The 144,179-nt window shown below is 45.9% G+C and overlaps 1 long non-coding RNA gene across 1 annotated transcript; it reads right to left on the bottom strand.

Moving 5' to 3' along the window:
• Positions 1-65,196: 65,196 nt before the first annotated feature.
• Positions 65,197-142,718, bottom strand: LOC137538001 (uncharacterized). Its single transcript, XR_011024672.1, has 4 exons — positions 142,606-142,718; positions 106,652-106,744; positions 97,616-97,890; positions 65,197-66,362 (listed from the first exon to the last, which is right to left on the bottom strand). It is a non-coding gene; the product is annotated as an uncharacterized lncRNA (long non-coding RNA).
• Positions 142,719-144,179: the final 1,461 nt, after the last annotated feature.

Raw genomic sequence — 144,179 nt, 5'->3', positions numbered from 1 at the left:
ATAAATACTTACCGTTCATTAATGATCCAATGCCAATATCCTCAGTAATGGTCTCACACCAATATCCTCTAGGGCCCAAGTCACCAACTCCTCTCCTGACAAACACCTGGTGCCTGGGACATCAGAGCTGCGGCGAGGAACAGATTGACTGCCAAGGGCTGGAGGAAGCCTCAGGTAAGTAGATCTTGTTTTTTTTTTTATTTTTATTTCCTCAGACGTATCCTTTAAGTATGGTGTCTGAAGATTGTGTTTGTGAATTTACTGAAAACATGCATGACAGAGCACACGGTTTGACATTCTTATTTCCTGGCCAGTAAGTGATATGGAAATTGAAGAGTGAGAAGAAAAGTGCCCATCTTGCTTGTCGTGGCTTAAGTAGTTTTGTGGGTTTCAAGAATTGTAGATTTTATCGGTCTGCAGTGTTGTTTATATATATGAGAATTGGCTGTCCTGCCCCTTCCTTTAGATATCTCTTCTCCTCCAGTGCCTCCTTGAGGGCCAATAACTCACGATCTCCCTCATTATAGTTCCTTTCAGAATCAGATATTCTTTTGGGAGAAAAGTGTAATAGGATAAAGGAGGAATCTAGGTCATTGTCTCTGGGATAAAATAGCACCTACTTTATATTCTGAAGCATCCACCTCCAGAGTAAAAAGAAGAGAGAATTCAAGGTGGTTGAGAATAGGCATGGGTGTGAATGCTGCTTTCAAATTTCAAAGGCTTTTAGGACTTCAGGATTCCATTTGAAATGTACCTGCTAGTGGAGGAGTTGTGTAATGGCTAGAATAATGGCTGAGAATTTTTTGATACATTTTCTGTAAAAATTTGCAAATCTTTGAATCCTTTCTTATCGACAGGTGGAGGCCAGCTGAGGACTGCTTGAACCTTCAGAGGATCTATGAATATTCCATGAGGAGAGATGAGACGAGAATACAAGTCCCAAAAATTGGATAGTTTGCTGAGTTCACATTTTTCAACCTTAAAGCGGAATATAACCCTACATTTCAACTTTGCTCTAAAACATTATTTACAGTATATTACATGCAACCAGCATATTTTTTTTTTTTACTAGACCAGCATTGGAAGGGTTACACAGAGCTTTAAAGTTCCTGGAGATTTCTGCAGACGCATCGGAAGCTGACATAGATACATTTTGTTTACATAAATGTATCTAAGTGTTGAATGTGACTCGCTCTCTCTGACTGAGAAGGAGCTGGAGGACAGCCAAAGAGTGTGCAACATTTATCAATAGATACATTTAACTAAATAGAATGTAACAATCTGAACTTCTGCATATCTCTCCACGGAACTTTAAACCTCTGTGTTTAACCCTTCCAATGCTGGTCTAGTAAAAAAAAATGCTTTTTGCATATAATATGCTGTAAATAATGTTTTAGAGCAAAGTTGAAATGCAGGGTTATATTCCGCTTTAACATAACGTTTATGACAGCAGAGGCGTTCAAGTCAATCCAACCACTGGATTGACTTGAGCTGCGTCTTATAAGTTATTTGAACAATAGCAAATAACTTTTTTGTTTGCTTTAACAACAAAAGTTGTTTAATAATTGTGCATTTAAAAGACTTTTGTTGAGCGTCTGTATGAGCCTTTAGGCAGGCTAAAAGCTCTAAATACATATGGGGTGCATTTCTCTGTTTTCCTTCTGTCCTGTGCAAGAGTTCAGGTCCACTTTAAATGCTGTTTTCCACTCATTCCCTTCTCTTATGTGAATAAGGATGGGAGTGCTTGGGAATATAGCTTAGTGAAGACGTGTGGTGTGATCACCGGGAGAGGAGGCCTGACATTGCTACAAATGGTATTGTAAGCTAAAGAATGTATTTGTTTTATCTTTAGAAAATAAAATTATAATGAATGTTATTAAATTGCCGGATGACAAAAGTGGGGAGTGTACGTTTATTATCACCTACTCAAAGGGCCAGAAGGCAGTGAGGAGGGTAGTGGAGAAGAACTGGCATCCTTGGAGGTTACTTGAGAAACCAAAGTTCATCTTCAGGAAACCAAAATCGATTGGAAACAGATTGGTCAGAAGCTTTATCCCCAGGCCAAGAAATGAGTTATTTCCCCAAGTAAAAGGCTTTTCCCATGCAGGAGAAGGAAAGGCTGCAAAATGTGTGAATATGGCGCAACAAGAGTATATAACTTTTACATCATTTGTGAATAGGGGGCAGCATGAGATAAAACAATGATTACTTGTCAATCAGAGAACGTTGTTTATACGATTGTTTGTCCTTATGGCAAACAGTATGTGGAAGAATGGGAAGAAAAATAAAAAAGGGATTCTCAGAACACATCTATAACATAAGGACTGGTTTAGAGACTCGTAGTTTATCGAACTGTTTTTCAATGTGGGAAAAATCCAGAAGGAATCAAAGTGTTTGGAATTGAAAGATGCTTACGTGATTGGAGGGGAGGTAACATTATCACAAAGTTGTTACAGCTAGAAACATGTGGATATACAAAATAAATAGACTTCTACCAAAAATTCAAAATGATGATATAGATTTGAAGTGCTTTTTAAGTAATGTATAAAATTAGATGTAGTTGTGTGTTTATTTATGCATTTATATAATTACCTTTTTATATATTTTTTAATTAGTGTGGTTTAATTCCATATGAGTGCTGCTACTGAAAAGCTGTAGGTGAACAATAACTGTATAGAATGAGCTTTATTCAATTGCATATTATTTGCATGCATTTTAAAAGGATATGTGCAAAATGAAGATATGGCCCTTTAAGAGAGAGCTCCAGTCAAATAATCAAGATATGGCTCTTTAAGAGTGAGCTCTAGTTGAATAATGTTTTATATAGAATGTTTTTATTCAATTACATAATGTTTGTACGGATTTCAATTGGATTTGCATGAAAAAAAGGTATATCCCTTTAAGGCCTCTAGCACACTACATGCGATTCCGATTTTTTATTTGATCCAATTTTTCATTCCGATTAAAAAACATACTGCATGTTGTTACGTTTTTTTAATTGGAATTAAAAATCGGACGTGTAAAAAATCGGAATTGCATGTAATGTGCAAGAGGCCTAAGAGCGGGTGTTGGACTGCTTGAGGGTTAATTGAACTGGGGAGAAGCAGTCTATATACTGTATAGAGGTCGGCTAGTCCGTATCCCCGATAGCCCCTGACGAAGTCTGTGCCTGAAACCTAGGTCGGAAGCTGTTTTTTTTCATGATACACAATAAATCAAGTTGACTGATAGTAAGTATTTTGTATCTATTATGCAGCCGCCAACACAGCGCGCAGTCTGCACTTTCTTGTCCTTTCTTCCTTGCTGTAGGAGACGTCAGTGGAGCGCATAGACTGGAACCAGGAAATGGTTTGCTGCTCAGAGGGTTGACACAATTGGGGCTGATAGAGAAGCTACCCCGTAGCTAGCGGGAGAGAAGATTGGGTGGAGAGTGCGGAGGGTACCGGAGAACTATACTATTGAGAGGAACTTTTCAAAATCTTTTGAGAACACTCTGAGTGATCGGAACTGTTGGGCCAGAACGGTGAGGCGCATTGAACTTGATTGAGCTGCCAGGAGCTCTATCTCCTTATAGTGACAATGCGGAGATCAGCAGAGTGGAGGGCATAGCGGTTACAGAATGTTGTGTTGTCTCTGGAGATGACTGATTTTATATTTTATGCATTGATCAAGATTTGTGTGGAACTTTGAAGGCTGTAGTTTATGAATTGCCGAGACTTTTGTGGTATCTAACACAACCTATGAGAACTCTTGTGATACAGTTATATCTTGGGGTATTAGTGCTTGTGGGCGTCGTCCCCAGACTGACATTATTAATTTGCCTGTAACAATATTGTGGTTTTAAATATCACCACATTGTGATTCAACATTCAACATTGTGGTACATGACCGGAAAAAATGTAGTAGTGGCTGGCTCACAATGTATTCAGCAAACAGGAAATATTCACTTCATCCAGACGCTGCGCTCTCATGTACTCTAGAAGAGATCCCTCTTCAATTTAGTGCTCAAAATAAAGAAAAAGAAACAAAAAACCATATCGTGACTCTGTATCAACATTAAATTGTCCTTTACATCACACCAGTGCTCCAAACAGATTCTCTGTGCTCAATATTACTACCATATACTGTAAGTCTCACAGGTTCTCACCAAATAGTGCAGCTGCCAAGCCACAGACAGCAATAAAACATTTGTGATTGGAGACTCCCACTCTCTCCCCCAGCGTGCAAGTGCTTCTTAATATCACACGTGGCCTCTCACCTTATTAATATGCCATCCACATTATAAGACAGCTCATGCGCTTATTGCTCCCAGTCTGAAAACTCCCAAGGCAGCGGGCTCAGTCAAACGGATCATCCAAGAAGCAGCAGACTGAATCTAGTAACTAAAAAGCTTCTCATAGCATAAAACTGTATGTTTATTAAAAGATATTAAAAACAATTACACTCACATGATCCCAGGCCAGTATACATAAGCATAGAGTAACAAGTTGCTCCACGCCAACCACTCCACGCCTGTAAGCAGTGGCGTACCTAAGAAGCTGTGGGCCCCGGTGCAAGTTTTACATGGGGCCCCCCAAATGCTATATACATAACAAATGATACGGTGCACCAAAACCAATCAAGGACAACCACAGTGTCAGAGGTGCAATAAGGGGATGGGGAACAGTGTATTAATGATTACTACTATTCAAAACATCTTTAGAAGTGATTATTATCAGCACAGGACCAATAAAGAGTGAATGCTCTGGTTGAGGGAGGGCCCCTCTGGCTTAAGGGCCCCGATGCGGTGGCTACCTCTGCACCCCCTATTGCTACGCCACTGCCTGTAAGCTCCGCCCTAAGCGTTTCGTGCATGTGCAAATGATTTATTTTTAAAGACTTTTAGGGACTTTTGAGCAGTCCGCACTTTCTGATTTCCTATTTTGCATTTTTATGTTTTTCTTCCAGTTTGTACATTGGTGTTGAGCGCACATATACAACGATTTATTTTTAGTTTAAACAGGAAATATTAATGTAAGGAACTCACCTGTCAGCGGTTCAAGCGCCAGCGGCTTAGCGAGTGGAGCCCGGTCTTCCTCATCCGACGGCATCCCCGGCACCCCTGCGGCGGTGAACGGGAGTTTGCGCCTCCCCTGTGTCCCTGGGCGGGCACGCGCGGCTCAAAACCGCTCTTATACCCTCCGACATTGGTTGCTCTGGGTTGGGCCGGTCCTGGGTGCGGGGTTTGTAGGATTTAAACCCCCGCCTCGCTCTCATTCACTGCCCGTGATAGCAATCAGTACGCTGGTGCTGGGCATTCTGTCTCTGATTTTAATGCTTGTTGCTTAGTCTACTTAGCTTATTGAGCTATATATATATATATGCAGACACTGCCGATATATATATATATATACTCCATAGTTACATAGTTACATAGTTATTTTGGTTGAAAAAAGACATACGTCCATCGAGTTCAACCAGTACAAAGTACAACGCCAGCCCGTCCCCCACATACCCCTGTTGATCCAGAGGAAGGCGAAAAAAACCCCACAAGGCATGGTCCAATTAGCCCCAAAAGGGAAAAATCCCTTCCTGACTCCAGTTGGCAATCAGATAAAATCCCTGGATCAACATCAATAGGCATAACCTAGTAATTGTAGCCATGGATGTCTTTCAGCGCAAGGAAAGCATCTAAGCCCCCTTTAAATGCAGGTATAGAGTTTGCCATAACGACTTCCTGTGGCAATGCATTCCACATCTTAATCACTCTTACTGTAAAGAACCCTTTCCTAAATAAATGGCTAAAACGTTTTTCCTCCATGCGCAGATCATGTCCTCTAGTCCTTTGAGAAGGCCTAGGGACAAAAAGCTCACCCGCCAAGCTATTATATTGCCCTCTGATGTATTTATACATGTTAATTAGATCTCCTCTAAGGCGTCTTTTCTCTAGACTAAATAAACCCAGTTTATCTAACCTTTCTTGGTAAGCGAGACCTTCCATCCCACGTATCAATTTTGTAGCTCGTCTCTGCACCTGCTCTAAAACTGCAATATCTTTTTTGTAATGTGGTGCCCAGAACTGAATTCCATATTCCAGATGTGGCCTTACTAGAGAGTTAAACAGGGGCAATATTATGCTAGCATCTCGAGTTTTTATTTCCCTTTTAATGCATCCCAAAATTTTGTTCGCTTTAGCTGCAGCGGCTTGGCATTGAGTACGATTATTTAACTTGTTGTCGATGAGTACTCCTAAGTCCTTCTCCAAGTTTAATGTCCCCAACTGTATCCCAATTATTATGTATGGTGCTAGACCATTGGTACGACCAAAATGCATGACTTTACATTTGTCAACATTGAACTTCATCTGCCATGTATGAGCCCATATAGCCATCCTATCCAGATCCTGTTGCAATATGACACTATCTTCCTGAGAGTTGATGATTCTGCACAATTTTGTATCATCTGCAAAAATAGCAACATTGCTCACTACTGCATCTACTAGGTCATTAATAAATAAATTGAAGAGCACTGGACCCAGTACAGACCCCTGTGGGACCCCACTGCTAACAGTCTCCCATTTTGAGTACGATCAATTGACCACAACTCTTTGTTTTCTGTCCATTAGCCAGTTCCCTATCCATGCACACAAACTCTTCCCCAGTCCTTGCATCCTCAACTTTTGCACCAGACTTCTGTGGGGAACAGTGTCGAAGGCCTTTGCAAAGTCCAAGTGTATCACATCTACAGCATTCCCAATATCCATATTAGCATTCACTACCTCATAAAAGCTGAGCATGTTAGTCAAACAGGACCTGTCTTTAGTAAACCCATGTTGATGCTGAGAAATAAGATTATTTTCTACTATGAAGTCATGTATAGTATCTCTTAGTAACCCCTCAAATAGTTTGCATACAACTGATGTTAAGCTTACAGGTCTATAATTTCCTGGATCAGATTTTTTGCCCTTCTTAAATAATGGGAAAACGTGGGCTGTACGCCAATCCACTGGGACTCTGCCAGTTGCAAGAGAGTCACAAAAGATAAGATAAAGGGGCTTAGCTATAACTGAACTTAATTCCCTTAGGACCCGAGGATGCATGCCATCCGGGCCAGGTGCCTTGTCTATTTTTAATTTATTTAGTCTTGCCTTTACTTCTTCCTGCGTTAAGTATTTATTTTACAGTTAGAAGATTGAGACTCTTCTGCCTCTGTAATTTGCAACAGTGCTGTTTCCTTTGTGAAGACAGAAGCAAAGAAAGCATTTAATAACTCTGCCTTACCTTGGTCATCCACCATTGAGTTCCCACCCTCATCCTTTAGGAGTCCTATACAGTCAACCTTTCTTTTTTTTAGAGTTGATGTACTTGTAAAACTTTTTTGGGTTAGATTTGATATCCCTAGCGATTTGATTTTCAGCTTCGATCTTTGCCAGCCTAATTTCTTTTTTACAATTTTTATTGCACTCCAGCTTTTCCAGTATTTTGATTATTGTGTATGACTTTTGCTTCTCCTTGACCTCGATTCTATCTCAACCTTTTGTACCTTAGCCATCTGACCACATATGTATGACCTCCGCCTGTTAACGACCAAGCCTTTTGCCTCAGCCTATTGTACATTAGCCGTCTGATATTCCGTGTATGACCTCAGCTTGTTTTACGACCTAGCTTTGTCTCAGCCTATTGTACCGCTGCCTTCTGATCTCTCGTGTATGACCCTAATTTCGATTAATTACGATTATCTGATCCTCTGTGTATAAGTTATACCAAGCGTGACAAATAAGCTATGTAAACATACTTCCCCAACTTTTGGAGCCAGGAAAGGACGACACAAAGACATGTCCCGATGCAAAAAAGCGGGAGTGATTGTGACATACTCTGGGTGAAGCCAGATACACGTGTACTTGTGTGCCCCCTCTCCTTGAAGAACATGCCAATACCAGCAGATATTTCCCACAGTAACCACTTATTACATTTTATTTAAGTAAAAAGATCCCACACACAATAATTATGCAGCATGTTTCACCAAAAACATAATATTCAGCAGAATGTGCATAATTAGCAACATTTCTCTTAAAAACATTATTACTCTAGGTAGAGTGTTGGCCCCAAAGAAAATAGTAAGTTAGTGCATCCTCCACAAACAAATTAGGCAGCATTACCCCCTAAAAGAAACAGAATTGGGCAGGAAATTTCCCAAAAATATCTAGGCAGCATTTCACATCAATTACCAGGAATCTCCCCAAAGATAATTAAGGGGAGTATGAACATAATTCCCTCTGTGGTCTGCATTTCAGGCTCATAGTAAGTAGCCCCTATGTCCTTACAGCTTTCCCTGGAGTTCTAGCCACCTTCCCCCTGGCCAGTTAAGTATGACCTGGGGGTCTAATTGCAGCAATGTCTATATAACGTTTTTCTGGTAGTCTAGTGGTCCCCCTCCCCATCTCTATTCAATGGCCCACGGAGGAAAGGCACCCCTGCGAGGATCAGGATGGGAGTGCACCCACCGGGACAGGTGAGACACTACTCTGCTGAAGACTCTGCAGTGAACTCACAGAGCAACAGTTATGTTAGCAGGAGGCCCGGCAGCCAATTAAGGCCACTGGGTCACATCCCCAGGTTGCCCTTATGGTGGTGCTGACCCTACATCCCCCATATAGTGTTCCCTGGTTTCCTAGAGGCCATTCTCCCTCCCTCATATTACTTTGCCTTGGGGTCTTCCCTTCCTCCACCAAACAGCATTCCCTGGTGTCTAGGTGTCACCTCTCATGTCCTGCATTCATGCTCTCATCTCCGGCAGCATGCCTTCTCCCATTTTGGCACATCATTGTTTCCCACCTACATGTGAAGTCCACCTCACATGTCAGCAGGACATGTGTGCATTGATGCTGCGGGGGTTTCCTAGAGATGAATGAAGATGGAGGTACTCTCTGCTGGTCAGGTGAGCTGAAACCTTCTGCTCCACTGCATACACTTGTCATGGGGGGAGGGCCTGCTTCTCCCACCCTTTCCTTAGTTTGAGTATTCACTGGGTCCACCCACCTGTTAAAACTGGCTGAGTACAACCTTAAGATTGATGGGTAGCAAAGTTTGGTACCTCTAGAGATGTGCTTGAATTTTGAATTGATGGGGAAGGTTGTTGCTCAGCAAGAAACCTAATTCACAGAACTTTGTATTAGGCTAATGAGAGTTAGAAGCGCGATGTTTAACTACTAGGCAAGTGATTAATTTATCATGCTGACAGAAATGTCATTAACATTCCAATTGTTATTAGTATAGTATAATCTCATTATAGTAAACGCTGATATAGTAAAACTTTGGGTAAAGTAAACTAAACAGAGGAGCAAAGCTTAGCAATAAAGCTAAGCAATTAGCAATGAATAAATAGAAAGTACAGTATCTTACAAAAGTGAGTACACCTCTCATGTTCGTAAATATATTATTACCGTATATCTTTTCAAGGGACAACACTGAAGATGTGAAATTTTGATACAATGTAAAGTAATCAGTGTACAGCTTGTATAACAGTGTAAATTTGATGTCCCATCAAAATAACTTAACAAACAGCCATACATGTTTAAACCACTGGCAATAAAACTGTGTACATCCATAAATGAAGAATGTAAAAATGATGTTTTAATGTTACATGTGGCTGAATAGTGTACTAAGTGGCTGAATAGTTTACTGGTTAAGGGCACTGCTTTTGCCATGGGAGACCAGGGTTTAAATCCTGGCTAGAGCCAGTACCTATTCAGTAAGGAGTTCAAGGCAAGACTCCCAAGACTGCAGGGTGGCCGCTTGAGCGCGTCCCAGTGGCTGCAGCTCTTGAGTGCTTTGAGTCCAACAGGAGAAAAGCGCTATACAAATGTTTGGATTATTATTTATTATCATTACTTGTTAGTATTACGAGATCTCAGGTGCGAATGGGGAGCAGGTGTGTTATGTTTAGTGTTATCGCTCTTATACTCTCTCATACTGGTCACAGGAAGTTCAAAATGGCACCTCATGGAGGGAACACTCTGAAGATCTTTAAAAAAAAATAAAAAAAAAAATTCTTGCTCTACATATAGATGTCCCAGGCTATAAGAATACCAACATCAAATAAACATTTGTAAAGTGCTTTTCTCCCATAGGACCCAAAGCGCATAAGCTTGTCTCAGATCAGTAAATAGTGATGTGAACAGGGGAAAAAGTTATGTGATCATAAATGCCAGGATAAACAGGTGGCTTTACAGTTTTCATTTAAACGTCTTGATTAAGTTTGGCAAGACATTACTAAAGATAGGGACAGCATGACAGAAAGCTCTGGCTTCAAAGGTTTTTAGTTGGACTCTGAGGTTGGACAAGTTATTGGATCCTTTTGATCTGAGGTTGTAGGAGATGTGACACAGTTGCAACAAATCCTTTAGGTTTCCATGGCTTAGGTTCCCATCATTTAGGGATTTAAAGGTTAGCATGCACATTTTGAAAAGGATTCTCCATTTTATGGGTAGCCAGTGTAGTGAGCACAGGATGGGTGTTATGTGGCAATGGCTGAGTTGGCTTGTTAACAAATGCGTCAGCATTCTGTACTAGCTGAAGATTGGCAACACCCTGAAACTGACCTGCACCTCAGTGGCCAAGACCATACAGTGTTTGACAGAAGTCAGGAGCAGTTCCACTCAAAAAAGGTCTCGCCATGGTCGACATAAGAAGTTGAGTGCACTTGTTTGGCATCATATGCAAAGCTTGTCTTTTGCAAATAGACATATGAGTGCTGGTAACATTGCTGCAGAGTTTGAAGGGGTGGGAGCCTGTTAGTGAGCAGACCATATGTTGCGTACTGCATCAAATTGGTCTGCATGGCTATTATCCCAGAAGCAGGGGCACCTCTAGTCATTTTGTCACTCCATGCGAGAAAACCTATGGCGCCACCCCCATGGTGCCCCCCATGAAAATAATTGTAATCAGAATCAATTTATTTTCGCCAAGTAAGTTTGCACCTACAAGGAATTAGTCTTGGCAGTTGCTTAACAAACACAAACAAAAACAATACAAGGACAGACAGTGTGTATATTACAAGTCAAGGACATTATAAGTATAGTGGCAGTAAGCAATGTGAGAATTGTTCATTTTCTGAGGAGTCGCCATAGCGACGAAACGCGTAGGGCGGAGCTACGGAGCAGCATTACGTCTGACGTCACCGGACGCGGTGATTGGTTGACGGGCGCCATCTTTGTTTTTGATCTAGCGGCGGGGATCTTTTTGCTATGCGGAGTTCACTCCGGCGGCTGCCTTTGAGCAACAAGCTGCATGCTTAGCCTCAAGCCCCAACCGCACTAGTTCTCTGTATTGAGCATCGCTCATTTTTAACTTTTTAATAAACCACGGGAGTAATCCCTTTTACGCTATGTGAGGCGTCTTTTATATTTTTTCCCTGGAGGTGTACCTATCCTGTGACAGACCCAGCTGTGGAGACTTGCCAGAGAGGCTGAGGGGTGGCCGCAGGGCCGGGCCGAGGCAGAGGCTGAGGAGGCTCCAGCATCAGGGCACAGTGTAGGAGGGGGGCGCACAATTCATTCAGCTGTCATTCCCAATTGTGTTTGAAGCACAAAGAAATAAGAAAAGGGCATACATAGCAGTGACTGCAAGCCAGATAACTAGAGATTAAGGTGGTGGGGATGTTGGGGGCCCTGGGGCGCCTCTTAGTCTAATAGCAATTAGTGTGTGACAGCTGGGGTGGGAGGGATGGAGGGGCGCACTTTGCTGTCTCAGCCTTGGGTGCTGAAGGACCTTGTCCCGGCTCTGGGTGGCCGATACCCCTGCTGCGAAGACGGGCCCTGTAGGCCGCACCATCTGGTGAGTCGTTAAACATTGGGGGGAGACCCTTGTGTGCATATTATCCCTGGATGTTATCTACTTATGTACAGCTGAGCCCTGAGGGGTATCTCCAGTGAATAATATAGGACTGGACTGCTCTGAGCACTTATCTGCTACTGTTTGATTCAATTTCTTTTACTGATAGCGCTCCACCTTATCTTGATGGTGTATTGCTTGGCCAGTTCTGACGACTATTTAATCTGTTTTAATTGTTAAGCGCTTATATACCTGTGTATTCATTTTCAGTTCTGTGCTGATTACTTTCAAGTCCTAGCAGCTCTAACGTGGTTCAGCATTAAGTATGGCTACCGCTTGAGGAAAAAAGCTGTTCCTTTGTCTGGAGGTTTTGGTAGCGATTGACCGGAATCTTACTCCTGAAGGCATGCGCTGGAAGATGGAGTGAGCTGGGTGAGAGGGGTCAGAGGCAATTTTGATCGCTCTCTTTCTGCACTGCTAGCGTAAAGATCCTGCAGGGAAGGTAAGCTACAGCCAATTATCCTTTCCGCTGATTGGATGATGCGCTGCAGCCTCCCCTTTTCTAATGCTGAGCAGGAGCCGAACCATACAGTCATAGATGATGTTATGGTGGATTCGATGATTGCAGTGTAGAACTGCACCATTGGATTTTGAGGTAGGCCAAACTTTTTCAGCTGCCGTAGATGGTACATCCTCTGTTGCGCTTTCTTGATAATAGTGGCAGTGTTGTTGTCCCATTTGAAAGGGAACCAGAGAGGAACGGGGGGTGAAAAAAGAAAAAGATTTTATACATACCTGGGGCTTCTTCCAGCCCCATAAGCCTGAATCGCTCCCACGCCGCCGTCCTCAGCTTCCTGGATCCGCCGGTACCGGGCCCGTCACTTCCGGCGGACGCGGCCAATTGTCCGCATCACAGGAGCTCCCTCCATACATGTACACATGCTGCTGCGCAGTTAACAGCCACATGCGTATCTGTATGGGGAGAGCACCCTGTGATGCGGAGAATTGGCCGCGTCCGCCGGCCGACTTGCCGACTCGCGGCAATGACGGGACCCGGTGGCGGCTGATCCAGGCAGCGGAGGAGTGCGGCGTGGGAGCGATCCGTGCGTATGGGGCTGGAGGAAGCCCCAGGTATGTATATTGCATCCTCTCTGGTTCCCTTTAAGTTGTGTGAGATCGTCGACCCAAGAAACTTGAATGACTATACCTGGGTTATTGTGGATTCATTTATGGTTAAGGGGAGGTGCTGGGGGGGAGATCTCCTAAAGTCTATTATCATCTCCATGGTTTTGAGAGCATTTAGTTTCAAGTTGTTGCTGCTGCACCAGGAGGAAAGCTGTCCCACCACATGCCTACCTTAACAGATGGATCTGTGAAGATGCAGTCATTGGTGTACAGTGAGTAGAGCAGTGGGGAAAGCACACAGCCCTGGGGTGCACCAGTACTGACGGTCAGAGAGCTTGATGTGTGTTTACCAAGTCTAACACGCTGTCTCCTATCGGTTAGGAAATCGGTTATCCATTTGCAGTGGATTCAGGTATGTGTAGCTGGGAGAGCTTGCTGTGTAGCAGAGATGGCATTATGGTATTAAATGCAGAGCTGTAATCTATAAATAAAATCCTGGTGTAGGTTCCTGGGGTGTCTAGATGCTGTAGTACATAATGCATACACATGTTCACGGCATCATCTGCGGATCTATTAGGCCTGTAGGCAAATTGCAGAGAGTCCAGCAGGGGATCTGTGATGGATTTCAGATAAGCCATTAACAGTTTTTCGAATGCTTTCATGACCAATGATGTCAGGGCAACAGGCCTGTAATCATTTAAACATGTAGATTTTGAATTTTTTGAGATTGGTACAATGGTTGAGCTTTTAAAACAGGCCGGAACAATTGAGAGTTCGAGAGATGCTTTGAATATGTCTGTGAATACAGGAGCTAATTGATCGGCACCAGTGGTATCTAGGGCATTTGGCACCCGGTGCTGGGTATTAAAAGACACCTCCCCCTCTTAAAAAATGGGCGTGGCCACAACCGGCAAACAATTGGGCGTGGTCATGACCGGATGAGGGCGGAGCTAACTGTAATTTAAAGTATTAGCTAGTATAGTTGCCCCCAGTATAGCTAGTATAGTTGCCCCCAGTATAGCTAGTACAGTTGCCCCCAGTATAGCGGCCCCAGTGAAGCTAGTATAGTTGCCCCCAGTATAGCTAGTATAGTTGCCCCCAGAGCTGCCCCAGTATAGATAGTATAGTTGCCCCCAGTATAGCTAGTTTAGTTGCCTGCAGTATTGCTAGTTTAGTTGCCCCCAGTATAGCTAGTTTAGTTGCCCCCAGTATAGTTGCCCCAGTATAGCTAGTATAGTTGCCCCCAGTATAGTTGTCCCCAGTATAGCTAGTATAATTGCCCCCAGTATAGCTGCCCCCAGTATAGATAGTATAGTTGCCCCCAGAGCTGCCCCAGTATAGTTGCCCCCAGTATAGCTAGTATAGTTGCCCCCAGTATAGCTAGTATAGTTGCCCCCAGTATAGCTGCCCCCAGTATAGCTAGTATAGTTGCCCCAGTATAGCTGCCCCCAGTATAGATAGTATAGCTGCCCCCAGAGCTGCCCCAGTATAGCTAGTATAGTTGCCCCAGTATAGCTAGTATAGTTGCCCGCAGTATAGTTGCCCCCAGTATAGCTAGTATAGTTGCCCCAGTATAGCTAGTATAGATGCCCCCAGTATAGCTAGTTTAGTTGCCCCCAGTATAGCTAGTTTAGTTGCCCCCAGTATAGCTAGTATAGTTGCCCCAGTATAGCTAGTATAGTTGCCCGCAGTATAGTTGCCCCCAGTATAGCTAGTATAGTTGCCCCAGTATAGCTAGTATAGATGCCCCCAGTATAGCTAGTTTAGTTGCCCCCAGTATAGCTAGTTTAGTTGCCCCCAGTATAGCTAGTATAGTTGCCCCCAGTATAGCTAGTATAGTTGCCCCAGTATAGCTAGTATATTGCCCCCAGTATAGCTAGTATAGCTGCCCCCAGTATAGCTAGTATAGATGGCCCCAGTATAGCTAGTTTAGTTGCCCCCAGTATAGCTAGTATAATTGCCCCCAGTATAGCTAGTATAGCTGCCCCCAGTATAGCTAGTATAGCTGCCCCCAGTATAGCTAGTATCGATGCCCCCAGTATAGCTAGTTTAGTTGCCCCCAGTATAGCTAGTTTAGTTGCCCCCAGTATAGCTAGTATAGTTGCCCCCAGTATAGCTAGTATAGCTGCCCCCAGTACAGCTAGTATAGATGCCCCCAGTATAGCTAGTTTAGTTGCCCCCAGTATAGCTAGTTTAGTTGCCCCCAGTATAGCTACTCCAGGTAGGGTTGCCAGGTCGGCTGATGGAGAAAACCGGACAGGGGGTGGAGTTAGGGGCGGAGTCAGAAGCGCACTTTTATGTAGAGTGGGGCTAAGCAATGGGCTTTTTAAAATTTTTTTTTACAGTATTTATATCGCACTGACATCTTCTGCAGCACATTACAGAGTACACAGCCAGTGGCGTAGCTAAGGAGCTGTGGGCCCCGATGCAAGTCTTACAATGGGGCCCCTCAAGCACTCTATACATAACAATTGATACGGCGCACCAAAACCTGCCAATGGTAACTAGAATGTCAGAGGAGCAAGAAGGGGATAGGGAACAGCTTGTTAATGATTACCACTATTCAAAGCTATCTATAGAAGTGATTGTTATGAGCACAGGACCAATAGAGAGCTAATACTGTAGTTGAGGGAGGGCCCTTCGGGGCCCCTCTGGCCCAAGGGCCCCGATGCGGTCGCTACCGCTGCACCCCCTATTGCTACGCCCCTGTACACAGCCATGTCACTAACTGTCCTCACCAGTACATGCACATAAGAGACCACTTTTCACCAGTAAATGCACATAATAAGAGACCGCTTTTCACCAGTAAATGCACATAATAAGAGACAGAGCAGAAAACTATTACAAAACTGGAAACTATGCAAATAATGCAATGCATTTATGGCGTTTTTGCACAGTGAAGTGGTCGATTTCTTGCGGGAAGTTTTAAAATTTATTTTTTTTTTCCCACCAAAATTTTTTATTGAGAACAATAAAGTGGACATACATAGGCATAAAGTTAAAATATAAATCTGCGCATACATGTATGTACACATTTTGAGCAAATATAACAAATATAACAGTATAACAGTATAAATTGCGTTGTACAATAGTATGAATTCAAGTGTAAAGTATAGTAAGCAGCGGGCTCAGGCGAGATTGAATGAGATTGAAAGTCACGCCTGGACTATACGGAGGGGAGATAGAGCGGAGCCAATGCACACAAAGAGCGGAAATACAACCAGAGAATTATGGGTCACTCACTCACCATATCTCCAGACTCCTGACCTTACCTTGCTTCCTTCGCAGATGCAGAATCGCATTGCAAATGACGTGAGTGACGCACGTCATGCGTGCGTTGGCAACGCAGCGTTGGCGTTGCCGTAGCAACGTCGGGAAGCGCGGGCTCGGGGGCGCTACTTAAGCTGGCGTAACTTACGCCGCGTAAGCTGGCTGGCTGTGCCTTTGACTGACAGCCAGGCAGCGAATCAGCGGTCGCGCAGCGCTGGCGGACGGGTGGCGGCAAGTGGCAAAAGGCATAAAACCGGACATCTTAATTGTCCGGTTTAACATGCCTTTTTGGACAGGACACAGCGGCCAAAAACCGGACTGTCCGGTCTAAAACCGGACACCTGGCAACCCTAACTCCAGGAGGGGGGAAGCGGCGCTAGAAGGAGGGGCAGTGGGGGCTCACCTGGGTCCCCTCCTTCTGCCTCTCTTCTCCTCCAAATGACAGCGGGGGCAGCGGGCAACTTAGAGTAAGGGCGGGAGGGCGGGCGGGCAGAGACTACTCACTTTACGTCTGCGTTCCAGCAGCTGGAGCGCTCCGTCGCCGTCACGTGCCTCTGCGCTTCCAATGCTTGTCACAGCATTGGAGGCGCAGAAGAGGCACGTGACGGCGACCCAGCGTTCCAGCTGCTGGAACGCAGAAGTAAAGTGAGTAGTCTCTGCCCGCCTGACTGTAATTTGCCCGCTGCCCCCGCTGTCATTTGGAGGGGAAGAGAGGCACATAAAAAGTAGTGCACTTACAAGTCTTATATCACAAATGCACATTAAAATCAATCAGTTGCAACAGGTACATCCAGCGTCTCCCATCCTGCCAAGCTCCACCCGACTAGTTTCGGCGATATGACTCATCAGGGGCGTGGTTATTGGCATCGGGGAGACGCTATTTACAGGCCTATTGAGTCACATGATGTGACTACATCAGTGTTACCCCACGATCAGATTTAATATTTTTAAAATCAATAATTCCTAAAAATTCCCTTCTCTAGGGACATCGGCCAAATTTAACATTGTTAACATCATTAAACGGCAGTAATGCCACTTACTTCAAAGATAAACCACTTATTACCTTTGCATTAGAATTGAACATCGGATGAAACTACATTACCCACAATCCTTATCCTGAACTCCAGGGGCCTCCTATTGGCTAACCCTTACTCGCTCGATATTGCGCTGACGTGCTTGCTGTACATAATGGGACAGAATCCATGCCGCACAGCGCTTGCGCTCCACCTTCTCCATTTTCCCCTGTTATGCAACGCTAATGGTTTATCTTTGAAGTAAGTGGCATTACTGGCATTACTGGCATAACTGGCATTTAATGATCTTAACAATGTTAAATTTGGCCGATGTCTCTGGAGAAGGGAATTTTTAGGAATTATTGATTTTAAAAATATTAAATCTGATCGTGGGGTAACACTGATGTAGTCACATCATGTGACTCCATAGGCCTGTAAACAGCGTCTCCCCGATGCCAATAGCCACGCCCCTGATGAGTCATATCGACGAAACTAGTCGGGTGGAGCTTGGCAGGACGGGAGACGCTAATGTACCTGTTGCAACTGATTGATTTTAATGTGCATTTGTGATACAAGACTTGTAAGTGCACTACTTTTTATGTGATTTTTTTTATTAAACGGTATTATGCTCTGGAAACTTTTCTCTGAGTTTAAAGGCTGATGTTTTGAGCAACGGACCTGCATTGCATCTGACTGGGCTGCATATGAGCCAGCATTATGATCCTGTGAGAGGCTTGCAGTGTATGTGGTGTGGGAATATACATGCACTTGTGTAGTAGTTATCAGCACCTGAGTGATATACCTGTAAGCGAAATACTACACCATATCCCCGTTTTTTCACTTTTTTATGGATTGGAGCTGGTGAAGAGCCGTGTGAGGAAAGTGCTGGTTGGGCCACAAGCTAGGTTGCTGATCCCTAAGGGAGATTAGCCATACCATCTCGTGAGCACATTGAGTCACGCATGGGCACTGTTTGGGTGAAAATAGTGTGATATACTACACCATATGTATCTTTTCTTTCCCTTTATGAGAATTTGAGGGTATGATCGTTGGGAAAGCTAGGAGAGGTATCTGGAGCGTATACTGGCTGGGCTAAAAGCGAGATTGCCGGTCTATAACGATTGGCCATTAGATCTGGTGAGCAGATTGTATATGTGTGGTGATTTGAAGCGGACTTACTAGAGTCAAACTACACCATATGTGCTCTGTTTCATTGTTTTTTTTGAGTGATTCGAGATACAAGCTGGAAGAAGAACTTCTTGACTAGCTGTGCCAAAAACGTATGCGCTAATCTGTAATTGATTGGCATATTAATCTGGTGAGCGTATTCAAAGACTGTCATACTATGAAGAGTTTAAAGAGGAGCTGTTAGGTATAAGGTCTCAGAGAAAATAAACACATATATCAGTAGCTAAAGATTGGCTGTACTTACATTACATATGCATTTCACTGTCCACGTTTGGATTTCACAGAATTTGTATATAGTATATGCAGAGATAGATGCTCCTGACAGCTCATGGCAGGCTCCATGTTTTTCTGTCAAATGTGTCGTCATGTCCTGCCTGCTTCCTGATCACAGATAAGCTCCTACTTGAACAACACAGTGTGCAGTGAATATTAATGAGCCATGTGGCTAGGAACAATAGCTGACTCCTGCAGTGTACTCTGCCCCGAGATTTATCAGTGCTACACGCTGGACTGATTAGAAGCTTCTGTAACGTCTTATTAGCAGCCGAGGGGAGGGCCCCAGAATGCTTTGCAGTTTAGTATGCGGCTTGCGTCCTTATGGGTCTATAACAGACTTGCTGATAAGCACACATCAAAGGTAACTGAGATTTTTATCTTCACTAATGGCTTTTGGGCTTCCTTCTAAACTGTTTAACACAGGAGAATAGAGGTTTAAATTAGCTTCTGCAGCCTGACAGTTACTCTTTAACATTATAATACTGAACTGTTTTGGGATACCAGGGAGAGAATTTTTCCGATATCTTGTTGAACGCTAGACCTTTTTTAAAATAGATTTTATCATTGAGGGGTGACGACTAGACCTTTGGTTATAGCGATCCAAAAACGTATTGCTCTGGTAAACTGCTATTATAAAGTATTCAAGGAGCGCACCATCTAACTATGATAATATCATATGGCTTAATAGAGTTGTTACATTTTGTACCATTATTGTCTCAATTTGATATCCAATTTTGCTCAATAATATACACCTGATTAGGGTTTTTTCTCCATTTCTTGGTCACTTGATCTTCCAGCAGCCAGCGGCTGCAAAAGTCCTACGCTGACAGTCAGAGAGCAAAGCCACAGGAAGATGGCGCCCGAAGCCCTGTACTAGAGACACAAATAGTCTCCAGTGCAGGGTTTCGGACGCCATCTTCCCGTAGCCCTGCTCTGTCTGCGGGAAGACTCCCGCAGGCTGAGGTGAGCTGCGGGGAGTGAACCAGTTCACCACCTGGGGGTCCCACAATCTGGTGGGGGGGGGGGAGGTGGATACGGTCCCCACCTTTGCTTTATGCGACACAATAGTTGAATAATATGCGGTGTGACTTTTCCATTCTTTTGCATTACGTTCCTGTTTCCACAGGGAGCACAGCGCAGGTCCCACTGTAAACATAGCCTGTACTGTGTGGTTTGCTTGAACTTCCCCCTTTTATGGCTCTGTTTGCACTTGAAGTTTCCTTTCATTTTCTGTGACTGCTATCACTGTGCTATGATCGCAGGAATCAGTGGCGTTGCTAGGGGCTAGGGGCACCGCCCCCGAACCTGTTGCCATGGTGCCCTGGATCATACTGAACAACAGGAGGGTGCACACGGGGTAGAGCAGCGGAGGAGCGGGCATAGTTTAATTAAAAACTCACCTTCCCATCTGATTCCCACAGGCACAGCCTCCATCTCCTCCCTACTTCTTCCCCTGGCTTCTGTCGCCTCGGTTACAGCACCCCCTGTGATGACGTGACCGTGACCGATGTCATCACAGGGGGCGCTGTTACCAATGCGAGGGATGCTAGGACAGGAAGTAGGAAGAAGATGGAGAGTGTGTGTGTGCCGGGATCGAAAGGTGAGTTTTTAACTAAACTGCCCACTCCCCTGCCGCTGTCTAACCTATACTGGAGGCAGTGGCGTAGCTTTGGAGCTATGGGCCCGGTGTGAGTTTTATATGGGGCCCCTCCCAGCACTCTATATATAACACTTGATATGGCGCAACAAAACCTGCCTTGGTCATACATAGTATTAGAGGTGCAAGATTACTACAATTCAAAGCATCTATAGAGGTGATTATTACCACCACAGGGCCAATAAACAGCTAATGCTTTGGTTGAGGAAGGGCCCCGATGCGGTCGCTACCTCTGCAACCCCTATTGCTATGCCCCTGACTGGAGGCACCTCCCTATCTAACCTATACTGGAGGCACCTACCTATCTAACCTATACTGGGGGAACCTACCTATCTATCTAACCTACAATGGAGGCACCTACCTATGGGGGAACCTACCTATATAACCTACACTAGAGGCTCCTACCTATCTAAACTATATTGGGGGAACCTATTTATCTAGCCTACACTGGAGGCACCTACATATCTAACCTATACTGGGAGAACCTACCTATCTAACCTATACTGGGGGAGCCTATCTAACCTATACTGGGGGCACCTACCCATCTAACCTATACTGGGGGAACCTACCTATCTAACCTATACTGGGGGAACCTACCTATCTAACCTGTACTAGGGGAACCTACCTATCTAACCTATACCGGGGAACCTACGTATCTAACCTACACTGGAGGCACCTACCTATTTAACCTACACTGGAGGCACCTACCGATCTAACCTATACTGGAGGCACCTACCTATCTAACCTATACTGGGGGCACCTACCTATCTAACCTATACTGGAGGCACCTACCTATCTAACCTACACTGGAGGCACCTACCTATCTAACCTATACTGGGGGCACCTACCTATCTAACCACTGGCGTAACAATAGGGGAGGCGACCCCTGCCGTCGCCAGAGGTCTTCCGTTCTCTTAGACCTTCATGCAACTTCCTGTGTAAAAAGGAAGTTGCTCTTAGAGAACGGAAGACCTCCAGCGAGAAGGAGGTAATGTGTTATCCTGCTGCCGCCGCTGCCTGCCCGCTGCCACCAATGATTGCAGGAGGGGGAGCGCTGAGAGGAGAGCCCGAGGTGAGGGAGGGGGGGGGGGAAATGTCCCCCCTCCCCACCCATCTGCCACACTCTCCTCTTATGCTGCGACTCCTCCTGCCCTCCAAAAGTCCCTGAGCGGGCCCTAGGGGGGCCTGGATTTTTTTTGCAGGGGGGCCCGGGGATTTCAAGGTACACCCCTGTATCTAAACTACACTGGAGGCACCTACCTATGGGGGAACCTACCTATTTAGCCTACACTGGAGGCACCTACCTATCTAACCTATAAACTGGAGGCACCTACCTATGGGGGAACCGACCTATCTAGCCTACCCTGGAGGCACCTACCTATCTAACCTATACTGGGGGAACCTACCTATCTAACCTACACTGGAGGCACCTACCTATGGGGGAACCTACCTATCTAACCTACACTGGAGGCACCTACCTATCTTACCTATACGGGGGGGGGGGGAACCTACCTATCTAGCCTACACTGGAGGCACCTACCTATCTAATCTACACTGGAGGCACCTACCTATCTAACCTATACCGGGGGAACATACCTATCTAACCTATACTGGTGGCATCTACCTATCTAACCTATACTGGGGGCACCTACCTATTTAACCTATTCTGGGGGAACATACCCATCTAAGCTACACTGGAGGCACCTACCTATCTAACCTAGAATACAAGACCGAAGCCAGGTGAGGGGCTTATTTATGTGAAATACGCCACTGCCATGTTCATGTACATTTGGCCCCACCTATGACCACACCCATTTTCCGCAAAATGACCATGCCCATTTTTTGCTACGGCGCCACACAATCATTCCCTCTTGGTGCCCAGGGGTGCCCCGGATCTCCCAGGAACCTAGAATACTTTTTTCTAGCTACTTACACCAGATGCTCATAGATTCATTAGGCTGGGGGCTCGTGCCATGTGCGTTTCTGCATTTTTCTGTGTATTTTTTTTTAATTTGTGATTTTATGTGCGATTGCAGTTTGTGTTTTTTATGTACCGTATATTCCGGCGTATAAAACGACTGGGCGTATAAGACGACCCCCCAACGTTTCCAGTTAAAATATAGAGTTTTGGATATACTCGCCGTATAAAACTACCCCTCTTCCAATGCACACCAAATTAAAAAAAAATCATATACTGGTGCTATGTATGAAGAGATACTGGAGCTGTACTGTATGTGGTACCCAGTATATAACAGTATATAGGCGATTGACTGATTGGATTGGTCAACTCTCCCTAAGTGGATTGGTCAGCTCTCCTTGTCTACCTGTTTATCAGAGCGGTATGGAAGAATAGATCAGGCTGTGCCCATAAAACACGCTTCTTTCACCTGTTTGGCCCACCCTTGTATCCTATTTACCTCCTTCTCTGCCTCTCATGTCTCGCACATGTGCGCCTGTGCTGCTTCACTACAGTCCTCAGCAGTGAGATCTGAGAGTTGGTAACAGGACAGGGTGTATCACCCGGCATCAATGACAACCGGCGTATAAGACGACCCCCAACTTTTCTGAAGATTTTCAAGGGTTAAAAAGTAGTCTTATACGCAGGAATATACAGTGTTTGCGTTTTTCATAATGGGCCTTTTAAAGATGAAGAAAATGACAGAAGCAGATCTATTTTGCAAAAACAGTTATTCCCCATAGGAAAGCACTGTATGCTGGAAGATCCAACATGTTGAGTGATTTTAAATACTCATTGCGAATCGCGAGAGAAATGCAATTTGCAACGTGGCCCACAGACTTTCACTATATGCGCTTTTGCATGCATTTTCCACTATGGGCCAAAACACATGTGGATCAATGGTTCGTACAGTGACATGATCAAATTATACAATTCCACAATGATGAATACATTTCACATACAGGATCACTGGGGAATGGTCAGTTCAGAGCTGTAAAGCTGTGAGCAAAATGAGGACTTACATCTAATGTCTAGTGCGATGACACAGGTGTTTATAAGAAGTACATTATTCCTGCTGGAAAGGTTTTGATGATGAATCTAGAGAGTTGGCGCTAGGACCCAGATAAAGTAGCAATCTGGCGCTTGCAGGACAGTTAAGTTTATTATTTTATGGTATCCAGATGTGTAAACAGAATGCTGACACTTCCCCTATTTATCTTGAAATGTACTGAAAGGTGTGGCCGCTTGTGCATTTGTTACTGTCAGTGGAAAAACCATGGCATTCTCTTTGAGTAATATCAATATTTTACAGAGGATCTAACAAGCCTACTTCAAGAAAGGTGCACTCGATCCAACTGAAGAACTGTCTGAAACTCTGCATTAAAGTGCTAGATGAATTGTTATTTGCTGATCGAATGTCAAAGTGTGACAACACTCTCAAGGAATCTTTCTTGTCCCACAGCCAGATCATGGACCTCCCAGACAGTTAGGAAAAGGTTCACATGGAAAATCTGTCAGCAGATTTTATTGTCATTCGTGTCAACTCGAAGTGGGCAGGCTCCTTCAAAGTACAAATTTCATACAATGTTTGAAGGCATGTCATTCCTGATCTCTTCACTGTAACAGAGAATGTGTGTGTCAGGCGCTATGCTTTTGTTATCCTGCTTGTGGCAGCACTGGTGAACTTTGGTGTGGACTTCAGTCCACCAGCTGATGGCTCTTGTCTTGCTGGGAGTTGTGCAATTCCCCGGCTTGCCAGCAGATGGAACTATGAGGAGATTCTGGACGGTCACCTGATCAATGTGTTGCATATTTAAAGAGACTCCGTAACAAAAATTGCATCCTGTTTTTTATCATCCTACAAGTTCAAAAAGCTATTCCAATGTGTTCTGGCTTACTGCAGCACTTTATACTATCACTGTCTCTGTAATAAATCAATGTATCTTTCCCCTGTCAGACTTGTCGGTCTGTGTCTGGAAGGCTGCCAAGTTCTTCAGTGTTGTGGTTCTGCTATGAACTCCCCCTTCCAGGCCCCTGTATGCACACTGCCTGTGTATTATTTAGGATTAGAGCAGCTTCTCTCTTTACTCTTATCTTTTACAAGCTGGATAAATAGTCCTCTGAGCTGGCTGGGCTTTCACATACTGAAGAATTACAGACAAGGGCAAAGCTGTTTGCAGGAAGAAACAAGCAGCCTGAAACTTCAGTGCATGAGAACAGGGGGAAAGAAACACACAAATGATCTCTTGAGATTCAAAAGGAAGGGTGTATACAGCCTGCTTGTGTATGGATGTATTTTCTATGTGTGGACATACTGTACATCAACCTACTTCCTGTTTTGGTGGCCATTTTGTTTGTTTATAAACAAACTTCTAAAAACTGTTTTTAACCACTTTTAATGCGGCGGGGAGCGGCGAAATTGTGTCAGAGGGTAATAGGAGATGTCCTCTAACGCACTGGTATGTTTACTTTTGTGCGATTTTAACAATACAGATTCTCTTTAAGGGTGGACTTCCTAGCAGCACATTGCTAGATCATTCTGGTATTTGTGCAGTGTTGTGACTCTAGCCATTATTCCTGTGTTCCCTGATCCTTGTTGCTGTACTCTGAACCAGTGCTGGGCCGAAATTACGCATTAGCGTAATTACGCATCGTAATTCACTACAAATGCACCGTAAGCGTTACGTGTAAGGTTACGGTATTACGCGTAATTAATTACGCGTAGACCGTAGGGTTACGTTTTACGCGTAACAAATTACGCGTAAGACAGTAAACTCCCATTGAAATTACACAGTCTGCCGTAATCGCGTAATATTACGCTCCCGTATAATATAAAAAAGCCGCCGACTTTAAGGGTTAATAGCAAAGCCCCCTTAAGTGCTAAGAGCCTCAAATTTGGAGAATATATTAAGGAGATCAGAAGGAATAAGAGGAAAAAATTTTTTTTCAAAAAGACCTTATAGTTTTTGAGAAAATCGATGTTAAAGTTTCAAAGGAAAAATATATACATTTAAAAACCCGCCGACTTTAACGGTTAATAGCAAAGCCTGCTTAAAATTTAGGAACACCAAATTCACAGGGTATATTAAGGGGATCAGTGGGAATAAGAGGAAAACATTTTTTTTCAAAAAGACCTTATAGTTTTTGAGAAAATCGATTTTTAAGTTTCAAGGGCGAAAATGTCTTTTAAATGCGGAAAATGTCAGTTTTTTTTGCACAGGTAACAATAGTGTTTTATTTTCATAGATTCCCCCAAGTGGGAAGAGTTTTACTTACTTCGTTCTGAGTGTGGGAAATATAAAAAAAAAACGACGTGGGGTCCCCCCTCCCAGACTTCTTTAACCCCTTGTCCCCCATGCAGACTGGGATAGCCAGAATGCGGAGCACCCTGACTATACCAGCCCGCATGGCCCATGGATTGGGGGGTCTCGGAAGGGGAGGGGCAGCCAAGCTTTCCGGGCTCTTCTCCACCTCCGATGGGCGGTGGAGGTGGAGGCCGCGATTTCCTGGGGAGGGGTTCATGGTGGCATCTGGGAGTCCCCTTTAAAAAGGGGTCCCCCAGATGCCCACCCCCCTCCCAGGAGAAATGAGTATAGAGGTACTTGTAGTACCCCTTACCCATTTCCTTTAAGAGTTAAAAGTAAATAAACACACAAACACATAGAAAAAGTATTTTAATTGAACAAAAAACATAACCACGAAAAAAGTCCTTTAATATTCTTAATTAACCATTAATACTTACCTGTCCCTTTAAAAGCCAGTTCCCACGCAATATCCTCGGAAATATACTAATCAGTTACAATGTAACAAAGTTATTACAATGTAACAACTTTGTTACTTTGTAACACCACCGCACCCGACGTCACTCGCCGCTCACCCGCCGGCCGCCGCATACACGCTAGTCCCCGCCGGCTCCCGCCGTCCACTCCGCCCACACCTGTCACTCATATACATGCTGGCACCCATGGGTGCCAGCATGTATATAGGTGACATGTGGGAGAGGCGGGGAGGGAAATATCCAATATGGCCGCCGGCTCATATTCCTTCTGTTTCCAGGTTATGAGGTGTTCTGGATGTGCTGTCTAGGCTATATGAGACTATAGACAAGAAGGGCTGCTGTAGGCTTTCATCTGTGTGCTTTCAACTTCATATTCTGGTATGCTTTGTGGCTGCCTGTAGGAAGTGTCTCTCATAGTAATGAAACTGCATACAGTAGATAATAATGATGACTGGCTGCACAGACAGAGCACACAGATCACACAGCCACACTTGTCTGTTAGACAGAGATTTTTCCTGCAGCATCAGCCCCTCCCATATCATCACAGCTCTCAGTATGTAAAGCATGAAATTTGAGCCAGGAGGGGGAAGGCTTGGGTTTGAAAAGACTCCACAGAAGAGAGTGACTCAGCTATAATGATTCCAGGTCAAACCTCGACTGAATAGTCGATGGATTCTTATCACAGTTGATAACAGATAGATTAGACTGAGAAGAATAAAACTAAAAGCAGGGTAGGTGTTTACTGTCATGTTCCCACTGATAAATGTTATAAAATACATGAGGGTGCTTCATCTCTGGTTCTCTTTAAATATATTCAATAGGCAGTATTTCACATAAATAAGCCTCTCACCTGTCTTCTGTCTTCGTCTTCGTCTGACTTGACTGTGTGCTGTACTCGGCTGGCGGTTATGCTGGTGGTTATGCTATGCTGTGCTGGCCTTGCTGGTGGTGATGCTGTGCCAGCTTGGCTGGCGGTGATTTTGAGCAGGCCTGACTTTGCTGGGTTACTTGCTGGGGGTTTGCTGGGTTGGAAAATTTGCTGGGGGCTTTGCTGGGCTGGGGGCATTTTAGGGAGCTTTGCTGGGCTGGGGGCTTTACTGGGCTTTGCTTGGCCGTACGCTTTGCTAGGCTGTGACCAAGAGGCTTTGATAGGCTGGGACCAGAAGGCTTTGCTAGGCTGGGGGTTTTGCTTTGCTGGGGGCTGTGCTTTGCTGGGGCCCTGGCGCTTTGCTTGGCTGTAGATAGGTAGAGATGGGCCGAACCGTTCGCTGGGCGAATCTCTCTGGGCCCTGTACTACTTCTGGGTCGCTATGACCCGGAGTAGTATGCCTGCGCTGGCCCGGCGGTGCGCGTCCTATATCGCGCTCCTGTTGCCGGGCACTCTCTGCGCATGAGCATGACGTCACTCATGACGTCACGCACATGCGCAGAAAGTGCCCGGCAACAGGAGCGCGATCTAGGACGCGCACTGCCGGGCCAGCGCAGGCATACTACTCCGGGTCATAGCGACCCGGAAGTAGTACAGGGCCCAGAGATGCTGAGATGTTCGCCGGTGAACGGTTCGGGAACTGTTCGCGACATCTCTATAGATAGGTAGGTTCCCCCAGTATAGGTTAGATAAGTAGGTTCCTCCAGTAAAGGGTAGGTAGGTAGGTGCCCCCAGTAAAGGTTCGATAGGTAGTTGCCTCTAGTATAGGTTAGATAGATAGATGCCCCCAGTATAGGTTAGATAGGTATGTTCCCCCAGTGTAGGTTTGATAGGTAGTTGCCTCCAGTGTAGGATAGATAGGTAGGTTCCCCCCATAGGTAGGTGAGTGTAGGTTAGATAGGTGGGTACCTCCAGTGTAGGTAGGTGCCTCCAGTATAGGTTAGATAGGTAGGTTGTCCCAGTATAAGTTAGATAGGTAGGTGCCTCCAGAGTAGGTTAGATAGATAAGTTCCCCCAGTATAGGTTATATAGGTAGGCAGGGTGCTGGGCGGAGCAGCAGGAGGAGGGAGCATAGTTTAGTTAAAAACTCACCTTCTGATCCCGGCAATGCACTCTCCATCTTCTTCCTACTTCCTGTCCTGGCGTCCCTTGCATTGGTAACAGATCCCCCTGTGATGACATTGGTCACGTCGAGTATATTCTTGAAAAAGTGAATTGCATATGAGCCAATATTTAATAAATCCACAAAAGGTTTGTAAGATGTTCCCCAATGGCCTTCAGGCCAGATAATCTTAATACAATAGGTCCCAAGGTTACAAAAGGTTTTACTGTAGATTTTTGTTTGCCTTTATTTTGAACTTTGTCACATTGTAATCTTCCAACACAAAATAAGACTAGCAGAAAAAGAATGTTTATTTACAGTGTTCTTTTTAATGGCTATTTCTGGTAAAGGCAGGCTAACGTAGAACAAAATGTATCCATTTTCCCATCCTTTGTTGCCCTAAGAGTGTGTTACAGCAGTGATGTGTTACAGCTGCTAACATTATCCTTACACTTTTCCAGGAACATTGTGAAACTGACATTTTATGCATTTTTTATGAACTATTAGAACATTTAGAAAGTCACACACTTTCCAAAGCATTCAGTGTGTGAGTAATTCTTCATTTCAATGTAGTTTACTTTTTTTCATTCTCATAGTTTGGATTTTTTTGGTATTGTAAGAGATGACCTTAAACTGATGGAGAGCACACAGCTGCTGCAGAATCTAGTTATTTTTGCTTTTTGCCAGGAGTTTTTTTTTTTTTTTTTTTTTTACACCTATAGTAAACCTGAGATGGCTATATTCACTCGGGGCTTCCTCCAGCCCCATGAGCAATGATGCATCCCTCACGGTCCTCCCGAGTGCCTCCATTTGGCCACAATCAGCCCTGATAATCTGGTTCAGTCGCGCCAGTGGGCTCTTCTGCGCATGCGCAGCCCCTCCGCTCATGCGCAGAAGAGCCCACTGGCGTGACTGAGCCAGATTACTGGGGCTGACTGCGGCCGAACAGGGGCACTCGGGGGGACGGCGAGGGACGTATCGGTGCTCATGGGGCTGGAGGAAGCCCTTGGTGAGTATAAAATCTTTTTATTTCACCACCTCAGGTACACTTTAGTACTCTCACTAAGGTCCATATGCAATTAACTTTTTCTCCTGAGTTTTCTCCTAGGAGATCATTTTTCACCTTCTTTTTAACAATTTTTCAGCACTTTGCAACTGATAAAGCACCAAAAAGTAAGTGAAAAAGTACCATCATAATTATTTTTTGTGTTTTCTTGTTCGCATGTGGTGTAAAAGGCACTTTATTGACAAGTTGTGAAGATATCACCTAGGACAGGGGCCAGATGTGGCTCTTTTGATGGCTACATCTGGCTCACATACAAATCAAGCAGCGCAGCTTAGTGTCAAAGCGCAAGTAAAATTTAAAAAGTAGGCAGTCTACTGCTGTAGCATGTACTACTAACTTACTCGCGCTCCCCCCAAAACTAACAGCCACTCCAATTGTCCCACTCTGGGCGTACGTTAAAAAGGGGCGCTGGGAAAAAAGGGCGCCGGGTTTTAAACGATAAACATGGATAACGTTTAAAAATATAATGTAGTATATTTCGTTTAAAAATAATGTTTTATAAAGTTATAAATCATTAAATAATGTGCATGAAATTGGCAATTGTGAAAACGTTAATCTTCCGTTTAAAAAGTGAAACGTATAATAACGTTTAAAAAAAAATAGTAAGTAACCCTCCCTGTACCTACCCCTAACCCCTAGACCCCCGTGTTGGTGCCTAAACCTAAGACCCCCCTGGTGGTGCCTAAACCTAAGACTCCCCTGATGGTGCCTAAACCTAAGACTCCCCTGGTGGTGCCTAAACCTAAGACTCCCCTGGTGGTGCCTAAACCTAAGACTCCCCTGGTGGTGCCTAAACCTAAGACCCCCCTGTTGATGCCTAAACCTAAGACCCCCCTGGTGGTGCCTAAACCTAAGACCCCCCTGTGATAAGCATTAATAACGTGTGAAAAAAATATTGTGCTGTTTTTCGTTTAAAAATAATGTTTTAAAAAAGATTGTACTGTTTTTCGTTTAAAAATAATGTTTAAAAAATTATAAATCATAAAATAATGTGTAATCATGAGAAGCAGTTATAAAACAGTAAAAGTCTCCGGGCGCCGCTTATAAAACGTTATTTTTCTCCGGCGCCCTTTTTTCCTGTCGGGCGCCCATTAAACGATATTTATTATGGGAGTGAATGGCGGCGCCCGATTTGTCCACTTGCCTCAGGCGCCCGAATTTACTGTTCCCCCACTCTGGGCCCTGTCAGGTCCAGTGACTTGGTAGGACAAGATCCCCACACTTTGATTGGCCCAATATTGGGCCAAAGTGCGGGGATCTCGTCCTACAAAGTGAATCAACCCTCAAGTCAGCTAGCTAATTGTACAAGCTGTTAGTCGGTATTTCTCCTGTCTGGCACTTGGGGAAATTGCTGATGTTGCTGAAACCCAAGAGAAGCTGAAGACGTGTCTGACACTTCCGCTGCCCAGAAGATCAACTGTATACACATCACCATGGCAACAGGGACGTGAGCCCTACTGTCCCACTTTGAACCATATTGTATGGCTCTCACGGAATTACAATTTAAAATAGGTGTTTATGGCTCTCTCAGACAAAAAGGTTCATGACCCCTGACCTAGGAGAAAATACAGGGAAGAGAGTTAATTGCATATGGGTCATTGAATGCTCCCAGTGCTATCAACTTCAGAGAGCCTTGACAGTAAAAAGGAGCAATCTATACTGAAAGGAGTTGTGGATGTACAAATAAAAAATATGTTTAGAATTGTGTTTGTAAGGCGAGTTTATTCATAGCTTTTGAACAAAACGGCTGAGTTCAGTTATGTTTTAAAATAGGATAAAACCAGGGGCGTTTCTAGGGTCCTTGGAGATCAGTGGCACCTGTGGGCACCAGGCGGGGAGCGGCAAAAAATGGGCGTGGTCATGCGGTGAGTGGGCGTGGCCATGGGTGGGGCCAAATGTACATGAACTTTGCAGCGGTGTAAGCTACGGATAACGGGCCTGCCCATCGAAATATTGGACGGAGCCCCCTGTCCTTTATTTCGATCATTTACAATCAGTATAGGCATAGATCAAAGATGTATACGCACATACAATTTTGATTGGTCAATCACTGACCCCCAATTTCCCACCCCCGTGCAGTAAGTGGGCCAACAGACAATGAATTTTATGAACAGAGCTAAAATTGGCTAATCAAAATTGTATGTGTGTACCAGGCTTTACAGCTAATACTGTACATACTGAAAGTAGCAGGGATCAGCATACAATACAGCTGGTTTACAATCAATAAAGGCACAGAGTAACACCTTACACTGTACACACTGGAGGTAAATCAGCACACAGTGCAAGCACTAGAGAACAGCGTATACTGTACATACTGTAGGCAGCAGAATTCAGCACACTGCAGCTAGCGTGCCAAAAATATGACGATCACGTTGTGCGGCGTGCTTATCGCGCCGCACCAAAAAATGGGTGGGCCATGGACCAGAATATAGGTGTGGTAACGGCCGGGTGGAGACAAATTTACATGAACCTAGCAATGGTGGGACATCAGATTAGGACAGTGGTGGCGAACCTTTTGGAGGCCGAGTGCCCAAACTGCAACCCAAAAGTCACTTACCGGTATCTATCGCAAAGTGGCAACAGCAATTTAAACTAAATACTGTACAAACGTTTTAACTCATACATGAACATTATGGAAAATCCAAGTTGAAAATAAACTGTGAAGATAAACAATTTCATCCATCCTACTCCTGAAAAATGTATTCAATTTTTTAGAACCTCCCAGTTTTATTTTCTGTTTTAAAACGCTAAAAAAGTAGGTTTAATGCTATTGTCTCATATGATAAGGATTCAGCTTTTCCCATAGTCTCGCAGTTAGCAATCATGTGACCCCCAACAAGACATATTCAGCAATCATGAGGCCCCCAACAAATCAGGAGGCCCCCAACAAGACAAATTCAGCAATCATGAGGCCTCCAACAAATCATGAGGCCCCCAACAAGACAAATTCAGCAATCATGAGGCCCCCAACAAGACAAATTCAGCAATCATGAGGCCCCCAACAAATCATGAGGCCCCCAACAAGACAAATTCAGCAATCATGAGGCCCCCAACAAATCATAAGGCTCCCAACAAGACACATTCAGCAGTCATGAGGCACATAAATAGACAGCATTTCACATAAATAGGCAGAATGCCCCCTTAATATGGTAGCCCCCCCAAGTTAGGTAGTGAGTGACAGGGACCCCAGGTTAGCTAGTGAGTGACAGGCGCCTCCAGTTAGGTAGTGAGTGACAGGGACCCCGATAGTGAGTGACAGGGAGCACCTTTAGGTAGTGAGTGAGTGCCAGGGAGCCCCTTTAGGCAGTGAGTGAGTGACAGGAAGCCCCTTTAGGCAGTGAGTGAGTGCCAGGGAGCCCCTTTAGGCAGTGAGTGAGTGACAGGAAGCCCCTTTAGGCAGTGAGTGAGTGACAGGGAGCCCCTTTAGGGAGTGAGTGAGTGACAGGGAGCCCCTTTAGGGAGTGAGTGAGTGACAGGGAGGCCCTTTAGGGAGTGAGTGAGTGACAGGGAGGCCCTTTAGGGAGTGAGTGTGTGACAGGGAGGCCCTTTAGGGAGTGAGTGAGTGACAGGGAGGCCCTTTAGGGAGTGAGTGAGTGACAGGGAGGCCCTTTAGGGAGTGAGTGAGTGACAGGGAGGCCCTTTAGGGAGTGAGTGAGTGACAGGGAGGCCCTTTAGGGAGTGAGTGAGTGCCAGGGAGCCCCTTTAGGAAGTGAGTGAGTGCCAGGGAGCCCCTTTAGTGAGTGAGTGCGTGCCAGGGAGCCCCTTTAGGGAGTGAGTGCGTGCCAGGGAGCCCCTTTAGGGAGTGAGTGCGTGCCAGGGAGCCCCTTTAGGGAGTGAGTGCGTGCCAGGGAGCCCCTTTAGGGAGTGAGTGCGTGCCAGGGAGCCCCTTTAGGGAGTGAGTGCGTTCCAGGGAGCCCCTTTAGGGAGTGGGTGCGTGCCAGGGAGCCCCTTTAGGGAGTGAGTGCCAGGGAGCCCCTTTAGGGAGTGAGTGCGTGCCAGGGAGCCCCTTTAGGGAGTGAGTGAGTGCCAGGGAGCCCCTTTAGGGAGTGAGTGAGTGCCAGGGGAGCCCCTTTAGGGAGTGAGTGAGTGACAGGGAGCCCCTTTAGGGAGTGAGTGAGTGACAGGTAGCCCCTTTAGTGAGTGAGTGAGTGACAGGGAGCCCCTTTAGGCAGTGAGTGAGTGACAGGGAGCCCCTTTAGGCAGTGAGTGAGTGACAGGGAGCCCCTTTAGGGAGTGAGTGAGTGACAGGGAGCCCCTTTAGGCAGTGAGTGAGTGACAGGGAGCCCCTTTAGTGAGTGAGTGAGTGAGTGAGTGACAGGGAGCCCCCCCCCTCTAGCCGCCGCCGCCGCTCCCCCCCTACCTCTCAGCAGACCTCAGGATCAGCGGCGACCCGACCAGATGTACGAGCGGGCGCTGGACGCACCCGCTCGATATGCGGAAGTGATGTCACTTCCGCATATCAGTGCGGGCGCTGGGTCCTAGCGCCCGCACGATTGGTCGCCGGCTCGCCGCCTGATCCTGAGGTCTGAGACTGTCAGTGACGCGGCGGCTGGAGGGAGCCGCTGAGTCTTGACAGAGGGGGCGGCCGGGCGGAGATCCGTGGCACCCCAGGAAAGATTGGGGGCACGTGCCCCCCTAAAACAGGGCTAGCGACGCCCCTGGATAAAACTGTGACATAACATTCAATAAAAATGGGGTTTCCTACTTTTTGTTACCCATACAGTTACCATATTTGCTTTTTGTGCACAAGTAATATTGTCCATTTACAAATTACAAGTTCTCAAATCTGCTCTGAAAGCTGCCATTACGTTTTATTCATAGATTTTAATACATAAATACAGCAGATATCATAAACACAGCAGCTATGTCAGCTCAGTACAGTTCCATTTCAGGACATGGCTGGCTGTAACTAATTGTAGCAACAGAGAAATGTAAACAAAAAGTTATGTCATATCCTCTTTGAATGCAGAGCACAAGCTGAAGGAGTTTTCCACTGAAGAACAATATGCTGTGTTTAACTGTTTGAATGCTGTCTTTTGTGGTAGTAGGTTTAAAGCTGTTGATAATCTTTTAGAACATAGAGGAAATGCTGAGTTTCAGACCACTTTAACCAGGTATACCAAGTAAAAGAAAAATCAAGATACCTCTGCTATCATAGGCTAGATTGATTGGTCACAAAACAATAGATAAACAAGTATCACTAGTGCATTCAAATTCTGCAATAGTCAAAGCATGTCTGAAGAAGCGTCTGAACAGAGTAATATATGTCATATGATAAAAGGTATCACCTTGGGTGTTAGTTCTACCTCACGTGGGTCTCTGCCTACACCCTGAATTCCTCATAGGAAATAAGCAGTGAGGCAGTTTCTTCTGCATGTGGATTACCACGCTATGTGACACCGACATCTGCCAGTGCAGCCACATTGAATGGATCATGGCCTGATAATGTTTGGCCACAAGATATATGATAAATTGCTAGTAGCACAGAGATTGGGTGAGTATGATGCAAACTGTATGCTCACGTGTAATACATGTGGATGGAGGCTGGGTGAAGGACGTTTCTGATTTTGTACAATACCTATACTACCAAACAGTTTCTAAGTACATTTTATTTAGTGCACTGAAGATTGTGGTTACTGACAGTCTAATGGACTTGTGTATGGTGGACACCTTGTAACTATAGGAGGTGGTTTCCTCATTGCAGACGCTTCCTCCTCTTGCGCACTACTTGCTTGTCAATCTTTGAGTAATGCAGTCACATGCTGCCTTGGCTATGCTGCTTCTGACTGCCTGGCTCACGCCTCCAGAGCCAGCGCGGGTGGGTTTAAAACAGCGCTGTATGCAGGGCCGGTTCTAGACTTTCTAGGCTGTTTGCTGCCTGAGGCAAACTTGTGAGGATGCCCCCCCCCCCCCCCCCATTAGAATGATCACACAGCACCCGACAATTTACTCTCCTTCATTTAATGTTCTCACATGACATGCTGCAGCTAAACTCAATAGCAAACTGGCTGGCTGTGAGTTTGTGAAAAAAAAACTGCTCACCCTCAGCCAGTCCATTCCTCCTCAGGGAAGTACACACAGTACACAAATGCTGCCCCTGAAATCTCAGCACCTGATGCAAATGTTTCACCTTGCTTCATGAGAGAACCTGCCCTGGCTGTATGATGCAGCCAGCCAGATCGGGATGGGGCACTAAACACATGCCTGGTATGCCTTTGGTAAGCTGCTCATCTGTGTTTTTTCTTCCCCTTCACTATAACTTTAGAGCTCCTACCTCTCTCACTGCAGCATTCCTCATTAACTCCCTCACTGCTGGTTGGGAGTTCTGAGTTGGAATGTTTGTATTGTCATATTTTCTATGATGTGATAGTTTTTTTTTGCCCTGCACTTTTTTACTGCCCATATCACCATAAGCAGCACATTATCTCTGTTAAAATATACTGTATATACTGTATATATAATGTATATATAATGTATGTGTGTGTGTATGTGTATATGTGTGTGTATATATATATATATATTTTCTATCCATACTGTTCTCAACACTTTTTATTCTTGGCTAACAGCACCCCAATTTCCTTCAATTTGGGACTGTTTTCCACAGAAAATACGATTGCAATGGCATTGAATTTGGTCACACTTGCGGTGCAGTTTGGTAGGCATTTCCATCAATGTTTGTGGGTGGAGTCTAAGGGCGCTAGAACTTTAGTGCCTATAGGCTCCTGTGATGTAAATCTGGGCCTGTACTGGTTGCTTGGCAGTTGGAAACAGACGTTATTTCTCACAATGCAACGAGGCTCACAGACAGGAAACTGTCAGGACCTAAGTTCTTACCTAAAACTGTGGGAGGGGTTTCACCACAATAGCAGCCATACATTTGTTAATAGTACTACAGTATAACTGTAAGGATTCCTCCTGTGGCGTGTTCTGTCCGTTGCTTTGGAGCCGCAAACAGACAGTTCTGGCTTGTCAGCCTGCATTAGGTTGTGCATTCGCAATGAGTCACATTGTCATTTGCAATTGCTCTGCAGTTCTGGGCAGCTCAGGATGCTGTCATCATTCCAACAATTGCTTGCTACAGCTGAGCTGCGGCCAGATAGCCCTGGATTTTCTGCAGACATGTTGTTACATAATACTGCATGTATTTCCTATGGGAGTCCTTTGCATTCACAACCAGCTAGCAAATGGTAATCAAGCCAACTCAGGATTGAATGATTACCATTCAGCTGTGTGGAGATTTGCATGCTTGCATTCATTGGTCGATGCCGGCATAAAAGTCTGTCTCCCCTTTTAGACCTCGCCCATCACTATGCTGGTCTGCTGGGCACTGTGCTACTCTGTATAGTTTTGTTATTGTAGTTCAATGCGACCTTATTACTTGTGCTTTAGCTAGTTCTTGATAAATATGTATGCAGACTTGCTAATGTATATTTATCCATTAGTTGAGCCGTTTATTATTTTTCTGTATTATTGTTTCTTGCCTAGTTTGCTTGCCTGATGGACATTCATTGCATCTGCGGTGGGTCAATGAAGTCCACTATCCTGATAGCTTGGATTCTGTTGTCACCAGGTTGGTGACTGGTAGTATTCCTGCTACTCGAGTTCTGGGGACATAACTATAGGCTGCGGTTGCTATTAGCTATGTTCTTTCCTGTAGTTTTGTCTGTGTGGATGCTTGCTGGTGACTGTTGTTAGCCAGCTTGCTCTGCTTCTGTGGATGTGACTGTGAGCTGTGTTTACTACTAGTTATGCTTCAATCTAGTCCTGTCTTGTACCTGTCTGGATGCTTGCTATCGCTAAGGCAGCGCAACATCGCACTGCGCTGCCATTGCGTCTTATTTGTAGCGATATCAGAAGCCCAGAGCTGCAGTTGCTCTGGGCAGCCTGTGTAGCCTATTCCATTAATCAGCTACCAGTCTTGCTGCTCTGGGTGGTCAAAGTTTAACCCCCAAGCATTTCACCTGTGATTTGTAAACAGACAGTATTGCTTATGCACACAAGCATTACAATAACAGGTGACATTATCAACTAATAGAACGCCAATCATTTTATGGTTATGGTTTTCATTCTGATCTGTGGGTGTGATGATTTGCTCAGCTGCCTGTGCAGACAGGCAGCCCTTTGACCATTGTGTAAGTTTGCATGCTGCAGGACTCTGGAAAGAAGAGTTTCTGTCAGTTTTGCAGCTTGTGCTTGCAGAGGAATTTGCATACGTTGTCATGCAAATTGCCTGGCCACATTCATTGGAGGCGTGTACTATAAGTACTATGTCTTTCCCACAATGCTTTGCTGGTCATTTCCCTTCCATGCTCAGTTCCTGATGGACACTGCTGGAGTGTCAGCCATTGCTATCTAGTATAGTTAATTCCTGGGGGTTGCTTTAGGCTCCCCTTCTAGCCCAGTCAGGTTGTATTATCTGTATTGCCTGTTCTGTCTTGTCTTGCCTGTTTGCCATTGTCCTGTCCCTATGGTGGCTGACAGGAAATGGTTCTGATCTATGTTCTTGGAGTATAGCTGGTGCAGCGGTTGCTGGCAGCTATCTCTTCTGTTCTGTTTCCTGGGATCGCGCTAGCTACTTTGTGCTAGTGCTGGGGATCCTTCTGTTCTGTTTCCTGGGATCGCGCTAGCTACTTTGTGCTAGCGCTGGGGATCCTTCTGTTCTGTTTCCTGGGATCGCGCTAGCTACTTTGTGCGAGCGCTGGGGATCCTTCTGTTCTGTCTTGTCGGTCGCGATTGCGCTGTCACCAACGGCGGTTGATAGCGAATCGTTCTGTCTTGCTGAGATCGCACTAGCCGCTAGCGTTAGCGGCTGTGGATCTTTCTGATCTGTGTTCCTGCTTGGATCACACTTGCTCTGGCGGAAGAGCGGTGGATCCTTCCTGCCTAGTTCTTGTTTTTCGTGTGTCTGTCTTGTCCGCTGCGCTTGCTACAGGCTCGGTGAGGTAACCGTTAAGCAAGCGCTCGCGTCCCCTGTTTCATGTTTGTCTGTTTATGGTTAGTTAGGCGTGCTTGTCTCTATTGTGCTTATCACGTGGAGATCGCGCATAACCGCGTGCACTGTTGCGAATGAGTGCGGTGTTCGCGGTTAGCTAGCGGTTGTTATTTTCCGTATCTCCTTATTGTATTTGCTGTGCCTTTGCTACCCTCGTATTCTATTCTGTTCTGCCTTGTGTCACGTCTCGCGATCGCACCTCTCGCGATCACGTTCCTATTTCGTATCTGCTGTTGTGTGTGCGCGGTCGCGGAGTGGCGACTGGATTGGCGCACACACATACAACCTATCCCTTTTGCTCAATCTCATTCGCAATCGCCTCTCTTGCGATTGCGTTCTGCGCTTCGTACAATTCCTGTCTGGCACTTGTGGAGGTACAGAGGATTGGTTCCTCTGCACTCCCCAGCGCCATCTGCCGACAGGAATTTCCCTCTACAGGTGCACAGCACCTTTTGCTGGGTTCCTGCAAATTATACGCTTGTGGAGGATCTCCGCCGTGTCAGCGCACGCGTTGTGCGCTGATCACGGGGAAAGTTCCACAATCGTGACAGAATGACCAGCCTAACCCAAAACCCCAGTGTAGACGGAATTTCCGATTTGTACGATTTTGTCGAATATGGCTCTTGTACCTTTAAGAGATTTAAAAAACTTGAACCTGAATCAGCAGACGAATTTTTGTCTGAGTGTACGAAACTGTTAGCGAACCCTGAATTCCAATGCACCCCAGTGTCTACCTGGGCCCCCCAAATGGTCTACATTCTGTTGGGGGGCGAAATGTCAATGTGGGGTTATGATGTGTTAAATCATACCACCCTGAGTCAAAGACCCCTGGAATTCTTGGCCTTTTTAATTCACAATTGGCTGAGATTACCTCAATTACCATATCCCCTTAATGAGTTGTCAGCAGCTCAATCAGCTGTTCCATCTACTCTTTCATCCATAAAGCAGCCATCCAAAGCCTCTAAGTCTAAACGTAAAAGATCTAGGAAGGCTTCCCAGCGGAAAGATACGTTGCCCACGGCAACCACAGATAGAGAGGTTATTTCTGTCAAGTCTGAAATGGGCAAAACCATGCAGTATGATAATGATGTTTATAATGCATCTGCTGATCAGTTTTCAGGTTTTTTGCCCCAATCCAAAGCTTATGTGGATCCTGCTATAGGTAGGATCGCACACTACATTAAAGCAGTTAAAAAATCTGTTCTTGTTCCTGAACTCCACCCCTATGGAGATTATTTGGATACTGGCCTGTTTGAACCCCCATTTGCTTCCTGGGATGTTGGGGCCTTGCTGGAGGAATTCGATTTCGATTGGAAAGCATTTTGCGATTTTTACATCGCAAAAAGCGAAGATGTCTTGAATGCTTGTCTTGACTCTATGTACCTTCTGATTGATTCCGATGAATGTGACAAGGATGATGTGGATCTGGTGATCTATGTATGGCAAACGATTTTGGATGAGTTGCACACACACCAACCAATTGATTCCAATAAAGAGACATCGTTGTCGGATGATTGTTCCTGCCTTTCTGGGGTAAAGCATGTGAGTCTTGACTTTGTGCAATCTGAAATGAATGAGTGTGCCGCTGTGGTTGATTCCTGTGCGAATCCTGAAGGATTCGCTCCTGACAGTGTGCAGTTTGAATCTGTGCGATCTGATGCCTGTTTCTCGGATGTTCCTGCAGATTGTGATCGGCATGAGTCTGCCAGTTTCCTCAAGGATGTGTGGGATCCTTTGTCATTTAGAAACAGATCTTTGAGATCTTCCGTCTGTGACCCTGCTATGGGGAAAGTTTCTCGACTGTGCAGCGTCAAAAGTAAAATTAATATGCCTAATAAAGCTTGTCCTGTTGATGTCACTATTTCTTCTGCAGATGAGTCTCTGTCTCACCCTGTTCACACCTGTAAGGGCCCGTTGCCTGGGGACAGTTGCTCCAGCGTTTCGGTCCTAGATGCCTTGCAGTCTGCTCCGCAGATCGCGGAGGTTTGCGCTATAGAAGCGTCAGTTTCACAACCTAAAGTGAATTTTGATTCGCAGGTTTTGCGTTCTGATTCCTCGGATTCGACATTGTTAGCCGAATCTAAGAGTGAGACAGCGCTTCGGTTTTGCGAATCTGAACCCTCTTTGCCTTATTCAGAGACGCTTTCTCTGAACCTGCCCTGTACCATGAATAACAATATGATGTCCAATCACACTGACATTTGTGAGTCCCTTTCTTGCTCTGAGGGAAGTTTTGACTCTCCACCCTGTACTCTGGATGAGTCAACATTGCCTTGTACAATATCTCCTGCCCTGCCCCTAGAGGCTCGTCTAGGTATTGCTGCTATTTTTACTTGTTTTTCTGCAGTTTTGGAGTTACAAGCTAGTTTGACTGCCACACAGAATTCTGGGTACAGTGAGAATGAAGTTAGGGAGTCAGTGTGTGTTCCAGTAAATATACCTGTACATTCCCCTCATGATGATGAGATCCAGTCTCAGGTTATGGTGGAACCATTCCTGGGACATCTGCCCTGTCCACAAAATAAAGTTCCAGTTTTGCCCTGTAACATGGATAGTTCAGAATCCTTTTTAGAAAACTTGAAAAATGATGCTCCTGAGGTCTTGTTGGATGTTCTGGAGGTCTCCGAGTTCCTCCCAAAGGGTGCAGAACTTGTAGGAGATGTCTCCTGCCCCCCAAGTTCTTCTGAGGGGTTACCCTCTTCCGTAGGCATTGCTGCCTTGCTGACTACCTTTGCAGCTCTGGTGGAGCTTCACTCATATGTAGTCAATGATGATATTGCAGTCACAGAAATTTCTGAATTTAAGTCCGAGTCTTCTTTTGAAAGTCCAGTGCTTGAGACCATTGCTCGTGATTCTCTGCCCGGTCCTGGTTTTGGTTTCCTCGTGTCGGACTCTGAGGTTGGCAGTTCCCCGACATGTCCTGAGGTTTCTCCTGTGCTGGTGTACCCCAGTGTGCTCTGTGACCCAGAAAGCCCAAGTGTGCCTCGGTTACCAGCGTACTCAGATGCTTCCTCGGTGGAGACATGCTCTGATATGGCCTGCCTGCTTGCATGCCCAGAAGTGGTCCCTGAAAGTCTTGATCTTGATGGGGGTCCTAGTAATTCTGAATCCGGAATTGTCATTGGTTCCATGGGGGTTCTTGGTAATTCTCCATGTGAGCCTGGTGATTGTTCTGCCCTCTTGGGATCTCTGTGGAGCTTCAAAAGGTTCTGGGAGATTCCGGGAGAAATTTTGCTTGGTACACTGGATAAGATCAACGGTGGCTTTTGTGTTGTAAGGGACACTTCGAACAGGTATTGTGGCAGGTTTGGTATTTTCGGACGCTCCGTGGAAGGTGGTGGGTATTGTCTGGAGGGTGTCGATGGCTTCTTCTCTGGCGTTCACAGTCCTGATGGGTGTTATACTGAGACTGGTAGTACTGATGGGCATGTTTCGGTGGCTTCTGTTTCCGATGAGGTCGGTTTCGGGTGGACTGACTCTGGAATTGGACCTTGTCGGGCTGCCCCGACCTTCATGAGTCTTCAGTTTGAGTCTGTTGCTAATAGCAGTTTTGGGGGTCGTCTGGAATTCGACCCTGGAGGGGGGGGTACTGTGATGATTTGCTCAGCTGCCTGTGCAGACAGGCAGCCCTTTGACCATTGTGTAAGTTTGCATGCTGCAGGACTCTGGAAAGAAGAGTTTCTGTCAGTTTTGCAGCTTGTGCTTGCAGAGGAATTTGCATACGTTGTCATGCAAATTGCCTGGCCACATTCATTGGAGGCGTGTACTATAAGTACTATGTCTTTCCCACAATGCTTTGCTGGTCATTTCCCTTCCATGCTCAGTTCCTGATGGACACTGCTGGAGTGTCAGCCATTGCTATCTAGTATAGTTAATTCCTGGGGGTTGCTTTAGGCTCCCCTTCTAGCCCAGTCAGGTTGTATTATCTGTATTGCCTGTTCTGTCTTGTCTTGCCTGTTTGCCATTGTCCTGTCCCTATGGTGGCTGACAGGAAATGGTTCTGATCTATGTTCTTGGAGTATAGCTGGTGCAGCGGTTGCTGGCAGCTATCTCTTCTGTTCTGTTTCCTGGGATCGCGCTAGCTACTTTGTGCTAGCGCTGGGGATCCTTCTGTTCTGTTTCCTGGGATCGCGCTAGCTACTTTGTGCTAGCGCTGGGGATCCTTCTGTTCTGTTTCCTGGGATCGCGCTAGCTACTTTGTGCGAGCGCTGGGGATCCTTCTGTTCTGTCTTGTCGGTCGCGATTGCGCTGTCACCAACGGCGGTTGATAGCGAATCGTTCTGTCTTGCTGAGATCGCACTAGCCGCTAGCGTTAGCGGCTGTGGATCTTTCTGATCTGTGTTCCTGCTTGGATCACACTTGCTCTTGCGGAAGAGCGGTGGATCCTTCCTGCCTAGTTCTTGTTTTTCGTGTGTCTGTCTTGTCCGCTGCGCTTGCTACAGGCTCGGTGAGGTAACCGTTAAGCAAGCGCTCGCGTCCCCTGTTTCATGTTTGTCTGTTTATGGTTAGTTAGGCGTGCTTGTCTCTATTGTGCTTATCACGTGGAGATCGCGCATAACCGCGTGCACTGTTGCGAATGAGTGCGGTGTTCGCGGTTAGCTAGCGGTTGTTATTTTCCGTATCTCCTTATTGTATTTGCTGTGCCTTTGCTACCCTCGTATTCTATTCTGTTCTGCCTTGTGTCACGTCTCGCGATCGCACCTCTCGCGATCGCGTTCCTATTTCGTATCTGCTGTTGTGTGTGCGCGGTCGCGGAGTGGCGACTGGATTGGCGCACACACATACAACCTATCCCTTTTGCTCAATCTCATTCGCAATCGCCTCTCTTGCGATTGCGTTCTGCGCTTCGTACAATTCCTGTCTGGCACTTGTGGAGGTACAGAGGATTGGTTCCTCTGCACTCCCCAGCGCCATCTGCCGACAGGAATTTCCCTCTACAGGTGCACAGCACCTTTTGCTGGGTTCCTGCAAATTATACGCTTGTGGAGGATCTCCGCCGTGTCAGCGCACGCGTTGTGCGCTGATCACGGGGAAAGTTCCACAATCGTGACAGTGGGATTCTTGATGTGACACGGTTTAGGGCAGTAAAGGACAGAAGGATGCCAATGCTTCAGAATCCTTTTGTTCTATTCACCACTCCTCTCTCTGTAGATTGGAAGGCTAGGGGAAAAGTTTGGTGCAATTTTAGTGAAAGCTGTTGATTTTCAGTCTTCAGTAATACTTCACAGTGAGAGAAGTAGTGACAGAAAGGAATGGCTGTGCCAGTCACGTTTGGCATGGATCACTGATTCAGCAGTATCCTACCTTCAGCCAGTCACACAGGGCTAATTAACATGGATGGTTAAACCATGCAGTTATCATGTGGTTTTTCCATTCAGAAAGCAGAGTGGAAGAAACAACTGCACAGATGTCCCCAGCCAAGGGCATAACTAGAAATTGTGGGGCCCCCCAGGCAAAACTCTGATGGGGCCCTCTTAATTTTCACAACCCTTCCCTTGCCTCCCCTTGGTCACCCTCACAGTCTGGGGACCTGCCTTACAAGGGTCATAAAACAAGTGTGGCCATCATGATCGTCACACCCATAACATGTGTAGCTACAACAACACCTGATCTGGCGTATTGGAGGCTGTGAAGGTTAGTAGTTTTCCGCCCCCCCCCCCCCCCCACCCCTTCTCCTCAGTCGCAGAGGTTGCTCCCCTGTAATTACGCCCCTGCCCCCAACTACTTGCATATTCCTCTCATGCACCAACTGAAGGGGATTTGGAAGACTTAAAGAGAACCTGTTCTGAAAAAAAAGAGAAAAAATAAATACTTGCCTCAGTAGAGGAAAATTGAGAAGCTCCCTGATCCACCTAGAGACCACCAGTCCCGTGCAGGGTACCTTTGGGTACCAAGAAGAGCTTGTCAGATGTGGCTTTATAAAATTTAAAGCTATAGGCGTGCTTTACACCAGCAGTTCTGGATGCAAGCCTGGCTACAGGGGCATAAAGAGATTATTTGCATATTCAGTAGTGGTGCATTGTGGGTAACTACAAATGTTCACTTAAAGCTGAATTCTCACAAATACCTTGTACAGGACTAAAGGGATGGTGGGTCAGCACCCATAAACAGGAGAGAGTGCGCCCAAGATATAGCAGCTTTCCACGCCACTGGAGCTGTCAAATCCAAGATCCAACTCGATCGGGCACCACGGTAGTAATTATAGCTTCTTTATTGGTCACCTAGATTAAAATGCAGTAGCACAATGACAGCCTGCTGTTTTGAGCATCTCTTGCTCTACCTCAAGTTGTCAAAACTGCAAATGCTGTTTTAGGAAGGCAAATCACACCAAACGTTGCTTTTAGTAGTGTGCTCTCTCCAAGTACGCCCATGCCTGTGTAGTAGTATGAAGCTGTTCTCCCACATGTAGAGTATATGCTCGCACACTGAGGGGAGCACAGTCACAAACAAGAGCAGGAACTCAGCCAGCAGCAGTGGAATCAAGGAGGTCATGGGAAGACTCTGAACAACTCAAACGCTACACTCTACTTAGTTAAATAGCATCCTTTTTTGTATACAGTATAATCTTGTTATAAGAAACTCTGGTATAGTAAATGTCACAAGCCCCCTAGTGGCTGGACCACACAATGCCTTCCAATCGGTTTCAGCACACAGACCATGCAATCTGTGGTCGCAATCGGTGCGCAGAAACCGCTAGGATTTTGGCAGCAGCCTGACTAGAAGGGAGCTTGTGAGTTATGGTAATACAAATTACACACTATTTCAGGGTATAACTGCCACCACCTCTGTTCAAATGGGACAGAGGAACCCACTGACTGGCTGATTCTAGACCTGCAAATAAAACGGTTAAATACACTCTATTTTATCTAGCTATCAACAATTGTAGTGACTCTTCAGAAGCTAGGTTCGGTTTTGTGTTGCTGAATAATAGGTGTAGCCGAGCAAATAAATGGCGTTAGCGTCATTTATTATAAATGCAATGTAAATAATTAATATATACAGAGAATCGTTAAAATCATTAATTATAGAGAAAAATAATAGCACAGTATGGAAAATAAAAATAAAGGAAGAAAATACTTAAGTTTGTGGAAATATGTCCTTTCTGGGAAAACCGGTAAAGTTCCTTTGTTTCAGTTCATGCAAAACGGCCACCAGCCACATGGTCCTCTGGCTGGCTTGATCAGGTGATGGTACACAGAGGAGGACTGCCCCTCCTTGTATGCATCCTGGTTTTATGGAAGCTAGTTTTGGGGTGGGACCAAGCCCGCCCCTCTGGTTGACAAACCAATCACAGTTCAAGTCCTTGGAGAGATATTTAGGTTTAAACGTATAAAACGCTGTAATTCAAAATCGCTAAATGCCACATTTGCGCTGATAACAGATTAATACACAGTGGATTCGGGGGAATCATACAGAGACCAAGAATTCTGAGTCTAGCCCAAGTGGTTGCACCAAAATTAATGACTCTGCTTAAGAATGGGCTATAAACTCCCACGATCTCTTAAAACGTGCGCAATTTCAACTGCGCCTAAATGTGTTATTTTAGTAGAGATAGTCAGTGGCATTCTGCTACAATCTTACCAAAAATGACTGGCTATATTTTCACTTTGGGCTGTCCATATGACAAAGTCCTGTTGTGTTGCTGCTGTTCTGTCTATGGGACTGCAAAAGAAGACCCAGGAAACCGATTGCGATTGCGTTTTCTGGTGTCACGGCTCCTCCGTGACAGTAAACATTCTGGTAAAGTAAACTACCTCACCAGGTCCTGGCCAATCTCCATTATAGGTCTATGGGAGCAACGCCTGGTATAGTAAACTCTGATATAATAAAACTTCTGTTATAGTAAACATGTTTTTTGGCCCCTACTGACTCTGGATATAGTAAAAAGTGTGTGGTGCGTGCATCACATGTCAGTGTGAAACTCATTGTTGGCTGCTCTCTTCAGGCTGGTTGGAAGTAAGCTGATGCCTGATAACATTTGTAAGAAAAGAAAAATGGCACCGGTGCTGGATATACAGTACTGTAAAAATAAGCAGCCTGGGGAAAATGAGGAATAATGTGAACATAAACAAAAGAGGATGCAGTGTTACCACTTCCATTTTGTAATCACCGATAAAAGTATTGTCACAGACTTCACTTGTAGTGCATATCAGAACGGGCCTACTCACTGCAAAACTAAGAAGAGTGGGGAGGAAAGTGCTAAGTCCAGCCTGTGGAGGTATTGGAGCTACTCGCATTACAGATGCGAGTGGCTTATCATGATTGGCTGCATTTTAATTTGCTCAAGTGTGAGCAGAAAGTTTTGCAGGACACATGCTGCAAGTCCCGCCCTTTAAAGAGACTCTGTAACAATTTTTTCAGCCTTAGTTCTTCTATCCTATGAGTTCCTATGCCTGTTCTAATGTGCTGGGGCTTACTGCAGCTCTTCCTAATTACACTGTCTCTGTAATAAATCAATGTATCTTTCCTCTGTCCTGTTTGTCGGGCTAAGGCTTTGATTGTGTGGAATGTGCAGGGCTGCTTGTGATTGGTAGAAGCGATACACACCCTCTGCAGGCCCCCTGCATACTCACACACTATGCTTAGCTGAGCCTATTAGAAGCTGGTTAGTTTGTTTGTAAACATTGCCTAAAACTGTTAATTACAAGCCAGGATTGCAGCAGAGAGTGGCAGAAACAGCACAGAGGGGCACAGGAGAAAATAAGGAATAGAATGGTATGCTTTTTAGTGTAAGAATATTAGAGTACAGATTCTCTTTAAGGTATCGGAGCTACTCACAGGAAGCAACTGGCTGCCTCTATTCAGTGACAGCTTCAATTTTTAAGGAGTCAATGATAAACCAGAGGTCGCTTCCACATTACCGTACTTTTCTCAATAGTGCAATCCAAGCATGCTCTGCTGCCACAGATGGGTGTTTTCCTTCATCCTACAGTCAATAAGTACAAAGCGCTGAGGCGCTATGCTGGTTCACACACACAAATAGTCAATCTTCTTAAGCAGGAAAGATTCACTCCAGATCCCTTTAAATAGTGGCAATGCCCACCTATATATGCACTCCAAGTGCTAAAACAGAAAAAAGGATCCTCTCAGTGGCATTGCTACTATTTAAAGGGATCTGGAGTGGATCATTCCTGGTTAGGAAGATCAACTATCTGTAACGATTGTGGGATATCTCCGTGGTCAGCGCACAAGATGTGCGCTGACAGTGCGGAAGTCCTGTCAAAATAATAGAACCCAGCTTTTGGTACAAGCACCAGTAGAGGGGAATTCCCACTGGCAGATGGAGCTGTGGAGTGCAGAGGAATAAACCCTCTGCGCTGCCACAAATGCCAGATGGAAATTGTACGAAGAGAAGCAACACAAGGCAAGATAGCCCCCAAACAGAGAGAGCATAGAGACAGAATCAATGTGTGTCCACCAAACTAGTCGCCACCCAGCGACGGTGAGCACACAACTGCGGAAACAAAGTGGGAACGCAATTGCAAGAATGGTGATTGCCTAATAGTGACACCAGACTGAGCAGGACAGAGCACGAGAGTAGCAAAGGCACAGCAAACAACAATAAAAGATAAGGAAAATAATAAACGCTAGCTAAACGTGAACACCGCACTCATTCGCAACAGCGAACGTGTTTACAGCGCGGTCTCCGCACGAAAAGCGCAACAGAGACAAGCACGCCACCATAACTAGCCACAAGTAACACCAAGGAGCACAAACAGACAAGACAGACTGATGAGGTAGCCGGTAGCAACCGCTGCTCCAGCTTACACTCCAGGAACTCAGATCAGAAGGATCCACTGCCGCTACCGCTAGAGGCTAGTGCGATCCAAACAAGACAGATTAGGTAGCTAGTAGCAACCGCTGCTCCAGCTTACACTCCAGGAACTCAGATCAGAAGGATCCACAGCTGCTACCGCTTGAGGCTAGTGCGATCCAAACAAGACAGAGCGATTCGCTATCAACCGCCGCTGGCGACAGCGCAATCGCGACAGAGAAGACAGGACAGAATAGGCAGAACAAATTATACACAAACTGACTGCACTAACTAGGAATGCAAGGAGCACTCCCCAAGAATTAACTATACTAAGATAGCAGTGGCTGACACTCCAGGTGAGTCCAGCAGGAACAAACCTCTATGAGCAGCAAAGGATTCTGGGATCACATGGTATTAATACTGCAAGCCTTCAAAGGAGGCCGCTAGGCCATTTGCATGACAAGTGTATGCAAATTGCTCAGCAGCAGAGCAGGTCTGAAACTTGCAAAGCACAGGCAGGTCTCTTTTGCAGAGACCTGCAGCCCTCAGACTTAAGGAATGGACAAAGAGCTGTCTGCCCGTGCAGACAGCTGAGCAGATCGTTACACTATCTGTGTGTGAACCAGCATAGTGCCACAGCACTTTGTACTCAATTAAGGAGCCCTGGATACTGTACCAGAGATTTGTCCAGCCTGGCTGTGCAGCCCTAAGGTAGAAATGTGCAGCAGAGAATGTACCAAGGCATGCTGGGCCATTTCTAGGACAATTTCTGATATAGAAAATCTCTGATATAGTAAACCACTTTTTCTGGTCCCTTGGAGTTTATTATAATGAGATTATATAGTTTTACAGGTTTTTTTTTCAAGCATGGAACATCTCTTCCCTACTCCCTTTTCACTTTCAATTAATATACAGAGAAGGGAATGGTTAGAATACCTGACAGTTGCCTGTGTCTCTAAAACACCTGTCCCTCGTAAAGTGATAACACAAACCAAGTTCCTGATATCCTCACACACAGATTGTCAGGAGTAATCTTTCAAGTTCCAATAACTGGCAGCACAATTAATGCCCCCCTCCAAGTCTCATCAAGACAAGCTAGGGCTGATCTCAGAAGATAAGTGATGGAGGAGCAGCGTGCTGCATATGGAAGTCTGCAAAAGGAAATCAGATGCTGCAAATGGGGAGAACCACATAGAAGAGAAAATCTGCTGCCCAAGCTATACATGCTGTACGTGAAAGAAAGGGGCAGCTGTCAGAGGCGTTGCTATGGGTGGGCAAGAGGGCACATGTGGCTATCTAAACAGCATTTGTCCATCTGTCTCCACCCATGACTACGCCCACATTCTGATGCGTGTCCACACCCCTTTTTTGTGTGGGGGTGGGGACACAAAAATTGTCTTTGTCCCCGGGCACTGAAAACCATAGCTACGCCTCTGACAGTGGTTCATAAATGTTACACTTGGAGGGGGCTGCACATGGAATGGGAGAGTCTGGCGCACCTGAAAGGGGAACAACAGGAGAGTTGGCCGAGGTTCAGGAAAAGTAGAAATCTAACCTTGGCTGCAAGTTTTCTGGACTGTCAGATATATTGATGGCTCTAGTGAACGTTTAATGTTGATCTCATTCTGCCTGTTTATCTTTCAGAACTTGAAATTTCAGCTCTGCAGGCCTTGAACTATAAACAACACTGATTAGCATCTACTGAGAGCTGGCCAACAGCACTGGCAAGCGAAATTTGGCAGAAAACAATAAAATAAACCGTCCAGAGCTTACTCAGACTTCGGTATTTCTGCCTGTAGTGAAAGATACAATCCAGAGTTATAAAATGAGTCATCTTCGCATAAGAACGTGACAGTGTTAACAGCCAATCCTTTAGATTGTAAGCTCACAAGGGCAGGGCATTCTCATCTATTTTGTGTCTTGGAACTTGCTATTCATTTAGTGTCTTGCAATTTTTTATACGTTTTATTCATCATGTTACTTTTGTCACTGTAAATATTGTCCAGTTACTGGCGCTCTGCAAATCCATTCAGATTGATCATTCAGGTATAACTTCTGTTTGAGGACGCTGCCATGTCTCCCGCTGTACAAATGCAATACATTGGCTAATAAAGTGTCTCACTTTCATTCATTATGTACGTGGTCCAGCTAGACTAAGAATCTCATAATCCAATGTTAGGACATGCCAATGATGCTCAACTGCCTGATGCAAGCTCTCCCAGTGACCCCAAAAGGAATCAAATCCCTCCCAACATGCAACTCAGCTAGTTTTGGAGTTAATAGGGTTCCTGCTCACCTTTGGGCTTGCTAGCCTATTTGGGTACACCCCAAATCATTGGAACGTCTCTCCAGATTCCCTTACAAAGTCAGACTTATCTGAGCCGTTCCTCTGGCCCAGAAGAAATGATCTGTGGGCAACCCCCGGGCCTCACATGAGGTGGGGTGAGGCAGGTTCCTCAGGCGGTGAAAGTGATTAGGTGATGCCTGCCTGGCTGTGGGTGGGGGGTCGCTAAGCTGTAGGGAAGAAAGGTGGGGTAGTGGAAAAACCCCAAGTGCGATCAGGCCACCCACTTTCGGCTAGGCTGCTCCCAGGATGCCACTAAAACGATATAAGAAATAAAGGAGGGGCGCTCTAAGCCTTCAAATCACAATAGATTAGCCCACTTCCAGGACAGGTCTCACCTATTTCCAGTTTGGCCAGCACAGCGTACTTGGCCGCAATTAGCGTGTGTCCCTCTCTGCCGATCCGGGGACCGAGCTCTCCAGGTTGGATGGGGTGGATGTGACGTCACTCTCCCGCGCACGTCCTGGATGGTAACTATAGAAACAAAGACGCGCGTTCGCATCACAGTATCACTGCGAGCGGCGTCTCTAAGTTAAGGGAAGAGGTGGTCTAATGCAAATAGCCACTACCAATGTAATTGGGACTATAGTATTATTTATTAAAAACTGACAACGCGTTTCACGGAGGATCAGCCTCCGCTTTTTCAAGTCTTGTATGCTTAGTAAAATAGTTTCATTTTATACATGGCCTCATGAGTGATCAGCCAATCAGTCCTGTGTGCAGGGGCGTAGCAATAGGGGTTGCAGAGGTAGCCACCGCATCAGGGCCCTTGGGCCAGAGGGGCCCCGAAGGGCCCTCCCTCAACTACAGTATTAGCTCTCTATTGGTCCTGTGCTCATAATAATCCCTTCTATAGATACTATGAATAGTGGTAATCATTAACAAACTGTTTCCCATCCCCTTATTGCACCTCTGACACTGTAGCTGCCATTGGCAGGTTTTGGTGCGCCATATCATTTGCTATGTATAGAGTGCTTGGGGGGCCCCATAGTAAAACTTGCATCGGGGCCCACAACTCCTTAGCTACGCCACTGCCTGTGTGGGGCGGGAATCAAGACCCTAATGTCTATAGTAGTGTGGAAAGGCGTAGTACTCCTAATAGATAGTCAAAGAAAAAGAACAAATAAGATATTACACTATACGAAGGATTGCTATCATAATGCCTCCAAAGTGATAGGAGATGTACTAAGTTGATTATAAAGTACAATAGGATTCCTATGTTGGCATCGCTTTCGTTAATATAAATTAAGAGCGAAGGTTAGCTATTCCTACTCTCCAACATGAATTCATGTACAGGGTTTTCCATGCTCTCACACAAAACCCATTGGCTGTAACAATGTATTACATCTAATCAAAATCAATATATACATGCACACATATTTGCAAGCATAAGTATATAAAAATATATATAAAAATATAAAAGTATATACAGCACTAACCCCCAAAAAGCAGCCATACCTAAGCAATTTGCATGGCTCCGCCCAATACCCACATGACACATACATGCATCTATCCAGTCCATACGCACATACGTGCCATAGGTAGGTGCATAGCACACCAAAAGAGGAAGGGAATAAAGGTAAAAGAGGGTGCCCAGCTTTAGGATACAAAAGGACTCCCGTCTGCATAGAACTCTATATCTCTCATATTTATTAAAGTGGCAGACCTGTTCCATAATAATGGCCCCTAGCATATTAAAATCTCTATTATGAACTAAGTTAAAATGATTAGATACCCCATGTTTAGCTTCCCCTTTCGTAATATTAGATCTGTGCTTATTAAGTCTGATGTGAAACTCTTGAGTAGTTCGACCCACATAAAAAAGGTTGCATGGACAGCTGAGCACATATATAACATATGTACTCTGACATGTGAGATAGCTCTTTATGTGGAATTCTGTAGAGGTGCCCGTCCCAAAGGTCGTTGCACCTCTACCTATCGTTTTACAGCAAAGGAAACGCTTCGACCTACAGGGAAAACATCCAGGTCTAGCCCGAATCGTGGCCTGCATACTAGTATTACTCAATGGATTCCTGGAACTAAGTCTACTGGGAGCTATATGTCCTCTAATATTCTTACTCCTCCTAAAAACTACTTGGGGTACAGATGGAAGGGCCTGTTTCAAAATAGGGTCACTCAACAGGACTGGCCAATATTTTTTAGAAATATTTCTACACTCTTTAGCCTGTCCCGAAAAATTCACGACTATAGGCATACGTCTTTTGATAGAATTTTGGTCATTTATTTGGTCACTTTTGACCGATTCTCTGGGCAATAAACAGTCTTGCTGTGAGAGAGTAGAAGCTCTCTCAAAGGCTGATTCTATCAAGGGGGTGGGATAATGTTTCTCCTGGAATCTTGTTCTCAATATCTCTGATTGTTGTATATAGTCCTCTGTGTTGGTACAATTTCGGCGTAGCCGTTTGAATTGGCCAAATTGTACATTTTTTAACCAAGGCTTGTAATGTGCACTATAATAGTCAAGATAGCCATTACGGTCTGTGGGCTTAAAGTAGTTCGTAGTGGTAATATTAGCACTCCCAGGATTGACTTTAATGTCCAGGTCTAGAAAATGTATCTGCAAGTCATCTGTCTCCATTGTAAAGGATAAACCCAATTTATTCCCATTAAGATAATCCCTATATCTACACAAATCCTCTATAGTACCCTCCCACACACATATTATGTCATCAATGAAACGGCGATGGAGCATGAGGTTCTCACGAAAGGGATTTACAGAGGTCCAGACAAACTGCTCCTCCAGCCAGCCCATGTAAAGGTTAGCGAAGGCTGGAGCGAACCTCGTCCCCATCGCCGTTCCCCGCAACTGTAAGTAAAAGGAATCCAGAAAAGTGAAGTAGTTGGTCTTCAATATGAACTCTATGGAGTCTAATATAAATTGTTTTTGTATGTCTGGCATCAAAGGATCCCCCTCTAAATAATAACATCAAATGTAGCCCATCTATATGTAGAGGTGGACCATTTGATCTCTTTCAATGTCTGTAATGTATGCGTCGTATCTTTTAGGTATGCAGGGAGCTGGCAGACAAACTTCTGAAGATGTAGGTCGATATAATGGGAAAGACCACTTGTAATCGAATCTATCCCCGCAACTAGCCACCCCCTTGATAGAATCAGCCTTTGAGAGAGCTTCTACTCTCTCACAGCAAGACTGTTTATTGCCCAGAGAATCGGTCAAAAGTGACCAAATAAATGACCAAAATTCTATCAAAAGACGTATGCCTATAGTCGTGAATTTTTGGGACAGGCTAAAGAGTGTAGAAATATTTTTAACAAATATTGGCCAGTCCTGTTGAGTGACCCTATTTTGAAACAGGCCCTTCCATCTGTACCCCAAGTAGTTTTTAGGAGGAGTAAGAATATTAGAGGACATATAGCTCCCAGTAGACTTAGTTCCAGGAATCCATTGAGTCATACTAGTATGCAGGCCACGATTCGGGCTAGACCTGGATGTTATCCCTGTAGGTCGAAGCGTTGCCTTTGCTGTAAAACGATAGGTAGAGGTGCAACGACCTTTGGGACGGGCACCTCTACAGAATTCCACATAAAGAGCTATCTCACATGTCAGAGTACATATGTTATATATGTGCTCAGCTGTCCATGCAACCTTTTTTATGTGGGTCGAACTACTCAAGAGTTTCACATCAGACTTAATAAGCACAGATCTAATATTACGAAAGGGGAACCTAAACATGGGGTATCTAATCATTTTAACTTAGTTCATAATAGAGATTTTAATATGCTAGGGGCCATTATTATGGAACAGGTCTGCCACTTTAATAAATATGAGAGATATAGAGTTCTATGCAGACGGGAGTCCTTTTGTATCCTAAAGCTGGGCACCCTTGAAGCAGGTGGCCTAAACAAATGTTTAGAAGAGATGGGCCATCTCCAACCCATAGTACATTGATCTGTGTGATTATTATTATATTATTAGTTTTTATTAATTGTCCCTCTTTTACCTTTATTCCCTTCCTCTTTTGGTGTGCTATGCACCTACCTATGGCACGTATGTGCGTATGGACTGGATAGATGCATGTATGTGTCATGTGGGTATTGGGCGGAGCCATGCAAATTGCTTAGGTATGGCTGCTTTTTGGGGGTTAGTGCTGTATATACTTTTATATTTTTATATATATTTTTATATACTTATGCTTGCAAATATGTGTGCATGTATATATTGATTTTGATTAGATGTAATACATTGTTACAGCCGATGGGTTTTGTGTGAGAGCATGGAAAACCCTGTACATGAATTCATGTTGGAGAGTAGGAATAGCTAACCTTCGCTCTTAATTTATATTAACGGTAGCGATGCCAACATAGGAATTCTATTGTACTTTATAATCAACTTAGTACATCTCCTATCACTTTGGAGGCATTATGATAGCAATCCTTCGTATAGTGTAATATCTTATTTGTTCTTTTTCTTTGACTATCTATTAGGAGTACTACGCCTTTCCACACTACTATAGACATTAGGGTCTTGATTCCCGCCCCACACAGGACTGATTGGCTGATCACTCATGAGGCCATGTATAAAATGAAACTATTTTACTAAGCATACAAGACTTGAAAAAGCGGAGGCTGATCCTCCGTGAAACGCGTTGTCAGTTTTTAATAAATAATACTATAGTCCCAATTACATTGGTAGTGGCTATTTGCATTAGACCACCTCTTCCCTTAACTTAGAGAGGCCGCTCGCAGTGATACTGTGATGCGAACGCGCGTCTTTGTTTCTATAGTTACCATCCAGGACGTGCGTGGGAGAGTGACGTCACATCCGCCCCATCCGACCTGGAGAGCTCAGTCCCCGGCTCAGCAGAGAGGGACACACGCTAATCGCGGCCAAGTACGCTGTGCTGGCCAAACTGGAAATAGGTGAGACCTGTCCTGGAAGTGGGCTAATCTATTGTGATTTGAAGGCTTATAGTGCCCCTCCTTTCTTTCTTGTAAGCTGTAGGGAGTAGCAGCCAGGAAGGGGGAGCAGCGGGCACAGTGGTGGGGAAGGGGGTCAGACCCCCTCCCTCACCTGGGGCTCCCCCCGTCTGCGCTACCGCTCTGAAGTACAGTGGGCAGTATTGCAGGAAGTGACAGTGCGAGCAGTGGAACGCAAATAAAGAAGTAGGTAATTGCTTCCCCACTCGCTGCTCGGTGACTTAAACTTACGGTACCTAAAATAGCTGGAGGGGCCGAGCGGACGAGGGAGCCCCAGGTGAGGGAGGGAGGGAGGGTCTGACCCCCCACCCTACCGCTGTGCCTGCTTCTCCCCCTTCCTGGCTGCTACCCCCTCCAGGCTACCCATGGGGGGAAGGCGGCATCTTCACAAGTTTGCCTCAGGTGGCAAAAAGTCTAGAACCGGCCCAGTCTGTTGGAATCCCTCTAATCAAATGCCACATATATATCATATATGAACCTCAACCAGGTTACCACATGCTGCTGGAGCAAGCCATCATGTATATCTTGTCTCTCCCAATGTCCCAAATGCAGTCAGGCATAGGCTACTACCCAGAATGCACCCAAGAAACATGACATTAAAAAAAAAAAAGACTGGAGGTAACAAATAAACTGGCCCCAAGGAAAGCACAAGGAAGAAGGCCACCATTCCCACTGTAGCATCATGAGATAAAGACATGTTCAAACCATGTCCATACTTGCTAGTAGTTATGATCACTTGTTTCAATATTGCCAACCAGTCTCAGGACATCCTGGCTATCCTTGACAAATGACAGCAACCCATAATTGAGTTCTTGCAAATATTTGTCAAAATAGCGACCCTTGCAATCCAATGGTCCATGAATTAATGTGGACACAATACAGTAGCACAACCAGACAAGGACCTCAAATGTTTGAGGACCTTGGGAATAGAGATGGCCTGTGTGTGTGACAGGTGCACATTGTAATACCCATCACTGCATATACCTACCTACCTGTTGTTCACAGTGCACCCACCTACCTGCGTGAGCTGAGCGCACGCAGTGTCACTGTGCCTGTCCGGTACCTGTCTATGTGTGACAGTTGCACATTGTAATACCCACTGCATATATCTACCTGTTGTTCACAGTGCACCCACCCACCCACCTACGTGAGCGCTGAGTGCACGCAGTGTCACTGTGCCTGTCCGGTACCTGTCTGTGTGTGACTGACAGGTGCACATTGTAATACCCATCACTGCATATACCTACCTGTTGTTCACAGTGCACCCACCTACCTACGTGAGTGCACGCAGTGTGATATACCACTCCGTGCATACCTGTTAACTGCACCTGTGTGACTGCACATTGTATTAGGCAAGTCAGTGCATACCCTTCACTTCATCCCCCCCCCCCCTTGATATGGACAAAACAGGTAGAGGCAGAGGTAGAAGCAGACCCAGAGGAAGGCCACCCAGCAGGTCTGTGTGAGGTCGTGTTGATGTGATTTTGTGTGGCCCTGGCCCAAAGTACAGTGCTCAGAAGAAGACACGTCCCATCAACTCCCAAGACTGACAGGACGTGGTTGACTATTTAACACAGAACAACTCATCTTTCGCAGCCACCAGCGCTACTATAAGCACCACATCCACTGCATTTGACACTTCGCAGTAGTTAATTGGTGGGGAATTAACTGATTCACAGCCATTATTGTAACAACCAGATGAAGGCACTAAGCAAGTTACACCACCTCAAATGACTGAGTTAGGCGGCGACACTATGGACGTAACATGTGAGGAGGAGGATGATGAAGTACCTGCTGTTGGTGCAGTTTTGGAGGTGTCTGAGGCAAGCGAAGCTGGGCAGGATGATTATGATGATGACGATGATACGGATGCCACGTATGTTGAGGAGATGAACAGGGGGGCAGTTCAGAGGGGGAGTCAGAGAGGAGTAGGAGGAGATGAGTTCCTGAAAGAAGCAGGGGGAGCTCGTTGTCAGAAACAGCTGGTGGCAGTGTCCGGCGCCAGCCAACATGCCCTTCAACGTCAGCTACTGATGCCACCATAGTGCCATCACCCCAGGGGGGTTCAGCGGTTTGGAAATTTTTTTGTGTGTCGTCCATTGATCAGAGCAATGCCATCTGTTCTCTCTGCCTCCAAAAATTGAGCCATGGAAAGGCCAACACTCACGTAGGGACAACTGCCTTACGGAGGCACCTGGAGAAAAGGCACAAACTGCAAAGAGGAAGAGCACCTGAGCAAAAGCAGCACACAAAAGCAAAGCCACCCTCCTTCTCTTCTTCCTCCTTCAGGTGCAGCATCTTTATCCGCTTTCCCCCTTGCACCTTCACAACCACCCTCCTCCACTCCGCCTCTGCCCTTGAGCGGTTCCTGCTCCTCTGCCCACAGCAGCCAGGTGTCTGTGAAGGAAATCTTTGAGTGGAAGAAGCCAATTTCTGCCAGTCACCCCCTTGACCCGCATCTGACAGCTGGCTTGGCGGAACTGTTAGCTCGCGAGCGGCTACCATACCAGCTGGTGGACTCTGAGGCCTTCCGTAAATTTGTGGCTATTGGGACACCACAGTGGAAAATACCAGGCCGCAATTATTTCTCTAAAAAGGCGATACCTAAACTGTACCGTGAAGTTGAGAGGCAAGTGGTGTCATCTCTGGCACACTTTTGGGTCAAGGGTCCACCTGACTACAGATGCCTGGTCTGCCAAGCACGGTCCGGGCAGGTACCTAACTTACACAGCCCACTGGTTCAACCTGGTGACCGCTGACAAGCAGGGAGTGCATGGCTGTGCAGCGGACCAACTTGTGACACCTCCATGGCTTGGAGGCAGGCCCCCTGCCACCTCCTCTCCTTCTCCTCCTACTCCTCCTGCTACATCCTCTTCGCTATCGTCCTCCTCCTCCTCCTTGGCTGAATGACAGTTCAACTCTACTGGTGCTGCGATCTCCTCTCCAGCTACACAGCCCCATCTCCCCAGGGCCTAAGCTGCATGCCAGGTACGACGGTGTCACGCCATCTTAGACATGTCTTGCCTCAAAGCGGAGAGTCACACTGGAGCAGCTCTTCTAGCTACTCTTAACAAACAGGTGGATCAATGGCTGACCCCGCACCAGCTGGAGACAATGGCAGCAATCTCCTTTCCGCTTTGAATTTGGGAAAGCTGACACATGTACCCTGCATGGCACATGTGCTGAATCTAGTCATTCAAAGATTTGTGTCAAAGTACCCAGGCTTAGAGGACGTCTTGAAGCAGGCCAGGAAGTTGTGTGGGCATTTCAGGCGATCCTACACGGCCATGGCACACTTTGCAGACATTCAGCGGAGAAACAACTTGCCAGTGAGACGGTTGATACAGTATGTGATAGCCCGACTCGCTGGAATTCGACCCTGGTCATGTTCTCTCGCCTGCTAGAACAGGAGAAAGCCGTCACCCAGTACCTGTACAATTACAGTAAAAGGACACAATCTGGGGAGATGGGGATGTTCTGGCCCAACAACTGGACACTGATGCAAAATGCATGCAGGCTCATGCGGCCGTTTGAGGATGTGACCAACCTGTTGAGTCGCAGTGAAGGCACCATCAGCGACTTGATCCCGTACACTTACTTCCTGGAGCGTGCCCTGCGTAGAGTGGTGGATCAAGCCATGGAGGAGCGTGAACTGGAACAGTTATGGGAGGAACAGTTGTGGGAGCAGTTTTCATCAGAACCAGATGTTTCCTCAACACCTGCGGCAGCACAGAGGGGGGAGGAGGAGGAAGAGTCGTGTGGGGAAGAGGAGTCAGACTCGGATGATGAGGAAGGTGTTTTTTCGGAGGAGGGGTAGGAGGAGGCGGCGGCGGCAGAAGAACAACCGCAGCAGGCGTCGCAGGGGGCTTGTGCTGCTTGATGTTCTCGTGGTATTGTTCATGGCTGGGGGGGAGGAGGAGGACTTACCTGATGTCACTGAGGAAGAGCAAGAGGAGATGGATAGTACGTCTGGATCCAACTTTGTGCAGATGGCGTCTTTCATGCTGTCTAGCCTGTTGAGGAACCCTTGTATAAAAAATTCAAGGGGAATGAGCTGTACTGGGTGGCCATGCTACTGGGCCCTCGGTATAGGCACAAAGTGGCGGACATGTTACCAATTCGCCTGAAGGCAGAAAGGATGCAGCACATGCAGAAAAAGCTGGCAACCAAGCTTTACAATGCGTTTAAGGGTGATGTCACAGCACAGTGCAATAAAGGTACCACTGGCAGTAATCCTCCTCCCATGTCCACGCACGCAAGTACAGGACGCTCCAACGATCTCATGGTGATGTCGGACATGCGGACATTCTTTAGTCCAATGCCTCGCCTTAGCCCTTCCAGATCCACCCTTCACCAACGCCTAGACCGGCAGGTAGCCGACTACCTGGCCTTAAGTGTGGATGTAGACACTGTGAGCAGCGATGAACCCTTGGACTACTGGGTGCGCAGGCTTGACCTGTGGCCAGAGCTGTCCCAATTTGCCATCCAACTTCTGTCTTACCCTGCCTCAAGTGTCCTGTCAGAAAGGACCTTCAGCGCAGCTGGAGGCATTGTCACTGAGAAGAGAAGTCGCCTAAGTCACAAAAGTGTTCAGTACCTCACCTTTATCAAAATGAATGAGGCATGGATCCTGGGGGCTACTGCCCGCCCAAAGACTAAGTCAGTCCCCACACACAGCATCTCTGCCTGCATGCTGTGTGACTGGCTGCCTGCCCCAAGACTAAGTTGCTCCCCACACAGCACCTCTGCCCGCAGGCCGCTTGAATGCCTTCTCTGCCACCACCAACAGGGTCCAGGACTCCAGGCGGATTCCTGAATTTTTTAGGCCGCTGCTAGTAGCGGCCGCTATAATAATTTTTCTGGTGCGTGTACATGACTGCCTAATTTTTCTGGCTGCACTGCAGCTGCTACAACAAAACAAAAGGCATGTACATGTGCCCATTCCCCTTCGTGATCATTACCTTGCCGCGGTGAAGGGGCTTGCGTATCACAATGAAACAACGCCGGCTATATGAGTGTCTCGGGGGGTGGCACACCAAACAAGATAATAAGGTCATTGCTTCATTGTGGACAGACCAAATTTGATCAGCTGGACAGTCACTGTTCTATCATTCAGCTACCTCAGCCCGACCATATGGGCTGGAAAGCCGCCATCACCTGCACTCTCGTCATGGTGTGCACCAGTCCAGCACGGCCGTCACTACACAAACAGCTGTTTTCAGTCACTGCATACCTTTCACTGCATCTTTGACTGCACATTGTATTATACCTAACAGTCAGTGCATACCTTTCACTTGAATGGATGGCAGACTTGTCCTCCACAACAGATTCTCATTAATGGTAGTACAATCTATCAGTGTCATATACAGCAGGGCCTCACAAGTCCTCCTGTATTGTTATTTTTGGTCACTACCTCAGTACGTGCATGCCATGCCTGATGCCTTCCTTGGATGTGTGTGGTAGCAGTTCCTGCTCCTTTTGCCCACAGCGTGCCTGCTGCCTTCCTTGGATGTGTGGAGGTGGTAGCCGTTTCTTAGGCTCCCACTCCGGACCAGAATCGAACCAGGATTCCCCGGCCATTACCCGTGGTCACAATGCTACTGAGAAAGTACCATCTAAAGTTTCACACAGTTGAATGAATGGCAGACTTGCCCTCCATAACACATTCTCGTTAAAGGATTTAAAGTTGATTCATCTCATATAAAGCAGGGCCTCGAAAGTCCTCCTGTATTGTTATTTTTGGCCACTACCTCGGGACGTGCATGCCATGCCTGCTGCCTTCCTTGGATGTGTGGTAGCCGTTCCTGCTCCGGTGCCCACAGCGTGCCTGCTGCTTTCCTTGGATGTGTGGTGGTGGTAGCCATTTCTTAGGCTCCCACTCCGGATAGGAATTGAACCAGGATTCCCCAGCCATTACCCGTGGTCACCATGCTACTGAGAAAGTACCATCAAAAGTTTCACACAGTTGAATGAATGGCAGACTTGCCCTCCATAACACATTCTTGGCGAATGCTTTTGATTTGGTTTGTCTTGCGCTGGGTCAAGGGTCCATCTGACCACAGATTCCTGGTCTGCAAAGCACGGTCAGAGCAGGTACATTACTTATACAACAAATGGGTATTATACTTGGATGTGCGGTGGTGGTAGCCAGTTCTCAGGCTCCCACTCTGGACCGGAATCGAACCCTGATTCCCCCGGCCATTACCCGTGGTCACTCACAATGGCAGACTTGCCCTCCATAAAAGATTCTCGTTGCAGGTACTGAACAGCAAGCAGAACAAGTATTTAAAAAAATAGATGTAAGCTTTAACCCTCCTGGCGGTTTAAAAAAATACGCCAGGGGGCAGCAAAATAGTGTTTTTAAAAAAAAATTTTTTTCATGTAGCGAGACAAACTCTCGCTACATGATAGCCGCTGCTCAGCGGAATCCCCCCAGCCCCTCCGATCGCCGCCGGCGATCGGAGATCAGGAGATCCCGTTCAAAGAACGGGATCTCCTGGATGGATTCCCCCATCGCCATGGCGACGGGTGGGATGACGTCACCGACGTCATCGACGTCGTGACGTCAAAGGGGACTCCCATCCACCCCACAGCGCTGCCTGGCACTGATTGGCCAGGCAGCGCACGGGGTCGGGGGGCGGCCGCGGCGCAAAGAATAGCGGCGGATCGGCGGGTAGCGGCGGCGATCGGATGCTACACGCAGCTAGCAAAGTGCTAGCTGCGTGTAGCAAAAAAAAAATTATGCAAATCGGCCCAGCGGGGCCTGAGCGGTGCCTCCCGGCGGCATAGCCCGTGCTCAGCACGGGCTTACCGCCAGGGAGGTTAACAATGGTAGAGAAAGAACCATCGAAAGTTGATAAGGCAGTCAGGCATTACCTGACATCACTGAGTGAGGAAGAGCAATCTCGCCATGGTGCGCACCAGTCCAGCACGGCCGTCAGTACGCAAACAGCTGTTTGTGGTGTGTTACACAGTGAGTTTGGTGTGTCAGTGTGAAGCAGTACTCTAATTACACTCCCTGATTGATGTATACACATGCAAGATGTTTTAAAGCACTTTAGGCCTGCAATTTAGCATTCAATGTGATTTCTGCCCTTAAAACGCTGCTTTGCGTCCAATCCAGATTTTTCCCCGGGACTTTTGGCGTGTATCCCACTCCGCCATGCCCCCCTCCAGGTGGTAGACCCCTTGAAACATCTTTTTCATCACTTTTGTGGCCAGCATAAGTGTTTCTAGTTTTAAAAGTTCGCCTCCCCATTGAAGTCTATTGCGGTTCGCGAAAGTTCGTGCAAATCGAACGTTTGGCGACGGTTCGCGAACCTAAAATCGGCGGTTCGGGCCATCTCTACTTGGAAATAATAAAACATTTTTTCATGTACTGAAATACTTTTAAAATATTAAACTGGTGTAATTTTTTCCTCAAATGCTGTATCAACTAATTCATTGATCCTAGTAACCTCCAATGGGAACAGGTTCTCAGGAGGTTAGGAGGCCTGTGTGCAATAATATTCTCTAGATACAAGGACCACATTTTCCCCTTGTTACTGGGCCTAATGATCACTATTTGATTTCAACTCATGAAGAGCCTTTCTTTCACCTTGGGCACCTCTTCAACTTGTGTTACCTCCTGTCAATTGGGGGGGAGGGGCGGTTAGGGGGCAATGGACTACAGTGGCATAGCCACCTGCAGTACCAGTCATTTTCTATGAGTGCAATCAGACTCTCATCCAGTTACTCCTGGTGTGCCCAAGTGAAGGCCGGATGGTGTTCTCCACCTTGTTCCTTTGGTTGGTTGTCCCGCAATGCAACCCACCTATGTGTTTATAACTGTTGTCAACATTGTTCGCCTTATAAGACACACTTTTGCACCCCCAAAAGGGGGGGGGGGAAGTCCCTGCGATTTTGCATCGATTGCAAAAAAATTCACATACAGGTACGTGTTTTCGCCGTTGCGTTTACGTGATCGTAAAGCGAAAATGCATAGAAGAGGTCCTTTTTTGGTGCATCTTCTAAGGCGAAAAATACTGTATTTCTTCAAATCTTGGTGACTTACTGTGCTATTGGGCTCCCATTGTCTCTGTTTTTTCCAAGCTGTATATTCACCTCACCACTCCTTCGACATTAAAAAGGAACTCCAGGGACATATAGTAGAATGTAGTAAGTTATTCAGAATACCCACTTTTGGGTTAATAGTCCCGGTTTCAGAAGCTCCTCCTATAGCTATATATTTCTGTATATTGGCATGTAGCCACACCCTCTCAGTGATGTTTAGCCTAGGCTGTTTAGTTATGCAAAATTCTTCTCTCAGAGTACTCTGGGAGACCAGGTGTTCTTCTTGATCTTGCAACCCCAGCTATGACACCCTTCCCATGGACTAACTCAGACTTGAATTGCTGGGCCTCTGTAAATTCAAATTCAAAAAACAAACAACGCACCAACCCACCCCAGGAAGTACAAATCACTTTCTCATTAACATTGTTACATATTAACAACACTGACTTTAGATTGGCTGGCTTACAACACTTTATTACTAAGTCAATTGATATCTGTAGGCAAAGTTATAATGCTGCCAAAATACATAGCAGTAAATCATTTTTATAATACCAATAGATTCTTGCAAAAATCTGTAGAAAGAATAGCAAAAGAGACAGAATCAGAATAGATTTTAGTCACCAAGTACAGGATATTGTACAAGGAATTGTTGGCAAAGACAGAACAGCAGACCTTCATGGGAAAAGAACATACACATGGGTACACAGAACACAGGGGAATGGGATGGGTAAAATCGGGCCCTTAGCAAGCAACAACTTTCGGTCCACCCTTGATGGCCACCTGGCTTTTTTGGTAAGATTTATTTGGGGGCTACCATAAACTGGGCCCCTAGATTCTCTCTAAGCCCTAGGTACCTGCCTAAACCGCCTTGTGGAGCTGCTCTGGATTGCAGTCTGGTGTGGTACAGGAGGTCTAGAGATGGGAGGGGATTCCAGATTCCGATGATCTTCTTTGTGGCTTTGATAACTCTCTGTAGCTTGTGCTAGAGAGCAATACAAGGACATCACTATAACCATGTCTGTAATACACTCAGTTTGGTACAGTGAGGTCTTTGTATTAGAAAAAGGTGGTTTCTGGCCAACATCCAGGAAACTTTGGTTTAGAGTTAAAAAAGAAAAAATAAACAATAGGAAAACAAGCTGTATTGTGCATTCATCTGCTGTATTAAGCTTGTTAATAATGCTGGGATTTGTTGTAGTCCCGGATCACTACTGTTGTACACTCCTTTCTCTATATCTTGCTTAATAAAAACAGATTGAACAAGGAAAACAAGCTGTTTCATGGAAAAGAGCTTTCATGGCATATTTGGTCATCTATGTTACTGATATTTCAGTATAGTTCAGCTTAGTTCAGCTCTTTCTTGCTATCTTTCTTGGTAAACAGATGTATAAATGCAATATGGTCTGTCTCCATTCCCCTAATCTGCTAATGGAAAGTTGAATACCAAGCACCCATATCATGTATGTCAGGATCAGTGGATTTCATGAGACTCTAATGCTGGGCATACACGGCTCGATTTTCGATTCTCCTGCTCGATCGATTCCCTGCTTGATTCCGCAGGCGATTCTCTTATCTTCCGATTGTTTTTCTTATCTTTTTGCATTGTCTTCAATGCGGAATCGAGCGGCAAAACGATCGGGCCGGAGATCGGACATGTCAGAAATTATCTATCGAGCCATCTAAATAGTTCAGAATCGAGACATGTATTCCCAGCATAAAATTAGCCATACATCTAATGATGATGGGCAGATCTAACCAGGAGACAAATCTCTCTCTAATCGAATCTGATTAGAGAGAGATCTGTCATCTGGCCATATTTCATGATGAAATTCAGGGCCGGGCCGAGGCATAGGCTGGAGAGGCTCCAGCCTCAGGGCGCAGTGTAGGGGGGGGGGGGGGGGGGGGCGCAGAATTAATTCAGCTGTCATTCCTAATTGTGTTTGAAGCAGAAAGAAATAAGAAAAGGGGATACATGGCAGTGACTGCAAGCCAGATAACTAGATATTAAGGGGTTGTGGGCCCTGTGGCGCCTCTTAGTCTAATAGCATTCAGTGTGTGATGCTGGGGTGGCAGGGATGTAGGGGCGCACTTTGGTTTCTCAGCCTTGGGTGCTGGAGGACCTTGTCCCGGCTCTGATGAAATTGATCAGGAATCAGCCTTGTGACACCACATCTGACGACCATGCCGCACCGACTCTGTCCCCCCTAATGTTTAATATCCCCGTGGTGCCCAGTGCATGTTATACATTACCTGACTGCAGCCTTCGCTTGCTCCGGGACTTCCTTTGCACAAACCTTCCCACGTTACTAGGCAACCACGTGGCGTGCATGTATGGATAGTGGAGGAAACCCAGGTCAAGCGGAGGCCGCGGACAGGTAATGTATAGCTTGCACCGGGAGGGGGGTGGGGAGCTGGCGACGACGACATTTTACATTAGAGGGGACAGCAACGGGGTTTGATTACTCATCGTGATATTGCTCGCAGTTTCTGCCACGCATGCTGATCAATTAATGCGACCAATTTCGGCCAGAAATTGGTTGCATTGTCGGTCGGGTATGCACTTGGCAGCACCGATTTTCATCCGAATTTGATTATTGAATTGGATGATCAATCAGCCGCCAAGTCGTTTGTCCTTTAAATGGTAGATCAGAAACAGAGACAAGTGTGATTTATTTATCTGGCACTTTCCATTTATAAAGTGAGTATCAGAACTCTTATCCCTGTCTCCAGATTCAGTAGTTTGCAGCCGGAGAGTAATTATGTAACGCCAAAGCAGCCATATATATTTGCATTAAGTAGGAATTATAATGAGAGATGATTAGGAACCAAGTAACTTGAGCCTGAAGGTTAACAATCACATTGATCAATATCGGCCATAATTATTTCGCCATTTAAAATCAGAGGCAGCAGAGGCAGCAGAGGCAGCAGAGGCAGCAGAGGCTGCACTAGCAGCAGGGATGATAACAGCAAAAATCAGGACAAAAATAATAGTCACACCACTGAGCACAGTGGCAGCAAGGTTTAGACGAAAGGCAGTTGAGCTATGTTGGATTGCTCCAATCTTGTCTCTCAGCAGTTTTCTGTCCCGGGACTGCAACAGAAAAAAAAAAGGATTCAATGAAAAATGGGCCAAGAAGTGCAGTGACAAGTGCAGGAGTGATATTCGTGTCAAATAAGTTTGGATTTTGCTGTTCCCTGCATCAGGATGGGTTCCCAGGAATTACCTTAAAGCGGACCTGAACTCAGAACTTCATCTCTGCTCTAAAGGATAAGCAACTGCATAATAACCTTTAAAGAAAAAACATTTCTTTGCTACAAATCCTGCACTAAATCTGCAGTGTGTCTACTTCCTGCTTTCATGGAAGCAGACATTGGGTTATCATCCTGTGTTTACAAATTAGCTGCTCTGCCGAGGCTAAGCTCTCTAAATACACACAGAGTGCATTTCTCTATGTTTTCCTTCGGACCTGTGCAAGAGTTCAGGTCCACTTTAACTATGGGATAAGTTTGGTCCGTTTTCAGCAACTAGCATTGAGTTTCAGGTTGGGTGCATATGTAGGTAGAGCTGCTGAATTTTAAAGGGCTTTCTGGCATTCCGCCCTCCATTACAATCTCTGGAATGATTATGTAACAACCATCATTCACTTCAGTGTGGAATGTGCATTGGAAGCATGTTGCTTTTAAAGGAAACTTAAACTGAAATGAAACAAAAAGTTTCACTTGGGGCTTCTACCAGCCCACTGCTGCCGCCCTGTGTCCGCACTGTCTCAGTAAGATCCTCCGGTCCCCCGTCGTGGCTAAATTTCATTTTTGTGTCCCGGCGCGGCCCTGGCCGAATGTGTCCTCGCTCCTACTGTGCCTGTGCAGTATGCTTCCGGCAATGTGAGCAAGGACATTCTTGGTGCACTGGCCATAGACTGGCCGATCGCACAAAAATAAAACTAAGCCATGGTGGGGGACCGGAGAACCGTTCCAGGACAGTGCGGACACAGGGCGGCTGCAGGGGGCTGGTAGAAGCCCCATGTAAGTGAAACTCTTTTTTTTTTTTTTTCATTTTGGTTTAGGTTCACTTTAAAGTGCAGAGTCTGTAGAGATCATACAGCTGTAGTATATTGCATTTGGAATATGATGGCTATATTCGAGACATGCTTGTCCGGTGACCAGGGGAGGTAAGCCATGATATAGTTGTATGGTGGCTGCCTGATGGCCAGAGATCCATGTTTGATCCTTTGGACTGCCAAATGCATGTAAAGAAGAATGTGTGTCATGAGTTACTTGACTAGTGTATGAATACATACACATACCTCCCAACTTTTTGAGATGAGAAAAGGGGACACTTAAGCCACGCCCCTGCCACACCCCTGGCCACGCCCTCACCATGCCTCTAGTCACGCCTCTAGTCACGCACACCATAAAGATTTCATAAGAAACATATGTTGTTTTATAATTCAAACCACACTGGTCCTTTCTATCCTTGTTCATTTTCCTTCATAGTAACATTTTAAAATTAGTAATATATCAATTTAAAGGATGGGAATAAAGTTTAGAGTCAATCAAACACATTTTTAGTAGAGAAATAAATATATTTACATAGAAAGAGGGACAAAGTCCTGAAAGAGGGACAAATGAGGGTGAAAGAGGGACAGGGCTCCCAAAAAGGGACTGTCCCTCCGAAAAAGGGACAGTTGGGAGCTATGCATACATTGGCTGTGTACACTGTTGTGTCACGTTCCATTGCTTATCAGCTTTCTAGGCTAACTGTCCCGCTCTACTACATACCAACAAGCAATTACAAAAAAGTGTGTTCCCAGATACTGGTTCATATGCCAGCTGGAGTCTGGAGTTTTGCCTTCTGTGAGGGAGCAATTAATCATCCTTTTGATGCAAGAAAAGATTCCTCTCTCCTTGAGCTGATAGTCATTGGACCATACCAACGACATATTCAGCTCCTACGAGCACAATAGTAAAACTGTCCCCTGCTTTCCTGACAGCATGCAGAAACGTCATAGCAAGTGAAGGACCTCTCTCAAGTTTCAGACAGGCACACCAGAGGACAGCCTCTGCTGGGCCTGTCTGAAACTGGAGAGTGGTCTTTTAGCTGCTATAATATTTCTGCATTTCTTCAGGAAGGCAGACGACAGTTACTACGATGGGAACTGTATATGTCGTTGGAATGGTCCAATCACTATCAGCTCAAGGAAAGGGTAATCTTTTTCTTGCATCAAAAAGATGATTATTTGCTCCCCTACAGCAGGCAATAAAGCGTCCCAGAAGTCTGTAGGTAACAGCGTCTCATGCAGGATGTCATCTTAATCTATTCTAAACAGCAGGAGTGTTTTTTTGTTTTTTTTTTAACTATGTGGCCCGGTGCACACCAAAACCCGTTAGCAGATCCGCAAAATGCTAGCAGATTTTGAAACGCTTTTTGTTATTTTTCTGTAGCGTTTCAGCTAGCATTTTGCGGTTTTGTGAAGCGTTTTTGGTGTAGTAGATTTTAGATATTGTTACAGTAAAGCTTCTGTAACAAAAACGCCTGCAAAACCGCTCTGAACTGCCATTTTCAGAGCGGTTTGCGTTTTTCCTATACTTAACATTGAGGCAGAAACACATCCACAATCCAAAAAATTCCTCACCCCGGGAGTATGCGTTTCAGCAAAACGCCTCCCGCTCTGGTGTGAACCACCCCATTGAGATACATTGACCAAGCGGATCCGCAGCCGTAAGCGGATCTGAAAACGCTGAAAAAGCCGCTCGGTGTGCACCGGCCCTTAGCCCTTATTCTCCCTACTACTTTTTTTTTTGTCTTAGCTATCAATAATTTTTAGATTTATTTTTATACATTTAGTGATAGTAGTCCTAAGAAGTCTTTTGTACATGACTAATTAATAAATGTATTGTTATATGATTTTTTCCAATTCCCCTTTTGTTTGAAAGCAGATCTGGCACCGGCTGTAGTTAACCAATTTCCTTTAATCCAGTGGGTACAGCATACAAACAAGTAGTGAAAGGGTCGGCCTAACAGCCGTTTTGCAGGTCTCCCTGCTTCTTCAGAGGCACATCTATGTGCCTCTGAAGAAGCAGGGAGACCTGCGAAACGGCTGTTAGGCCGACCCTTTCACTACTTGTTTGTATGCTGTACCCACTGGATTAAAGGAAATTGGTTAACTGCAGCCGGTGCCAGATCTGCTTTCATTCTCTTCGTTTAAGTACTACTTTGGTTTATGGATGTGAGCACGGTGGTGACCAGAATCCAGTGCTGTTTCCAGTCCCTATCTTTGAGTGCCGGTCATACTGCTTTTTCTCCTTAACAAAATCCCCTTTTGTTTGTTTTGAAAAGCATTACTAGCGGCCCTTGGTGAATTCTGTTAGGACTGATTTCATTTTTTGTTGTACAGTTTAGGCCCTGACCTGTGCAGGTCCCTCCTGTGAGACCACAGGGTGTTTCTATTACAATAAACAAACAATTTATGCTATGGTACTCCAAAGTATCTCACGTGCTTCACTCCTCCTCTGGAATCCCCTTCCACAACATATACGTTAGTCTCCAACGTTTGACATTTTTAACTGTTCCCACTAAACTGACTTTTTACGAGAAGCATACACTCTAACTTAGGCCATTTCCCTTCGACCTCAGGCCAAGTTATACTCCTTACCAGGGGCAGAGTGACCATTCGAGCCCGTGGTCAGGGGGGGGGGGGGGGCCGCCAGAGCACCATGAGCAGGAGGGGAGGAGACCAGTGAAAGAGAGCTGTGGGCAAAGTGGCGGAGAAGGGCGGACGTCTCCCCCCTCCCTTCCCTCACCTTGGGGCCCCCCTTCCTGGCTCTCCCCTCCAGATACAGTGATGTGAAAAACTATTTGCCCCCTTCCTGATTTCTTATTCTTTTGCATGTTTGTCACACTTAAATGTTTCTGCTCATCAAAAACCGTTAACTATTAGTCAAAGATAACATAATTGAACACAAAATGCAGTTTTAAATAATGTTTTTTATTATTTAGTGAGAAAAAAAACTCCAAATCTACATGGCCCTGTGTGAAAAAGTGATTGCCTCCCTTGTTAAAAAATAACTTAACTGTGGTTTATTACACCTGAGTTAAATTTCTGTAGTCACCCCCAGGCCTGATTACTGCCACACCTGTTTCAATTAAGAAATCACTCAGGGCTCGTTTCCACTATCGCGAATCCGCATGCGTCCAAAGCATGCGGATTTGCACATGTAATGCAAGTGGATGGGCCTGTTTCCACTGTAGCGTTGTTGAGGTGCGTTTTTTTCAGCGGTGAAAAAACGCACAAAAGAGCCGCAGAATTCGCCTGCGAGTGGAATGCATGCGAATCTCATGCAATGAATTTAATAGGGAAATCGCATGCGTTTTCCCCATGCGTTTTTTGCCGTGAATTCGCATGCGAATTTGCATAGGTACCAATTTAAATTCACACAGGCAGTGACATGGTTAAAATCGCATATACCCTCACCTATGCGAATTCGCGGCAAACACCGCATGGGGAATCGCATCCGCATGCGATTTCATCAGCGGTGGAATCCAGGCGATTCCGCACCGCAATAGTGGAAACAAGCCCTCAAATAGGAGCTATCTGACACAGAGAAGTAGACCAAAAGCACCTCAAAAGCTAGACATCATGCCAAGATCCAAAGAAATTCAGGGACAAATGAGAACAAAAGTAAATGAGATCTATCAGTCTGGTAAAGGTTATAAAGCCATTTCTAAAGCTTTGGGACTCCAGCAAACCACAGTGACAGCCATTATCCACAAATGGCAAAAACATGGAACAGTGATGAACCTTCCCAGGAGTGGCTGGCCGACCAAAATTACCCCAAGAGCGCAGAGAAAACTCATCCGAGAGGCCACAAAAGACCCCAGGACAACATCTAAAGAACTGCAGGCCTCACTTGCCTCAATTAAGGTCATTGTTCACGACTCCACCATAAGAAAGAGACTGGGCAAAACCGGCCTGCATGGCAGATATCCAAGGCGCAAACCACTTTTAAGCAAAAAAAACATTAAGGCTCGGCTCAATTTTGTTAAAAAACATCTTAATGATTGCCAAGACTTTTGGGAAAATACAGTGGCTTGCAAAAGTATTCGGCCCCCTTGAAGTTTTCCATATTTTGTCACATTACTGCCACAAACATGAAATGTTTATTGGAATTTCACATGAAAGACCAATACAATGTGCTGTACACGTGAGAAGTGGAATGAAAATCATACATGATTACAAACATTTTTTTACAAATAAATAACTGCAAAGTGGGGTGTGCGTAATTATTCAGCTCCTTTTGGTCTGAGTGCAGTCAGTTGCCCATATAGACATTGCCTGATGAGTGCTGATGACTAAATAGAGTGCACCTGTGTGTACTCTAATGTCAGTACAAATACAGCTGCTCTGTGTCGGCCTCAGAGGTTGTCTAAGAGAATATTGTGAGCAACAACACCATGAAGTCCAAAGAACACGCCAGAATGGTCAGGGATAAAGTTATTGAGAAATTTAAAGCAGGCTTAGGCTACAAAAAGAACATCCCCTTGAACATCCCACGGAACACTGTTCAAGCGATCATTCAGAAATGGAAGGAGTATGGCACAACCGTAAACCTACCAAGACAAGGCCGTCCACCTAAACTCACAGGCCAAACAAGGAGAGCGCTGATCAGAAATGCAGTCAAGAGGCCCATGGTGACTCTGGATGAGCTGCAGAGATCTACAGCTCAGGTGGGGGAATCTGTCCATAGGACAACTATTAGTCATGCACTGCACAAAGTTGGCCTTCATGGAAGAGTGGCAAGAAGAAAGCCATTGTTAACAGAAAAGCATAAGAAGTCCCGTTTGCAGTTTGCCACAAGCCATGTGGGGATACAGCAAACATGTGGAAGAAGGTGCTCTGGTCAGATGAGACCAAAATGGAACTTTTTGGCCAAAATGCAAAACGCTATGTGTGGCGGAAAACTAACACTGCACATCACTCAGAATGCACCATCTCCACTGTCAAATATGGTGGTGGTGGCAGCATCATGCTCTGGGGGTGCTTCTCTTCAGCAGGGACAGGGAAGCTGGTCAGAGTTGATGGGAAGATGGATGGAGCCAAATACAGGGCAATCTTAGAAGAAAACCTCTTGGAGTCTGCAAAAGACTTGAGACTGGGGCTGAGGTTCACCTTCCAGCAGGACAATAACCCTAAACATAAAGCCAGGGCAACAATGGAATGGTTTAAAACAAAACATATTCATGTGTTAGAATGATCTAGTCAAAGTCCAGGTCTAAATCCAATCGAAAATTTGTGGCAAGATCTGAAAACTGCTGTTCACAAACGCTGTCCATCTAATCTGACTGAGATGGAGCACTTTTGCAAAGAACAATGGGCAAATATTTTAGTCTCTAGATGTGCAAAGCTGGTAGAGACATACCCTAAAAGACTGGCAGCTGTAAGTGCAGCAAAAGGTGGTTCTACAAAGTGTTGACTCAGGGGGCTGAATAATTATGCACACCTCACTTTGCAGTTATTGATTTGTAAAAAATGTGTGGAATCATGTATGATTTTCGTTCCATTTCTCACGTGTACACCACTTTGTATTGGTCTTTTACGTGGCATTCCTATAAAATTGTTTCATGTTTGTGGCAGAAATGTGAAAAAATGTGGAAAACTTCAAGGGGGCCGAAAACTTTTGCAAGCCACTGTATTAGTTGTGCATTGCACAAAGTTGGCCTTTATGGAAGAGTGGCAAGAAGAAAGCCATTGTTAACAGAAAAGCATAAGAAGTCCCATTTGCAGTTTGCCACAAGCCATGTGGGGGACACAGCAAACATGTGGAAGAAGGGTCTCCGGTCAGATGAGACCAAAATTGAACTTTTTGGCCAAAATGCAAAACGCTATGGGTGACGGAAAACTAACACTGCACATCACTCTGAACACACCATCCCCACTGTCAAATATGGTGGTGGCAGCATCATGCTCTGGGGGTGCTTCTCTTCAGCAGGGACAGGGAAGCTGGTCAGAGTTGATGGGAAGATGGATGGAGCCAAATACAGGGCAATCTTGGAAGAAAACCTCTTGGAGTCTGCAAAAGACTTGAGACTGGGGTGGAGGTTCACCTTCCAGCAGGACAACGACCCTAAACATAAAGCCAGGGCAACAGTGGAATGGTTTAAAACAAAACATATTCATGTGTTAGAATGGCCCAGCCAAAGTCCAGACCTAAATCCAATCGAGAATCTGTGGCAAGAGCTGAAAACTGCTGTTCACAAACGCTGTCCATCTAATCTGACTGAGCTGGAGCTGTTTTGCAAAGAAGAATGGGCAAGGATTTCAGTCTCTAAATGTGCAAAGCTGGTAGAGACATACCCTAAAAGACTGGCAGCTGTAATTGCAGCAAAAGGTGGTTCTACAAAGTATTGAATCAAGGGGGCTGAATAATTATGCACACCCCACTTTGCAGTTATTTATTTGTAAAAAAATGTTTGGACTCATGTATGATTTTCGTTCCACTTCTCACGTGTACACCACTTTGTATTGTTTTTTATATGAAATTCCAATAAACTTGATTCATGTTTGTGGCAGTAATGTGACAAAATGTGGAAAACTTCAAGGGGGCAGAATACTTTTGCAAGCCACTGTACCTTGTGGACCGACGAGACAAAAGTTGAACTTTTTGGAAGGTGCGTGTCCCATTACATCTGACGTAGAAGTAACACAGCATTTCAGCAAAAGAACATCATACCAACAGTAAAAAGTGGTGGTGGTAGTGTGATGGTCTGGGGTTGTTTTTTTTTTTTTGCTGCTTCAGGACCTGGAAGGCTTGCTGTGATAGATGGAACCATGAATTCTACTGTCTACCAAAAAATCCTGAAGGAGAATGTCCGGCCATCTGTTCGTCAACTCAAGCTGAAGCAATCTTGGGTGCTGCAGCAGGACAATGACCCAAAACACACCAGCAAATCCACCTCTGAATGGCTGAAGAAAAACAAAATGAAGACTTTGGAGTGGCCTAGTCAAAGTCCTGACCTGAATCCTATTGAGATGTTGTGGCATGACCTTAAAAAGGCGTTTCATGCTAAAAAAAAAACCTCAAATAAAGCTGAATTACAACAATTCTGCAAAGATGAGTGGGCCAAAATTCCTCCAGAGCTGTAAAGGATTGTGGAGACGCCGTCGCGCGGTCTGGCGGCGAGGCGGCTGTCTCCGCGTTCAGACCGGCGGTTTCCGCACAACAGCATGCGTCTGGTGTATCTGAGCCTTCTAGTGCACACAGATGGAGAGCTACGCGCACGCGCGCTGGGAGGCAGGACCTTTATGCCAAGAGGAGAGGGATCAGCTGATCGTCATTGGCTGAGCGGCGCTGGGTGGCGCTGAGGAGCAGCACGCTCTATATATAGATCTCGCTGGTCAGTCTCAGGTTGTCTGCCGTTGCGAATGCTTATGTGTTAGCACTCAGACCATAGTCAGATCCCACAGTGTGTTAGAACCAGGTGGACCTGGGAATTCACACTTAGCCAGATTACTGTGTTATTGCTGTGTTATACTTTAGACCAGTTCCAGGGTGTTGTGACCACGGACCTCACACCCAAGCTTAGGGATACTGTGTCAGTACTGTGTTATTCTTTAGACCAGTTCCAGGGTGTTGTGACCAAGGACCACACACCGAAGTTTAGAAATACTGTGTCATTACTGTGTTATACTTTAGACCAGTTCCAGGGTGTTGTGACCACGGACCTCACACCCAAGCTTAGGGATACTGTGTCAGTACTGTGTTATTCTTTAGACCAGTTCCTTGTTGTTGGGACCACGGACCTCACACTCTAGACTAGGCCTCTGATTGATATCTGTTATGACCTATTGCTCTCTTGACCTCTCTCCTGCTATCTGATTCGGTACCTATGCACATCTGATTACCTGTTGCCGACCCTGCCTGTACCTGGTTACCGAATCAGCCTTCTGTCTCAGTACCTTATCTGCTCGTGTGTTGCCGACCCAGCCTGGCCGACCCTTCTGGCTGTCACTCACTCCTTGGGTGATCAGCCTGTCTGTACTACCTGTGACACCACCTGGTTAGGTGTCAGGTAGTTGCAGAGACTCCCTGTCTCTCAGAGGGGATTCTCTGCAGTCCAGTCAGGGACTCTATCCCATAGGAGTCCTTTGACTGCAGTAGAGTCTGATTCCCAGCTGTTCAGGGAATCACCGGCTCTCTGGTTATCTCCAGCCCTTTACTAAGGAGATACTCCTCATACGGTCAAGGGCCACCTGCTCCATAGGTGGTCCATGCTCATCTACTGTTGCACCAAACACTTACACGTTATCAGGTGTCCAGAGGTTAGTTATACTTGTATTATTGGTGGTTCTGCAGATCATCAATAATCAGGTATATATCAGCATTGTTGGTGATACTGCAGATCACCAATAATCAGATTCTCTCTGTGTGCTGACACCAATCGTTACAAGAGCGCTGTAAAAGACTCGTTGCAAGTTATCGCAAACGCTTGATTGCAGTTATTGCTCCTAAGGGTGGCCGAACCAGTTATTAGGTTCAGGGGGCAATTTCTTTTTCACACAGGGCCATGTAGGTTTGGAGTTTTTTTTCTCACTAAATAATAAAAAACATCATTTAAAACTGCATTTTGTGTTCAATTAGTTATCAGTTAGTTATCTTTGACTAATAGTTAACGGTTTTTGATGAGCAGAAACATTTAAGTGTGACAAACATGCAAAAGAAAAAGAAATCAGGAAGGGGGCAAATAGTTTTTCACATCACTGTAAATGTTTAAGTCTCGGACAGTGCACCGTCTCAAAGCGGGCAGGGGCTTACCGCTGTTACACAGACGCCGGAGGGAGCTGTCATCTGTGTGCCGCTAGTCTGGTCTATTCAAGACCAGACTAGCGGCGCACAGATCAAAGCTCCCACTGCCGACTAGAAGGACAGCGGTAAGTCCCTGCTCGCTGTCAGACGCTGCACCGTCCAAGACTTAAACATTTATCCGGAGAGGAGAGCCAGGAAGGGGGGCCCGAAGGTGAGGGAAGGGGGGGGGAGATGTTCATATACTGGGGACACCTATAGACCTGGCTACAAATACTGGGGAGACCTATACACCTGGCTACCTATACTGGGGACAACTATAGACCTGGCTACATACACTGGGGATACTTAAAGGCCTGGCTGCATATACTGGGGAGAACTATAGACCTGGCTATACTGGGATGGAACACCTATACACCTGGCTACATATACTGGGGACACCAATAGAACTGGCTATCTATACTGGATACACCAATAGACTTAGCTATCTGTACTGGGGACACCTATAGACCTGGCTACCTATTCTGGAGACACTTGTAGACCTGGCTACCTATTCTGGGGACACCCATAGACCTGGCTATCAATTCTAGGGACACCTATAGACCTGGCTATCTAAACTGGGGAAACCTATAGACCTGGATACCTGCAAAGGCAAAACTTATAGACCTGGTTACTTCCACTGGTGTGATACCTTTTGACCTGGTTACCTATACTGGGGGCACCTATTTTGGGGGAACTGCTGCCAGATTAACTATTTTTGGGGAACCGCAGCTGCCATATTAACCATCCTGGTGTTCTATTAAGATCGCCAGGCTGGCGACCGGACTTTTTTTTTTAATAAAAAAAAACGATTGCATGCAGCCAACTGAAAGTTGGCTGCATAAAAGCCCACTAGAAGGCGCTCCTAATGCGTACTTCTGATCGCCTCCGGCGTTCAGAAGTAACAAGAAAGGCCGCGATGAGCGGCCCTTCTTGTTATGCTTTCCTCGTCGCCATGGCGGAGTCCTGACGTCAGCCGCCTCCGATCCAGCCCTTAGCGCTGGCCTGAACTGTTTGGTCTGGCTGCGCTGGGCTCGGGCGGCTGGAGGGACCCTCTTTCGCCGCTGCACGCGGCGGATCGCCGCGCTGCGGCGGCGATCAGGTAGCACACGCGGCTGGCAAAGTGCCGGCTGCGTGTGCTCCTTTTTATTTGATTAAAATCGGCCCAGCAGGGCCTGAGCGGCAGCCTCCGGCGGTAATGGACGAGCTGAGCTCGTCCATACCGCCAGGCTGGTTAAGTGTATTTTGGGAAACAGCTGCCAGATTAAGTGTATTTTTGGGGAACCGCTGACAGATTGTGTATGTTGGGGGAACTGCTGCTTCCAGATTATGTGTATTTTGGGGTAACCACTGCTTCCAGATTACATGTATTTTGGGTGATCCGCTGACAGATTACGCATATTTTGGGGAACTGCTGCCAAATTATGTGTATTTGGGGAACTGCTGCTGCCAGATTAAGTCTATTTTGGGGGAACGACTGCCATATTATCTGTATTTTGGAGGAACCTCTGCCATATTGCAGGATTTTGGTGAAATGCTGTCAGATTACATGTATTTTGGGGGGAAACACTATGGCAGAGTTAAAACTTCCCCGACAGACCTTTTACACTACTGCTAAGGTCATGTATATTTTTCCCCACCCATGACCACGCCCACATTCTGTTACATGACCACACCCATTTTTCGCCACGCGCGGCGCAGGTTTATTTATCAGTGTAAATTATCTGTGGTCAGTAAATTATTATATCTTAGTCTGTAAAAAATAATGTGGGCCAACACTAGTACGGGGCCCCATAATCTTGCCCCCAGTATAGGTTAGATAGGTATATGCCCCCAGTATAGCTTAGATAGGTACAGTGGGGTGCGAAAGTTTGGGCAACGTTGTTAATCGTCATGATTTTCCTGTATAAATCGTTGGTTGTTATGATAAAAAAAATGTCAGTTAAATATATCATATAGGAGACACACAGTGATATTTGGAAGTGAAATTAAGTTTATTGGATTTACAGAAAGTGTGCAATAATCATTTAAACAAAATTAGGCAGGTGCATAAATTTGGGCACCACAAAAAAGAAATGAAATCAATATTTAGTAGATCCTCCTTTTGCATAAATTACAGCCTCTGAACGCTTCCTGTAGGTTTCAGTGAGAGTCTGGCTTCTGGTTGAAGGTATTTTGGACCATTCCTCTTTACAAAACATCTCTAGTTTATTCAGGTTTGATGGCTTGCAAGCATGGACAGTTCTCTTTAACCACTTGAGGACTGCAGTGCTAAACCCCCCTAGTGACCAGGCCATTTTATATAAAATGGGCCACTGCAGCTTTAAGGCCAAGCTGCAGGGCCGCACAACACAGCACACAAGTGATTCCCCCCCCCCCCCCCTTTTCTCTCCACCAACAGAGCACTCTGTTGGTGGGGTCTGATCGCTCCCCCCTGTGTTTATTTTTTTTTATGTAAATATTTTTTTTTTCATAAATTGTACTTTTACTTTTTTTTAAATTATTTTTATCCTGAGCCCTCCCTCCCTCCCCCCGCCAGCCAATTACTGTGATCAGCTGTCATAGGCTTCAGCCTATGACAGCCGATCACCTTCAGGACTCCCAGGGGGACAGCCGTGTCACAGGACTGTCCCCAGTACAGCGCTGCTGCTGATTGCAGCGCTGTACTATGCAAATAGACAGCAGTTTCGCCATCTTACAGTCTCCAGAGCGGCGATTGCCGCTCAGAGACTGAAGGTGGGGTGAAACACCGCCCCCGAGCAGGAGATGCGCATGCAGCCTGCGCGCGATCTCCTGCTAACTGCTGACCCAGGACTTTACGACGATCGGCGTTAGGTGGTCCTGGGGCTGCCGCTGCGGCCACGCCCACCGCGTGACGCGGTCGCCAAGCATTTAACTCACACCACAGATTTTTAATTATATTCAGGTCCGGGGACTAAGATGGCCATTTCAGAACGTTGTACTTGTTCCTCTGCATGAATGCCTTAGTGTATTTTGAGCAATTTTTAGGGTCGTTGTCTTGTTGAAAGATCTAGCCCCAGCGCAGCTTTAGTTTTGTCACTGATTCCTGGACATTGGTCTCCAAAATCTGCTGATACTGAGTGGGATCTATGCATCCCTCAACTTTGACAAGATTCCCAGTCCCTGTACTGGCCACACAGCCCCACAGCATGATGGAACCACCACCATATTTTACTGTTGGTAGCAGGTGTTTTTCTTGGAATGCTGTGTTCTTTTTTTCTCCATGCATAACGCCCCTTGTTATGCCTAAATAACTCAATTTTAGATTCATCAGTCCACAGCACCTTATTCCAAAATGAAGCTGGCTTGTCCAAATGTGCTTTAGCATACCTCAAGTGGCTCTGTTTGTGCTGTGTGCAGAGAAAAGGCTTCCTCTGCATCACTCTCACATACAGCATCTCCTTGTGTAAAGTGCGCCGAATGGTTGAACGATGCACAGTGACTCCATCTACAGCAAGATGATGTTGTAGGTCTTTGGTGCTGGTCTGTGGGTTGACTCTGACTGTTCTCACCATTCGTCGCTCCTGTCTATCTTAGATTTTTCTTGGTCTGCCACTTCGAGCCTTAACTTGAACTGAGCCTATGGTCTTCCATTTCCTCAATATGTTCCTAACTGTGGAAACAGACAGCTGAAATCTCAGAGACAGCGTTCTGTATCCTTCCCCTAAACCATGACGGCGAACAATCTTTGTCTTCAGGTCATTTGAGAGTTGAATCGAGACCACCATGTTGCTACTCTTCAGAGAAAATTAAAAGAGGAGGGAAACTTACAATTGACCCAATTAAATGCTATTTCTCATACTTGGATTCACCTGTGTATGTAGGTCAGGGGTCACTGAGCTTACCAAGCCAATTTGAGTTCCAATAATTAGTTATAAAGATTTTAAAATCAATAAAATGACAATAGTGCCCAAATTTATGCACCTGCCTAATTTTATTTAAACAATTATTGCGCACTTTCTGTAAATCCAATAAACTTAATTTCACTTCTCAAATACTGTGTGTCTCCTATATGATATATTTAACTGACATTTTTTATCGTAACAACCTATGATTTATACAGGAAAATCATGACAATTAACAAGGTTGCCCAAACGTTTGCATCCCACTATATATGTCCCCCAGTATGGGTTACATAGGTAAATGCCCCAATATAGCTTAGATAGGTATATGTCCCCCCGAATAGGTTAGATAGGTACTGTATTTTTTGGACTATAAGACTCACTTTTTTTCCCCCAACAGTGGGGGAGGGGGGGGGGGGAGAGTCACTGCGTCCTATAGTCCAAATGCAGGGAGTTCCTGACTTGTGAACGCCTGCCAATTTGAACCTCCAACCCGCCGCAATGTCAGGAACTCCCTGTACTATGCCTATTCAGAGGAGGACATGGTGGTGACACAGGAGGGCACAAGGGGGACAGAGTAGGACACAGGGAGACACCAAGAGGTACAAGGGGGCATGAGGTATGAAGGAGGCATAATCCACAAGATGCCCTTTTACCATGGATGCACCATGGTGAACAATTTATTCCCCATGCACCATTTTATTCCCCTGTTTTTTTCCTCTAAACCTAGGTGCGTCTTATGGTCAGGAGCGTTTTATAGTCTGAAAAATACGGTATATGCCACCTGTATAGGTTAGATAGGTATATCCCCCCGTACAGATTAGATAGGTATATACCCCCAGTATAGGTTAGAAAGTATATAGAAGCTGGCAGGATCGAGGCAGGTTAGTGGAAACTTCTCTCTGCCCGCTCCCCCGCCACTGCGCACATCCTCCTGCCGCTCGTCCGCCGCTACCTGCACGCCGCCAGGAGCAGAGCAAGGCCCCCCGCAGTATGAGGCCCCAAGCGGGGGTGTGCCTCGCCTGTAAGCTGGCGGCTCCCCTGTCAGAGTTTACTATAACAAGATTCTACTGTATTTTCTCTGGATAAATACTGTTCTGTTTTGCATATGCTTAGTGTGCCCTCTGCTTCTCAGAAGTTACCCAATGACACGAGCATGGCCATAATTCAATTACTTTTAGGGCAGAAAATCAACAGACTGCACCAGAAACTAGTACTTTTCACTAAATATGGAAGTTGAAGTTTATGCGTAATGGTACATCCTACGTGGTCTAAAAGCTAGTTTCTTAGGTTCACAGCAAAGGGGCTGTCGACAGATCTAGCCCAAGACTCATTTCATGCCTATAAATAGTTCAGCAGTCACAATTATATCCCCTGCTTTTCTCCAGCCAAGCCGCACCTTCACAACAATGTGGAGGTTGGTCAACACAATGAACAGTAGAAGAGGAAAACAGGTTTCCACATGCAAGGTTAATTCAGTGGTGAAAGTAATTTATCATCCTGTTCCCAACTCACATCTTTATAAAGTAATAAATAATTTAAAGGAACACTATCAATTAAAATAACTTTTTTTTAATACTCAATATAAGTGTAACAAATAGTGATATGGCAGCTGCGGTGGATGACACTGTCACCGCAGCTGCTTCGGTCTCTTTGCCTGGCTCTGCTCCCGCTCCTCGGTCGTCTAGCACGCCGAGGACGGGTCTCTCTGCTAGTGTTGGGCGAACAGTGTTCGCCACTGTTCGGGTTCTGCAGAACATCACCCTGTTCGGGTGATGTTCGAGTTCGGCCGAACACCTGATGGTGTTCGGCCAAACTGTTCGGCCATATGGCCGAACTAAGAGCGCATGGCCGAACGTTCCTCGAACGTTCGGCTACCGCTGTGATTGGCCGAACGTGTCACGTGGTTCGGACCCGAACGCGCTCTGATTGGCCGAACGGGTCACGTGGTTCGGGTAAATAAATACCCGATCCACGTCATTTCTCCGCCATTTGTCTGTGGGTTTAGCTTTGGGTAGGCAGGCAGGGTAGTTCTCTCTCCAGCCAGGCTAGCCAGGGTCCCCCGGTCATTGTGTCGCTGCTGGGAATAGTAGTACACCGCTCAGCCACACTATATAGCATTGTGTTTACTGCCACTCTGTGTGTCTGCTGGGAACAGTAGTACACCGCTCACCCTGTATAGCATTGTGCTCTGTGTCGCTGCTGGGAATAGTAGTACACCGCTCAGCCACACTATATAGCATTGTGTTTACTGTCACTCTGTGTTTCTGCTGGGAACAGTAGTACACCGCTCACCCTGTATAGCATTGTGCTCTGTGTCGCTGCTGGGAATAGTAGTACACCGCTCAGCCACACTATATAGCATTGTGTTTACTGCCACTCTGTGTGTCTGCTGGGAACAGTAGTACACCGCTCACCCTGTATAGCATTGTGCTCTGTGTCGCTGCTGGGAATAGTAGTACACCGCTCAGCCACACTATATAGCATTGTGTTTACTGCCACTCTGTGTGTCTGCTGGGAACAGTAGTACACCGCTCACCCTGTATAGCATTGTGCTCTGTGTCGCTGCTGGGAATAGTAGTACACCGCTCAGCCACACTATATAGCATTGTGTTTACTGCCACTCTGTGTGTCTGCTGGGAACAGTAGTACACCGCTCACCCTGTATAGCATTGTGCTCTGTGTCGCTGCTGGGAATAGTAGTACACCGCTCAGCCACACTATATAGCATTGTGTTTACTGTCACTCTGTGGGTCTGCTGGGAACAGTAGTACACTGCTCACCCTGTATAGCATTGTGCTCTGTGTCGCTGCTGGGAATAGTAGTACACCGCTCAGCCACACTATATAGCATTGTGTTTACTGCCACTCTGTGTGTCTGCTGGGAACAGTAGTACACCGCTCACCCTGTATAGAATTGTGCTCTGTGTCGCTGCTGGGAATAGTAGTACACCGCTCAGCCACACTATATAGCATTGTGTTTACTGCCACTCTGTGTCTCTGCTGGGAACAGTAGTACACCGCTCACCCTGTATAGCATTGTGCTCTGTGTCGCTGCTGGGAATAGTAGTACACCGCTCAGCCACACTATATAGCATTGTGTTTACTGCCACTCTGTGTCTCTGCTGGGAACAGTAGTACACCGCTCACCCTGTATAGCATTGTGCTCTGTGTCACTGCTGGGAATAGTAGTACACCGCTCAGCCACACTATATAGCATTGTGTTTACTGCCACTCTGTGTCGCTGCTGGGAACAGTAGTACACCGCTCACCCACCACTGTATAGCATTGGTTTACTGCCACTCTGTGTCTCTGCTGGGAACAGTAGTACACCGCTCACCCTGTATAGCATTGTGCTCTGTGTCGCTGCTGGGAATAGTAGTACACCGCTCAGCCACACTATATAGCATTATGTTTACTGCCACTCTGTGTGTCTGCTGGGAACAGTAGTACACCGCTCACCCTGTATAGCATTGTGCTCTGTGTCACTGCTGGGAATAGTAGTACACCGCTCAGCCACACTATATAGCATTGTGTTTACTGCCACTCTGTGTGTCTGCTGGGAACAGTAGTACACCGCTCACCCTGTATAGCATTGTGCTCTGTGTCGCAGCTGGGAATAGTAGTACACCGCTCACCCACACTATATAGCATTGTGTTTACTGCCACTCTGTGTGTCTGCTGGGAACAGTAGTACACCGCTCACCCTGTATAGCATTGTGCTCTGTGTCGCTGCTGGGAATAGTAGTACACCGCTCACCCACACTATATAGCATTGTGTTTACTGCCACTCTGTGTGTCTGCTGGGAACAGTAGTACACCGCTCACCCTGTATAGCATTGTGCTCTGTGTCGCTGCTGGGAATAGTAGTACACCGCTCACCCACACTATATAGCATTGTGTTTACTGCCAGTCTGTGTGTCTGCTGGGAACAGTAGTACACCGCTCACCCTGCATAGCATTGTGCTCTGTGTCGCTGCTGGGAATAGTAGTACACCGCTCACCCACACTATATAGCATTGTGTTTACTGCCACTCTGTGTCGCTGCTGGGAACAGTAGTACACCGCTCAGCCACACTATATAGCATTGTGTTTACTGCCACTCTGTGTCTCTGCTGGGAACAGTAGTACATCGCTCACCCACCACTGTATAGCATTGTGCTCTGTGTCGCTGCTGGGAATAGTAGTACACCGCTCACCCACCACTGTATAGCATTGTGCTCTGTGTCGCTGCTGGGAATAGTAGTACACCGCTCACCCACCACTGTATAGCATTGTGCTCTGTGTCGCTGCTGGGAATAGTAGTACACCGCTCACCTGCCACTGTATAGCATTTCTGTACTGCCACTGTACTGCTGCCAGTCAGCGTGTACTTTTACGGATAAGTGAAATGAAGAAGAAATCCTGTGAAAGAGGGAGGGGCAAGGGAAGAGGTGTTCCCCCTGACGGTTCACGTACAGGCCACAGTGGAGCACCGAAGAAAACCCACTCAATACCGCCCATGTTGTCCAGGAAATCAACCCTCACAAATCCAAAAGAACAGGACCAGATAATTAATTGGATGACCTCTCAAGCGTCCAGCAGTGGGTTAAGCAGCACCAGCACATCACGCACGAGGTCCGAGTCCTCAGCCAGTTACAAGGAGCCAGTGGGCACAAAGCAGACACAACCGGCAGCGACACCACGCACACAACTGCCAAATAAACAGTCCGAAGAATTTCCTCAGGACACAATGGGGTATTCGCAGGAGCTATTCCCAGCCCAACAAACTTCCACCTTTCAAAGGTCAATGGAACTGCCAGAAATTTTGTGCCCGGATTCACAACCATTGACTGTGGGAAATGCACCGCGCACTGAAATGCAAGGCGAGTCCGAGGAGGACTCGGAAACCCAAATCCCAGAGCAAGTTGGGCAGGAGGGGTTTCAATTGCAGGAGGTCGGCCGAGAAGATCTTGAAGACGACGTTGGAGTGTGCTGCGCATAGGTTGTTGTGGGGAGCTCTACTCCACGACGGCGGCCCACAATCACATATGACGAGTTTGAGGAGATGGAAGAGGAGGAGGAGGGTATGGACAATGTTGACAGAGACCCAGATTTTGTATGTGAAGGAGAACATCGCCATCGTAGCGGCAGCACAGATGAGTCTGTTGAAGAACCCACTGCTGCACGAGTTCGACTTGTGCCACAAGGTAGGCGGCGCGAAATTTCAGGCACCACAAGCGTGGAAGTTCAAGTGAGACGCAAAAGAGGCGCAAACAGAAATCGCCAGCAAGGCAGGTGCTCCAAAGTCTGGCCTTTCTTTGAAGACTGCAGTGAGGATGGTACCATGGTGATTTGCAAGGTGTGCAAGACCCGCCTGAGCAGGGGGAAACATATTAACAACCTCTCCACCACCAGCATGACCCGCCACATGGTATCCAAACATCCCACTCTGTGGCCGCCAGGACAGGGTACCAGCAGCAACACTGCCTCCCTTGGGGTCACCAGACTCACCACCAGACCCTCCTCAGCAGCAGCAGTAGCCCAGCCATTGCGTGGTTCACAACAACATTCACAAACATCAGACGACGCTGACACTGTCACTTTCCGGAATAGTGCTCTTGAGGTCTCCCAGTCATCAAACACAACAACCAACAGCCGTTCAGTATGCAGCCCTACGGTTCAGTTGTCTGTCTCGGAGATGCTTGAGCGCAAGAGGAAATTGCCAGCAAATGACCCCCGGGCCGTGGCAGTAACAGCCAGCATAGCCAAGCTTCTGGCCTGCGAAATGCTGCCATATTGAGTGGTGGAGACAAACAGCTTCAAGGGCATGATGTCAGTGGCCATCCCACATTACGTGGTTCCCAGCCGCTACCACTTTGCGCGCTCTGCAGTGCCTGAGTTGCATGAGCACGTGGTCAGCAAAATAACCCGAAGCTTGAAGAATGCCGTTGCCTGCAAGGTTCACCTCACCACTGACACCTGGACGAGTGCGTTCGGCCAGGGTCAATACATCTCCCTTACCGCGCGCTGGGTGAACCTTGTGGAGCCTGGCAGCGATTCCTCACCTGCTACGGCGCGGGTGTTGCCCACGCCGCAAACAGCTGCACCGCCGTCCCTCCCACTGGATAACAACAGCAGCACCTACCTCTCTGACTCCTTGTCCTCCAACGCATCTCAAAGCTGTACCTCATCCGGAAACGCTAACCCAGCAGCAGTAGGATCGTGGAAGCAGTGCAGCACAGCTGTTGGCATGCGTCATCAGGTGTTGCTGAAGCTGATCTGCCTTGGGGATAAGCAGCACACAGGGGAGGAAATTTGGAGGGGAATAAAGGAACAGACGGATTTGTGGCTGGCACCGCTGGACCTGAAACCGGGCATGGTTGTGTGTGATAATGGGAGTAATCTCATTCGCGCTTTAAGGTTGGCTAAGCTGACACACATCCCTTGCCTGGCGCACGTGATGAACCTAGTAGTTCAGCGGTTCCTGAGGACATACCCAGGCGTGGCCGATCTTCTGTTGAAGGTGCGACGAGTGGCCAAACATTGTAGAAATTCCAGTACTGCTTCGGGGGCACTCGCCAAGATGCAGGAGCGCTTCAATCTCCCCCACCATCGCTTGCTGTGTTATGTCCCTACGCGCTGGAATTCTACGCTGCACATGCTAGCCCGCTTTTGCGAGCAGAAGAGTGCAGTGGTCCAGTACATGACGGCGCAGTACCGAGGCACATCCGGACAGCTGCCAAGCTTCTGTGGATCCGATTGGGCCAACATGTTGGACCTCTGCCAAGTCCTCCAAAATTTTGAGCAATCCACGTTGCTTGTGAGCAGTGACAACCAGGGGCGTAGCAATAGGGGGTGCAGAGGTAGCGACCGCATTAGCTCTCTATTGGTCCTGTACTGATAATAATCACTTCTATAGATACTTTGAATAGTGGTAATCATTAACAAACTGTTTCCCATCCTTTTCTTGCACCTCTGAAACTGTAGTTGCCCTTGGCAGGTTTTGGTGCACTGGATCAATTGTTATGTATAGAGTGCTTAAGGGCCCCATTGTAAAACTTGCATTGGGGCCCACAGCTCCTTAGCTACGCCACTGGTGACAACTCTTCAGTCAGCATTACCATACCACTGTTGTGTTTACTGAAGAAGTCAATGTTGAAACTCAAGGAAACAGCTGTCATGATGCAACTGGGGGAATCTGAAGGAGAAAACGATCAGCGTGATGGTACCAACATCAGACCATCTGCCTCAGGAAACGCTGGCCCCAGCAGCTATGACGAAGAAGAGGAGGAGGAACAGCTGGAGTTGGAGCAGGAATTTCATGCCACCACTGACGAGGGCCAGAGCGGTGCACGTTGGACTTCCACAATTCAGCGCGAATGGTCAGCAGAAGCAGACCAGGAAGAAGGTGACGACTATGAGGCATCACAACAACTATCACAACGCTCACAAGAGGATGATGAGGATTCTGGCAGGACTCTGGCACACATGGCTCAATTCATGCTAGACTGCATTGAAGGCGACCCACGCATTGTGCGCATTCTGGACAACACCAATTACTGGGTTTATACCCTTCTGGATCCACGGTACAAACACAATGTTCCAAAACTGCTTGAAGAAAGAGTCAGACAGGTCAAAATGGAAGAATACCAGCAGGCCCTTGTGGAGACTTTAGAGAGGAGATTGACATCCTCCCCCTCCTCTAGCTAGTTGTACGCCGACAGACTGACTTCCGCAAACCCAGGACGACCAGGAGGGCAGCAAACAACACAAGCCGCAGCTAGTGCCCAAAAGGGAATGGTATCGGCAGTGTCCTTGGAGTGGGAAAATTTTCTGACACCCATGCAGCAGCCCACAGAACAGCAAGCGTGCAGATCCACCTCCAACACCGATCGCCTGGAGAAGATGGTCAAGGACTACATGTCAGATGGAGTAGCTGTGTTGAACAATCCATCTGCACCCTTCAACTATTGGGTATCGAAGCTAGACACCTGGCACGAACTGGCAATGTACGCAATAGAGGTGCTGGCTTGCCCCGGCAGCCAGCGTTATGTCGGAACGCTGTTTCAGTGCTGCCGGAGGCATCGTCACAGATCGGCGTATCCGCCTCTCCACAGAAAATGCAGACCGTCTGACTCAAATTAAAATGAATCAATCCTGGATTGGAAACGACTATGCAACACTCCTGGACCCCAACCAAGTAACATGAACAATGACCATCTGTGATGGGTTAGCGTTTCCGGTCCCTGTTTATGGAACCTCTTATCTGTATTACATTTATGACTGCATGGCGGCAAAAAGCATGCTATCCGCACGCTTCTTGTCCTCATGCAAGGCCTGGGTTGTTGTGGCCTTCTCCTCCTGCGCCTCCTCCTGTTCCATCACGTGTGCTGCTGCTGGGTTAGCGTTGCCGGTCCCTGTTTATGGAACCTCTTATCTTTATTACATTTATGACTGCATGGCGGCAAAAAGCATGCTATCCGCACGCTTCTTGTCCTCATGCAAGGCCTGGGTTGTTGTGTCTGAAAACGTGGCCTTCTCCTCCTGCGCCTCCTCCTGTTCCATCACGTGTGCTGCTGCTGGGTTAGCGTTGCCGGTCCCTGTTTATGGAAACTCTTATCTTTATTACATTTATGACTGCATGGCGGCAAAAAGCATGCTATCCGCATGCTTTTTGTCCTCATGCAAGGCCTGGGTTGTTGTGTCTGAAAGCGTGGCCTTCTCCTCCTGCGCCTCCTCCTGTTCCATCACGTGTGCTGCTGCTGGGTTAGCGTTGCCGGTCCCTGTTTATGGAACCTCTTATCTTTATTACATTTATAACAATAACAATAATATTTATATAGCGCTTTTCTCCCTGGGGACTCAAAGCGCTGCATGGCGGCAAAAAGCATGCTATCCGCACGCTTCTTGTCCTCATGCAAGGCCTGGGTTGTTGTGTCTCAAAGCGTGGCCTTCTCCTCCTCCTGTTCCATCACGTGTGCTGCTGCTGGGTTAGCGTTGCCGGTCCCTGTTTATGGAACCTCTTATCTTTATTACATTTATGACTGCATGGCGGTAAAAAGCATGCTATCCGCACGCTTCTTGTCCTCATGCAAGGCCTGGGTTGTTGTGTCTCAAAGCGTGGCCTTCTCCTCCTGCGCCTCCTCCTGTTCCATCACGTGTGCTGGTGCTGGGTTAGCGTTGCCGGTCCCTGTTTATGGAACCTCTTATCATTATTACATTTATGACTGCATGGCGGCAAAAAGCATGCTATCCGCACGCTTCTTGTCCTCATGCAAGGCCTGGGTTGTTGTGTCTCAAAGCGTGGCCTTCTCCTCCTGCGCCTCCTCCTGTTCCATCACGTGTGCTGCTGCTGGGTTAGCGTTGCCGGTCCCTGTTTATGGAACCTCTTATCTTTATTACATTTATGACTGCATGGCGGCAAAATGCATGCTACCTGTGCAAAGAAAACAGACATTTCCCGCATTTTAAAGACAGTTTTCCCTTTGAAAATTTAAAATCGATTTTCTCAAAAACTATAAGCTCTTTTTGCTAATTTTTTTCCCCTCTTGTACCCACTCCCAAGGTGCACATACCCTGTAAATTTGGGGTATGTAGCATGTAAGGAGGCTTTACAAAGCACGAAAGTTCGGGTCCCCATTGACTTCCATTATGTTCGGAGTTCGGCGCGAACACCCGAACATCGCGGCCATGTTCGGCGAACGTTCGCGAACCCGAAAATCCAGGTGTTCGCCCAACACTACTCTCTGCACATAAGGTCGCATTAACGCATGCGCACAGACAGGACATTTATGCGAGGAGGCGCGTCAGCTGACCGTGACCGGCCGGTCGGCTGACGTCAGAGGAGACACTCGCCGCTTCTCATTGGCTGATGGGTATGGGCGTGCCTCAGGGGTCTCCTCCAGCTCTTAAGCTTGGTGGAATCACTCACAACTTGTCTGCTGTTGTGAATACCTCATGTTAGCGCTCAGACCTTTGATAGCTGTAATCATAATTAATTGAAGACTGTATTGTATATCTGTGTATGACTTTGGCTCGCTCCTGACTATTCTTCCGATCTACGCTCTATGCCCCCTAGAGGTCACTTATATAACCTTTCTGGCCCTGAAAAACTCGCCATGCAGGAGTATATTAAGGAGAACCTGGCTAAGGGGTTCATCTGTCCTTCTAAGTCTCTGGCCGGAGCAGGTTTCTTTTTTGTTCAAAAGAAGGATGGTGGGCTTCGGCTGTGTATCGATTACAGGGAGCTAAATAAAATTACCATAAAAAATCGTTATCCACTCCCATTGATTGACGATTTGTTCTCCCAAATTACTGATGCTGGTATCTTTTCTAAACTGGACCTGAGGGGGGCATACAACCTGGTCCGCATTAGAGAGGGTGATAAGTGGAAGACGGCGTTCAACACGCCCGATGGGCACCACGAGTATCTTGTCATGCCCTTCGGGCTGTGTAACGCCCCCGCCGTCTTCCATTAACTTGTAAACGAAGTGTTCAGAGAAGTCTTGCGCCGTTTTGTATTGATTTATTTGGATGACATACTCATTTACTCTCAGAATGTGTCGGAACATAGGAAACATGTAAAGTTTGTTTTAGAAAAACTCAGACAAAATTGTTTGTATGCTAAACTCGAGAAGTGTCTTTTCGAAGTGTCTGAGGTACCTTTCTTGGGGTATATTATCTCTACTTCTGGTCTATCCATGGACCCCAAAAAAGTCTCTGCCGTTCTAGAGTGGCCTCAGCCCACAGGGCTGAAGGCACTCCAAAGATTCCTGGGTTTTGCCAACAACTATAGGAAATTTATCAAAGAATTCTCTTCTGTAGTATCACCTCTCACTGACCTCACCAAAAAAAGGGCGGACACTTATAACTGGTCAGAAGAAGCACATTCTGCTTTTTCATCATTAAAAAGTTTGTTTTGCTCCGCCCCTATTTTGCGACATGTGAATGTCACCTGCCCTTTCATTGTGGAGGTGGATGCAAAAGCGAAATTGGGGTTGGAGCTGTGCTGTCTCAGCATTTCGGTTTCCAAGGCAGATTACACCCCTGCGCCTTTTTCTCCCGTAAGTTCTCTCCCGCCGAGAGAAATTACGACATTGAAAACCGAGAACTGTTAGCCATCAAACTCGCGTTTGAGGAATGGCGTCATTGGCTCAAGGGAGCAGAACACGTTATTACGGTCTATACAGAACACAAGAATTTAGAGTACATTGAGGGGGCCAAGAGGCTCAGTCCCAGACAAGCTTGGTGGTCTTTATTCTTTTCAAGATTCAGATTCATAATTACATACAAGCCAGGAAACAAAAACATCAAGGCAGACGCCTTGTTTAGATGTTTCGAACCTGAGACAGTACAGCCTCCAACCCCCGAGAACATCCTGCCTGAAAAGGTGGTTTTAGCAGCCACTGAAACATGGGAGGATTGGTCACTTACTTTGAGACCCTATCAACAGGATGCTCCAGAGGGTAAACCAGATGGGGTTCTCTTCGTCCCGTTGCACTGGCGCCTGCAAATTTTACAGTTGTTTCGCATAAAAATACAGGCCACCCTGGGGTTGCGAGAACCCAGGATCTGCTCTCCAGGTGCGTTTGGTGGCCATCTATGACTGTGGATTGTAGGGAATTTGTGAGAGATTGCTCAGTCTGTGCTAGAAACAAGCCCTCTAGACAGGCCCCTGCTGGTACCCTTCAGTCATTGCCAGTGCCTGAGGAACCATGGACCCACTTATCCATGGATTTTGTGGGCGAACTCCCTAGGTCAGAGGGTAAAACAGTCATTTGGGTGGTAGTTGACAGGTTCAGCAAAATGGCTTATTTCATTCCTTTGGACGGACTCCCCTCTGCTCAAGAGTTGGCAGATCTCTTCATTCAGCACATTTTCAGACTGCATGGCATACCAGAGAATGTGGTGTCAGATAGGGGAGTCCAGTTTGTGTCCAAATTCTGGCGAGCCTTCAGTCATCACGTAGGAATGAATCTGTCATTTTCATCTGGCTACCATCCCCAAACCAATGGTCAAACTGAAAGGGTTAATCAGGCACTGGAACAATTCCTCCGGTGCTATGTGGCAGATGCTCAGTCGGAATAGGCAAAATTTTTGCCTTTTGATGAATTTGCGCACAATAATTTAAAAAACGCCTCTTTGGGCTTTTCTCCCTTTCAGGTGGTCACGGGGAGGTCTCCCAAGTTTTCCCCATTGCCAGTGGTCTCTTCTCCGTTCCCTGCTCTGGAAGTTTGGCAGGGATCTCTGAGAGAGATCTGGTCAATAGTCAAGAGCAATTTGAAAAAGGCCTTCCAGACTCAGAAAAAGCAGGCTGATAGGAAGCGGTCTGTGGAATGGGAATTTGAGCCAGGGGATTTTGTGTGGGTTTCGACCAGTCATCTGGCCCTGAGACAGCCCTCAGTGAAGTTGGGGCCCAGGTTTATAGGCCCATACCCTATATCCAAAAGAATTAATAGTGTGACTTATGTGGTTGCTTTGCCGTCTAACATGAAAGGGGTAAAGTCTTGTCATGTGTCTTTGTTAAAACCAGCTGTGCATGTGGATTCCCCCCCCCCCCCCCCCTGGGGTGATTGATGGAGAACCTGAGTACGAGATTGAGCAGATTTTGGATTCTCGTTGGGTGCGCAACTCCGTACAGTACCTCGTTCATTGGAGAGGGTATGGGCCTGAGGAGAGATCTTGGGCGCCAGGGCATCACATGCATGCTGAAGAGTTAAAACAGAAATTCCATGAGCAGTATCCTGAAAAGCCATGTAAAAGGTGTCCGGAGTCCACGCCTCAAGGGGGGGGGGGGGGTACTGTAACAAATAGTGATATGGCAGCTGCGGTGGATGACACTGTCACCGCAGCTGCTTCGGTCTCTTTGCCTGGCTTTGCTCCTGCTCCTCGGTCGTCTAGCACGCCGAGGACGGGTCTCTCTGCCGGACATAAGGTCGCATTAACGCGTGCGCAGACGCACAGACAGGACCTTTATGCAGGGAGGAGGTGCGTCAGCTGACCAGCCGGTCGGCTGACGTCAGAGGAGACACTCACCGCTTCTCATTGGCTGATGGGTATGGGCGTGCCTCAAGGGTCTCCTCCGGCTCTTAAGCCTGGTGGAATCACTTGCAACTTGTCTGCTGTTGCGAATACCTTGTGTTAGTGCTCAGACCTTTGATAGCTGTAATCATAATTAATTGAAGACTGTATTGTATATCTGTGTATGACTTTGGCTCGCTCCTGACTATTCTTCCACTCTACGCTTTAGTACCTCTGCCCATCTGATCTAGTTGCCGACTCTGCCTGTTAAACCTTCTGCCTCTGCCTTCCAATTTTGTAACTGATCTGTCTGTCTGTTACCAACCTGATCTGTCTGACCATTCTACTCTCAGTACTGCTAGTGCCCACCAGCTCCTCTGGTGAGGCATCTCTGTGTCATTATCAGTACTTACTGTTGCACCCAATCACTACCTGTGCATTTCAGCTATCACACTCGTCTGTTATACTTGCATTATTGGTGATTCTGCAAATCACCACATAATCAGGTATATTATCTGTATTATTGGTGATACTGCAGATCACTACATAATAAATTTGTTACTAGCTGACACCTATCATTACAATAAGGGTACACATTACCACTAGTGCTAGGGGTACTTTATTTATTCACCCAGTTCTCTATCCCACTCTCCATGCTTAAATGTCATCCTTCATTCCTCACACAACTCATAAATATACTTCACTGTGTCACAGCATGCAGGAGACATGAGGAGGCTGATCTGAGGAGGTAGCAGGTAACTAGATGCGCTGTAATATTGCTGTAATATAACTAGCAGTCAGGGACAGGGAGATGTATATACACTACTTCTGACTGACTGGCTTGCTTGTGATGATACACTCAAGGCTGCATCTACTTCATAGGCTGCTATGTGGTGTCCATGCTGAGAGTGAGAGACACTGTTTACAAAGGCATTATGAGGATCTTTATCAGTCAGAGAACAGAAGACAAGGAACACACATTGCTGGAATCTTTAAACCTCTTATGCTGGGAAAACCCTATGCATTTTTTCCGCTCAATCAATTTTTCTGCTCGATTCTCCACTCGATTCTCTTATCTTCAGCTTATTTTCTTATCTTTTTCCATTCACTTCTGTGAGAAATCAAGCGGTAAAACGATTGAAAGTGAGATCGGCATGTCGGAAATTATCTATCGAACCATCTATCTGCTGGAAAAATGCATAGGCCTCAATTCATAAAGCATTACCTCATGCAACAATGCTGAAAACAGCAGACTTTCCCGAGCACTTAGCAAAGTGTCAATTCATAAAGGCTGTTACCGCATGAAAAGCTGACATTACCGACCAGGGAGATAAATTACCGACTTGGCTGTAGTTACCTCCAACACATGTCAGTAAATTGTCAGCAAATGTCAATTCATAAAGCCTTCAATAAGCAGTAAGCCTGACGATAGTTACCGACACCTCTGGTGAGGCGTTAACAATGCAAAGTGCAGGGAGCTGAAGTCTGGAAGAGTCATCTGTGCAGGGAAAGTCTGTGTGAGTCATCTGTGCAGGCAGGGAAAGTCTGTGAGTTCTCTGTGTGAGTCATTTGTTTGAGTCATCTGTGCAGGCAGGGAAAGTCTGTGTGAGTCGTCTGTGCAGGGCAAAAGAGCAATATCGCCACACTGCTCAACTCTACTGCTCAATGGGCTGGGGTAATTTACCGACCTTCAACGGCAGCTGGGGAAATCTTTATGAATTAGCACACGGCCCGGGAAAATACAGAGTGCTGTATTTTTCCGACAAGATTTTTTTTATTGCACTGCTTTTTATGAATCGAGGCCATGGTGTATTTCCAGCATTACCACCATCTGAATAAGATTCTTTCAGTAAGGTGATTATTAAACTATATATGGAGGAGTTGATAGCAACTGCCCCTGTGCAGGAACGTGGGCTAGTCCTGCAGAGCCCGACACTTTTGTATCTAAAACTGACAGATGATTTTACAGCAGAGAGGCAGAGCTGTGTGAGGAAGGAAATTGCTCCTAGTACTTGTGGTAGTGTGTGCCCTAACACAGGGTTTCTCAACATTTTATTGGTATGTACCCCTTTTAAAACCCTGTACTCACCAAGTACCCCTAGCATAGTAAACATTATTACAAGTACCCCTTGACAAATACAGTGGGGTAGCTAAGGAGCTGTGAGCCCCGATGAAAATTTTACAATGGGGCCCCCAAGCACTCTATACATAACAATTGATACGGCGCACCAAACCCTGCCAATGGCAACTACAGTGTCAGAGGTGCAAAAAGGAGATGGGGAACAGTTTGTTAATTATTACCACTATTCAAAGTATCTATAGAAGTGATTATTATGAGCACAGGACCAATAGAGACCTAACACTGTAGTTGAGGGAGGGCCCTTCGGGGCCCCTCTGGCCTAAGGGCCCCGATGCGGCCGCAACCTCTGCAACCCCTATTGCTACGCCCCTGGACAAATATATATTTAATCTTAGTATAGTACATGATAATTGGTTCTAAACAATTTCCAAGCATTTACTATTGCTTTTAATTAGCTAAAACGCAAATTTGGTGTTTTTTTACATAAGGTTTATCATTTTCTAAAACTCTAATTTTGTTATTTTTGGTCAAGTATATCAAGCCCGAGTACCCCCTGTAACCATCAGAAGTACCCCTGGGGTACGCGTACCACATGTTGAGAACCTAGGCCCTAACATACAGCATTAAAAAAAAAGTTGTTTTAATCAATAATATTCCTTTAATCACTGTTAACTGTTTCCCCACACTAAATTTAAACCAGCAAAGTTTTCATGCAATCAAAATAAATAAATAAATTACCATAACTATCCCTCAACACAAATCTAATTAGTGGGAGGTTATAATGATCTCTTTCTAAACTCCTTGTGAGCACAAGTGGATCCGAGATAAACTTTCACTCATTGCATAATTGTGTTCCTTTCATATAGTTTATAGGGCATTCTTCAAGCCAAATACTTTTTTTTTGTTTTAATACTCTAATTCCCTATAAACTAAACAAGCCTTGCCCACAGATTCTCCAGTGCATTGGCACTTTCAGCCTTAGTAGCAAGGGCTTATGGGAGCTCAGTCTGGGCAGGAGGAGGAGGAAGTTACTAGCAAGAGATTTCAGAGGAACAGGGGAGGAGGTAGGAGGAGAGGGGAGTGAAGTTTTCACAGGCTGAGGGATGGAAATACAGATCAACTTGCCTGTGTAATGTGACAAGCTGAACATGGCTGCTGTTATTATATAGCAGGGAGAAATAATCATACACTGTTGAAGCTGTATGCAGCCGGATTTGCTGTGTAAACTATCTAAACTTTAGATAAGATATATAGACAAGTTTGTTGTTATAGTCAGTTTTTCATCTTGGATCCGCTTTAAGCAAAAAAACATCCTCCATGTTAAGATTATCTTAGGTTATAGATTCTGATTAAGAGTGGGGTATGAGTATGGCCACAGCTATGCAGTAGCACAGACTTGTGTAAAAGTGGTTTTGGCTTACTATGCAGGTGTAGTCTGCTGTACTCATTTAGAGGGACCCTGCACAGGACAGGAAGGGAAGTTGCATGTGTTGTTTCCAGGCAACGAGTGTGCTTGGGACATCTCTGTTAACAGGTAAGCATCTTTACATGATCCAACATCTCTTAGTGAAAGGAAAAGGAAGCTTAGTCGATTTTGGAACATGTAGATTCTGGTACTGCAGATAAAATTGCACATTCTGTGCCTTTAAATTTGCCAAGAGACTGCAACCATTAAATAGCACCCAACTGTCCCTCTTTTGGAGGGACAGTCCCTCTTTGGGAGCCATGTCCCTCTGTCCCTATTTCCTGTTCATTTGTCCCTATTTCAGGACTTTGTCCCTCTTTCTAAGTAAATATATATATTTCTCTACTAAAAAATGTGTTTAATTGGCTCTAAACTTTAATTGCATCCTTTAAATTGATATATTACAAATTTTAAAATGTTAATATGAAGGAAAATGAACCAGGATACAAAAGGACCACTGTGGTTTGAATTATAAAACATATTTTTCTTATGAAATCTTTACAGTATGTGTGACTATGGTCGTGACCGGGGCGTGATCAAGGGTGTGATAGAGGCGTGGCTTAAATGTCCCTCTTTCTCATCTGAAAAAGTTGGGAGGTATGCCATTATAAGTCAGGTGCTGCTTGGTTATGCGCACACACCATGCACCTTCTTTGTTACAGTTCAGAATTCTTTCTTTGGGGAGAGGTTTTGGATGGCTCTCCTGGGTGGTGGCAGCATTTGGGGAAGCTGGCTGTTCTTCCCCCCCCCCTCCCATAGATGCAGTTGTGGGTGGTGCTCCCAGGCTACAGAGGTGCTTGGGGTGCTGCCTGCACTGCTCCCCTTTCCCAGTACTGTAGCTCCCAAGTATGTTTTACTGATTCAATTTTTTTTTTAAATTAACCCTGACTCGTGGGAAAATTGTACACTGATCCAGTGTCTGTATTTGCATATGCTTGTCTGAAGGTGTATATATACTGAACCCTGAAGGTGAACAAATCAGAGTATAAGACCTGTATTTAAGTGTGTGGTTCTATGCTTTCCTGCGCAGATAAGACAGTATCTCAGCATCTTGGGAATCCGAGGGTGGAGGCCAGAAGGTTGAGTTCATTCACTTACCTTGATGGAAAATGCAAATGCGATGACACCAAGGCAGCAGAAGTTCAGGTACATGGCATTGAAGAAGGACCAGATGAGGTGATCTCGCACAGGGGGACCTTCTGGCATTATTGTAACAACAGTGGATTGGGTCTGGGGGCTGGGGTGCACCTGCTGATGTACAGTGTTCCCATATGCTAGGGGAATTTGAAGTTCACAGGTGTTTCTGCTATCCATCACTCTGAAGTTAAATAGCGGAAATTAGAAGTTCCTGCAGAGCTTTGCTGAAAAGCTGCCTGTTTAGCATGGGAGAGAAGAAAGGAAAGAGTTAGGTGGGTGCTTTGCCAAATATTGGGTGTGTAATATATATATATATATATATATATATATATATATCTTACTAATATTGTAAATGTGAAAGTTTGGATGTTTGTTTCTCAATCACGCAACAAAGGCTGAACGGATTTGAATGAAATTTGGCACACACACAGTACATTACCAGGAATAACATATAGGAAACTTTTTATCCCCATAACCAAAAAGTGGGCGGAGACAAATACAGATTTCACTGGGAAAATGTAAACGGCAGCCATTCTTACACTGTTAATGGCAGTTAATGGAGTTCTCAAACGTTGCACAGTTGGTCACTGGGTGACTGGGATTAATATTCAGAAAAGTGGGTGGCGCCTACAATAGTCAGTCAAAATTCACCTATTGATTTTCAAGGGGAATATTTAATTGATGCCATTCTTGCACTGTTGTGCAAGAATGGCACCTGCACCAGGTTTGAGGCTTGTGCCAAGCCTCAAACCTGGTACAGTTGATCATTGGGTGACTGGGGTTCAAATTCAGAAAAGGGGGTGGAGCCACAGCCAATCAGATTTGTTTCATTTCAATGCAAATTATTGATGCCAAAGACTGTAAAGCTCACAAACTTGGTCATTGAATAATTGAGTGTTAGGGTTAGAAAAAGTGGGCAACACCAGCCAAATACATACCCGGGCAACGCCGGGCCATCAGCTAGTTTATAATATTAGTGAGATATTGTAGGTAGAGTGTGGTTTGTTTAAACGGAAACTGTAACAAAAAAAACCCCCAAGGATCACTTACCTTGGGAGTGGGAAGCTTCTGGATCCTAATAACGTTTCCCCCATCCTCCTATGCCTCATGGATCCAGCACTGTCTCCCCTGGAAGTACAGCGGACAAGAATGTCGGCTGTGGAGCAGGCGACTGCAATATTTACCTATCGTGCGCAGGCGCAGTAGCAGGTTTCCGATTGGGCTCAGGCAGAAATAGTCAAGCCCGATTTGGTCCGCTCTACTACGTAGATGCAAGTCGCTATTTACACCTGGGCTCAATTAGAAAGTTGCTACTGCACCTGTGCAGGATCGTGGTAGGTAAACATTTACCTTGCTGTTTGGGGGTTGCCAGCGCTGAATCCTGGAGGGTAAAGAGGACGGGGGAAGCCAGGCGAAACCCAGGATTTTCAAGAGCAGGATTCCTGAATGGTCTCTCTCAACCACACGTCATATTATAATTATGGTAGGATGTTAGACTATGACTATGGTAGGATTAGATTCTGAGCTACTCGGAGGACTCACAAACACTGGTCCACATGACAGCCCAGGGGCCCCAGGTCTCTCTCACTCGCTGGGGCCCCCAAACCACCATGCGACACCTAGAGGGAAGTGTGGGTAAGCCCTGGACCTCTCACCTCCAGGGAACTCACCCCACCACCTCTAAATTGAATGCCAACTACATGTCCAGGGCTTACCCACACTTCCCTCTACGTTTCGCATGGTGGTTTGGGGGCCCCAGCAAGAAAGAGAGACCTGGGGCCCCTGGGCTGTCATGTGGACCAGTGTTTGTGATTTTAAATTTCGTTTTTGCAGCTTCTAGGATGCGGTTGACAGGTGAGTGGTTAGGGAGGGGAACCAAAGCCTCCCACCTGAATGCTGATTTATGTAATTCCTGCTAGATTTGGTACAGCAGGCAAAGAGTGTATGACAGTGCACCTGATTGGCTGACTGGCGTCTGCTGGCCAGATAGAGGCAGGATATTGCTCTAGCTGGAAGTTAGCAATTGTGTTTGTTGCAGTTGGCATTCAGTTTAGAGGTGGTGGGGTGAGTTCCCTGGAGGTGAGAGGTCCAGGGCTTACCCACACTTCCCTCTAGGTGTCGCATGGTGGTTTGGGGGGCCCAGCGAGTGAGAGAGACCTGTGCCCCCGGCTGTCATGCGGACCAGCGTTTGTGATTTTAAATTTTGTTTTTGCAGCTTCTAGGATGTGGTTGACAGGTGAGTGGTTAGGGAGGGGACCGTGTGGGAGATGTGCCTACACGGGGCGTCCCTGTAAACGATGCAATTCACGATTGCGTCCAACCAAAGCCTCCCACCTGAATGCTAATTTATGTAATTCCTGCTAGATTTGGTACAGCAGGCAAAGGGTGTATGACAGTGCACCTGATTGGCTGACTGGCGTCTGCTGGCCAGATAGAGGCAGGATATTGCTCTGACTGGAAGTTAGCAATTGTGTTTGTTGCAGTTGGCATTCAGTTTAGAGGTGGTGGGGTGAGTTCCCTGGAGGTGAGAGGTCCAGGGCTTACCCACACTTCCCTCTAGGTGTCGCATGGTGGTTTGGGGGGCCCAGCGAGTGAGAGAGACCTGGGGCCCCTGGGCTGTCATGCGGACCAGTGTTTATGATTTTAAATTTTGTTTTTGCAGCTTCTAGGATGCGGTTGACAGGTGAGTGGTTAGGGAGGGGACCGTGTGGGAGATGTGCCTACACGGGGCGTCCCTGTAAACGATGCAATTCACGATTGCGTCCAACCAAAGCCTCCCACCTGAATGCTAATTTATGTAATTCCTGCTAGATTTGGTACAGCAGGCAAAGGGTGTATGACAGTGCACCTGATTGGCTGACTGGCGTCTGCTGGCCAGATAGAGGCAGGATATTGCTCTGACTGGAAGTTAGGAATTGTGTTTGTTGCAGTTGGCATTCAGTTTAGAGGTGGTGGGGTGAGTTCCCTAGAGGTGAGAGGTCCAGGGCTTACCCACACTTCCCTCTAGGTGTCGCATGGTGGTTTGGGAGGGCCCAGCGAGTGAGAGAGACCTGGGGCCCCTGGGCTGTCATGTGGACCAGTGTTTGTGATTTTAAATTTTGTTTTTGCAGCTTCTAGGATGCGGTTGACAGGTGAGTGGTTAGGGAGGGGACCGTGTGGGAGATGTGCCTACACGGGGTGTCCCTGTAAACGATGCAATTCACGATTGCGTCCAACCAAAGCCTCCCACCTGAATGCTAATTTATGTAATTCCTGCTAGATTTGGTACAGCAGGCAAAGGGTGTATGACAGTGCACCTGATTGGCTGACTGGCGTCTGCTGGCCAGATAGAGGCAGGACATTGCTCTGACTGGAAGTTAGCAATTGTGTTTGCTACTCGGAGGACTGTCAGATACATGACTATATACTCTGTAAAGCGCTGTGGAAGATGTCAGTGTTATATAAATACATAATAATAGGAGGTGGGTGTGGGCGGCCCTCCCTGGCGGTGGCAGCGCTTGGGGGGGCGCCCCGCAATTCTTGCTACAGAGTCTCTGAGCAGTGAGAGTGTTTGGAGTGCCCTGTTGGTCCCCCTTTTCCTGGGATCCTGGGGGGGGGACTTCCATGTGGCGATCCAGGATAAGTGCTAAATGCTGCGCAAACTAATCCCCCGCAGGGCAAAAATTTTGCGGTGAGTTGGCAAAGCCCTGCATATCCTGACATGCGAAAGCGAATGCAGATTTGCTTGAGCAGTGTCTCATGAATAAGCTAATCAGGCCATATCTGCAAAGCCAGGTATATAAGATTTCACTTGGTGTTTGATGCACACACCCTTTTTGCAAAAAGGACATTACACTATGACTATGGTAGGATAAGATTGTGAATTCCTCTAGGACAGTCAGTGACATGACTATGTACTCTGTAACATGCTGCAGAAAATGTCAGTGCTATATAACCTCTTTATGACCGCGTCACGCCGATGGGTCCTGGGGGGCGTGTTGTGCAGTCTCCCATCGGCGATTGCCGTCTATTTACAATGTACAGCGCTGTGATCTACGGCAGTGTTGTACTGAGGACAGCCTGTCACTCAGCTGTCCCCTCTGGAGGCACAGGAACGATCGGACGTCATAGGCTGATGCCTACGACAGCCGAGCGCTGTCATTAGCTAGCGGGGATAGAAAAAAATAAACAAAAAAAATGTAAAATTTATTAGAAAAAAACCCATAAATAAATAAAAAATAAATCAAGAAACAACCCTGCAGCAATCAGAGCCCATCAACAGAAAGCTCTGTTGATGAGACAATGTTGATGCTTTTATGTTTTATAGGGGAAGGAGAGAAGGAGCGATATGGTGAGACAGAGGCAGGCGAGTGGGACAAAGTGATAGAAGAGAGTGGAGGAAAGGTAGAGAGAGAGGAAAATGTAAGCCGGTAAAGGAGAAGAGACATGAGTGAGTGTCAGTGTGTCTGTGGGGAAGAAGAGAGTGGGGGAAAGAGAGAGAGGAGGGAAACAGTAAGAGAAAGGAATGGGGGACAAAAAGAGAGTGACACACACAGGACAGAGTAGGAGAGAGACACATAGGACAGATTAGAAGAGAGAAGGGTACAGGGCAGAGGGAATGGGAGGCAACACAGAAACAGGTGAGAGATACCTGACCAGGATTGAAATATTTTATTTTGCAGAGCCATACTGAAATAATGCACAGACATATTGCACTGTAGAGGAGAGACGGGGTAAAGGGGAGAGAGAATATAACACGGAAAGACAGTGAGACATGGGGAGAGGGAGACACACACTTGAGAGAGAAATAGAGGTAATTGGATTTAAAGGGAACCAGAGATGAACAATAGTGAAAAAAATTAAAAAGCCTTTATACATACCTGGGGCTTCCTCCAGCCCCATAAGCCTGGATCGCTCCCACGCCGCCATCCTCCGCTTCCTCTATCGCCAGTACCGGGCCCCGTCACTTCCGGTGGACGCGGCCAATTGTCCGCATCACAGGGGCTCCCTCCATACCCTTACGCATGCGGTTGCATAGTATGCAGCCGCACGCTTAAGCATATGGAGGGAGCCCCTGTGATGCGGACAAATGGCCGCGTCCGCCGGCCGACTGGCGGAAGTGACGGGACCCGGTACCGGCGGATCCAGGCAGCGGAGGACGGTGGCATGGGAGCGATCCAGGCTTATGGGGCTGGAGGAAGCCCCAGGTATGTATAAAAGCTTTCATTTATTTTGTCTCTGGTTCTCTTTAAGAGGGCTATCCATGAGCAGCCTGAGACCAGGAAGTATTCAGCTGGCTTAGGGCCCTTTTCCACTGTGAAGTGCGATAGCGCCAATCACACAACCTGCAATTTCCACTCACTGCGATTGCGCCGTATAGCCAATGGGAAAGCTTGCACTAATGGAAAATGAGTTCCGCGATTTACATGTAATTCACTGTGCTGTTGCAACTGTCATAATGGCTGTGATCTGCTTTTTGAAGCAGATCGTAGCTAGTGAAAAAGGCCCCTTAACCGTCCAGACCTCCCTCAGTGCTTCTTTTCCTATCACTACAGAAATAAACGGATTATAAGCATTGTGATGTGTATGCACTGGCCTCTGCAGCATATTCAGTTTGGTGTTACAGGAGCCAGTGAATACAGCTAATAATGAGGTCAGCGGACATCTGTAATGAAGGGGGAAAAGAAGCCTTCTGCAAAGTCCCAACTTCCTTCTTACACTATCACACAGCAGGGGCACAGGGCTGTTAGAGTGACCAGATTTTTGTGGGTCCAACCTGGGACAGGGAGGGTGGGCGCGGGGAGGGGGCGGCGTGCACAGCGCGCCGCGGCGAAAAGTGGGGAGGACTGAGGAGCCCACAGTGATGAAGACCGGGGGGGGGGGGGGGCGCGGTGAAAAATGGGCGTGGCCATGACATTGTATGGGCAGTGCTAACGTAATGATGTAACCGCGAGGCATAAAAAAGCAGTGTTTACGCCATGATGTGGACAAACGAGACTTTGCATCATGGGTGTGCAGAAACTGTGTGATGCTAATAGTATACCGTAACCACAAAGCAGCAAACATAGCCATCTATGACCATTAAATAATAAATGCAGTAACAGTTACCCCGGACACCAGAAACTAAATGCAATGGGCAACATGTCAGCACAAATAAACACAATGCGGGCAACATGTCAGTATAAAATAAATGCAATGCGGGCAACATGTCAGAACAAAATAAACGCAATGCGGGCAAACATGTCAGTACAAAATAAACGGAATGCGGGCAACATGTCAGTACAAAATAAACGCAATGCGGGCAAACATGTCAGTACAAAATAAACGCAATGCAGGCAACCATGTCAGTACAAAATAAACGCAATGCGGGCAACATGTCAGTACAAAATAAAAACGCAATGCGGGCAAACATGTCAGTACAAAATAAACGCAATGCGGGCAACATGTCAGTACAAAATAAACGCAATGCGGGCAAACATTTCACCAGAAAATTACTGCAATGCGGGCAAACATTTCATCAGAAAATTACTGCAATGCGGGAAAACATTTCACCAGAAAATTACTGCAATGCGGGAAAACATTTCACCAGAAAATTACTGCAATGCGGGCAAACATTTCACCAGAAAATTAACGCAATGCGGGCAAACATTTCCCCAGAAAAGAAACGCAATGCGGGCAAACATTTCCCCAGAAAAGAAACGCAATGCGGGCAAACATTTCACTAGAAAGTAAACGCAATGCGGGCAAACATTTCACCAGAAAAGAAACGCAATGCGGGCAAACATTTCACCAGAAAAGAAAACGCAATGCAGGCAAACATTTCACCAGAAAAGAAACGCAATGCGGGCAAACATTACACCAGAAAAGAAACGCAATGCGGGCAAACATTTCACCAGAAAAGAAACGCAATGCGGGCAAACATTTCACTAGAAAGTAAACGCAATGCGGGCAAACATTTCACCAGAAAAGAAACGCAATGCGGGCAAACATTTAACCAGAAAAGAAAACGCAATGCAGGCAAACATTTCACCAGAAAAGAAACGCAATGCGGGCAAACATTACACCAGAAAAGAAACGCAATGCGGGCAAACATTTCACCAGAAAAGAAACGCAATGCGGGCAAACATTTCACCAGAAAAGAAACGCAATGCGGGCAAACATTTCACCAGAAAAGAAACGCAATGCGGGCTAACATTTCCCCAGAAAAGAAACGCAATGCGGGCAAACATTTCACCAGAAAAGAAACGCAATGCGGGCAAACATTTCCCCAGAAAAGAAACGCAATGCGGGCTAACATTTCCCCAGAAAATAAACGCAATGCGGGCTAACATTACCCCAGAAAAGAAACGCAATGCGGGCAAACATTTCACCAGAAAAGAAACGCAATGCAGGCAAACATTTCATCTGAAAAAGAAACACAATGCGGGCAAACATTTCACCTGAAAAAGAAAGCATTTACTCACCTGGCAGAAGTCTCCGGCCTCTGGCGCGCTGCTCCCGGGACCTCCTTCCTCCTCCTGCTCGTCTCCCTCTCCCGCGCTGACAGGGCTACGGCAAGATGGCGCCCGAAGCCCTGTACTGGAGACACAAATAGTCTCCAGTACAGGGCTTCGGCAGCCATCTTGCCGTAGCCCTGCTCGCCTGCCGGTGTCGGAACAGACACCGGAAGACGAGGCTGGAGCGGGGCTGCGGGCAATGAACTGGCACGGCATCTATAGACGCCGCTGCCAGTTCATGAGGGATAGATTGGCCAGAGTCCAGAGGCCGGGACGTCCCGCTGCTGAAAGCGGGACGTTTCGCGGGACCTCATGCAGCCTGGGACAGCGGACTCCGAATCCGGGACGTGTCCCGGGCAATCCAGGACGTCTGGTCATTCTGTCACGCCTTTTACAGTAATTTACTATTGCTAGTTTATGATGTTTTTAAATCTATAGAAGATTGTTTATATATATTTAATGTCAAATTGATCTGTATAATGGCAATTAATGCTGATAATTGTGCAAATTGAAACAAAATCCCCAAAACTAGGCAATCCACTTTTGAGGTAGGGAAGGGCACTTAAATTAGAAATAAAACTTTTTTTTTTTACCTAGTAGATTTCACATATCTACTGGTGTATATAGTATGCATAGTGTATTTATTTTGACAGAGTCATATCATCCAACCTGCATACAGCTGTTTTGAAAGAGATTCTGAGATGAAGAAAGTGGCTGTTTTTTACTTACCCAGGGCTTCCTCCACCCTCAAAAGTATGGATGCGTCCCTCACCGTCCTCCCGCGTGCCTCCCACGCAGAATCCTCCGTTCACCCGCAATCAAACCCCAGTAGGCAGCTCAGTCGGGCTCAGTCTGACTGAGTGACGTCAGCCGGGGCCTTCTTCTTGCGCAGAAGGTCGGCGCATGTGCAGAAGGCCCCCTGCTGACATCACTGAGCCGCACACTGAAGAAGACTGCGGCTTAACAGAGGACAGCAGGAGGACGGCGAGGGCCTCTTTAAAGGTCTGTACACACGCCTGTTCAAAGGCAACGACGGGTCCGTCGTCACCTCCTGCTGGGCGTGTTTTCAGCAGACAGTACAGCGTGTGTACATTCTGTCGCTGGACTGATAAGGCTGTTTCTGAGCGATCTGCCGGGACCCGTCTTTGCCTTTGATCAGGCGTGTGTATGGACCTTAAGGCTAGGTTGGCTTTCATCATGCAACTACAGGAAGCATTTGAGAAGTAAGTATCCAAAGTATATCTAGAAACAAGAATTAAGTTTCCATGTGCCTAAGAAAGAAAGAAAGAAAGAAAGAAAGAAAGAAAGAAAGAAAGAAAGAAAGAAAGAAAGAAAGAAAGAAAGAAAGAAAGAAAGAAAGAAAGAAAGAAAGAAACAACAGCATTGGAAACAATAATTTTATAATGTATTTTACTCTAGGACAGTTTTACATTTATATGTATTTGCAATTTTATAATTTTTTTTTAGATAGTTGCCCTATAAAGTGAAATGCATATTGCTCTGCAGCAGAGCAAAAACATACCTTACTTTTGTCTCCCAGTTGAAAGTGGTTGCTGCGAACTAATGCCAGCAGTATTTTATCGTACAGGAAATGGAGAGTGGTCCAGCTACACCACTAAAAAAAAAAAAATGAAAAATCAGACTGATATACAGTGCTGCCCATAATTATTCATGCCCCTGGCAAATTTTGACTTAAAGTTACTTTTATTCAACCAGCAAGTAATTTTTTGATGGAACATGACATAGTCATGTCTCACCAAAAATAATAAGACGATGTACAAGAGGCATTATTGTGGAAAAAATACATTTCTCAGCTTTTATTTACATTTGAGCAAAAAGTGTCCAGTCCAAAGTTCTTCATACCCTTCACAAACTGTCATAGTCCGTGGGAAAATCCAAAGTTCTATAACATTCCAAAGAGTCCAAGCTGTTCTAAAGCATCCTAATTACCCTGATTAATTAGGAATAGCTGTTTTAATCAACTCAACAGGTGAAAAACAGCAGCTCTCTGCAGCTGGTTTGTGGACAGTCATGGCTAAGACAAAAGAGCTCGGTGAGGACCAGCGGCTGTGCATTGTGGCTGCTCACAGGTCAGGAAAGGGCTACACGGCCATTTCTAAATGTTCACACTGTGGAAAATCTCAGAGGATGTGTTCGGAATCCAAAAGTGACACCTGGGCTGGCCAAGAGGATAGTGAAATAGGTGTAAAATAATCCAAGGAATACCATCAAGACCATCCTGGTGAATCTGGGCTCTGCTGCTGGCAATGTCTCAAGGCAGACATTCCAACGGACATTGCACACTGCTGGGTTCCACAGATGCAGACCAAGGAGGATGCCACTTCTCCAGATAAGGAGCACAAAAGCTTGCTTAGCCTTTGCAAATGCTCATCTAGACAAAGAAGACTTCTGGTCTTCTGTGTTATGGTCAGATGAAACAAAAATTGAATAGTTTGGTCACAATGATGTTTCCTTCATCTGGCATAAAAAAAGAGAAGCCTTCAAGCCAAAAAACACCATCCCCACTTACAAACATGGTGGTGGGAACCTAATGCTTTGGGGGTGTTTTTCAGCCAATGGACCAGGGAACCTAATCAGAGTAAACCATGAAAAAAGAGCAATACATGAGGATTCTTAAAGAGAACCCGAGGTGGGTTTGAAGAATATTATCTGCATACAGAGGCTGGATCTGCCTATCCAGCCCAGCCTCTGTTGCTATCCCAAACCCCCCTAAGGTCCCCCTGCACTCTGCAATCCCTCATAAATCACAGCCACTCTGCTGACAAACAGCTTGTCAGAGCTGGCTGTGTTTATCTCTATAGTGTCAGTCTGCTGCTCTCCCCGCCTCCTGCAGAACTCCAGTCCCCGCCTGCATCCCTTCCCTCCCTGCTGATTGGAGGGAAGGGACGGGAGCAGGGACCGGAGCTATGCTGGAGGCGGGGGAGCAGCTGAGACTGACACTACAGATGTAAACACAGCCTCACAGCATGGCTGTGATTTATGGGGGATAGCAGAGCGCAGGGGGACCTTAGTGGGGTTTGGGATAGCAACAGAGGCTGGGATGTATAGGCAGATCCAGCCTCTGTATGCAGATAACATTCTTTAAACACACCTCGGGTTCTCTTTAACGTCAACATCAGGCAGTCTGAAGAGAACTTTGGCCTTGGGCAACGGTGGACATTTCAGTATGACAATGACCCAAAACACACAGCAAAAGTGGTGAAGAAATGGTTAGCAGACAACAACATTAACATTTTGGAGTGGCCCAGCCAGAGAACTGACTTGAATCCAATTGAGAATCTGTGGAGGGAGCAAAAGATCAGGGTAATGGCAAGAAGACACTCCAACCTGAAAGATTTGGAGCTCATTGCTAAAGATAAATAGGCAAAAATACCTGTGGAGACATGCAAAAAGCTGGTCTGCAATTATAGGAAGGGTTTGATTGCTGCAATAGCCAAAAAAAAGGCGTTTCTACTGATTATCAAGAAGAATATGAATAATTTAGGATGAAACTCTTAAAATTTAAAATACATGTAAACATATACAGATAAGAAGTATGTTTCTTCCAGAGTAAAATGAGGTTTTGGACTAGCACATTTCCTCATGGGGGATTCTCGGGGTTTTCTTTATTTTCAAAAACACTTTGTGAATGGCAGTTGCACCATCCAACTGCCAAAAAGTGTACCATGAGCAGGGAGTCTGTCTAGCCAGCATCTTTTTATAAATCTTTTTCAAGGAGTGTCCCCTATGGGGAAATGGACTAACCCAATGGACTGTTGGTAATGTCAGCAACATAGGAGAAAAGTATTTTATGTCTCATTTTACTCTGAAAGAAACATGCTTCTTAGTTGTATATGTTTACATGTATTTTAAATTTTAAGATTTTCACAAAACAGTGGTCCTTTAAAATGCATATAAAATAAAATCATTCTTAGCAAAAAGTACCACCCAGATAAAGCCTAATTTGTGGCAAATAAAACAATATATATATCATTTTGAACAGTATAGATCATTTCGATAAGTAATGATAAAATTATTGGCAAATTAATGGGGGGATTGTGATGTGAAAAGTGGCAAAACTTAATAAAAATGATTTCATATTCAAAAAGGTAATTACTTCAATTAAATCCAATTGGTTTAGGTTTCCTTTAAGGGGAAAAAAATCTGTGGTTGGGAATTAGTTAAAAGTTAAAAACTAAAGTGTAATGTTTTAGTGTCTCAGCTGAAAGACACAGTCTAGTCTTTTTTAATTTCTTGCAGCTTCCATCTTGTACTGTTTTCCATTTTTAATCCATTTTCTGCTCTCAGATGTGTTTCTCTGACATGCAAGTGTTTTATGGCTTATAATTATTTATCACTGCGGGCAAGAAAACCTGTCATTTACATACCTGAATGTTTACCCCATACAGTGAGAAAAAGTTGCATAGTCTAGTTACTAGACTATTCTACTCTATTTACACTTAGCACTGTACTGTACAAAACCAAAAAAATGTGTTTCTTCATGTCATGTGAGTTCAGGTACCCTTTAAAAGTATGGGTGCTGTGCAGTATTGCTTACTGTAATTGGAGCAGCATTATGACACCTACATCACGAACCCCTAGCACAGTTGGTCTGAGGTAGTCTCCTTCTCCTATAGTAATAACTCCAATATCCAATATTTGTATTGTTGTATATCCATCGTCAACTATTTGGCCAACCCCAACTGTTTTTGAAGCGAACGTCCTCCTTTGCTGCATCTGTTTTGAATGCAAAATGTGTAATCTGCCAGTATTTGGGCTCTGCACATCTATGTAGCTGGTCATTGAGGGTGCAGCCTATATTTGTATAGCACTTTTCACTTGTCGGACTCAAAGCGCTTGCGAGGCAGCCACTAGAGCGCACTCAGTAGGCAGGAGAAAATCTTGCCCAAGAACTCTTACTGAATATGTGCTGGCTTACTGAATAGTAAGGATTGAGATTTGAACCCAGGTCTACTATGTAGCGTAGCAATAGGAGATGCAGAGGTTGCAACCACACTAGGGCCCATGGACGTGAGGATCCAGCATTTGGCCCTCTTTCAGTTATTGCATTAGCTCTTTTGTGGTGCTGTAGTGGTAATGATCACTTGCTATATGTGCTTTCAATAGTGCTAATTATTAACAAACCATTCTTTTTTATCTGCTTACATCTCTCTCTCACAGTGGAAAGGCGGTTTTGGTGGTCTGCATCATGTGACTATTACACCTACAGTGCTGTGTAAAATTTGCCCTGCTGCAAAAGGCTTTGTAGCTATGCCACAGGTCTTCTACTTGGGTGATGCTGTGTGATTGACATATAGAGTGGTGTAACTAAGGAGCCTGGGGCCCCAGTGTGAGTTTACATGGGGTCCCAAGCATTCTATTGATATGTAACCAAAAAACCTACCAAGGACAGCTGCAGTGTCCTAGAGGTGTAATAAGAAGGAAACAGTTTGTTAAGGATTATCACTATTCAATGTACATATATAGAGGTGTTCATTACCAGCATATTACCAATGAAAAGCTAATAAGATGGTTGAAGGAGGAGTGAGCCCCTTTGGTGTAGGAACCACAGTGCGGTCGCTACCTCTACGTCCCCTATTGCTTCGCCACTGGATATATATACGTTTTAGAAAGATGGTGTGTGTGTGTGTGTGCACACGTGTGTGTGTGCATGTGTGTGGTGTGTGGTGTGTGTGTGTGTGTACGTGTGTGTGTGTGTGTGTGTTGGGGGTTCTCAAAATATATAATATGAAATGTATAGTGGGTATATAGACACATATTTACAAGGGATTTTCAGAAGGTTTGATGCAGGATTATGCTAATTTTCAATGCAAATTTATGCAACTTGAAAATGCACCAATTAGATGCCACCTCAGCAGGATTTAATTAGCCAGTTTTCAAGCTGCATACATTTGCATAGAAAATGTGCCTAGTTCTTTATCAATTTAGGATTATTTGCATCTCATTGACCATTTACATTTATTCATGTATTCATCCCAGACAAATACGACGTGCACAGATTATTAATGTAAAAATACTGCCATAAAAATACCACGATCTAAAAAATAGTGACTTGAGGCAATGTAAAATAGTGCAGGGAAAGTATGTATAGCTATAAAGTATTTTGTAGGTTACCACACCACAAGGTTCCTGGAATAAAACAGACCAGCAAAGTGTAGGCAAATAACAGCACTATGCGTGAAATGATTACTGGGGCCACTTCCTTTGGAGACTGGTGTTCACATTGGACTACTGAGGAAGTGGTCTTTGCCACCACAAAACATGTAGGGCCTGTATATGCAAACACTTTACTTCTGTCATTTATTCCAGGAACCCATGGGTACTGTATGGTCCGAAAACACTTAACCAACTCTACAGATTGACTTGCTTTGATGCCTCCCCATCTGTTACAAACATTTATACGCATAATATTTAGACCAGTAAAATGTATTTTGTTTTATTTTGTTTTGCACTTTTTTTTGCATTTTGCACTCATTTCAGTGGTTATACGTACAAGTGCCTGCATGCACACACACGAACACACGCATTTAAAGTGAAGGTAAAAATAAACTATTGAGATAAACAATTATACTGTATTTATCCTCCTACTGAGAAAAATGACATTTTTAATTATCCCATGGTCCCAGGGTTAAAGTACATGGACTAATGACCTCTCTCTGCCCTCATAAGTTGTATTCTGCCAAGAAAACCTTTATGGCTGTAATTTGATTATCAGTGATATTTACTATATTCCCAACAATGCATCAACAAGACAGTAATAAACTCTTTCAGGCAGCAAGATAAAACAAGTAAAACAGCCTGGTTATTAATTTGTTTTGTACTGTAGATACAAGTTTATCTCATCATGTCACATATCGCCTTGTGTACACTTTAGGTAGAGTGACCAGACGTCCCGGATTCGGGGTCCGCTGTCCCAGGCTGCATGAGGTCCCGGGAAACGTCCCGCTTTCAGCAGCGGGAGGTCCCGGCCTCGGGACTCTGGCCACTCTATCCTTATGAACTGGCAGCGGCGTCTATAGACGCCGTGCCAGCTCATTGCCTGCAGCCCCGCTCCAGCCTCCTCTTCCGGTGTCTGTTCCGACACCAGCAGGCGAGCAGGGCTGAGGCAAGATGGCTGCCGAAGCCCTGTACTGGAGACTATTTGTCTCCAGTACAGGGCTTCGGGCGCCATCTTGCCGTAGCCCTGCTCTACCAGGCTGTCAGCGCGGGAGACTTCAGGAGGAAGGTGGTCCCGGGAGCAGCGCGCCAGAGGCCGGAGACTTCTGCCAGGTGAGTAAATGCTTTCTTTTCCAGATGAAATGTTTGCCCGCATTGCGTTTCTTTTCCAGGTGAAATGTTTGCCCGCATTGCGTTTCTTTTCCAGGTGAAATGTTTGCCCGCATTGCGTTTCTTTTCCAGGTGAAATGTTTGCCCGCATTGTGTTTTTTTTCCAGGTGAAATGTTTGCCCGCATTGCGTTTTTTTTCCAGGTGAAATGTTTGCCCGCATTGCGTTTTTTTTTCCAGGTGAAATGTTTGCCCGCATTGCGTTTCTTTTGTGTTGACATGTTGCCCATTGCGTTTATTTTCTGGTGTCCGGGGTAACTGTTACTGTATTTATTATTTAATGGTCATAGGTGGCTATGTTTGCTGCTTTGTGGTTACGGTATACTATTAGCATCACACAGCTTCTGCACACCCATGATGCAAAGTCTCGTTTGTCCACATCATGGCGTAAACACTGCTTTCTTATGCCTCGCTGTTACATCATTACGTTAGCTCCGCCCATACAACGGCATGGCCACGCCCATTTTTCGCTGCGCGCGCCGCAGCCCCCTCCCCAGTCTTCGGCGCTGCGCGCTCCTCAGTCCTCCCCACTTTTCGCCGCTACGCGCGCCGCCCCCCCCCCTCCCCTTCCCAGGTTGGACCCACAAAAATCTGGTCACTCTACTTTAGGGTGTTTACTTTTATATGTATATACAGTCATGGCCAAAAGATTTGAGAATGCCAAAAATACTGGTTTTCATGAAGTTTGTTGCTTCAATTTTTATGATGCCACTGATTGCATGTACTCCAGACTGTTATTAAGAGTGATCAGCAGAACTGTCCCTAAGCACCCTTTCAGACCCTAAAACCTGGAAAGAATCATCCTGCCAGGGAGATCCAGCAATCACTCACCTCTCTGGCTCCAGCGCTGCAGTTTTTCCTCCATCCTCCGGGTGGCGCTGCAACCCTAAAGTGAGATTGACGGTTGTCGTCATGACAATCTCACCAGGGGAAAGCCGTGCCTCGGAGGAGCGGAAGAAGAATGGCAGCCGAGCTGTGGTTTTTAGCCCTGACCCTAGCTCTTGATTACCACCAAGAAGGTTAAGCCATAGACCCTACTGATCGGAAAAATCAGCAGGATTGCCAGGCAACTGGTATTGCTTAAAAGGAAATAAATATGGCAGCCTCCATCATTCTCACACCTTAGGTTCCTTTTAATCCCCCCAAAAAACATTGGCACTGCATTTCAGCCCTGCCACAAAAGGACCAGCTGAGATCATTTCAGTGATATTCTCGTTAACACAGGGGAGAGTATTGATGAGCACAATGCTGGTGATCATTCTGTCATGCTGATTGTGCTAGAATTGCGTACTATCACGCAGCACAAATAGCTCCTCTAGTATTAGCTTATAAAAACATACCGCAATGGTGGCTCCTTGAAATTCCACAAATAGCTCCTCATTCCCCACAGGACCTACTCTGGCTTCCAAAGATTTTGTGACCTAAAACACTTAATCTTATTTTTAAACACATCCTTTCAATTTGGGACTCAATCCGACCGCTATTCCCCCCAAAAATGAATGTGGTCTTTTCCATCTCTATATTCAATTTCACATAATCTAGAGTGACCGCGCTAAAAAGAGGGGTGCGTAAAATGGAAGGTGCTGCGTTGAAAAGTGGGCGTGACCATGACATTGTATAGGCGGAGCTAACATAATGATGTAACAGCGAGGCATAAGAAAGCAGTGTTTACGCCATGATGTGGTCAAATGAGGATTCGCATCATGGGTGTGCAAAAACTGTGTGATGCTATTTAATAGTATACCGTAACCCTAAAGCAGCAAACATAGCCAACTAAGACCATTAACCTGCCTGGCGTTCTATTAAGATCGCCAGGCAGGCTGCGGGAGGGTTTTTTTTTAATAAAAAAAAAACTATTTCATGCAGCCAACTGAAAGTTGGCTGCATGAAAGCCCACTAGAGGGCGCTCCGGAGGCGATCTTCCGATCGCCTCCGGCGCCCAGAATAAACAAGGAAGGCCGCAATGAGCGGCCTTCCTTGTTTTGCTTACATCGTCGCCATAGCGACGAGCGGAGTGACGTCATCGACGTCAGCCGACGTCCTGACGTCAGCCGCCTCCGATCCAGCCCTTAGCGCTGGCCGGAACTTTTTGTTCCGGCTACGCTGGGCTCAGGCGGCTAGGGGGGCCCTCTTTCGCCGCTGCTCGCGGCGGATCGCCGCAGAGCGGCGGCGATCAGGCAGCACACGCGGCTGGCAAAGTGCCGGCTGCGTGTGCTGCTTTTTATTTGAGCCAAATCGGCCCAGCAGGGCCTGAGCGGCAGGCTCCGGCGGTACTGGACGAGCTGAGCTCGTCCAGACCGCCCAGCAGGTTAAAATAATAAATGCAGCAACAGTTACCCCAAACACCAGAAAATAAACGCAGTTACCCCAGACACCAGAAAATAAACGCAATGTGGGCAACATGTCAGCACAAAATAAACGCAATGGGCAACATGTCAGCACAAAAACGCAATGTGGGCAACATGTCACCACAAAATAAACGCAATGTGGGCAACATGTCAGCACAAAATAAACGCATTGCTGGCAACATTTCAGCACAAAATAAACGCAATGGGGCAAACATGTCAGTGCTGGCAGCGTTTTAACTTATGTGATACTGTAGAAGGTGACTGTTAAATAAAAAGAGCACATTTATAAGGCTTCAGACTCTCTTTAAATGCAGATATAGCGTTTGCCATAACTACTTCCTGAGGTAAGATGTTCCAGATTTTAACCACTCTCACTGTGAAGAATGCCTTTCTAAATAGATGGCAAAAACTTTTTTCCTCCACACGCAGATCATGTCCCCTTGTCCGTTGTACAACCCTAGGGACAAAATGCTCATCTCCCAAGCTTTTGTATTGCCCTCTGATGTATTTATACATGTTAATCAGGTCAACTCTCAGACTCAGTCGCCTGTTTTCCAAGCTAAATAAGCCTAGTTTGTCCAACCTTTCTTGGTAAGTTAGATCTTCCATCCCTCTTTGTACCCATTCTAGAAGGTCAATGTCCTTTCTATAGTGTGGTGCCCAAAACCAGGGGCGTAAGGGCCTGAGGTCGCAGTGGTCGCAATTGCGACCGGGCCCGGCCAGGCACTTACTAATTAATGTGGCTCCACTTGCGTGCAGACACGTCATTTACTGTCTGCCTGGTCTCCAGACTCCTCCTCCCCAATTTCCTCCGTCGCTCTTCGCAGACTGCAGCGGCTGCTTCAGTTTGACACACAAGTCACTCTCGCTGTCTGGCGCCACCTCTCCCACTCATCTCCTCCGCGGCTGCCTTAGTGAGTAACTGACCTGCCGCACCGCCCCCTCCAGACTCCAGTTGGCCTTTCACTGATCTCTGGCTGGCCTGGCTCCTCCCATATCCCTCGAGTGAGCTGCAGAAACAGCCAGAGTCAGTGTGTGGAAGACGTGTTTGCCGCCTCAATTCTGCCAGCCATTGCCAGCCACGGACATGTAAGTAAAGACCCCTGTGAAATGTTTTATATGCTCTACACATCTGATAGACTTTTTATTTGTAAAAGACCAAACAGTGATGTGTCACTGAAACTGAAGCACACCGTTATATCTAGCGAGGGAGAGATCACACTTATGTCTGCAGGAGCCAGACACAATCTCTCAAGCATTTTTCTGTACAATTTATTCATTTCAGGGGCGTAGCAATAGGGGGTGCAAAGGTAAAGAGCGCATCGGGGCCTTTGGGCTAGAGGGGCCCCGAAGGGCCCTTCCTCAACTACAGTATTAGCTCTCTATTGGTACTATGCTCATAATAATCTCGTCTATAGATACTTTCAAATAGTGGTAACCATTAACAAACTGCTCCCCATTCCCTTCTTGCACCTCTGATACTGTGGTTGCCATTGCAGATTTTAGTGCGCCGTATCAATTGTTATGTATAGAGTGCTTGGGGGTCCCCATGGTAAAACTTGCATCAGGACCCATAGCTCCTTAGCTATGCCACTGCCCAAAACTGGTTCCCATACTCCAGATGTGGCCTTACAAGTGAGTTATACAGATGGAGTAGTATACTAGCACAAAATAAATGCAATGCGGGCAACATGTCAGCACAAAATAAACGCAATGGGGGCACATTTCACCTGGATAAAAAAAGCATTTACTCACCTGACAGAAGTCTCCTCTCGCTCCTGGCCGGCCTCTGGCGCGCAGCTCCCTCGGACGATCCTCCAGACACCAGAAAATAAACGCAATGTGGGCAAAATGTCAGCACAAAATAAACACAATGGGCAACATGTCAGCACAAAAATGCAATGTGGGCAATATGTCAGCACAAAATAAACGCATTGCCCAGGCATAGGCGCCAGAGAGTGGGGACTCTTCTTAGTTGGCACGATACTCGACCTGATGAAGCGGTATAGCCACGAAACACGTTGTCAATTTTAAAAGTGCCCTATTAAAGTATTCTTTATATCTTACTTCGACTGAACATTTTATACAAGGTAGGATCTATCCATACCTTTTATTGTTTCTTTGTTTTATACATATGTGCCCTTAGAGGCTTCTATAGCGGTTTAATTAAAATTAGTGATATACATATTACCTCACGAGTACCCCAAGGGCTCCTCCTACCGTCGTCTATTATCTGATCTGCATGCTTGTTCAGGATATATGGCTAAAAGTATTTAGGGTATAAAATCAGCAGGACAGCCGGGCAAACAATCTGGATGTTTACAAATAAAAAAAATATGGCAGCCACCATATCCCTCTCACTTCAGGTCTCCTTTATTTTCAGCACAAATATGTTTATCATCAGGATGGGATGTACCATAAGGCACTGTAGGCACATGCCTACAGGCACCTGATGATGGAAAAGCGGCTCACTCACCTCCACAAGTGCCTCCCCCCACCCTACCTTAGCAGAGTTCCAAGCGGAGTGTAAATGAGAGGGTATGGGCAGCACTGTGGCGTAGTGGGTAGCGCTCTCGCCTTGCAGCGCTGGATCCCCGGTTCAAATCCCAGCCAGGGCACTATCTGCAAGGAGTTTGCATGTTCTCCCTGTGTCTGCTTGGGTTTCCTCCGGTCACTCATGTTTCCTCCCACACCCCAAAAACATACAGATAAGTTAATTGGCTCCCCTCTAAATTGGCCCTAGACTAAAATACATTCACTACACAATGCAGACATATGACTATGGTAGGGATTAGATTGTGAGCTCCTTTGTGGGACGGTTAGGGACAAGACTGTATAAAAACGAAATAATAATAATAAAAAATAATAATATTCACCCGAGTCTCTGGATTTCACTAACCAGATTTGACTTCAGCCGGGGCTCCTCTTGCTACTTAATAGGGAGGATAGCTCTGGCTACCTAATACTAAGGGGCACCTGGGAACTAAGGTAGAAGTGACATCTGGACCAGTCAGCACACTGGTGCTGTTCAGCGGGTGTTTGTAGGTTCATGGAGAGCAAAGTCTAGGGTGCCAGGACATCTGTGCCTATAAGCTCCTGTGATGAAATCCGGGCCTGTTCATCATAAATGGGAAAGTGATCTGGGTTATGAAATAGATATTGGTAACGTGGATTCAATTTGGAAGACAGTTCCCAAAATATCCATAAATGTACCATAGCTATAGTTAAATCTTCATATAAATTACTGTTTGGATGGTATTGGGTTCCTTAAGACTTATGCTGCATACACACTTGAGATAAAAGTCTTTGGAAAATGAAAGATCACGGACCAATTTTACCCCCTTCCATGTAGTATGAGAGCCATACTCTACACAGTCTATTCTATGGAGCTGAAAAAAACCTTTGTACTGTGCGCTCACTATCTCGATTATACTTTAAATCTAAACAGACATATAAACATAGTCCATAACCAGAGTCCAAACGGGTTACTTATGTGTCCATGGATCGCTGCATCAATCACCAAAAGCATATGATGTAACCGGATTCCTTTTTCAAAAATGCTGCGCTCCCATGTATCCCAGATTTTCTTGTGATGAATTGCTCAAAAGAAATAGAGAACAAAACAAAACATAGTGTGATACTGCTTCAAACAATTTCCTTTTCACACCACCCAGTGTTGTGACCAATATCCCATACACGTACACCACGGCTCATAGGGTTATACAGGTCCTCACCATGTGTAATGACTGTCAAATCACAGACAGCAAACCAGCACCATATATAATCTCCCAGGGCATGCAGATATCCACCGAGTCATGTGTGGCCTCTCACCTCACTCTCCGCTGTCCAGATTATAAGACAGCAACAGCGCTCAGTGTCTCAACCGGAATATTCCAAGCAGCTCCCCCAAACGATACCACTCCTCTATAGCAGATTCCTCATATCAGCCTAATAACTGAAGGACTTGACATAGCGTAAAACCATTAACATTTATTAAGAAGATAAAAGTAGTGCACTCACATGTAACCAATAAAATCAAGCATGTATCAAACAGAGCTCTTTCTCGCCAGCCTCGTACGCCTGTAGCTCCGCCCTACGCGTTTCGTGCATGCGCACTCATCAGGGGCTAGTGGCGTCTAGTTGGCTGGCGCATTTATCCAAACTGGACCGCCGATTCTACCTATCAGCACATTTCCCACACCCAAGATGGCCGCTAGGTCACTTCCGCCCTCATCTGCCGCTATATCCCCCTATCGTGAACGGCCATGTCAGAGGGGGCGGTGCCCCGGGGGACACCCATCATTAATCACCCTAGTGACTGTAACCAGCCACCCACGGGTTTCCGAGCCTCCAGCACCGCCCATCCACATCATCTCATGGGCTTTTCTTATGCGTTTGGACGTCAGTCAGCTGGCTCTATGACTGATCGCCACAGCGGTTGTACGCAGCGCTATAACTGCCCCATACCGTTAACATCCCACTTAGCGCATAAAACTGACTCCCCATCTTAATACAGATAGATCACTGTTAAGACAATAGTAAATACATAATACATCTAAAACTTATAATCAGTCAGGCATAGCAAACATTAATTCTTAACCCTGGCATTATTAGACGACTAAAATAGCAGGAAATTGGCAATAGGACTAAAATGCAAACCACATATTCACAGATTGAATACTCTCATAGGTATCCATCCCCCCCACCAATAACACCATTGCAGGCTAGGGTTCCGGGCATGGACGCCTCCCCCACATACATGGCAGGAAGCGCACACATCCAGAATCCACTTAAGGATCCAACCCCAAAAACATCCCCCACCACCCCCCCCCCCCCCCCCCCCCTCTTCTCCACTCCTACATACCCCTCACTCACCCCCCACCCCCCTTCCCCCCCTTAATAGAACAGCCAAGAGAAGGGATTCCCCAATCTAGGTATGTTATAAGAAAACAAATACCCACATTGCTCCCCCAACCAGGGCAATATCAATCATTGGATATAAAGCAATTAAGGTCGAACTCAACATTGAGCCCCCTAGGGTGCATCGTTTTCATCTCGTATATCCATCGTGACTCCATTCTTGACAGTTCCCTTATCTTATTACACCCCCTCCAGCTACCCCTTAACTTATCAATCCCACAAAATTTCATTCCCATCGGGTCCCGGCCATGTTTCTCGGCAAAGTGCTTAGACATATTGTGCCCAACATTCCCTTTCTTGATGTTCCTGACGTGTTCACCTATCCGTTCTTTTAACTTCCTAGTTGTTCTCCCAATGTACTGCTGCCCACACGGACACCAGCACATGTAAACAACATGAGTAGTATTACACGTGATACAGTCTTTGATGGCATACTGCTTGTTGCTTACTTTCCCCACAAATCTATCCCCCCTCTGTGCCCGTGCCTCTCTGCATCCCACACAATCCCGACAGGGGTAAAACCCCTTATTCCCCACTAAGTCTCCTCTGGTCTTTACAGGTCCATCAATGAAGCTTGGGACAAGAATCTGCTGTAAATTCTTGGCCCTCTTGTATATAAATTGAGGTCGCATCGGTATGATCTGTCCCAGAACATTATCTGCCCTCAAAACATTCCAGTGTCTTTTGAATACCCTCTCCACTTCATTAAACCTAGTGTTATAATCAAGTACCACTGCATATTCATACCCGTTATTCTTACTTCTCCCACCCTGATATCCCATCAACTGTGCCCTATCCATTTTACCAGTAGCATCCCGTATCTGTGTAACTGCTTGTCTCCCATATCCCTTTTCCACAAATCTTTCTATCAACATATCAGTCTGTTCCAGAAAGTCTGCAGTCTCTGTACAATTCCGTCTTATCCTATACATCTGGCCTTTGGGTATATTAGTTAGCCATTTTTTATGATGGCAACTTGAATATGGAATGTATCCATTCCTATCAGTCTTCTTGAAATAGGTCCTCATCTGTAGTCGCTCCCCTTTCCTATATAGATCCAAATCCAGAAAGCTGATTCTGTCCATATCGAATTCCGCTGTGAGCCTAATGCCCCTCTCGTTGGCGTTGAGCCATTGTATATACCCCTCTAATTCAGAGGCCTCCCCTCTCCATATCATGCACAGATCGTCAATATAACGAAACCAGTGCCTGATTGGTGCACTTAATCCATCTTCTAATACCTCCCTTTCCCACTCATCCATAAAATGAACAGAAGGCAGATTCTGTTCATTTTGCGACTACTTGATTTTGTTTTACGACACAATTATTTCTGGTATGCAGGGGAATTCTACCTGCAGGTTACCGGCTGTGCGATGGGGGCGAAATTTGCCCCCAGCCTGGCAAATATTTTTATGGATGAGTGGGAAAGGGAGGTATTAGAAGATGGATTAAGTGCACCAATCAGGCACTGGTTTCGTTATATTGACGATCTGTGCATGATATGGAGAGGGGAGGCCTCTGAATTAGAGGGGTATATACAATGGCTCAACGCCAACGAGAGGGGCATTAGGCTCACAGCGGAATTCGATATGGACAGAATCAGCTTTCTGGATTTGGATCTATATAGGAAAGGGGAGCGACTACAGATGAGGACCTATTTCAAGAAGACTGATAGGAATGGATACATTCCATATTCAAGTTGCCATCATAAAAAATGGCTAACTAATATACCCAAAGGCCAGATGTATAGGATAAGACGGAATTGTACAGAGACTGCAGACTTTCTGGAACAGACTGATATGTTGATAGAAAGATTTGTGGAAAAGGGATATGGGAGACAAGCAGTTACACAGATACGGGATGCTACTGGTAAAATGGATAGGGCACAGTTGATGGGATATCAGGGTGGGAGAAGTAAGAATAACGGGTATGAATATGCAGTGGTACTTGATTATAACACTAGGTTTAATGAAGTGGAGAGGGTATTCAAAAGACACTGGAATGTTTTGAGGGCAGATAATGTTCTGGGACAGATCATACCGATGCGACCTCAATTTATATACAAGAGGGCCAAGAATTTACAGCAGATTCTTGTCCCAAGCTTCATTGATGGACCTGTAAAGACCAGAGGAGACTTAGTGGGGAATAAGGGGTTTTACCCCTGTCGGGATTGTGTGGGATGCAGAGAGGCACGGGCACAGAGGGGGGATAGATTTGTGGGGAAAGTAAGCAACAAGCAGTATGCCATCAAAGACTGTATCACGTGTAATACTACTCATGTTGTTTACATGTGCTGGTGTCCGTGTGGGCAGCAGTACATTGGGAGAACAACTAGGAAGTTAAAAGAACGGATAGGTGAACACGTCAGGAACATCAAGAAAGGGAATGTTGGGCACAATATGTCTAAGCACTTTGCCGAGAAACATGGCCGGGACCCGATGGGAATGAAATTTTGTGGGATTGATAAGTTAAGGGGTAGCTGGAGGGGGTGTAATAAGATAAGGGAACTGTCAAGAATGGAGTCACGATGGATATACGAGATGAAAACGATGCACCCTAGGGGGCTCAATGTTGAGTTCGACCTTAATTGCTTTATATCCAATGATTGATATTGCCCTGGTTGGGGGAGCAATGTGGGTATTTGTTTTCTTATAACATACCTAGATTGGGGAATCCCTTCTCTTGGCTGTTCTATTAAGGGGGGGAAGGGGGGTGGGGGGTGAGTGAGGGGTATGTAGGAGTGGAGAAGAGGGGGGGGGGGGGGGGGGGGGTGGTGGGGGATGTTTTTGGGGTTGGATCCTTAAGTGGATTCTGGATGTGTGCGCTTCCTGCCATGTATGTGGGGGAGGCGTCCATGCCCGGAACCCTAGCCTGCAATGGTGTTATTGGTGGGGGGGATGGATACCTATGAGAGTATTCAATCTGTGAATATGTGGTTTGCATTTTAGTCCTATTGCCAATTTCCTGCTATTTTAGTCGTCTAATAATGCCAGGGTTAAGAATTAATGTTTGCTATGCCTGACTGATTATAAGTTTTAGATGTATTATGTATTTACTATTGTCTTAACAGTGATCTATCTGTATTAAGATGGGGAGTCAGTTTTATGCGCTAAGTGGGATGTTAACGGTATGGGGCAGTTATAGCGCTGCGTACAACCGCTGTGGCGATCAGTCATAGAGCCAGCTGACTGACGTCCAAACGCATAAGAAAAGCCCATGAGATGATGTGGATGGGCGGTGCTGGAGGCTCGGAAACCCGTGGGTGGCTGGTTACAGTCACTAGGGTGATTAATGATGGGTGTCCCCCGGGGCACCGCCCCCTCTGACATGGCCGTTCACGATAGGGGGATATAGCGGCAGATGAGGGCGGAAGTGACCTAGCGGCCATCTTGGGTGTGGGAAATGTGCTGATAGGTAGAATCGGCGGTCCAGTTTGGATAAATGCGCCAGCCAACTAGACGCCACTAGCCCCTGATGAGTGCGCATGCACGAAACGCGTAGGGCGGAGCTACAGGCGTACGAGGCTGGCGAGAAAGAGCTCTGTTTGATACATGCTTGATTTTATTGGTTACATGTGAGTGCACTACTTTTATCTTCTTAATAAATGTTAATGGTTTTACGCTATGTCAAGTCCTTCAGTTATTAGGCTGATATGAGGAATCTGCTATAGAGGAGTGGTATCGTTTGGGGGAGCTGCTTGAAATATTCCGGTTGAGACACTGAGCGCTGTTGCTGTCTTATAATCTGGACAGCGGAGAGTGAGGTGAGAGGCCACACATGACTCGGTGGATATCTGCATGCCCTGGGAGATTATATATGGTGCTGGTTTGCTGTCTGTGATTTGACAGTCATTACACATGGTGAGGACCTGTATAACCCTATGAGCCGTGGTGTACGTGTATGGGATATTGGTCACAACACTGGGTGGTGTGAAAAGGAAATTGTTTGAAGCAGTATCACACTATGTTTTGTTTTGTTCTCTATTTCTTTTGAGCAATTCATCACAAGAAAATCTGGGATACATGGGAGCGCAGCATTTTTGAAAAAGGTATTCTATGGAGCTGTACTCCCCATCAGATAAAATCTTTGCAAGATGCTGCACACAAAGATGCTGTACACATTCAACAGATCAGTATCTGCAAAAGATCTGTTCCTGCAAAAAATCCATTCCTGCAAAATGCATTCATAGTCTGAGATCTGCAGATCACCATACACACTTGGTTTAACAGACTTCATCTGCATATCTGGCAATCATCTGCAGATCTGAAAATCCATCCTGGTGGATCTGATCTGCAGATGATATGCAGATGATTGTCTGTTAAACCAAGTGTGTATGAGTGCGGCGACCAGCAGGGATTGACGCACCTGGAGGCAGAGCTACAGCCTTAAGCTCTGCCTCTATCAGGAAGCGCTCCCCACATTTTAGCACAGCGGATTTGAGGTGTTTAACTGCAGCGTTCTGCCGTGGGGATGCCGCGTTTTAACTTATGTGATACTGCAGAAGGTGACTGTTAAAGAGACTCTGTAACATTAAAAAGATCCCCTGGGGGGTACTCACCTCAGGTGGGGGAAGCCTCCGGATCCTAATGAGGCTTCCCACGCCGTCCTCTGTCCCACGGGGGTCTCGCCGCAGCCCTCCGAACAGCCGGCGACTGTGCCGACTGTCAGTTCAATATTTACCTTTGCTGGCTCCAGCGGGGGCGCTGTGGCGGCTTTCCGTTCCGAACTACACGGAAATACCCAATCTCATTCGGGTCCGCTCTACTGCGCAGGCGCAGTAGAGCAGATCCGACGGCGATCGGGTTTTTCCGTGTAGTTCGGAGCCGACAGCCGTCAGAGCGCCTGCGCAGGAGCCAGGAAGGTAAATATTGACGTCACCGCTGCACGGACTCCACGGAGGGCTGCAGCGAGACCCCTGACGGATGGAGGACGGCGTGGGAAGCCTCATTAGGATCCGGAGGCTTCCCCCACCCGAGGTGAGTACCCCCCAGGGGATCTTTTCATGTTACAGATCCTCTTTAAATAAAAAGAGCACATTTATAAGGCTTCCTGAGGTAAGATGTTCCAGATTTTAACCACTCTCACTGTGTAGAATCCCTTTCTAAATAGATGGCAAAAAATTTTATCCTCCACACCCAGATCATGTCCCCTTGTCCGTTGTACAACCCTAGGGACAAAATGCTTATCTCCCAAGCTTTTGTATTGCCCTCTGATGTATTTATACATGTTAATCAGGTCAACTCTCGCCTGTTTTCCAAGCTAAATAAGCCTAGTTTGTCCAACCTTTCTTGGTAAGTGAGATCTTCCATCCCTCTTTGTACCCATTCTAGAAGGTCAATATCTTTTCTATAGTGAGGTGCCCAAAACCAGGGGCATAGGGCCCGAGGTCGCAGCGGTCGCAATTGCGACCGGGCCCGGCCGGGCACTTACTAATTAATGTGGCTCCACTTGCGTGCAGACACATCACTCACTGTCTGCCTGGTCTCCAGACTCCTCCTCCCCAATTTCCTCCGTCGCTCTCCGCAGACCCCAGCGGCTGCTTCAGTTTCACTGTGACTATACGTCACACACACAAGTCACTCTCGCTGTCTGGCGTCGCCTCTCCCACTCATCTCCTCCGCGGCTACCTTAGTAACGTCACTCACTCCTGAGTCCTGACCTGCCGCACCGCCCCCTCCAGTCTCCAGTTGGCCCTTCACTGATCTCTGGCTGGCCTGGCTGGCTGGCCTGGCTCCTCCCATATCCCTCGAGTGAGCTGCAGAAACAGCCAGAGTCAGTGTGTGGAAGACGTGTTTGCCGCCTCAATTCTGCCAGCCATTGCCAGCCAAGGACATGTAAGTAAAGACCTCTGTGAGATGTTTTATATGCTCTACACATCTGCTAGCCTTTTTATTTGTAAAAGACCAAACAGTGATGTGTCACTGAAACTGAAGCACACCGTTATATCTAGCGAGGGAGAGATTACACTTATGTCTGCAGGAGCCAGACACAATCTCTCACAAGCATTTTTCTGTACAATTTATTCGTTTCAGGGGCGTAGCAATAGGGGGTGCAGAGGTAGTGACTACATTGGGGCCTTTGGGCTAGAGAGGCCCCGAAGGGCCCTTCCTCAACTAAAGTATTAGCTCTCTATTGGTACTATGCTCATAATAATCATTTCTATAGATACTTTCAAATAGTGGTAATCATTAACAAACTGCTCCCCATTCCCTTCTTGCACCTCTGATACTGTGGTTGCCATTGCAGATTTTAGTGCGCCGTATCAATTGTTATGTATAGAGTGCTTGGGGGGCCCCATTGTAAAACTTACATCAGGGCCCATAGCTCCTCAGCTACGTCACTGCCCAAAACTGTATCCCATACTCCAGATGTGGCCTCACAAGTGAGTTATACAGATGGAGTAGTATACTAGCATCTTGAGATATTATTTCCCGCTTTATGCATCCCAGATTTTTATTTGCTTTAGCTACGGCTGCTTGGCATTGTATATGACTACTTAATTTGTTATCAACCAGTATTGCTAAGTCCTTCTCCAAGTCTGATGTTCCCAGCTGTATGCCATTTATTTTATATGGTGATCTACCATTTGGTACGTCCAAGGTGCATGATTTTACATTTATCAACTTTAAATTTCATCTGTCATGTGCCTGCCATATGGCCATGTTGTCAAGATCCTGTTGTAATATGTCACTAATACTATCCGTCTTAGTGTTGATAACTCTGCATAATTTCGTATCATCTGCAAAGATGGCTACATTACTCTGTATTCCGTCTACTAAATTACTAATAAATAAATTGAATAGAATTGGACCAAGTACTGACCCCTGTAGTAGCCCACTGCTAACAGTTTCCCATTTTGGGTATGTTCGGTTCAGAGCTGGGACAAGGTCATCCAGCACCCAAGGCTCAGACACAAAAGTGTGCCTCTCCATCCCTCCCACCCCAGCTGTCACACACTGATTGCTATTAGGTTGAGGGGCATCTCAGGGCCCCCAACACCTTAAACTGTAGTTTTCTGGCTTGCAGTCACTGCCATCTTTCCCCTTCAAATACAATAGGGGAATGATAGCTGAGTGAGTTGTGCACCCCATCCTACACTGCTCCCTGAGGCTGGTGCCTCTCTCGCCTCTGCCTCAGCCCGGCCCTGGTTCTGTTTACCACCACTGTTTGCGTTCTATCCCTTAACCAATTCTTTATCCATATATATATACACAATTTCTCCTAGTCCCTGTATCCTCAGCTTCTGCACCAGGCTATTGTGGGAAACAGCGTCAAAAGCCTTTGCAAAGTCCAAGTACACTACATCTATAGCTCTTTCAAGATCTAAATTTTAATTAATCATTTCATAAAAGCTAAGCATATTTGTGAGACAGGGTCTGTCTTTTAGTATAACCATGCTGCTGAACTGAAATAAGATTATTCTACATCATTTTGTATAGCATCCCTTTGGGTACCTTCAAACAATTTACACACAACTGATGTTAAGCTTACAGACCTATAGTTTCCTGGTTTTGATTATTTTCCCTTCTTGCATAAGGGTAAAGCATCAACTTCACGCCAGTCATAAGGAATGGACCCACTTGAAAGAGAATCACAGAAAATAAGATAAAGTGGCTTATCAATTACATTGTATATTTTGGGCTTGCCTTTTTCTTGCTAGAGGATGAAATGGCAATGCACAATTATGTTTAAAAAAAATTGGAAAAAAAATGGTGTGGAGTTCCACTTAACCTCTTGAGGACCATGGTGTTAACCCCCCCCCCCCCCCCCCCGAGTGACCAGGCTATTTTCTACTTAATTGCCCACTGCAGCTTTAAAGCCAAGCTGCAGGGCCGCACAACACAGCACACAAGTGATCCTCCCCCCCTTTTCTCCCCACCAACAGAGCTCTCTGTTGGTGGGGTCTGATCGCCCCCTCTGTGTTTATTTTTTTTTAAATAAATATTTATTTGTTGTTTTTCTTTTATATTTATTACTATTTTTTTTTTATTTTTTTTTTACAACTTCTCCCTCCCCCCAGCCGGCCAATCACGGCGATCGGCTGTCATAGGCTTCTGCCTATGAGAGCCGATCGCTCTCTTGTCCCCCAGGAGGACAGCTGTGTCACACGGCTCTCCCCAGTACAGCGCTGTACATGTAAATACACAGCGGTTTTGCCGTGTAACAGTCTTCCGAGCGGCGATCGCCCCTCGGAGACTGAAGGCGGAGCTCCGCTCTGCCCACCAAGCAGGATATGCGCGCGCAGCCTGTGCACGATCTCCTGCAAACTGCTGTCCCATCGGCATGACGCGGTCAGCAAGCAGTCAATGTCTCAACCAGACGCTCAGGTACTTTGAAAATGGGTCGCAAATTCTCCTCTATTTGCAAAGTAATTTTACCCCAAACTTAAGGGCTAAGGGTCTCTTCCCCATCTATTTGTCCCTGCAAAAAAAGTGGTGGGAGTCATGGTAAAAAGATAAAAGCTTATGCTGGGAACAGTTGTCATTATTTTATTATTATTTAGCATTTATATAGTGCTGACATCTCCCGCAGCGCTATACAGAGTCTATTGTCTCCCTCAGAGGGGCTCACAATCTAATCCATACCATACTCATATGCCCAGGGGCGTAACTAGGAGCCACCGGGCCCCCCTGCAGAGATTCTGACAGTCCCCCCCTGGGGCCCGCTCAGGGCCGATTTTGGGGGGCTGGAGGGGACTCAGCATGAGGGGAAAGCCATGGCCACACTCGGCAGGGAGGGGGGATGGTCCCCTCCCTCCCTCACCTCGGGCTCTCCCCTCTGCGCTCCCCTCCAGCTTAAATTAGAGTCTGGGCAGCGGCTGGCAGCGGGCAGATACATGCCTTACTTGCATTCCACCGCGAATACTCCTCGTTCTAGTCTCTGATGCTATTTCCTGTTTATACAGGAAGTGACGTCAGACGCTAGAAAGAGGAACATTCCCGGTGGAACACAAGGAAGGTATGTACCTGCCCGCTGCCCGCCGCTGCCCAGACACTAATTTAAGCTGGAGGGGAGCGCAGAGGGGAGAGCCCAAGGTGAGGGAGGGGGGGACCGCCCCCACTCCCCGCCGAGTGTGGCCATGGCTTTCCCCTCATGCTGCGTCCCCTCCAGCCCCCCAAACGGCCCTGAGCGGGCCCCCCCTGGAGCAGGCGCTGCAGGCTCAATTGTTACGCCCATTCGTATGCCTATGTATGTATCATCTAGTGTCTGTATCGTAATTTAGGGTCAATTTAGGGTGAAGCCAATTAACTTATTTGTATGTTTTGTGTGGTGTGGGAGGAAACCGGAGTACCCGGAGGAAACATATGCAGACACAGGAAGAACATACAAACTCCATGAAGATATTGCCCTGGTTGGGATTCACACAGGGGGTGCTAACCACTACACCACCGTGCTGCCACTGCAAGCACATTTAAATAATAAGGACCTGCAGATACCCACCCCTCCCCACTCCACCCCACAAATAGGAATGTGTATAAATCATTGCAGTCCCTTCAGCTATTGACAACAGATTAAACGAGACACTGAAAACATGAAAATTTAAATGAATAAAATGGATACACAAACACAAATTTACTGGCTTTTAAACAAATTTTATTGCTGGCTTCAGAAAAAAATCCAGCTTCAGTCATGGGTAACAAAAAAAACACTTTTTTCTTTTGTAACAAGTTTGTTCCTACAGGTGACTCTGACCTCCTCAGCAATTTTGGCGACAAAACCTTGTTCAGGGGCTTTCAAGATAACTTGAGAAGGTTAATCTAGACAGCCACCCATAGACTTCAAAACAAAACAGTTGAATTTCAACTAAACAGGTTTTTTGTTTTTTTTATGGAAAATTTGACCTACGTCAGTTCAGGTTTTGCTGAACCCACATCCTGGAACAAGTTGCACTACTTACGAAACTCTGAAACTTTTACCACACACACAAAATGTATACCTGTAGCAACCTGTTGGTGAATTTATGGCCCGAGTGACTCTTGTTGAACAAACATGATCTTTATTTACTCTCAATGTGATTGTGCCAAACAGACAGAACGTTATCCCACACTCACTCCCAGAAATGCACAAAGGCTGACTCACACTGCCAGTAGGACTGAATTAATGAGAGATTTGATCACATTGATTGAATTTGCCTGAAATTCGTTGCCTGACATTCATTGATTGTCCTAAAAAGTCTACCAGAAAAAAAAAAGACTTAAGGTGGCCATACACTGGCCCGATTTGCGGCAGTTTCGACAGCAGATTCGATCACTGGGATCGAATCTGCTGCCAATCGTTCGCGCAACACGCACCCGCCGATCCGATTTCCTCCCGAAATCGGATCGGTCCGTCGATCGCGCCGTGCGGGAAATTACCCTCGATCGCCCGCGGGTAGGGAGCGCGTCGCTAGCGGCGGCCGATCCGATCAGGTATACATTACCTGAGGCTGGCTCCCGGGCATCCCGTCCGTCACTGCTCCTGTCATGGCGCCTCCGGCATCCTCGCATAACTTCCGCTGTCATGCCAGTGACAGCGGAAGTACAACTAGAGGGCGCTCTATTTGAACTTCCGCTGTCACTGGTGTGATAGCTTAAGTTCTATGCGGATGCCGGAGCCGGAGGTGCCACATGACGGGGACATCACGCCCGGGAGCCAGCCTCAGGTAATGTATACCGGCGGGGGGAGCGGCGGTAGCACCACCACAACAGATTGTGATCGGTTTCAGGCTGAAATCGATTCACAATCTGTTTGCAGGAAAGGCAGCCATACGATCCCTCTCTGATCAGATTCGATCAGATAGGGATCTGTCAGCTGGTCGATCTGATGGCACATCGACCAGTGTATGGCTGCCTTTAATGTGGCCATCTGATTCGACTATTATCAGATGAAAACCGGTGCCACCAAGAGCATGCCCAATTGATGATGCAACCAATTTAGGGCTGAAATTAGTTGCGTGTTTGGTTGCATGTATCAGTTGGACATGCTGCAAGATGTAGGGCCCACTTTCTCGATTGGGCATGCGGCAGTAACAGTGTGCAATATGAGGGCGGGTGATGAATATGACAGGGCCCCTTGCACTGTCTCATCTAATGTAAAATGTCTCTTCCCCACCTCCCCCCTGTTCCCAGTGCAGTATACCTTACCTGTTCCTCATTATTCCTGCTCAGTGTGTGAGGGGGATGAAAGAGAGTGACTCAAAAATTACAGAATGTGGGTGTAATGCTGGAGGGGGGGCATACTTTCTGGCCACCCAGCGCAACAAGCAGCTGAATAATGGAAGAGGCTACACAGGTTGTCCAGAGCAACTGCAGCTCTGGGCTTCTGATATCGCTACAAATAAGACACAATGGCAGCGCAGTGCAATATTTCGCTGCCTATGGTCTGAGTAACCAAAGAATGAACAGACAGAACACTAGCGAGACTAAGCACTGTCCTAGCGATAGCAAGCATTCAGATAGATACAAGACAGAACTATAGATTGGAGCGTAACTAGCAGCAACCACCGCTCACAGTCACGTCCACAGAAGCAGAACAAGCAGGTTAACAATCAGTCACCAGCAAGCATCCACACAGGCAAGACTACAGAAAATAACGTAACTAATAGCAACTGCAGCCTATAGTTACGTTCCCAGAAACTAGAGTAGCAGGAATACTACCAGTCACCAAAGTGGTGATGGCAGAATCCAAGCTATCAGGATAGTGGACTTCACTGACCCACCGCGGATGAAGCAAACGTCCATCAGGCATGGAAACAAGGCAATACACAATAATACAGAAAAATAACAAACGGCCCAACTAACGGATAAATATATATTAGCAAGTATGCATATATATTTATCAAGGACCTAGCTAAAGCACAAGTAATAAGGTTGCACTGAACTACAATAACAGATCTACACAGAGTGACAGAGTGCCCAGAAGACCAGCGTACTGACCGCTATGTCGGGCACTGTCTGAAATGGGAGACAGACTTTTATGCCGGCATCAGCCAATGGATGCAGGTATGCAAATTTTGACACAACTGAATAGTAATCATTCAATCCTGAGCTGGCTTGATTACCATTTGCTAACTGAAAGACTATTATAACAAATGCATGCAGTACTATGCAACAACATGCATGTAGGAAATCCAGGGCTATCTGGCTGCAGCTTAACTGCAGCAAACCATAGGAGGAATCCTGACAGCATCCTGAACTGCGCTGAACTGCAGAGTGATTGCAAATGACAATAAGACTCATTGCGAATGCGCAACCGAATGCAAGCAGACAAGTCAGAACTGCCCAGTTGCAGCTTCACTGCGAGCAACAGAACATGCTACAGGAGAGATCCTGACAGTGAGAAACTGTGACAGTTTCAACACTCATGCAGAGCCTCTTTCCAAAGGATATCCCAGGATATTTGCACATACACAGCAGTTTAGTAACCAAAGCTTCTGTTATAACAGTGTCAATTAGCAAGAGAAAGCAAGTTTAATTTGATTGAGCAAAAATATTTTTCTTTAAACAAACTGAGCCATTAAGCCTTACAATTCCTTTACATGAATCAGACTACTAATCAGCACTGATCTATATTCCCCTGCCCTGTACTTGTTTTTAAGATTTTATTTTAGTATACTTCCATAAATTAAATGAACAATTTCTGACAGTTCCTAGTGTTTATATTTATGAAGGTGTCCATATGTTTGTCAACATTTCCTGTCGATTCCAGGCAGATCCGATCACTCTGATCTCTTACCCTCCCCACTGTGTCCATAATCAGACACCATTAGGTCACGAGCTTGTGTGTGAATCTAAGGAATGTCTTCTGAGGGCTTGCTGAATAGGGGCAGTCGACAAGTATTTTTAACCTGTGAATACTTTGCCTGTAACTTTGTACATGAAGTTATTAGAACATTGCTTTTTTACTTTTTTATGAACCCTGGGGAGCAGGGACAGCATACAAATTTGAAAGTTTGTATAACTCATAATCTGTGTGGTGGACACATGTAGTCATTAGAACAATGGTACAAAGAGCAGGTAGGGTTTTTTTTTTACAGACCTTTAGTTTTTTTACGGACCCCTTCTCAGTTTGCCGCCTTTAGAAAGTGCCGCTCTGAAATATTGTCTCAGTTTGCATCATGGTAAATCTCCACTGTACACATACACAGCAGTTTATTAATCAAAGCTTCTTTTATAACAGGATCAATTATCATGTGAAAGCAACACATTCAATTAGATTGAAGACAATTATTTTTTTTTTAACTGACTAAGCCATTTATCCCTGCAATACCTTTACATCTATCTGTCTACTAATCAGCACTGATCTATATCCCCCTGCCCGGTACTTGTTTTTAAGATTATATTTCAAGTTAGGATACTTCCATAAATCAAATGAACAATTTCTGATACTTCCTGGTGTTTATATTTATGAGCCTCCCCCTCCTCCCCCCCCCCCCCGCGCCCTTGTCCAATCCATGGACAAGGGGCTCTTCCTCACCTCAAGTGCCCCAGGAAGAGGTGGGGGCGATGACTCCCGGGGGGGGGGGGGGTTCATGGTGGCATCTTGGAGTCACCTTTAAGAATAACCTCCTACCATGACAGGTCCCTAACACCTCCCAAGAGGCTTCATTTTGGAAAGTTGCTCCATGCCGGCCACAGCCCCTTTTTGCAACAAAATTTTGACTCCCAAACCCTAGTAACAGACTTTGGTTCCTTCAGAGCATACAAGTAATTAAGGCAAACGGAAATTTTCTCGCAGAGTAAAGCTGAAAAATGGTTCACTTTCCTCCTGCAAAAATCATTGCAGCATTAATTATCATTACCCCTCCAGGTCGCCATTGAGACTGGGGTAAGACGTAATTTGGCCTCCAGCTATTGTTTTTACCTGCCTCCCTTCCAGAGCCCCTTACCAATAGCCAGACTCAAGACTTTCAGTGGCAGGCACAACTTTTGTTAATTGTCCTGTCACTGGCTTTCTTGCTAGGTAAATGCAATACTCTTTTTCTATTAGATGTGCAGAAAAGTTTATTGATCAGTTCATGGCAACAGCAATTCAGCACAGTGCATCTTATGGATCTTGAAAAAACTTTTATCACATTGGCTACAAAGCAGCAAAGTCAAAGACAAAACAGAAAATCAGCAGTTATGATGGACAAAAATGTATCCGAATATGCTAATTAGCCCCACCCAGGAGACAGAAGTTAGCAAATTAAAGGACCACTATGACAAAAAAAGTAAGCAGTTAAAGGGCTCTTGCACACTACATGCGATTCCGATTTGCGATTTTGACTCGAATTTACATGCGATTCCGATTTGTGACTATTAATCGGTACTGCATGCTGCATTTTTCTTCTTGTTTTGATAGAATCCGGGGAAAATCAGAATAGAAAAATCTAGCGAAATTCAGATCAGACATGTTGGAAATGATCGATCTGGCAGGTAAATCTGCCACAAAATTGTATGTTGTGTACCTAGCAGAAATCAAGTTACCTCCAGATACCATCCTACACGCAATCTCCGCTCTACTAACTAATAGTCTACTAACTAACTAATATTCTATCTACTTCTCTGGTCACCTCTTCTCACTCCTGTTTACAAGACTTCTCTCGATCCTCTCCCTTCCTCTGGAACACTTTCCCTCAGCACATCTGCCACTCACCCACACTTACTCTTTATAGATGCAATATGAAAACTCACCTCTTCCGGTAAGCATATTCCCCTACCTAGGACACTTCAGCCACTGACCACCATTTCTACCATCTCCTACACAGCTTCCCTTTACCTATAGTCCTCTCCCTTACAACTTAGTCTGTAGGGCCTTTTGGCCAGGGCTCTCTTCCCCTTTTGTCTCACAATGCTGTGTAATGTGTGTACATACCTCCCACCCCTGTGTGAAAATATGAATTTAATTTGTTGACTGCATCAGCTGTAATCCACTCTTATCTTGTTTTAACTGTTGTATTGTCTATTTTGTATTGTTATACCCTGTATGCTGTTGTACAGCGCCACAGAAGATGCTGGTGCTATATAAGTCAATAATAATAATGATAATGTTACACCAATCCCACGTGCTATAATGCCAGCAGGGAAGTATGCCGGACATGGACAGATACATTATTTTAATGCTCAGCCATGGGGGGGGGGGGGGGGGGGGGGGGGGATATGGCCAGGGGCAGCGAAGCGGCATCACAAGGCCAATTCCTGAAGGATTTTATGCTGAAATCAATCAGGAATCGCCCTGTGGGGTATGGCCAGATAACAGATTCAGATTAAATCATAGAGAGATCTGCCGGCCACCAAATGGCTTTATGTATGGCGACTTTAAGTGTGTGATCAGCTTTAGAGTTTGTACAATACTGTTGACACTTTTAAAGCGGACCTGAACCCAGAACTTCCTCTCTACTCTAAAAGATACCCAACAGCATAATAACCTTTAAAGATAAACTTGTCTTTGTTACAGCTGATACAAATCCTGCAATACATCTGCAGTGTGTCTACTTTCTGCTTTCATGGAAGCAGACATATTGTTTCCATCCTGTGTTTACAAATAAGCTGCTCTGTGTAGATTAGTCCCAGTGGAGATTAGTCACAGATGAAGGGGAATTAGACAGGCTAAACTCTGTAAATACATACAGTACAGGGTGCATTTCTCTGTTTTCCTTCTGTCCCGTGCAAGAGTTCAGGTCCACTTTAATAATTAACACACAGGGAACACACATTTGGCATCAAAATAAGGACTATCTTTCCAAAACAGGGATGAATAAAAGCTATGCCAGACTATTTTGCAAGCAAAGACTAAATACATTTTGGACTGTGCAAAAGCATTTGGTTCCTTACAGATGCTCGGTTTAGGAAATATATATAAAGATAAACAATTTGAACAATGGCATACAGACCATGTCCATAGAGTTGTCATTAGTAATTCATGCTCTAGTATACTGAAAGTGGTGTACCACAAGGTTCTGTTTTGGGACCTTTACCTTTTAGTTTTTTTCACACATAGGCCTCAATTCACTAAGCTTTGTCAAACACTTTATCAAACGTTTGATAATTTACCTCATAGATAAAATCTAATTTTGAATTCACTAAGGTGTTATAGATTTATTGAACTTTTTATCGATAAAACATTCGATAAATATATAACACCTTAGTGAATTCAAAATTAGATTTTACCCATGAGGTAAATTATCAAACGTTTGATAAAGTGTTTGATAAAGCTTAGTGAATTGAGGCCATAATATTGAGACTAAGATAAAAAGTAATTTCTCTGTTTGTAGATGACTCAAAATATTATACTATTAGTTTGATCACTAATAATATTCAAGAGTTTGCATTAGCCTTATGCTGTGAGCAACAATACCTGCCTAAGTTGAGGAACTAAGCCATGTTGAGGAGTAAAAAAATCTGTACTATTAAGATGGTGCATGATTCATACTGTATGCTATTTGACATTAATCCTCCGTCTAATATTAATAGCAGCTAATTGTGGTGGGCACTGGCATCAGTTGCAGTCAGTTTATTTACTTTATATCCTATTAGAGCAGTTAATGATTTACACAAAAATCTGTAATGCTTACATGTATAAAATCAAATTTCTCACTTTCATCCTGCCCCCTTTCTATCCTCAGCAAATATGTAATGCTCGATCCACACCATACAATTTTTCGGTCGATTTGCATGCCCAATCGATTATTTCCAGCATGTCCGACCTGAGAAACGATCGATTTTATGAGCGATTTCCATTCGTTTCTATGGAAATCGCTCATAAAATCGAGCGATCCTCAGATCAAACGTGCTGGAAATAATCAATAGGGCATGTAAATCGGCCGAAAAATTGCATGGTGTGGATCCAGCATAAGATCCCATTACAAACTTTTATTGGTGTGCAACCAGAGCCACCTTGTGTTAGGCTGGAAAAATAACATTAGGTAAGCTAATACAGTTATAACTGAAGAATGATTTTATAACAATAAATCTGTGTTCAAAGTTACTTTAGTGACCTTATCTAATTGATACAATTGATACCATTTTCAATGAGATCATTCTGAATTTTCTAGACCTCGAGTAGGTGCAGAGATTTGCCATTACGTTAAAACTCAAATTCTCATGCTATTCTCTGATTGCACTTATTTAATTGGTCCTTTGCACTTCCATCATTGTCTCGTAAACAGGGGCGAATGCAAGTGACAGGCACAAGTTCCAGAGAGTAATCAATGCCTTCGAGAAGATCACTGTGCCATCCCTGCCACCAATGGACCCCCTCCACACATCTAGAATGAGGTCCAGGGCCAACAGGATAAGGCTTGACCCCTCCCACCACGGCGGTCGTTTCTTCATCCTCCTTCCCTCAGGATGACGCTATAAGAACATCCTCACCAAAACCTCTAGGCAGAGGAACACCTTATTCCCCCATGCAGTCCTCCTTCTGAAGTCAAGCCCCCTTCCGGATGTAACCTCTCGGACTTCCTCCACAGTATCTCTTGGGGTGCTAGTGTACTGCACCTGTGTCTTACACCGTACATGTCTAAACATAGTCTTCCATCGGTTGCACTGTGTGACTTGTAATGTCATATGATGCTATATTGTTATTTACTCAATGTTATTATGGCATATGTTGTTATTTGCATCATGTTTTTGCACCATGTAATTGCCGTGTGTACCACAAATAATTCTGGGTGTGGCACCTGTGATATTTTACATTTTTTTAAAGTTTATGAAAACTAGCAGACTTTGCTCACCTTCCCAGGATTACTGATACAGAGAGGGGGTATTGTTAAAATATGAGTAATGTTTGCAGCATGTGTAAGCAGTGGATGAATAGTTTTAAATAGTTATTTTTGAATAAAGAAAGAGGAAGTGTCAAAGGAAGGAGGCTGCCCCGGGCTCCCATGGCATAAGATAATTTGTTGAAGAGGCACTGTAGTTTTCCTCCTAGTTAGTAGCAGCCAGTTTAAAGAGAATCTGTATTGTTAAAATCGCACAAAAGTAAACATACCAGTGCGTTAGGGGACATCTCCTATTACCCTCTGTCACAATTTCGCCGCTCCTCGCCGCATTAAAAGTGGTTAAAAACAGTTTTAAAAAGTTTGTTTATAAACAAACAAAATGGCCACCAAAACAGGAAGTAGGTTGATGTACAGTATGTCCACACATAGAAAAATACATCCATACACAATCAGGCTGTATACAGCCTTCCTTTTGAATCTCAAGAGATCATTTGTGTGTTTCTTTCCCCCTGCATCTCTCATGCACTGAAGTGTCAGGCTGCTCTTTTCTTCCTGCAAACAGCTTTGCCCTTGTCTGAATTTCCTCAGTATGTGAAAGCCCAGCCAGCTCAGAGGACGATTTATCCAGCTTGTAAAAGATAAGAGAGAAGAGAGAAGCTGCCCTAATCTAAATAATACACAGGCAGTGTGCATAGAGGGGCTTGGAAGGAAGGGGGAGTTCATAGCAGAACCACAACACTGAAGAACTTGGCAGCCTTCCAGACACAGGCTGACAAGTCTGACAGGGGAAAGATACATTGATTTATTACAGAGACTGTGATAGCAGAAAGTGCTGCAGTAAGCCAGAACACATTAGAATAGCTTTTGGAACTTGTAGGATGATAAAAAACAGGATGCAATTTTTGTTACGGAGTCTCTTTAATGGCATCAATCATGGCAGCCACTTGCTTATAAGGGTTTTCCAGCAAGGAGGGTACCTTAAACGCCTACATCTTTTTAGGTGTACTGTCATGTCTGCAAATGAAACTTAGGTAGAAAACTGAGAGTTGAGGATGGCCTCTCATACAATCACAATCTACAGAATCTTTGGAAGCAAGACAGAAGGTTCTCAGCCCTGGGAGCAGAAGGGCCTGGGTAGTTGGACAAGCTGGGTCAGTAACAGATTATGTAGAACTTGTAACGATTCGTGTCAGCAAGAACAGATTTCTCTGATTATTGGTGATCTGCAGTATCACCAATAATACAGACGTTATACCTGATTATGTGTGATCTGCAGAATCACCAATAATACTGGTATAGCCAAGACCAGGACCACCGCGTCTAGTGAAAAATGGCGTCGGCAAAAAAATGGCACCCCCCTTCTGCCCGATATATTTAAAATCATATTTATCGTTTTAAAGGTTAAAATAGTGCAGACCTTTTGAACAAAATTTATCGTTTTAAAACTTTTTTTTTTTTGTCCTGCCTGAACGATATTTATCATTTTAACCCCTGCTTTGCTGCCGTTTGGAAAATATCTGACGACCAATGTGAGGGTATGTGTTTGGTGCAACAGTAATGATAGAGATACTCGCTATTCCCAGAGGAGCTGGGAGATATGAGCATATCTATGTAGCACAGGAATACCAACTCCAGCAAGCTGGAGATACAGACAATAGTGAGATAGTTCACCCGAGGAGCGGGTGGAACTATGTTAACAAGTGTACTGATCACCCAAGGAAGGGGTAATTCAGACTGTACTGTAGTCACTATTACCTGAGGAGCAGGTAGAGGTGATAAATCTGTAATGTCTAGTCACCTGCGGAGCAGGTGATTCAGACTGTACTGCAGCTACTGACCACCTGTGTGCGCGCATGCGTGAAGAGGATGAAGCTTCCCTTCATCCTCTTCGCACAAAAATCAGGTTTCGCTCAGGGCACAGTGAAACCTAAGGCCGGCCCTATCTGGAGGCATGTAAATACTTGATTCTTTTATCTGGAGACATGTGACTTTTTAATGTACAGTAGCAAGAAAAAGTATGTGAACCCTTTGGAATTAAATGGATTTCTGCACAAATTGGCAGCAATAACTTCAACCAAACATTTCCATGCAGATCAGATGTGCACAACGGTCAGGAGTAATTCTTGACCATTCCTCTTTACAGAACTGTTTCAGTTCATCAATATTCTTTAGATGTTCAGTTCATCAATATTCTTGGGATGTCTGGTGTAAATCCCTTTCTTGAGGTCATGTCACAGCATCTCAATTGGGTTGAGGTCAGGACTCTGACTGGGCCACTCCAGAAGGCGTATTTTCTTCTGTTTAAGCCATTCTGTTGATTCATTTCTATGCTTTGGGTCGTTGTCCTGTTGCAACACCCATCTTCTGCAGAACTTCAGCTGATGGACAGATGGCCTTAAGTTCTCGTGCAAAATGTCTTGATAAAATTTGAAATTCATTTTTCCTTTGATGACAGCAATCCGTCCAGCTCAAGTGGGAAAACATCCGGAATCTGACTTTGACTACCGGTAAGGGTGAGATAAATAATGCCGCTGTGCCCATTATTTGCTGCCTTGCAGAGCATTGGGCTCCTGATGTGTTCCTTTGCTGTATTGGCCAAATGCAGCCACTATAAATCTCCCCCGCTTAAAGTGTACGAGGCTGCATGGTACACGGCATGTAATACCTAATGACCGGGGCGCCTCTAGGCATAGGAAGTACAGGCCATTGCCTGGAGTGCCATTGGTCCTGGGGGGTGCCATGTTGCTGGATTAAGCCCAGCCCCAAATTAAGTCCCTCCCTTGGACTAAGCCCCTCCCCGTGGGTGTTCTATTACTTGCTTCTACTGCATCTACTTAGCGTAAGTTGCAGGCAGCTGCCACCTCTGTGCCTTGTGCATCCTTCTTCCCCCCTTTGTTCCTCCTTCTGTCCCTTTTCTGCCTCCTTCAGTCTCCTTGTGCCTCTTTCAGTCCCTTGTGCCATGTCTGACCTCCTGTTTGTCCTTCTGTCTCCCTTTGTACCTTCTTCTGTTTTCATATGCCTCCTTCAGTCCCCCTGTGCCACCTCTGCCTCTTTCTGTGGCCTCTTGTGCCTCCATCTGTCCCCCTGCATATCCTTATGTCTCCTTTGCCTTTATTTGTCCGCGTGTGCTACCTCTGCCCCCTGTCCCTCCTTCAGTCCCACTCTGCCTCTTTCTGTCTCCTGTGCCTCCTTCTGTGTCACTTTGTGCTGCCTTCTGTCTCCGTGTGCCTCTTTCAGTCCCTTGTGCCATGTCTGACCTCCTGTTTGTCCTTCTGTCTTCCTTTGTACCTCCTTCTGTTTTCATATGCCTCCTTCAGTCCCCCTGTGCCACCTCTGCCTCTCTCTGTGGCCTCTTGTGCCTCCATCTGTCCCCCTGTGTCTCCTTATGTCCCCTTTGCCTTTATTTGTCCCAGTGTGCTACCTCTGCCCCCTGTCCCTCCTTCAGTCCCACTCTGCCTCTTTCTGTCTCATGTGTCTCCTTCTGTGTCACTTTGTGCTGCCTTCTGTCTCCATGTGCTTCTTCAGTCCCCACGTGCCACCTATTGTCCCTTGTGCCTTCCTCTATCCCCCTGTGCCTCCTTCTGTGCCCCTTTGTGCCTTCCTCTATCTCCCTGTGGCTCTTTCTGTCCCCCTCTGCCTCCATCTGTCTCCCTGTGCCTCCTTACACCCCCCTCTGCCATTTTCTGTCCACCTTTTGTGCCTCCTTCTTTCCCCCTTTGTGCATACTTCTGGCCAATTTTGTGCCTCCTATTATCTCCCTGTTATTCCTTCTGCCCTTCTTTGTGCTTTTTTTCTGTCCCCCTTTGTGCCTCCTTCAGTCCCCCTGTACCTCCTTCTTTCCTCCTGTGCCTCCTTATGTTCCCCTTTGTGCCTCAGTCTGTCCCCTCCTCCTGTCCCACTTTGTGCTGCCTCCTACCCTACTTTGAGCGTCCTTCTGTCCCCGTGTGCCTCCTTCAGTCCCCCATGTGCCTCCTTCTCTCCTCTTTTGTGCCTCCTTCTGGCCCTCATGCCTTCTTCTGTCCCCCTGTACCTCCAACTGCCCCTCTGTGTACCTTCTTCCGTTCTCCTGTGCCTCCTTCTGTCCTCCTTTGTGTCTCATTCTGCCCCCCATTGCACCTCCTTTTGTCCCCCATTGTGCCTCATTCTATCTCCCTGTGTGCCTTCTGTGTACTTGTGCCTCCTTCTGTCCTCCTTTGTGACTTCTTCCAACCCTCGTGCCTACTTCTGTCCCCCTGTGCCTCTCTATGTCCCCCTGTGTGCCTTCTTCCTTACATGTATTTTCTTTCTTACATGTATTCTCTGGTGAAATGCTGCCACAACATTACGGTTATTTCCTGGTGAAACAATGCCGCATTACGATTATTTTCATGGGGAGCACCATGGGGGCGAATGGGGAAAGGGGGGGCACAGGTTTTCTCACCTGGAGTGACAAAATGGCTAAGCTGTAGACATACTGCATGTACTGTAATAAATGATCACTGGGTGTATATTTTTCTTGTCATGTGCCACAGTGGGCCCCACCAGCTAGCCATTGTGCCTTTTGTAAATCCCCCCCCCCCCCCTTTAAATCAGACGCTGGAGCCACCACTGCATGGCGCTGAAGAGTGACCAGATAATGTAATCTTTGGATCATCCAGCATTATAGTCACTTCAGTGGATTGAACATGGTGGCTGGTGGCATTCTGAAACTTCATCTCCTGTTTCAGCTGCTTGTAGCCATGGTTACTGTTTTCTGGGGAGAGTAAAGTGTACAGGCATGGTGCTCCATAACTACTAAGTAGCACTGGAAAGATTAAAAGACTATTATAATGTGCTTTGGTGAAAAGCTTTCTGTGGAGCACAGGAATGAAGGGAAGAATGTTAGCTGCTAAGATGGAAGGGGGGAGGACTCTGCTCTGCTAAATAATGGGAACAGCTTCATTTCCTTTGTAAGTAGTGTCTGAGGAGAAAAAACAACATCCCTGCTGACTCACTATATACAATATAGACTCACTGCACAGAAAGGATGTAAAAAAAGGAATCTAAAAAACAGTTGTTGTAGTAAGAAGACAGTTATTAATAACTGCTCGTAAACTAGCGATGGGTCGTTCGCGAATGAGCTGGCTCTAAGAGCCGGCTCTTTGCTGCGGACAAGAGCCGGTGCTAAGTTTAAAAAGAGCCGATGCCTGTGAGTCACTCACCAGTGTGCTCTGCTCTGTAATAAAGGGCGCTGAGGCATGCCGGGAGATATAGTCCTCCTCCTGTAGCTTGTAGGGGTGTATGTGGTGGAGCAGAGCAGGAGCAGCAGGAGGGATTGCCCCATTCAGAGAAGCAGCCTGGAGTTGTCATGGAGACAGAGCGGGGCTTTTCTTCTATATCTGAGAGGCTTCTAATGATATTAAATGAAGAGCCGTTTGAGAGCCATACGAGCCGGTTCTTTAATGGGAGCCGAGCCAAAAGAGCCGATTCTCTTAAAGAGAACCCGAGGTGTGTTTAAAGAATGTGATCTGCATAGTGAGGCTGGATCTGCCTATACAGCCCAGCCTCTGTTGCTATCCCAAACCCCACTAAGGTCCCCCTGCACTCTGCAATCCCTCATAAATCACAGCCGTGCTGTGAGGCTGTATTTACATCTGTAGTGTCAGTCTCAGCTGCTCCCCCGCCTCCTGCATAGCTCTGGACCCTGCCCCCGCCCCTTCCCTCCAATCAGCAGGGAGGGAAGGGATGCAGGCGGGGACTGGAGTTCTGCAGGAGGCGGGGAGAGCAGCAGACTGACACTATAGAGATAAACACAGCCAGCTCTGACAAGCTGTTTGTCAGCAGCGTGGCTGTGATTTATGAGGGATTGCAGAGTGCAGGGGGACCTTAGGGGGGTTTGGGATAGCAACAGAGGCTGGGCTGTATAGGCAGATCCAGCCTCTGTATGCAGATAATATTCTTCAAACCCACCTCGGGTTCTCTTTAAAAGAGCCAGAATTCCCATCACTAACGTAAACCTGTTTTTCCTTTGCGGTTGCAGTGTTCCCCAACCCTGTCCTCAAGGCCCACCAACAGTACATGTTTTGCAGGAAACCATACACAATCACAGGTGGGGTAATTAGTGTTGCTGCAGAGCTGATTTCTACAAAACATACACTGTTGGTGGGCCTTGAGGACAGGGTTGGCGAACACTGGTTTAGAATAGTTTTGACATTTTAGCATGAGGCTGGTAATTTATGCATCGCTATTGACCACAATGTTAATTGCTGCTACAGAGGTGCACAGTGTATAGTTTGGGCTCCAGACATAGCCGAAGCCAAAGATAATGCACAAATGGGAACAGTTAATGTTAGGCATAGGGTAGGAGGCAGGGGTGTAACTAGAGGAAAGTAGCACCTGCGATCGCAGGGGGGCCCCAGAGCTGTGGGGGGTCCTAATTTCCCTTCCCCCGATACAGGGGACTTTACTTCAGATCAGTTGTTTTTATGGCTACACTTCCTATGGGGGTGAAGATCATGATGGCCACGCTTATTTTATGACCCTTGTAAGATGGGCCCCAAGGCTGTGGAGGCAAGGGAAAGGGTGTGAACATTGGCCGGGGGCATCAAAGTTTTGATGGGGGGCCCAATAAATTGTAGTTATGCTACTGGTAGGGAGAGGGTTAAAGTTAGGAGTAGGTAGGAGGAGGGTTGGTGTAAGAGGTAAGATAGGTAAAGCAGAAGTAGAATATTGGCAGTGTTGCCAATATGCTACTAACACAGCAGCTTCACCTGGTGCTTAAAGTGGTCTGAAAGTC

This window comes from Hyperolius riggenbachi, chromosome 11 (genome assembly GCF_040937935.1).
Source record: "Hyperolius riggenbachi isolate aHypRig1 chromosome 11, aHypRig1.pri, whole genome shotgun sequence".
Taxonomy (NCBI): Eukaryota; Metazoa; Chordata; class Amphibia; order Anura; family Hyperoliidae; genus Hyperolius; species Hyperolius riggenbachi.
The sequence above is the reverse complement of the archived record's forward strand: the minus strand, read 5'-3'. Positions and strand labels throughout refer to the sequence as shown.